This window comes from Nuphar pumila, chromosome 10 (assembly GCF_984573655.1).
Source record: "Nuphar pumila chromosome 10, dmNupPumi1.hap1.1, whole genome shotgun sequence".
Classification (NCBI taxonomy): Eukaryota; Viridiplantae; Streptophyta; class Magnoliopsida; order Nymphaeales; family Nymphaeaceae; genus Nuphar; species Nuphar pumila.
The window spans coordinates 115,511,651-115,655,829 of NC_143258.1; the positions used below are offsets into that span (position 1 = coordinate 115,511,651).

The 144,179-nt window shown below is 38.0% G+C and overlaps 3 protein-coding genes across 5 annotated transcripts in view; 2 read left to right on the forward strand and 1 right to left on the reverse strand.

Annotated features, from left to right (window-relative positions):
* The first annotated feature begins 10,280 nt into the window (after positions 1-10,280).
* On the forward strand, positions 10,281-89,479 carry LOC149828008 (ARM repeat superfamily protein). Its single transcript, XM_090019795.1, has 8 exons — positions 10,281-10,742; positions 50,773-51,492; positions 54,885-54,980; positions 55,077-55,160; positions 68,694-68,928; positions 69,099-69,259; positions 88,480-88,761; positions 88,844-89,479. Exons 1-8 carry the CDS (start codon positions 10,281-10,283, stop codon positions 88,889-88,891), a joined length of 2,088 nt encoding a protein of 695 aa, XP_089875921.1. The 3' UTR covers positions 88,892-89,479.
* Positions 89,480-99,324: 9,845 nt separating this feature from the next.
* LOC149828009 (uncharacterized) lies at positions 99,325-111,054 on the forward strand. 2 transcript variants are annotated; one of them, XM_090018318.1, is made up of 3 exons: positions 99,325-99,345; positions 102,852-102,938; positions 109,962-111,054. In XM_090018318.1, the coding sequence occupies exons 2-3, from the start codon at positions 102,882-102,884 to the stop codon at positions 110,700-110,702; spliced, it is 798 nt and encodes a 265-aa protein (XP_089874444.1). In that variant the 5' UTR covers positions 99,325-99,345; positions 102,852-102,881; the 3' UTR covers positions 110,703-111,054. The 2 variants fall into 2 exon arrangements, with proteins under 2 accessions (XP_089874444.1, XP_089874443.1); XM_090018317.1 differs by lacking the exon at positions 99,325-99,345 and adding an exon at positions 99,568-99,774.
* A 1,064-nt stretch (positions 111,055-112,118) lies between these two features.
* The window catches only part of LOC149828010 (calcium-dependent protein kinase 20-like), a 37,644-nt gene continuing 5,583 nt past the window's right edge, over positions 112,119-144,179 (reverse strand). The window contains exons 2-8 of one of the 2 annotated variants that reach the window (XM_090019796.1): positions 138,103-138,226; positions 137,863-138,006; positions 137,357-137,509; positions 134,244-134,359; positions 133,753-133,920; positions 112,842-113,072; positions 112,119-112,553 (exon numbers count right to left, since the gene is read on the reverse strand). In XM_090019796.1, coding sequence (XP_089875922.1) covers positions 112,398-112,553; positions 112,842-113,072; positions 133,753-133,920; positions 134,244-134,359; positions 137,357-137,509; positions 137,863-138,006; positions 138,103-138,226 — 1,092 coding nt within the window. In that variant the 3' untranslated portion in view covers positions 112,119-112,397. The remainder of the gene's footprint in view (positions 112,554-112,841; positions 113,073-133,752; positions 133,921-134,243; positions 134,360-137,356; positions 137,510-137,862; positions 138,007-138,102; positions 138,227-144,179) is intronic. The other variant, XM_090019797.1, reaches the window with a different exon arrangement.

The following is a 144,179-nucleotide window of genomic DNA, read 5'->3' on the forward strand; positions in this document are numbered from 1 at the left end:
AATTTTTAAAATGATTATGAAGAGATGCCACACATCTCATCGTTTTGGGAAATAGAACCTCTAGAAGACCAGTCCTATGTCAGTCTTGATGATCCGGTCTTCGAGAAATTTTATGACCATCTAGAAGAAATGGGTTTTCATCAAGAGGTGACTGACATTAATGTCAGCAGTGTCCTCTCAAGTCTCAGTAGTGAACCCATTTTCGAGACAAATATCGAAATTGAAAGCTGAATCAACGTATTAAAGATTCTGAGGAAATTCATGTCAATGCGCACTTAGATATTGAAAATTCTCTTAGTAAACCATTAGAAAATTTTAAGCCTCATGTGAGCCCTGAATGTGATTCAGGTAAAGTTAAAATGACAATAGCAAATACCCCAAATTTATTTTGAAACCATCAGGATTTAGTAGATAATGTAGATTTTGCATCTTTAATAAATTTTAATAATACATTTGAATTACTGCTTTATTATGTTGCTTGTGAATTATCATGTAATTGCCAATATTTTTATGCCAAATTTGACATTTTGAATTGCATGCTACATAGAAAATTGTTATATGTTGCTTATCCAAAGTTTGTTACTGTCTGTGAAGCACTTATGCAGGGTAAGGTTATCAAATACAATGTCTTAAATGCTTTTATACTTCAATCACATTATTCTGAATTGCATTTTCCAAAGAATATTAAATTGCATTGCATCGATTATTATTCTCATTCTTATATAAAGTTTTTTGCCTTGCATAGTTTCGTTCTTATTGCCTTGGACAGATATTGTGTTGATTATATTTTGAATGAGTGCAAGGATTATGGAGTTGCGCTTGAGAAGAACCAAGCTATGAGGACGAAGTCTTTTAACCCAAGGGAGAATGATACAGAGCATCCTGACGATCCGCGCATTGAAGACAAGTGGAATCCAAATCCAACTCATTTGATCTGATCTAGGATGCGAGTTGTGGCAGATACAATCATGCAGGACTATTGAGTCCAATTAGATCTCCCCGAACCCAAATCCATTCTGCATATCTTGTTGCAATTTCTGAGATATTTTGTATCTTTCTCAGAGATTGTATTTTTATGTTTCAATTCCATTTTGTCATGTTAAGGAATCACATTAAATATATATTTTTAGGTATCAAATTCTACGGATCCAGATAGTTCTAGTGTTTTGTAGGATTTTTTTGTGGCACTAGAGGGTGTATGGGGTTTATAGGGTAGTTTTTTTTTAATATATATTTTTTCTAAGCTTTGTGAGGTGGATCCACTTTATAACGAGTTTGGATCTTACCAAAGATCCAAACCTATCAAAACATAAGTGACGCCTCTAGTGGACGTCTTTAGCCTTATTTTCAAATCTTCATTTGACTCAAATGTCAAATGAGTTGTTGAAGGCTCATTATAAGGCCTTTTGAATGGTGCATGGTGAATGGACAAGGGTGGGCGGTAGCTTTGGAGAAGCCCCCCTCCATAATGATTAGTTGTAAGGAGATTGGAGAAGGGGGGCGACAACCTTAAAGATGCCCCTCCTCCATCATGACTTCTCCTCCTTAGAGCTTAAGATCTCTAATGGTGGTCCAACAAAAGGGTCTTTTTGTTGTCTAAAGAAATTTTCTGTAAGTATTGTGAAGAATAAGGAAAAAAACATGAAAAAGAGTGGCCTTTGTGGAGCTTTTGCCTTTGAAGAAAATTTGAAATTGTGAGGAGACATGGGAAGAAGGTCGGAGACTTGATGAGGAGAGATTTTTGTTTGATGGTGGACTGCTGAGCATGAGCCCTGGTTGTCTTTGTGGAGTGCTCTTCAATCTTGTTGCTGCAAACAAGATAACATCTGCAAACTTAGTTTCCTTGGTGTTGTTTGCTTGTGTTCTATAATTTTTTATTATATTGTGTATGAAGTTTATGAGGTTGTTGTCCAAGTGAATGTGATACAGTTATAAGTTGCTGATTATTTTAAATCTCATTTTCAATTGATGCATGTTTGAGTGTTGCTTGAATCTCGTTTATACATGAAACATGTTGTTCTGCACTCAGGTTATCAAACATGACCCTAGTTTTTTTACTGTATCAGCCTGGATACTAGTCTAAATCAGAAGTTCTTTAACTTGTTGGAAAGATAAAAGCTGGTCTGACATCTTTGTTGTTGATGGTTTCATGTAAATCGCCTTATTTAGTCTGCCAAAATTGCTGGCAAATTTTGGATGAATAGAATCATTCTGATTCATGTCCTGTGCAAAACACCTCTATAATTGTTCCATATTTTCTGCGTATTTCCATGACTACTAAATAAAAGTTTTCAAAGTTTGTTTGGGTAGAAAGTTGATACATATGGCTACAAGTTTCATGTTTATGAGTTTTCTTGAATCACATTTGTTGTTAGCCTAAAATGGCTGATAACCTCTGCCTGCAGAAAGTTTTTTTGCTTTCTCTTGTCTGTCTTATTTACTGATTGTTCTTCATATTTTCTAGATATTTTTGTCATCTGTGGTTAGTTTCTTGATCTAAAACCTATTCTAAATAGATATCGCTCTGTCAATTTTTTCTTATGTTTTGAGTTTCTGCTGAATCGATTGCTTATTGAGTGCAAATCCTGCTTTCTTTTTCGCATGCTTGGAACTCAGTTTTCTAATTTGTTTATCCTGAAAAAAAATATAACAGAGTAAATTAATCATAAATCTCATAATATTTACCTAAAAAAAGTACAAGTTTTGGTGTTCTGGAAAGATCATAGAGTTATCTACGATTCATCTGTTCGGAGTTTCCTGAAACTTCTTCGTCTGAAGGTTCAAAAACCTTCTCAAAGATGACTGACTATTTTCCAGTCAGTCTGTCGAAGACCAGTCCCACTGGTTCAGAAATATGCTCGTGGATTAGATAATCCATATTCAATTTCTGAGTTCTTATATTCATTGAAAAGGTGTGCCTTTCGTGCACATTTTCTGTGTTTACTATTTCTATCGAAACAAATGTCTGCTACCTTGAATCGACCCAAGACTTAGTCATGTTCAGACTCAACGCTTAGTCTTCTTAAAGCTTCCGCGCGTATAGAGATCCATTTGGAACTTGGATCGTTGATCGGATGTTGTGCCAACTCCGCTATCACTAGGACTCCTACTTAAGTAAGGATTCTACACTAATTAACCAAATCAATTAAAAACTCTTAAAAATAATTAACTAATTAACTTCTAGAACGGGGAACGTCCCCTAGGACTCTTCTAAAATCTCACCTTCCTCATGTGGGCCCCTCTACTAATTGGTGTGCCTTCTGGTGATGCCATGTGTCTAGCTCATCATCTTATTTGCTAAGACTCTGAACAATTCATCTTTCTTCCATTAGAGAAGTCACGTTAGTTGCCATGTCATCAATCTAAGACCCACAAAGTGTTGGTCCACCCTCATGGGGCTCTGAAGGTGGCATTTGGATCCTATAACTTGATTTTCACCATCTTCTAAATTTTGAGTCCTAACATGGGTGTTGATTGGGCTTACACATAAGGTGTCTCCTTATTGTTGGCCATGCTAGAGGGACGTAAAACTTGTTAAAGGATGAGTTATGAGGTTGCTAAGAATGGTAAAAGGGAAATAAGGAGCTTGGCTATTTTTTTAGGTCAAGATTCGATGAATAGCCAAGTCAACTTGAAGTTCAAGAAAGTTTAACCAAAATTAGAAGAATTAAAAAGGGTTCATGAGACTTGTAATAGGAATTAATGAGAGCCTCCTATGCCAATATAAAAGTCATGTATTTCCCTCTTTGTGCATGAAAAAAAATATAGTTCTCTCTATTTGACTCTATTTCACGTCTCTCTCTCTATAAATTCTTGTCGTTCTTGCTATTTCTCTCTATTTCATGACTCTTTCTAAATTCTCATCATTCTCTCTCTTTCTCTTCCGTATCTCACCTCTCTCTCTAATTGTTTCCCTCCTCTCTTTTCCTCTCTACTTACCTGACCTCATGTAGTTCGTGAGAAGCGTTGATTGGGTCTTCTAGTGTTGCCCAAGGTTCAACCAATTTTACGCATGCCAAGCTTAAAGAACCGATGTGATTCTATCATTTCAAGCCTCTACTAGTGAAATAGACCTCATCTAGCGAGTTTGACCTTTTTGAAAGTCTTTCACTTGGTCCCTAAGGTCTGAATTCCCTTTCCTCATCACCAACCACGATTGAACCCGTTGTGACTCAATTAAACCTGTCAGACGTCAAAAAAATTCCTAGACTAGACGTAAAGAGTATGGTCTTGATTTTTAGACTTAAGGTACTTTAGAGTATCCTTAATTAACCCTCGGAGGACGAAATTTTATAGTTCAGATGACCTGAACCATAACCAGCTTGTTCTCTGCCTATACCTGAATACTTTGACCACTTTAAAATTTGTAACTCCCTGTTCCCTTGTCCTCTGAACCTAAAATTTGAACATAACCTACCTTAAAGTGTCAAGAACCAACTCACAAAATTTGAATTTTTTTGTTACACTATTAGGGAGAGCCAAATTTTCTCCTAGACCTGAACCAAACCACCTATCTACTCGACTTAACCAACTTTAATCATGACCCTTCTCATGTTCGAACCCTCGACCCATGAATGCATCAATTTGGTATCAAAGTGAATCCCATGCCACTTAAGAAAAACAAGGACCTACCACTAGAGATAAATCCTAAGTTCATCAAAAATTCATTGAAGAAACCACTACCAAGTTTGGTGGTGTTGAAAATTGCATGGTTGATCTTAAAACTAACCTCCAACAAATAATGAACATGTTGCAATAACTCCAAGGGATCTTCCACGCTGCTCAACAACAATTCTTATTTGCTAACCATGGTACAGGCTTTAGTAAAATTTCCCTTTTCCACTTTCATGATAAAAAATCACAATATTGAATGTATAAGGCCAAACAATTTTTCTTAAAAACCGAGTAGGATGCACCGTAATTCACCTCGATGGTGAAGTTTTAAGGTGGTACTAATAGCATGAGCAATGCCATTGATGCCTACCTGGCTCAAGTTTGAAAGAGAACTCCTAAAAAGGTTTGGGCCCTCACCCTATATGAACCATAATATAGAAATAAAAAACATCAAGCAAAAGGGGTTCGTCCAAAAATATCAAGCGAAATTTGAAAACATGTGTACCATACGAGACGATTGGTATGAAACTGCCTTGATAGGCACATTCATGAAAGGAATTAGGGATGACATTCAGGTTGAGTTCATGGCTCTAAACCCTTGGACCCTAGGAGAATGTTTCATAAAATCTAGGATGGTAGAAGAGCGACTACGAAAGTCATCCTTTATAAAAAGGCCTAGTCGACTTCCTGATGGGTTGAAAAAACACGAACTAAGTGAGGTGGAGGTTTGGCTACAAGGTGAAGACCAAATTCATTAGTAAAACCAAAATGATAGATAGGTGCATCATGAGTCTATGCTATAATTGTGATAAAACATAGACTCCCAGACACAAATATAAATCACTCAAATTGTATATTATGTCAGGTCAAAAGAATAAGGACATGAAATCTCTTATTGTGCCCTTGTTGGTGTATACATCTCAAACTTCATGAGGGTAAAAGGGTGTATCCATAGACAAGTAGAAGTACTTATCGACTCTTTGTCAACCCACAACTTTGAACAGAAATACCTCTTTTAAGCTATGTGTTGTCATGCTGAGGAGCAACCACTCTTCGGGGTTATGATTGGGGATGACATAGATGTGCTAGTATGTGACTCAATATCGAGTTGGATCTCTAAGGATCAAAGTTCAAATTAGATCTATACATGTTACCCATGAAAAAAACAAATGTGTTGTTGAGCATAAGTTAGCTATGGAACCTTGGAAAGGTTAAACGAAATTTTAGCAAGATGGAGATGTGTTTTGACAAGGCCAAAAAAATGATATATCTAAAAGCCCATAGACCAAAGAGAGAAGATAAAGAAGGATCATATGAACTCTTAAAATTTATAGGGCTACTCAAGAGGCCTTCATTTTCATGATCAATGCGAAGAGTCAAACATGTGACAAAGAAGGGGAAGGTTCTTCTTAAAATGCAAGAGATTCTTGTCAAATTCAAGAAAATGCTCACCATCATAATGATGCTTGAAAAATGAAGACTATATTTACTTAAAAGACACTTCGTGAAACATAAGAAACTTAAGTATATCATGGAACAATGCGTCTTAATCTCACTTCAACAAAAAATAGGTCACCAAAATGATGGGGTACGATTTTGAACTTTAACACAAAAAGGGTCAGGAAAATTGTGTTGCTGATGCCTTATCTCAGCAAATGAAGGAAGCAAAATTGAATGTTCTTTTTGTTATAACTTGTAATATATGGAGCAAGGTATGTAAGATGCAAAAAGATAGTTAAAAAATACAGAAGTTGAAAAGGGTCATCGAGGAGGATCCAAGTAGCCACCCCCACTACCAAGTGAATGGTGAAGTAGTTTTTTACAAAAGAAGGTTCTTACTTTCTAATGACGCCGAGGTCATCTCTGATCTCCTCCACCATTACCAATAATTCCCTTTAGGTGGTCATAAAGGAGTCTTTAAGACCCAATAGAGGATTAAGAGCAAGTTCGATTGACCCAAAATGAAAGAGTATATGTTAAAGTTCATTAAGTAACAAGCCAACAAATACGAGGCCATCAAGCCTGCCAACTTCCTACCTTGGGTCGAATGGTCCTACAACACTTTTTTTTATTCATCTACCCAAATGATCCCTTATGAAGCCCTTTGTTGTCATCCTTCACCCAAAACATTGACTTATAAAGGAGGAAGTGTCAAATCCCTTGAAGTGGATCGACAACTAAGGACAAAAGATGAACTACTATGAGATCTCAAGAGTAACTTGGCCAAAACACAATGTCAGATGCGAAAAATATATGACAAGAACCAGAAGGATGAAGAATTTCAACATGCGGACTGGGTTTAGTTAAACAAAAGAACTCAATTGCAAGTACCAAAGTAAGAACAGACCGTTCACAAGCTTACTCCCTGTTACTATGGTTTGTACCTAGAGTATATTAAACAAGTTGCGTACTAACTCAAGTTACCACCATAGACCAAGATCCATCATATATTCCATATATCAAGGCTAAAGGCACATTACGGGAACCTTCCTGGAGGAGTGACGACTACCCCAAACAAGATGAAATCCAAGAGGCCAATTTGAGTTCTCAAAATAAGGAAGTTGTGAATCAATGAGTGAAGAGTTAAGAAATACCTTGTGGAAAGGGATGTTTAGATAGCACCAACCTAGGAGTTCAACTATAACCTTCGAAATCAGTATCCCATATTCATAACTGGTGGAATAGGAGAAACTCAAGGGTGAGAGAAAAATATAAATCAGTTAGACTTAGATCTAGAGCCTAGTAAGCTAGGTCAGCTGGGATTGGTTGGGCCCACACATAGGGAGTCCCCCTATTTTTGGCCATGCTAGAGGGACATGAACCCCTTTTAAAGGACAGGTAATGAGGGTGCTAAAAATGGGAAAAGAAGGCTGGCTATTTATAGATGTCATGATTCTAAAAATAACAAAGTTAACTTGGAGTCAAAGAAAGTTTATTTAAAATTAGGTGAATTAAAAAGGGTTCATGGGACTTTTGTAAGGGATTAATGAGGGCCTTCTATGCCTATATAAAGGCCTTGTGTTTCTCTCTTTGAGCATGAAAAAATATATAGTTATCTTTATTTCACTCTCCAATTCAAATCTCTCTCTTTAAATTCTCGCCCTTCTCTCTCTTTCTCTTTTGTATCTCATGTCTCTCTCTCTAATTCTCGCCATCTTCTCTTTTTTCTCTCTAACCTCTCATAGATCGTGAGAAGCTCTAATTAATTGGGTCTTTGGGTGATGCCTAGGGTTCATCCAATTCTACGTGCTTTCAAGCTCATAGAACTGGTATGATCCTGTCATCCCAAGTCTCCCTTGGTGAAGTAGACCTCATTTAGCAAGTTTAACCTTGTTTGAAAGTTTCTCACTTGGTCCCTGAAATCTGAGTAAGTATGAATTTTCTTCCATCATTACCAAACCATGATTGAACTAGTTATGACCTCAATTAAGCTTACCTAAATCTTACAATTTTTATAAAACCCATCTAACTTTAAAAAATTCTCTAGACTAAACCGTGAAGAGTCTAGTCCTGATTTTTAGACTTAAGGTATTTCAGAGTGTCCAAAATCAACTCTCCGATTATCAGGGTTATTTGAGTCTCCAATGCAGCTAATTAAATTTTATATTCTTGAGCGCCTTAACCATAATCAACTTGTCCCTGCCCAAACCTGAATATTTTAAACACTTTAAAAATCTAGAACTCCAAATTCCTATATCCTCTAAAATTGAAATTTTGGACAGAATCTACCTTATGGTGTCAGAAACCAACTCACAAAATTTTGGATTTTTTGTTGCACCATTAAGGAGAAATAAAATTTCTCCCAAACCCTTTTTGAACCCAACCACTCTGTCTACCCGAGTTAACCAACTTTAGTCTTGACCCTTTCCATATCTGAACCCTCACACATTAATATATATATATATATATATATGATAATGGGGATTGTGCTGCCCCTTTTTCATTAGGTTACATTAATACCCTCCAAAAATTATAGTTTTAGGTGTTTTTTCTTAAATTTGAACTGTTAGATATGTTTATGCTTGTTTATTAATAAGTAGGATTTGATTCAAATTGATATGATGTAAAAATATGAATATTTTATCCTCAACTTTTAGTATGATACGAGCTATTAATTTTTTATTAATATTTTCTTATAAAAGATAATTTTTATATTTATTTTTTTTTGCCAAAAAAACATGAGATTTATGATTTTTTTTCAATTTTTTGTGAGTTTTTGAAAAACAAGATTTTGCCGATAAAAACGTTTGTCACTATGCTGCTATCTACTTGATACAAACTTGATACAAGAGCGCCTCTCTCTCTCTCTCTCTCAAGGGTAAACCCTGCTAGTTCAGGTGGTGGGGCTCAAGAGACTCTGCTGTATGATTATCATTTTGAATATTTTGATTGTTCAGCTGAATTTTACTCTTATGACAAGATGAAGACCCATGATCAAATCTCGTTGGTGCAAGGGGGTTGCTGTTGCTTTATCACGATTAGAGCACAAAAGCATTTTTACTTTTTACATTGAAAAATAATAAATCCTAATCGGGACTTAGGTCAGATTCGAGTTTGGTATGAAATTATTATAAACCAGACCCAGGTCTATACAATACTTGAATACAATCAAATCTATATGACTAAGTCCAAATCCAGGTATTTTGGATTTGGGTCAGAATGAGGTCATACCAGACTTCTTGACATCCCACCCAGCTGCAGATAGGGGTGGGCAGTGGGCCTGGCCGACCCAACCATGGATGGGGTTTGGTGGGCTGACCCACAGCCTAGCTCGCCGATGTGTGTGTGTGTGTATATATATATATATATATATATATAATATATTAAACCTGTACGAGTCAACCCAATCAAGCTTGCCATGTTCATACTCTGAGCTAGCTAATAGCTTGGCTCACTAAGCTCAATTTCTAAAATCAAGCCTAGCGAAATGGCTGATCATCTCGTTTTTCAGTCCTAGAGTTTGTGTCCAGCTGTTATATATACGTAACATAATATTATAAAATATATATTATATTTTATATATAAAATAATATTTATTATATAATATGATAGGCCAGGCCGTGAGGCAGGGATTCCCAAACAGGTCGACTCAAAGCCGGCTTTTGTCCAGATAGCGGGGCGGTTGCCCACACCCGCAGATAGGAACAAGGATGGGTCATGTCACAGACAGCTTTCATCTGGATCCAACAAGCTCAATTGAGCCAGACCCAGTGACCTTGCGCCCCCAAGATCGGAGTCCTTGTCGTGCTGGCTTAGCTTACTGTATTCATGGTGGTCAGCGTAAAACTCTACATCAAAAAATTTTCATCATTCATTCGGACCCACATCCAATCGAACCGATCCGATCCATTTTAGGAAAAACCACACGTGCCAGGCTACGAAACGCGTGAAGTCATCTCCCTGCTTCAACTGACGGTTTCTTCACATAAACCTAGAAGGGAAGCGCATGCGAAAGTATGACATATTTAAAGGTCAAGGCAAATAATTTTGTCTCAGCCACGCGTGCCCATTAGCATCTACTAAAGTATCAAAAAAATGGCTTTTGGGAATAAGAAGTCATGCGATTACACGTGCCAATATGTCATTCAAGAGCTTTTCTCCTTTTTAACTCCCTTATTACCAACATTTCAAATCCCGAATGAGAGAGAGAGAGAGAAAGTAAAATAATGAGCGAGAGAGAGAGAAGAAAAGTCTCTGCCGTCCCTCAGCCCTCTGACCTCTCTCTCTGTCTCGCTAACCGAACCCGTCGCCGCCTCCTCCGACGCGCCGGAACCCGTCAGGTGATGCCGGCGTCGGCTGCTCCGTCGCCGTCTTACGGCGGGAGCCGGCCGGAGGAGCTGATCGCGCTTCTGAGCTCCGGTGACCGGAACGCCCGCCTGAAGGCCCTCCGGGAGGTGAAGAACCAGATCATCGGCAACAGGACCAAGAAGCTCTTCTACATCAAGCTCGGCGCCGTCCCCCACGTCTCCGAGATCCTTGCCGGCGATTCCCTCGACGCCCCTCTCCTCGTCCAGTCTGCCGCCACAGTCGGTAGCTTCGCCTGCGGCGTCGACGCCGGTGTCTCCGCCGTCCTCGACAGCGGCGCCGTCCCCCTCCTCATCCGCACCCTCTCCAACCCGGACCATAAGGTAATTCCCTCCCTCTTCCTCCGGTTAGTGTTTCTCCTTACTCCATTTCCCCCTCTTTTTACCCTAATTATGCTTCTCGTATCGATTTTGGCGATGTATGCATCTAATTCACGCTTATATTTGTGCAAATGATGTTTTCATGTATACGTGAATGCATGTATAGGATGTGTGTAGATATGTCATGTATGTATCCGTCTGATCATGTTTTCATGTTCATGTTTTTCATGTATCTTCCTGCGTACATCACATGGACATCTTTATGTTATGTATGAGGCCAATTCATGCATATATTTTATGTATTTGTATTCTTTTATGCAGCTAAACATGTATATGTATATCTGTAGATGTATAGAATTTGTGTATACTTATGTCAATATGCGGCTGATTCATGTATATATGTATCTGTATGTGTATAGTGTGTGTGTGTATGTGATCATAGTGGTAAAAAGCAATAGGCGACGCATAGGTGACCGAGGTCTCTGTGCAGACTAGCTGAAAGAATGCGGTAACAAATAATTGATGATCAAATGCATAAATAACATCTTAATATTGATCGGCTATTAATGGTAAAAAAAATGGGATAGTAGAAGTTGTATCTTGAAAATTCATCGGGATGAAACTTGGTGTTTTCATAGAAGAATGAATTTCTTTTGGAAACTAGAGGTTGGTTTTTCACTGCCTTCTTAAAAGTTTAAGTTTTAAGTGTTTGAAAGAAGGACCTAAGGCATCTTTTCTAGATCATAAGTCAATGAAAAGGAAAGGCACAAATTCACTACAACTATGCCTCTAGGGTCACTTAAGGTGCATTTTATTGCCTTGGATCTTATATCAAAGGTGATCTTAGAGATCCAGTAGGAAATCCTAGGTTCTTAGATCTGTTGTTTGAATTGATGAGAGAGAGAGAGCTAAATTATGAATCATGGGTTCATGTGGATTTGAGACCCTTATTTGCAAGGACTGGGGATTTGGTGTGGATCCCACAGCAAATCAGATCCTCAGATCTCAGATTCGAGGTATTCAAGCACCCCCTTGGGTTTGCAAGAAAATTGGGTGACTGGTCAACAACTTGTCTAACATGTTGGGGGGTGGGGAGAGGGAAAAGGTTAATTAATTAAGCGTGTCTTGGGCTACTCTTACATTTAACTACCTTGCATGTGATTCATGGTATGAATATGTTTTATTTTGTGTGTGTATGCAAGCTTATGAACATATGTTCATGTATGCTATATCTTCATTTATGGGATATGTATTTATCAGGCATGAACATTGATGTGACACATGTATGTAGAATGGTATGGAATGATTTTTTTTTTCTTGAGCAGCTAGTACTTGCACGTGTAGATTTCACCTGTGAAAATTGCACATGGGTATGACGTACATATTCTTGCATATACACATATGTAAGTGCATAATTGTGGGTTATATAGTGTCCTTGTGCATATGGACATGTTTGCTTGTGTAGCTATATTATATGTAACTAAAAGTAAATGTTGATGTGCTAGCACAGACGTGTTAACATTACATACAAATGAATGTCAGTGTAGTGCTTCTGTGCGGGCATGCTTATTCATTCGCTAATAAGTTCACCACATTCCCCCAACCAATTTTAGGTGTACCACAGTATGGAATGGATTTTTTTTTGAGCAGTTAGTAATACTTGCATGTGTAGATTTCACATGTGGAAATTGCACATGGATGTACATGCATATTCTTGCACACATGGACATGTTTGTTTGCTTATGTAGTTATGTTAGATGTAACTAAAAGTAAATGTTGATGTGCTAGCACAGGCGTGTTAACATTACATACAAGTGAATGCATGTGCAATACTTGTGTATGTACATGCTCATTCATTCTCTAATAAGTTCACCACATGCCCCTAACCAATTTTAGGACTACCAGGGTGGTTCCATAATCTATAAATTAGTTTGACATCATAAAAGATATTTAAGTAAATATTACCAAGGGTGAAAGACACGTTGATTGATTGAGCTTCAGGAATATATTTTGTTGAGCCCTCTTTATAAATTTACTTAATTGCTCATGATAGTGATAGTTAATGCGTGCAACCACTATTGTATTGTTATGTTAGAGGACCCTTTATTCTATGTATCAAAGAGTTCCAAAGTGGTTGCTTGTGGTGAAGCTAATCTGCCTCAAACTGCCTTATTTCTCCCTCCAAAACCTCTCATAAGGAGGTTGGATATAGCATCTAACTTGGGAAGAAAATTTGCACATATTGTTCCAGGATGATCTGTCTAGAGGACATGTACACACTTCATGAAACATTCTTGCTAAGAAAAAGCTGACAAATTGATGCTTATGGTGTCCATGTATGCCATTTCTATAACCACACTAGTTAATTCCCATGGATTCAAATTAGGGATCTTTAATTAAAATGTTGGAACTCATCTTATCTGCATAACATATTCAATCCTTTAAACTTATAATATGAATGTGGGTCAATATGGGAGGAGGACATGTGGAGGAAAACATGTTTCATGTCTATTGCAATATGGCAGCCCCTAGATGCTCATCACAACCAACTGCGCTCATGTTAGATATCTCTTGACCTGATGTGGTGCTCCTTGGACACTTCTGTACTCCAGTTTTATTTATGGAGTGTGCAATACTTTTAGATACTCTAGATATGTATCTAACATTTCCAAAGATTTATGGACACTTTTTTTGGAAATTTACTGAGGATTTGTTTTTACACTGCAACGTACTTTTTGTGGTGAATTTTGTCAAAAACCATAAGGATCTTGATGATTTAATTTACATTCATAAATATCTATTATAGAAGTATAAAGGGTTCTTATTAAAAAATAAGTGGTTTTGCTTTGATCAAATGTTTGGTTTTTTAAACATATACTTTTTTTCAGTTTTCTTTTTGAAGTTTTTCTTTAATTTATCATGGTATTATGCTCCCTTGAAATGGTTGTACGAACTTGACAGCTTCTGTGTACGATAACCTTGGTGGAGACTAGAACATAGAAGTAGTGTTGTTAAAAACATGCCTCAAGGCACAAAAAGCATGCCTCGCCTCAAGGTGAGGCTCTTTGGGCCTTGAGGCGCAGGTAAAAAGCGCAAAGGCCCTAAGGCGCACGCCTCATGGGTTATGAGTTGTATACCTTAGGGCGAGGCACGCCTCACTGTGAGGTGAGCGCCTCAATTAACTCAAGTCAAATGGAGGCTTTGGCCCTCATTTGACCAAGATTTTGGGGTTGGGGTCGGGCTTCTCGCCTTTCCCTCCTCTCTCTGCATATAGTGTCTCCCTCTCTCCGCATCTCGACTCTCCCTCTTCTCTCTCTGCATCGCGACTCTCCCTCTCTTTGCATCTCGTCTCTCCCTCTTTCCTCGACCCTCCTTCATCTCTCTTTCTGCATCTCGTCTCCCCCTCGCTCTCTGCATCTCGCCTCTCCTTCTTCTCTCTCTTTGCATCTTCGCTCTCTCTCTATGCATCTTGTCTCTCCCTCTCTCTCTGCATCTCGACTCTCCCTCTTCTCTTTCGCCTCTTGACTCTTCCTCTCTCTCGTGTCTCATATCTAAGAAAAAAAGAAACATAAGAAGAAGAAGTGCAAACTCAACTCTCTTTCTCTGCCAACAGGTACACCAACATTTTGTTGTTAATGCTAATATGCATTTTTTTATGATGACATGATGTTGAAAAATTTGACTGTTATTATTTTTTTTACTTAATTTTTTATTGAATGCTCATATTTTATTTCTTAGATACTTACATAGATCAAGTTGTTGCATTAATGTTGCTTTACATGTTAATCTCATATTTTTTTCAGTATTTATTTGAGATTTTCTATTTCTTATTGGTTGTTGCTTCATCAATAAAGCATTTCTTTTATTTATTTGTATTTGTAGATATTTTTAAAATATTTTTTTAAGTTAAAAAAAATGAGGCTTACTCTTTACGCCTCGCTTCAGTTTTTAGTAGAGTGCTATGCGACACCTCAACGCTTTTCACAACATTGCATAGAAGACATCATTATAAGTCTGGAGGAGTCATCTCTGTGGTAGGAAACACATCTTCGTTCCATACCTCCATTTACTTGACTAGACTCCACTCCTTTCCCTGTTCCCCAACCCATGGAACCCCCTACCTTTTTCCATGGAAACTACCTTGAAAATGTAATAAATTTAAAAGAACACATATGTAGATAAGCATGTGTACGTGTGTAATCGTGATATTGTAAGATACTTCTCATTTTAAAATTTTCTTCTATTTATCAAGATGTTTCGAGCGCTAGAGTTTTCTTCAATTTACCATGATATTTACTAGTGCTATGTTTGTGTGTTAATATATGCATATACACCTACATGTGCTTATGTACATGTGTTCAAATATCTTTCTATAGAAATCCATAATATCATGATAAATTGACAAAAAAGTTAAAAACTCAAATGAAACATCTTAGTAATATCACAGTATTAATTTTTGTGTTTACGTGGAAGAGGAGAACTTCTCTGCTCATCTGGGAATGTAGTTAACCTAGGCGTTACAGAAATTGGAAGTCATGCCTCCTGAGTCGGTAATCAACAACCTCAAAATGACAATGAGGTTGGAAATGAAGAAAATGGAGGAACCTCTAAATGCTGCTGGTGGAATATATCTCAATCAACTGTTATTCATTAGTAAAAGTTGTTGGAGCCTATTGAAAAAAAAAGTTGCTGGAAATCCGAAAGCCCTCTAGCCAAGGAATTGAAAGCATTGAACTAGAAGGAAGCCCCACATCTGGATACATTGAGGCCAAGAAAGGATCTTGTCTGCAGCCATGCATAAAGGAGTGTGGCATGTGAGGGGACTTGACAATGGCAGGTGTAAAAAGTACATTTCTACTTTCGTAAACTTTTCTCGAAAAAAAGTCATAAGAGAACAATGTTTCGACCTTTGCTATCTACTAGTAGAGAATCGATCTCTAAATTGTGGCACAGATACAACTTTATGTACAAGGGAGTGACGAGGAGATCTAAGGGTATTATTATGGAATAAGGATCTGCTACAAATGGGAGTTTCACAATTACATGATTATTTTCCCAAATTTTGGAAGGGGATTCTCTCGTTTTGACTGCAGTTTATGGGCATAAGGAGAACTTACATGCACTCACGATGCATTACCGACTTTGTCATGTGGACACTTCACTTAGCATGCATATCTTGTGTTAATACCAACTCTACATCCCTACTCATTACCTTAGACTACTGAAACCAGGGTTACCGAAAACGCTATAAGAGAATGGGAAATGCGTTTCTTGGGAAACCATTTCAGAAATGGGAAACACCAAAAAATTAATGGGAAACATGTTTCTCCCATGCTATGGGAAAACGTTTCCCATGCGTTTCCTCTCATGTTTCCCTTTTGTGGGATACATATTTTTTACTTTTTGTTTCATTAATTTATTATATTACTTTTTCTTAAATGTTTCCCAGTCGTTTCCCGATTCATTTCCCATTTCACATGCGAAAAACCTCGTTTCCCGTTTCTGTTTCTCTTTTTGGCAACCTTGACTGAAACCCACTACATGTTTCTCTTTTTAGTACAAATGACATAAAAACAAGCCGAGACGTCCTGCCAAACCAAACTTGAGCTTGCTCAAACTTGGTTTAGTCAGGCATGGGTTCTATTTATATAAAATTTTGTGAGTTTCAGCTTGACCCAACCTTACTAATTGTCAGCCTTTATATATATATATCATAGTCACAGATATCGGTGATATTTTCAAAATATCGTGATATTATCACTGTATTTTCAGCAAACAATATTATAGTTAAAATATCACCAATTTGATCATATCTCGATATTATCACGAGAATATCACAATATTTTCGTGATAATGTCGCGATATTATCAATTATTGTTACTGTTTTTTATTTAGTCTCTATATCTTAAATGTGCTTTCTTCTTTATTTTTCATTTTTTACTTATTTCTTTCATTATATATGTGGAGAAACCACCCCCAGGATCAGAGACCTAGCTGCTATGGCTCCACTTGCCGTGCTTACGAGCATTATCCTGGCAGCATAAAACTCCATGGGCTTACCCCTTGGTCCCAGGGAGTCGCCACGCTTCGGCTTGCGCAAGGGGTGATGCCTATGGGATTTGAACCTAGACTGCCTGCCTAGTGCCCTAGGCCCCATCCCACTATGCCAAACCCCTTTGGGGTCGTTATATATGCATTTTAGTATCTACACATGATATTTTCTTACTTATTTTTGTTATTTTTTTTATTTTTTTAAGCCCCGAGATTTATCACCAAACCCATAATATTGTGAGAAATAGCCTCACCGAGATATAGCCGATACCGATATTTGTGACTATGACATATATATATATTTATTTGTATTTATATTTATATTTATATGCATGATTGTAAGTATATATGTACACATATTACAGTAACAATAATTATATGTACCTATAATATTGGTAAGAATTGTTCTTGACAGAATTTAAGAGTAAGAGGTGTTTTTTGGGAACAAAAAGGTTGCTACTAATTTTTAGAAGGTTTAACCACAAGTTCCAAGTTCTATTAATGAAGTAAAGATTATACTTTACATTCTTCCATGGATTTGGTTGGACTTTGCAATTGACCTATTGAAGAAGCCCTCACAAATAAATGAAAAAACTAAGAAATCAAGAATTTGCTCAGTTATTTTGTTCTTGGAACTTTTAATCAGAGGAAAATAAAGGAGATAAAAGATTTCTCTCTCTCTCTCGTATCATGTGATTCTACTTCCTGACGAAGTCATTGTTTGGCAAAAATGCACCATCTGTGGGCAAAGATCTTGCAAAACGAGATACATTTTTAAATAAAAGAACAAACTCTTTAAGAGAAAATCTAGTAGCTTTATATTGAAGGTCACTTGGTTTGAGATTTTGAAGCAGTCTTGCAATTTTTGGAAACTTAGAATTTAATAAAATTCTGGATTCCAAGATTCCCTGTTTGGTGAAGAAATTGTTGCAGACCCAAATTTCTTGGATTCTTATGCTTTATTGTTTGGCGTCTTCAGAATTTTGAGATTTTAAATGGAAAGTTGGGAAACACTTTCATAGACAAGTATATGGAACCAAATATCCTTGTAAAGTTGGACTGTTTTAACACAATTCATGGCCTGATATCTGCCAGTCTTAAAACACCAAAAGTCCACCTGGATGTCCTCAGATTTTGTTTCATCTTTTACTTTGACTTTTTGCCTATGTCACACGGACTCGGCTAAGGAGGTGCCGCACCCGAGTCGACACGCCCCGACACGGGTGCGGACTCGGGTGCGGCCCGGACTCGGTCAACGCCGAGTCGGACTCGGTCAACGAGTCCAGGCCGAGTCCATCCTTTTTTGAACTCGGTCAACGTTGACTGAGTCCAAAAATTGTCCATTTTTAGGGTAAAAAACAACAAAAAATGATCTTTTTATATATTTTTAAAAAATATATATATAGCATGAGTCTCAAGCATAAGCCCCAGAAAAAAAAATTCCCTCGGACCCCCCTTTCTGCAAGGGCAAAAGTACAATTTGCAAAGTTTATAAAAACACTCATGCTGGGGCCAAACTTTAGAGGACAATATCCACATATATGCACACAGGATATATTATTATATATATATATATATATATATATATATATATATATATATATATATATATAGCCGAGTCCCCGTGTCCAAAATTTTTAAAATTGCGCCGCACCCGCACCCTTGTGACATAGTTTTTGCCTACTTTAGATAGGTTTCTAAGTCAACTTAGCCATTGTTTTAGTTGATGAAAACCCAAAATTTGTCTTCAATCCTGAGCTTGAAAAACTTATCCCTCTGTGATCATCCAAGTACTTAACTGTAGAACCACCTCAGTTATCCTTTAAAAATAATTATTAAAACTATTCCAACATCAATTTCTCTCATGGTCATTTAATCAAACCTATGGACATCCTTGTTTTCTCCCTTGTCTACATATGAAGTCATTACTCTTTGTAGTGATGGGGGCCATTAAAAATCCACGCCATGTTAGCACTTCAGCATTGATTACACCCCCAAGAATTTAAAAATGACATGATTCTTTCATGACTAATTGTCGCCATTAATGGGTAGTTTTTGTAATTCTATAAAGAAAATGGGTTAAAAGGCACTGCACAGTTTGAAAATACAACTAATAAATGTGTCATTTATGCTAAAATTGCAAAAATACTTATCGTGTGCATGAAACCATTATGACATTTTTCTTAATTTGTTTGGAATATAAAATTGTGGTGCTATGGACGGTAACACCACAAAAACACATTAATACACTTTAACTTTCTTGGAGATTTTCCAATAATCGAAGATTGGAATGAAGAAAGACTAAATCCTATGCACACTTGGTGAGTTTATTTTTCTTCATGTTGTGGATTTGAGAATATTTGCAATCTCAAAGCAAGACGTTGGAGAAGAGGTGTTTCTGATCCATTGTTGACCACCATGTGATAGGATCTATATTCTTCTTCTCTCTCGCTATTAATGCCTGTCCATATAACCTCGAAGAGGAAAAATTTTAAAACTCTTGTGTGACTTGCTTTATAATATGTGATTCTTGATAAAGTCTCACCATACACGTATTTCTATGCCTTAATAGCTCTGAGTCTAAATTTGGAGGGACACGACCAATACCACGTTCCTGCCACTTTGCATAATATTTGAGATTGAGAGAATGTGCCATAAAATGCAAATGAATTGTTTTTATCCCATCTTCTAACTAAAATTGAATGTATATGATTAAAAAATTCTGAATTATCGAGTGCAAGATTTTTTTTCATGCTTGAAAATTGCAACTTGAATTTTTTCAATCATATTATCCCACATTTTATAAACTTTGTGAAACATGGGCTCATCCTTGTCAACTTCTCTCAATATTTCTCAAATAGGTTATGTAAACTCAATGAAGTACACGACTTTATCTCAAAACTTATCATAATAATGAATTTTTTAATTTCTTGGGCCTTGACAACATCATCAACACGATAGAATGTTTAATTATCACCAGTCACCATGTTAACCAAATCATCTGGTCTTCAAAAAAATTAAGATTTGTTTCGTATTATTGACTTAATTCTTTTCACTATCACAATGATGGACGCAAAACGTGTTTCAACAACCTTCAACAATTTTAGATCATAATGCCTATTAAATATGATATTATTATGATGGTGGTTGACAACAAAATTCCTAATGCTTTTGACATCTTTTTCTAATTCCTCAATTCATGAACATAGAGCATATGCAGACGAATCTTCTTCTTTTGGGTTACAAATGCTCTTGAGGGACAGATTCAAGCTGTGTTACACAAAGAGTCCAAAAAATGTGACGATACTCACTCTTCAAACTTAATACTGCAACTTTTACGAACTGAAGAATTGTCTGTGATGATTTGCACTACTTTTTGATCACTCACATTTTTTTATTACTTGTATAAACAACTTTTCAAATACTCAACATTTTTAAATTGCCTAAATGCATCAACTGCTTTCAAGAATACTAGGCTACTAAGTGAAGAAACGATAAAATTAATCAGGAAACGCCTTTGAATATCCGTCTACCCATCAGAAACAATGAAAAACTCCATTTTGTTCCCATGAAAATCTCTAGCAATCTGTTAATATTTGCCTTGTCTTCTATAAGAATTGTTGTTCGTAGTTTTTCTGAGCTTAGAGATGCATGACCACTCAAGTTACAATTTGCTAGTAAAGTAATTTAATTCTTTCAATAAGGATTTCTAGATGCATTAAATAAAAGTGAACTATAATAAAAATACTTCTCTACTTTTTTATCCATCTTCTCCCTTCCATATGTATTGAATGATGCTTGTATCATTCCTCTTTCTTTACCTCCTACATCCACTTTTCTTTTTTTTAGCATCTTTTGGTGGCTTGAAAATGGTACATTGATTGCACAATATGCCCAGGTTGCTGGCACTGGTAGCAAACCTCCTTGAACATCGGCCAAAAGCCTAGAGGATGGCTCTTGCCGCACTTGCGACATACTGGCTGGGCATTTCCCTACTGCCCTGTTGTTGGGGTTGACCCCGTTGTGCACCCTGCTGTCGCCCCTCATGGGTCCGCTACCTCTTGCCTCCTTGAGTCTTTTCGCCTGCAGGTGGAATCTTTCTCGCTCCGCTCGAAGAACCATCACCGTTACCACCTCCTTTCTGAAATGTATTCCTGGTCCTTTCCCAGTCCTCCGTCAGGACTATAGCAGATTCTATCGCGTCGGCAAAGGTAGTAGGCCGACTCATCAGCACTCTGGTCCGTAACCCATCTTTAAGCCCGCACACGAACTTAGCCACCTTTGCTTTCTCACCAACGAACAAGTTTGGACAGTATTGCTCTAGGCTCCTGAATTTGGTGGCGTAGTCCACCAGACTCATGCTTTCCTGAGTAAGTTCAAGGAACCACTACTGCGTCTGCTCCCAAGCGTAGGAAGGGAAATAGGTGTCCAAGAACTCCTCCCTAAACACCTCACAGGGAATCACGTCCAAATCAACGTACTTCACCCTTCGCATGGTGTCCCTGAAAAGAAGTGTATTCCCCTTGTTACGGGTCACGGGTCTGGAGATCCAGACCCGTGATCATTACCTTCTCTTTAATGGCACTGTGTAATTTATTCTCTTGTAATAAGGGTACTTTAGTACCCTAATCTTTGTAATATTATGTTATTATAAAGGGGTTAATACAACAACCGACCCTGGGAAAATAGAGGGTATCGGTTTTCTTTGCAGTTTCTCTCTCCCTTTCTCTCTCTCTCTCTCTCTCTCTGTTTCTCAGCTTTCACGCGTGGAAGGATTTGAACATTGAAAATCTTTCATGGTATCAGAGCCACGCTACAACTGAAACTGGAATCGATCTCAAAGGTACGTCTGAAAGATCAGTCTCTTCTCGATTTTCTCTTCTAAGTCAAGAATTTTTTTCTGTTTCCCCAATCTCGTCTGAATTTTTTATTCCTCTTTTTTCTTCTCGATCAGATCTGACGTTATTCAGATCTGACGGTAATCAGATCTGTCTCTTATTTTTTCTATGTCTCTTGATCTCGATCAAATCTGACGTTAATCAGATCTGATCAAACTCTCTTCTCTAACTAATCTGAGTTAACTCAGAGAGGATTGGGTAACTCAGCCCAGGTTTTCGATCTCAAACCCCATCTTTCATTCTTCAATCTGTCATCAATATACATTGTTTATTGTTTTGACCACTGCGTGATCTAATCACGCAATCGGGGTCTTATTTTGATCCAGCTACATCCTTGATCAGATCTGACCAAGCCGATCTGACGTTACCCTCATTTCTACCATTTTATCTCCTTTAGCTTGAAAGCATTGCGTCAATACCGAGTGTGAATTCATATTCACATATTTTTGTGGTTTTCATATTCAATATTCATTCTCTTCTGAAAATCAGAAATCTGATAGATATTCAATTTCTGTTTTAAATCAGCCATTGATATGAATTAGTTTCTGCAATAAATAAATAAATAAATAAATAAATAAAAGGTTACAGAAACTGTAGACAGATTGTGCTGGACACACTCTTAATACTGTGAAACATGGATTCACTTCCTACTCAGTCGGTCATTTCTTCAAGTTTCCTCAGTCAACTCGTGTCTGAAAAATTAAACAATGGTAACTTCTTGACTTGGAAGAGGCAAATCATACCTTTCATATTCACATATTTTTGTGGTTTTCATATTCAATATTCATTCTCTTCTGAAAATCAGAAATCTGATAGATATTCAATTTCTGTTTTAAATCAGCCATTGATATGAATTAGTTTCTGCAAAAAAAAATAATAAAAAAAAGGTTACAGAAACTGTAGACAGATTGTGCTGGACACACTCTTAATACTGTGAAACATGGATTCACTTCCTACTTAGTCGGTCATTTCTTCAAGTTTCCTCAGTCAACTCGTGTCTGAAAAATTAAACAATGGTAACTTCTTGACTTGGAAGAGGCAAATCATACATTTCATTAGGAGTCAGGATCTTTCTGGACATTTGGATGGATCTATTCCAGTTCCTCCCGAGTTCATATCACGAGAAGAAAGGGACAACAAAGGGGAATCTACTACGGTATATGTTAGAAATCTCGAATTTGTAGCTTGGATGAAAAGAGACCACGCGCTAGTTGCTTATATTACATCTACACTGTCACAAAAGGTACTTGTAGGAATTCCAAATGACTGCACTGCCATGCAACTTTGGAACAGACTTGTTCAGACATACTCACAAGTTTCTCAGGCCAGGATTATGTTTCTTAAAAGAGAATTTCAAATGTTAAGAAAGGATTCCATGACCATCATGGAATACTTGAACAAAATAAAGGTTATCACAGATCAACTAGCAGTTGTTGGAAGTACAATAACTGATAAAGATTTGGTACAACAAACTCTCAGTGGATTGGGACACGACTATCATATGATTGTTACTTCCTTGTTATGTTTACCTGAGCTGCCCAACTTTGAAGATCTGCGTGCAAAATTGTTACAATATAAGATGAACCTAAAGGGATTTTCTGAAGAATCATCTATGCATACTGGGGCACAAGAAGTTCTTGCTACAGGGATTACTTATGCACGAGGACGAGGAAGCTATGATATCAAGGGAAAATGAGGACACATGAGAAGTGGTCAAGGAGGTCGTGGATTATTACCTATACCCAACACATATTCCAATCCACAAAGACAGAGGCCAATTCCTACTTGCTTTCTATGTAATAAGAAGGGGCATATCAAAGCTAACTGTTGGTTCAATCCCCAAAATAAAAGAAAATCGACACAAACTGAAGTAAAAAGAGGCACAGACAGTACAAGGACCAACGGAGAAGTAAAGGAGTTATTGCTGTCAGCTTTAGCAGAATTGAATCTAAAACAGAATGAGCAAGGTACTTGGTACGTGGACTCTGGCGCAGCGACTCACGTTACTGGTGATGCCGGTAAGCTCCTAAAACTTGTTCCTTACATTGGTAGAAGTAGTATAGTTACTGGAGATGGATCACACCTCTCTATCTCTCATATTGGAAACTCCATTATACCCTTGTCCGAATCTTCTATCAACCTTTCAAAAGTTCTTTATGCTCCTAATATCAAGAAAAACATTGTTTCAGTTTCTAAACTTGATGATATCAAAGCCTCAGTTGAATTTACTTCATTTTCTGTTCTTGTCAAGGATCTCTGCACGAAGGAGACGTTCGCTAGAGGAAAACGACAAGGCAATATGTATGTCTTTCAAGAAGATCCTTCAGCACATATTCGCTTTGCAGACCCAAACTTGAAGCTCCACTCATCGTTGCCTTCTGAAAATTCTACTTGTGTTTTCAGTGTCTCTGAAATCAATAAGCCAAATCTTTGGCATGGTCGTCTAGGTCATTGCAGTAGTAGTTTCATTGAAAAACTTGTTTCAAATAACCTCATTCCCAAGTCAAGTTTAGGAATAAATGTCAATGACAATAAATGTTCTAGTTGTCTCTTACGTAAGAGTCATGTCTTACCATTCCATTCTATTAATAAAAGAGCTTCAAGACCTTTTGAGATTATTTGTTCTGATGTTTGGGGGCCTGCCCCAGTTGCTTTCATATCTGGAACTAAATATTATCTTTTATTTGTTGACATTTATTCTTGTTATTCTTGAATATTTTTCATGAAACACAAATCTGAGACTTTCAAGTTATTCCGAAACTTTCATTCTTTTGTCAAAAACAATTTTCTGAAAACATCCTGAGTTTCCAATGTTACGGAGGAGGTGAATTTTCTTCCATTGACTTTACTTTCTTCAAAGTAACGAGATAAGGAAAAAGGTGTCTTGCCCACATACACCTCAGCAGAATGGGATTGCTGAAAGGAAGCATCGCCATATTGTTGAGTGTGCGATGTGCATGATAGTAGTCTTTCGATTACTTTATGGACAGAGGCCTTTCATTCTGCAGTTCATGTGATAAATTGATTGCCCATGACTATTTTGGAAAACAAGTCTCCTTGTCTCTTTTTGGTGTACATCCCAACTACCATGATTTGCATGTGTTTGATTGTTTATGCTATCTTCATGTTGATAGTTCAATGAGACATAAGTTTCAGGACAAGGCTCTGAAGTGCAGGTTTGTGGGTTATGCTGATGACTATAAAGGGTACATGTGCTATGATCCGGTGAGCAAGCGCATCAAAATATCAAGAAATGTCATCTTCGATGAATTGAATTTTGATTGTCGATGTACTAGTTCTTCAGAATCAAAATCTAAAATCGAGGCTTATTATCCTTGGTTGAATTATGAACTTCTCTCCGGAGCTAGTGATGTTTGCTCAAATTGTACTCAAAAGGATAAGGAATCTGTGTCTACTGATGAAATGATTGCCCATGAAAATCATGAAAATACAGACCCAACTTTGAATCCAGAAAGGTATAAAGGCCTTGTTTACACTCGACGAGAAAGAGAGCTGCTCACCATAGTTAATTCAGGCATGGACACATCCTCTACATCCAACATCGTTGATACTAGAAGATCCACCCGTTCTCGCCATCCAATTGAAAGATGAGTCAGTTATGAAAATTTCTCATTAGATTTTTAACTCTTTCTAACAGCCTTGAATAAAGAAGATGAACCCTCAACGTTCTCCCAAGCATCAAATTCCAGAAGATGGATTGAAGCAATAAACGAGGAGATGAAAGCTCTACATGAATGTGGTACGTGGGATGTCGTATCAAGACCACCTGACAGAAATGTTGTTGGTGCGAAATGGGTGTACAAAATAAAGTATAAACTAGATGGGACTATAGAGCGATACAAGGCGAGACTTGTAGCCAAAGGTTTTACACAGGAGCAAAGACAGGACTATGATGAAACCTTTAGTCCAGTGGTGAAGATGGGGACAATCAGAGTCATACTTTCTTTAGCTATTGAACATCAATGGACTATTAGCCAACTTGATGTGAAGAATGCTTTTCTTCATGGAAATTTGAGAGAAAAAGTATACATGGAACAACCCACTGGTTACGCAGAAGGCAATCCTACAAAATATGTATGCAGACTAAAAAGGGCGATATATGGATTGAAGCAGGCATCTCGATCTTGGTTCAATAGTTTTTCTCTTGAAATACAAAAATATGGTTTTAAGAAATCTCTTCTTGACCACTCCTTATTTATATTTAAGAACCAAGACACAATTACTCTGTTGTTGATATATGTAGATGATATCATCATCACTGGTAATTCCAATGAGCACATTGAAGAAGTCAAACATCTCTTGAATCAGAGGTTTAAAATGAAGGACCTTGGCAAACTACGATACTTTCTTAGAGTTGAAGTCGACAGTACCTCTGAAGAGATGACTCTCACTCAACATAATTATACCATTGATGTTCTCAATAAAGCGGGTATGAAAGACTGCAAGCCCTTGGGCACTCCTAGCGTTCTTCATCAAAAGCTTAGCTCTCAAGATGGGGATCCATTTGATAATCCCACACAGTACCGTAGCATAGTGGGTATGTTACAATACCTCACTTTTACTCGCCCTGATATAGTCTACTCTGTGAATCAAGTATCTTAGTTTATGCATGCACCATGTGAAGGGCATATGGAAGCAGTTAAACGGATACTTCGATACTTGAAAGGAATGGTTGGGGATGGCCTTATATATAAGAGAAATGCTAATGGGCAAAATGCACATGAGATCATTGTTTATTCTGATGCGGACTGGGCGGGAGACCCAGATGAACGCAGATTAGTATCCGGCTATTGTGTGTTTGTTGGGACGAATTTGGTTTCTTGGAGTAGTAAGAAACAAAAGGCTCTTGCCAGATCCGGTACAGAGGCTGAATACAGGTCAATGGCAGCCGCCACTGCTGAAGCTACTTGGATTAGACACTTACTGACAGAAGTAGGAGAATCGATCTCTCGATCACTTCTTTTGTGTGACAACCAGAGTGCCATTAGTATGTCTTTTAATCCAATCCATCACAGTCGTGCCAAACATATTGAAATAGATCAGCATTTTGTGAGACAAAAGGTAGAAGAGAAAGAGATTGAGCCTGAATTTGTACGAACTACAGATCAAGTGGCGGATATATTTACAAAAGGATTGACAAAAGACAAATTTTGGATGTTAAAAGGCAAGTTGTTCATGGTTCAAGATCATGCACAACTTGAGGGAGGGTGAAAAGAAGTGTATTCCCCTTGTTACGGGTCACGGGTCTGGAGATCCAGACCCGTGATCATTACTTTCTCTTTAATGGCACTGTGTAATTTATTCTCTTATAATAAGGGTACTTTAGTACCCTAATCTTTATAATAGTATGTTATTATAAAGGGGTTAATACAACAACCGACCCTGAGAAAATAGAGGGTATCAGTTTTCTCTGTAGTTTCTCTCTCCCTTTCTCTCTCTCTCTGTTTCTCAGCTTTCACGCGTGGAAGGATTTAAACATTGAAAATCTTTCAGTCCCACCATTTCTTGGCATCGCTTTTTAGACGGTACGTGCCAAGGGGGTCTTCCTGTTAAATTATGTACATAATCATATAATGTAATATATATATTTTATATATATATGGTAATACATATACATATATTAATATATATGTATATGTATCTACTCAAATATATATATAAAATATATATTTCTATTTGTTTAGTCATAAGGGTAGTTTAGTCTTTTCCCTATTTTTGCGCACATTCACTTTTTGGATGTGATTGTAATTATTTTTATTTTTCTTTTTTGTTTTTTTCATTTCTTTTTGTATGTGTACCAAAAAGGTACCTTGGGGGGCCCACCAACATAGTCGTTGGGCCCTCTCCAACGGTCACATTTGTGACCGTTGGAGGGGCTCCAACGACTATGGGTGGAGCCCCTCCAAGGCCCCTCTTGTGGTGTTATAAATAGGGGTTCTCCCCTTTGTATTTTCTCATGACTTTGAGTCAAAGCCCAAGTTCTCAATAAATTGATTCCATTATTTTATGCCTTTGTGCATTTGTGAGTTATTTGTGGGTTGTGCTTTTTGTGCACAAGTGTTCTAAAGTGTTCTTATTGTGCTTTCGTGGTGGGTTCAATATCAAGAAATTAAGGTCTTGATATTAGTATCTTGTTGGAGATACTTTCACATGGTATCAGAGCCTCGTTGGAAGAAGGAAGATCGTGTATCTCGCCTCTTGTGAAGCACCTCGAAAATCGTGCCCTCAAGCTAGTGAAGTTTTTGAGTAAAGCGTTTGCTCCGGGCAATATTTTAGAAGTAACTTTTGTCAAGAAAAGGTTGAAAATCCGTTAAGGTACGCTTTATTTTTCATCTTCTCCTCTCCATAATGGGTGAAAAAGACTCCCACTTCTCCCTTGGTTTTAAACTTAGTGGTTCAAACTACCATGTTTGGGCCGGCAACATGGAAGCCCATATCAAAGGGAAAGGTCTTTGGGGTTATGTTCAAGGTTCCATATCGGAACCCGAACCCAAGCTTTCTATTATAGAGAAAGGGGAAATCAAAATTCTTGAAGGAGAAGATAGACAAGAGGCCTTAGAAGAATATTCCAAAAGGCATGATGAGTGGGAAATGAAGAACTTCAAAATATTGTCTTGGATTTTTTCGTCCGTTGAAACCAAGATCAATGCCAACATCATCAAATTTAAAAGGGCCTCCGAAGCTTGGTTATACCTTGAAAAAATGTATACGTCAAGAGACTTGCCTCACAAATACTACCTCCAAAAGAAAGCCTTGACTCTTCAACAAAATGATTTATCTATTCGGGAATATTTTGCCGAATTATCATCTATTTGGGACGAGCTTGCCATGCTCGAACCAAAATGGAGTGGAGAAGCTATTGAGTTAAGGCACAAACAACTTGAGGAAGATCGTTTCTTCAACTTCTTAAATGGTCTTAGACCCGAATTTGAGCAAATTCGGTCCTCCCTTCTATCGGCTTTTACCTCCCCATCTATTGAAGATGTCATCACCAAGCTAAGTGGTGAGGAAACACGTATGGGGATTAGTAAAAATAACCCAAGCATTCTTGCTACACCTTCTCAAAATGACTATGAAGTGGTCAATGCCGTTCAAGACCCGATAATAATTTGAAGACTTACAAATCGCCCCATTTCAAAAATCAAGGGCAAAATGATCGATATGGCAAGAGAGATTATAGCAAATTAACTTGCCATTTTTGTAAAGAACCAGGACATATCAAACCCAATTGTCCTAAATGGAAGAAATTCCTCACCGCGGCTTTAGCATCCCAATCGGAGGAACGACCTTCAACATCGAATGAACCTCTTTCGCTTCATCAAATTATGGATGCTCTTCAACCTCTTCTCAAAGGAGGCACTTCTGGAGCCGCCATGTCATCTTCTTCCTCTCTTGGTAAGACATCTTGGCTACTTGATTCTGGTGCTTCGTTTCATATGACTCCAAGTCATTGTTTTCTTTCTAATTATTCTGAAAATCGCCTTCCATCTTTTGTCTCAACCGCGGATGGAACCCCTCTTGAAATTAAAGGAATGAGCAATTTTGAAAAACAAGATTTTTTTATCCCAAAAATTCGTCTTATTCTAAAACTAAACTTAAATTTACTTTCCGTTTCTCAACTCTCGGACTATGGTTGCGATATAAAGTTCTCTTCTAATAAATGTTGGATACAGGATCGCCAGTCCGGGAAATTGATTGGGGAAGGCTCTAGGAGAGGAGACCTCTACTATGTTGATTTTCTTAAAATTCCCAAGAATCAATTTTGTAATGTTGCTCAAAACAAAGATATTCATGTATGGCATAAGAGATTGGGTCATCCCAACATTGTTAAAATCTCTTATTTGCCTTTTATTAAGCATCTTTGTAATGAAAATTTTGTTTGTAATGAATGTATTCTTGGAAAAATGAGAAGTCTTCCTTTTCCTCAAAGATCCATGTTTACAACAAAACCTTTTGAAATCGTTCACTTCGATGTATGGGGTCCAGCTCCGGTGATATCCAAGGGAGGCTTTTCTTACTATGTTATCTTTGTGGATGATTTCACTAGGTTTAGTTGGATATATTTTCTTAAACATAAATATGAAGTTTTTTCAACTTTTAAAACATTTCATATGATGGTTTTAAATCAATTCAATGGAAATTTGAAAATTTTTAGAACAGATTCGGGTGGCGAATACCTTTCCAATGAATTTAAAAGCTATCTTGAAAACTATGGAATTCTTCATCAAAAGTCTTGTCCCAAAACCAGAGTTACCGGAAGCGCCTAGCTAAAAGGGGAAGCGCGCTTCCCCGAAGCGCGCTTCGGAAGCGCGAAACGTCGCGCTTCCGAAGCGTGGGGGGAAGCGTCCCCCTTTTTTGGGAAGCGCGTTTCCCTTTAACGGGGGACGCGTTTCCCTTTAATGGGGGACGCGCTTCCCTTTAATGGGAAGCGCGCTTCCCATCACGCTTCCCCCACGCTTCTCCCTCGCTTCCCCCACGCTTCCCCCTCGCTTCCCCTGTTTTTTTCAATTTTTTTGTATTTTTTATTTTTTATTTTTATTTTTTTCGCTTCCCCCTCGCTTCCGAGACGCTTCCTAGGTCGCTTCCGAGACGCTTCCTAGGTCGCTTCCGAGACACTTCCCGAATCGCTCCTAAGTGGTCCCACGCTTCCCCGCTTCCTAAAATTTTGAAAGTGCCTCGCTTCCCGCTCCCGCTTCCCGTATCGCTTCCCGCTCCCGCTTCCTCAACTGGCAACCATGCCCAAAACCCCCCAACAAAATGGGTTGGCTGAACGGAAACATAGGCATATTATTGAAACCACACGAACTTTGCTCATTTCTCAAAATATACCGAAAAAACTCTGGGCGGAGGCCGCTCTTACTTCTGTCTATCTCATAAATAGACTTCCATCTAAAAACTTGAACAAGATTTCCCCGTTTGAAAAATTATACGAAAAAGAACCTGATTATAGCAGGTTAAGGGTTTTTGGATGTAAATGTTTTGTCCTTACTGATAAAAATGACAAACTCTCCCCTAAGGCCATTTCTTGTGCCTTTCTTGGTTACTCTGAAACTCATAAAGGTTTTCGCTGTTATGATGTTAAGAGTGATAAACTTTATGTTTCCAGAAATGTAAGCTTCTTGGAAAATGTTAGTGGTTTCGAAAAACTTGAAACTAATGATGAGAATATAGATTATTCTTTTCTGTTTGATTTATTAACTGAAGATGATGATACTAGCGATGATGAAACAAATCAAAATGATGAAACTCATACTGATCAACCCATTAATGAAGAACCACATAGAGATCCTATAACCTACTCTCATAGAGATAGGAGTACTTTTAGAAGTGCCCTCGAAAGATATGATAGTGAGTCTACCCCTTCAAGTGAAGGAAATCTTCGTAGGACCGAAAGATCAAGAAAACTCCCTTCTAGGTTCATCTCATATGAGTCTTTTTCACCAAAATATAGAGCCTGTCTAAGCGCCATTCACTCGTACATAGAACCTAGGGATTTTGAGGAAGCACGAAAATACCCAGAATGGATAGTTGCTATGAACAATGAACTTGAAGACCTTCCTAAAGATAAGAAAGCAATAGGGTGTAGATGGGTGTTTAAAGTCAAAACTAAGAGTGATGGGTCTCTTGAGAGATATAAGGCCCGCTTAGTTGCAAAAGGGTATGGTCAAAAATATGGGAATGATTATGAGGAGACTTTTGCCCCCGTTGCTCGGATGGTCACCGTCCGATGTCTTATAACTGTTGCTTCAATAAATAAATGAAACATCTATCAGATTGATGTTAAGAATGCGTTTTTAAACGGAGATCTAAACGAACAAGTATATATGGATGCTCCTCCTGGAATGGAGTATCCTAAAGGGAAAGTGCTTCGTCTTCGGAAAGCACTGTATGGTTTAAAACAAGCTCCCAAAGCTTGGTATGATAGGTTTAACTCTGTGATGTTAGATAATGGCTTTTCATCATGCTTTACTGATACTGCTTTGTTTGTTAGAAAGTCTAATGCAGGGATTGTTATTCTGTTGCTATATGTGGATGGCATGCTTATTACTGGGAGTGATTCTAAAGGGATTAAAAGCATAAAGTCCATGTTAAAGGATAAGTTTGAAATGTCTGATTTGGGTTTCTTAACTTATTTTTTGGGTATTGAGGTTGCATACTCTCATAGAGGGTATTTTTGTCTCAAACTAAGCTTGCATCTGAGATTATTGACAGGTCAGGTATTACAGATGATAAAGTTTGTGAAACTCCTGCTATAGTAGGAGCAAAAATGAAGATTGATGATGGTGTTCCTCTTTCCGATCCTACTCCCTACAGGCAACTAGTAGGCTCGTTGATGTATCTAAGTATCACCAGACCAGATATCTCACATGCGGTGCATACGGCAAGTCAATTTCAGCATGCACCAACTTCTGTTCACATGGGTGCTATCTTGCGTGTCGTGAGATACCTAAAGCACACTATTAATAAGGGAGTTTTTCTGTCTTCCTTTTCTGAGTTAAAATTAATTGCTTATACTGACTCTGATTGGGGAGGTGACCCAAATAACCGTCACTCCACCACTGGTTTTTGTGTATTCTTAGGAGACTCATTGATCTCATGGAGATGCAAGAAGCAACAAAATGTATCTCTATCATCAACTGAAGCTGAATATCGTGCCATGACGACTACTACCATGGAAATTGTTTGGATTCATCAGTTGCTGGAAGATATGGGAATCAAAATTGAAGGGCCTACCAAGCTTTGCTGTGACAACAAAAGTGCGATTTATATTGCTAAAAATCACACTTTTCATGAGCGGACCAAACATATAGAGATGGACTGTCACTATGTTCGGGAGGCGTATCTCCAAGGAATCATTGACCTTCCATATGTCACGTCCGAGTATCAGTTGGCGGACTTCTTCACTAAAGCCTTGTGTGCTCCGCGCTTCAACTTCCTTCTTAGCAAACTCTCGGTCATCCTGCCCTAAGTTTGAGGGGGGGTGTTAAATTATGTACATAATCATATAATGTAATATATATATGGTAATACATATACATATATTAATATATATGTATATGTATCTACTCAAATATATATATAAAATATATATTTCTATTTGTTTAGTCATAAGGGTAGTTTAGTCTTTTCCCTATTTTTGCGCACATTCACTTTTTGGATGTGATTGTAATTATTTTTATTTTTCTTTTTTGTTTTTTTCATTTCTTTTTGTATGTGTACCAAAAAGGTACCTTGGGGGGCCCACCAACATAGTCGTTGGGCCCTCTCCAACGGTCACATTTGTGACCGTTGGAGGGGCTCCAACGACTATGGGTGGAGCCCCTCCAAGGCCCCTCTTGTGGTGTTATAAATAGGGGTTCTCCCCTTTGTATTTTCTCATGACTTTGAGTCAAAGCCCAAGTTCTCAATAAATTGATTCCATTATTTTATGCCTTTGTGCATTTGTGAGTTATTTGTGGGTTGTGCTTTTTGTGCACAAGTGTTCTAAAGTGTTCTTATTGTGCTTTCGTGGTGGGTTCAATATCAAGAATATTAAGGTCTTGATATTAGTATCTTGTTGGAGATACTTTCACACTTCCTGTCCTCGGGGACAGGTAGGATGTAGAATGCCCACTCAATCTCCTCGACCCAGCTCTTAGCTGCTTTTGGGTCGGCCTTTCTTGAAAAAGTTGGCGGGTCCAACTTCAGGAACCTCTCAAAGAAAATGCCACTTGCGTTCTAAACAACCTCGGCGGGTTGGACACCAGTAGCAACTTGTGCAACCTGTGCCACCTGTGCCGTTTGCGCCGCCTGTGCTGTCTGCGTCGCTTGCACTATCATCGTCTCCGTTAGAGTGTTGAGGGCATTCATCATAAAATCCCTCTGCTCCTGCCAATCCGCGGGAGTACCAGTGAAAGTCGAAGCACGGTTGCGGCGATACATCTAAAACCTGAAAATTGTCAAGTTATACCCGGTCGATCCTACCCCATTAGGATTGATCCCGAGCAAAAGCATTCATACAGTCACACCAAGTCTTTTAATTCACACCAAAAGAGAATTAAACTATGAATGCAATCAAGCACAAGAATTTACATGCTTAAACAAAAGTATTAAATAGCATTACCAGTGAAGAAAACTGCTCTGAAGCACGAGGCACGACTTGCTGATACTTCAGGATAGGGCTAACATTCCAAAATTAAAAACTCGATGCTAAAAAGATGATAAAAATGCAAGATTTTGTGATGGCTCTGATACCAAACCTGTAACAACCCCAACTCATATCCCTTGAAAATGCAGATTTTTTTTTAAAACTATTGCGAAAATCTTTTAAGAGACTCGAGGCCTTTACGGTTCTACTCACGGTTGGATAACCAAACAAACCACCAGGGATCTTACATTTATCATCCACACCATAGCAAACCAAATTTTATTAATTAAGTAATAATGATCTTGAGACAATTGCATAAGAAAATCAGAGTGCATAGACAATTAAATGTAAAGAAAAAGTAAAGAAAAACAGAGTCACGCTGTCCATCTATGAAGCTGTCTAGCAAACGTGTAGCCCTGCTGCTGCGAAAATTACAATAGTAAGGGTATCAGAAATCCGAGAAATTCTGTGTATAAATCCTTCTAATGAAACAAGTAAGCATAAAGAATACATATAAGAATTCATGCAATAACTTAGAAAAATACTATTGCAATAAGAACATGGTTCAGATAAGCATTTAGAACATTCAGCATGCAACAAGATATAATATCGTGCATTCAATCATACATGACAAGTAGAAAAGCAAGTATGCATAATCTAATGCATAACAGAAAAATGCATGATGTCTCTGCACATGCATGAGTACTTTATTATCTTGGATCAAGTTCTTCTATTATATGCATGTCCCTATTAGAATTCACACAATTTAAGTTTCTCTTTTTATTACCGTTGCCTACGGATACACCAAATGGGTAAATTTTTTTGAGGTCAAGTAGGGTTCCCAGGGTAACTTAGTACACAAGTTGTATTTTATTACTGGGTTCCAAACTTAGCCTTCGACCGAACCACCTTCGGAATATTAGACCTCCACATCTAATGTCGGGACACTAAGGATATCCACATCCAATAATGTCACTTTTTTGGTATACCAAAACAACAACTGTGTCTACACACCACCTTCAGGTAAAGTGACATTCTCCTTAAAACCGTAGTTAGGAGAAAAAACCTTAATATCGAGTTACGAAGTTTTTGTATCATCGTGGTCCCCCAAAACCGAAACTCTAAGATTCTCATTCTAACGATGGGAGATCTCAGAACGTATATTACATTGTTCTTTTTCTTTATCTTGTTATTACAGGCCAATTATTTAGTTTTCAATTCAGCATACAAAAGCAAAGACACAAGCTCACATATTCTTTTGCGAGAACCATCACGGGATCACCGCCCGCGGAAAATTATAAAACAATGCAATATAGTGCAACAACATTAATGCGATTTTTGCGATGCATTTAAAATAAATAAAGGAGCAAAACTAAAGCTCAGGACCCATCAGGTCCACGATAATTCATTTTGATCACCGATGCACCATATGCAAAAACCATAACAGTATGCTATATATGCAATAAATCATACGCTTTCCAAATGACATTCATACGTGCCATTTAAGGAAGTGCATAACACAATAATATGCATACACATATGCATGAGTTCACAACTTCAGATTCCTTGGATGCTTTCTTTCGATTCACATATTCATGTAAGATGCAAGATTTCATTTAATACATGTATTCATGTCAAATGCATGTTCTCAATCACAAATCCTTTCAATGAAAACATGTGAACACTCATGCGGTCATTTACATGCAACACCTTATAAATTTCACATATGCACGTGTATGTGTAGTAACTGTGCCATAACATTTTAATTAAACATGATATACTAATGTGCAGGCATACGAAATTTCATTCTTTATCTTGCATAAAGCCTCACCCAAATCTGAAATAAAAATATGGAAATTAACATGCCGATTTAATATGCCATTTTCAGCCTCATTGAAGCATGTCAAACGAGCATCAAAATAAATCAAATATACCCATTGAATCCTGGACATGCCAAGCAATAAAAAAAATATATGTGTAACGACCCCATCTCATACCCTTTAAAAATGCAATTTTTTTTTTCAAAATCATTGCGAAAATCTTCTGAGAGACCCGGGGCATTTACAGTTTCACTCCCAATTGGATAAAACAACCAACCACAAGAGAGCTTACACTTATCATCCATACCAAACCAACCCAAACTTTTATTGAAATAATAAGTGATAAGTTTCGAGACAATTGCATAAATGAAAAATTTAGAGTGCGGTAACCACTAAATGTAAAAGAAAAATAAGGAAAACTGAGCTACACTGTTCCTCTGTGAACTGTCTAGCGAAAATGTGACACCTTTAGTTCTTCTAGAAGCTAGTCGCTTCACTGGTTTCTTGCGGCTGCGAAAAACCATAAATAGGGGGTGTCAGAAATCTGAAGAATTCTGCGTACGAATCCTTCTATTGAAATAAATGAGCATAAAGAACACAAATAAGATTCCATGTAATAATTCAGATGAATGCATTTATGAAAATTAGATAATTCAATTAAGCATTCATGTAACATGAAGCATTTATTAAGCATAAAATAACATGAATCAACAACAAGAATCATAATTTAAGTAAGCAAGTCATTTAACATGCATTAAAAACTATACATCAATCATCCACCAACATGTAACAATTAAGGGAACAGGTAAAATATGCATGTTTTAATGCATTGCAGGAATATGCATGATTTATGTGCAATGCATGAACAATTTATTTTCTTTCTTTAAGGTTTCTTTTTCATATGCATGCCCTATTAAATGCACATAATTTAAGTTTCTTTTTTTAATTATCGTTGTCTGCGGATACACCAAACGGGTAAAATTTTCCGATGTCAAGTAGGGTTCCCAGGGTAACTTAGCCCACAAGTTGTATTTTATACTGGGTTCCAAACTTAGCCTTCGACCAAATCACCTTCGTAAGATTAGACTTCCACATCTAATGTTAGGACACCAGGTACCCTCCACGCCCATAAGTGTCACTTTCTTGGTATACCAAAACAATAGCGGTGTCGAACACACCACCCCCAGGTGAAGTGACAGACTCTCCCTAAAACTATGGTCAGGAGAAAGAATCTCAATATCGGGTTCATGGGTCAATGTAAAACACAGAGTTTTTGTATCCTCGTGGTCCTCCAAAACCGAATCTCTAAGATCCTCATTCTTTCGATGGGAGATTCTAGAACATATATTACACTGTTCTTATTTATTATCTTTTTATTAAGAGCAATTATTGAGTTTTGCAAATCAACATGCAAAAACAAAGACAAAAGCTCGCATCTACCCCTGCGAGAACTATCACAGAAATTCTGCCTGTGAAAACACATAGAACAATGCAATAAAAATAAATGTGATTTTTGCGATGCATTTAAAATACATAAAGGAAGAGCAAACCAAAGCTCGAGGCCCACCAGGCCCACGATGACTCATTTCGAACATCGATGCATCGTATGCAAAAATCATAACAATATGCAATTTATGCAATGATACCCACATGATTCGAAATGCACATTCATTCATACCAATTTAACAATGTGCATGATCTACCGCAATCATATGCATGTGTTCACCATCTATGTGCAATTGCTTTCTTGTAATCACTTAGCACGCATGCATTCATTCATGATTCATAAGTACATGAGAACATTTATGCTGGATTGTACATGCTAAACACACATCGATTTCATGTATGCATATACACTTAAACCAATCCATAAATGCATGATAATTGAACATGTCCCATAAATGTAGGCATATGAAACTTTTCATTCATAACATGTATTAACATCCACATACATGAACATAACCCGGATATAGAAATTGAATTTAAGGGTTGCACACATTCATATCATGTATGCACCTGTACCAAAATAAACTTTGCAATAACATGTTAACAGACATGCATTCATATGCAACATGCTAAATTCAAACTAAAGCATAAGAAAAACTCCATTCATCAGATTAAGTCCACCGTATTTAGTAAAATTTCTGGAAAATAATCACATGATTAGGCAAGCCTCCATTAAAAAAACATATAGTAAATATTTTCAGGATTACGCGTACATGTAGTTACAGATTAAGGGCTCAAATATGCAGGTTTAAACATATGTTCATATTTACGTATGACTGTCAACCAATCAAGCTATGTGTGCATGATAAAAAATCTAACGTGAACCTTAAACCTATTTGTACATACCTATTCAACAATGCCTATTCATCCAATGTTTTCAATAAGCATGCCATTACATATATGTTTTCTGAAAAATATATGCATATAACATTATTTTCACGCCTATATCTATCCATATACACAGCCCATATCAAAATCCACCTTTGGTAATCGATATTTAGCATAGGGGTCCCTCATATGACCACTCATTTCATGAATAAAAATTCTGTTATACATGAACAATTTTTTTTTCTTTATGAAAAGAGGTAAAAATACATAAAAATTCAGCCATGGAGGACGATCCATGGATCATCCTCCATGCGTCCAAAGGAAAACATGCACATACATGTTTTTCCCATAGATTTCATCCAAGATATTACATGAAATCGAACCAACATTCGATTTTTCACTTATTTTCGAAAGAGGAGACCCGTACTTTTGATAAAAATCGAAAAATAGAGAAGAATGATGTGGAACAAGGGCTGTTGGAGAAGAGGAACCCTCTTTCTCTTCTTCTTCCTCCTTTCTCCCTCTCTTTCTCTCTCTCTTTTCCTTACCTCGGAAGGTTGCGTCGTCGCGCGTGCGTACGACTGTAGGCGATGTAGGACACGGGCTGCGGGGCACGAGCGGGATCCGTCGTGTGAACTGCAAACAAACAAACGTGATTATTAACACCTCGCAAACGTTGACGAAGTTGGGGTTCCAACTTGCAACGTCCCAACACAAGGTAACGTGAAAAAGTGTATTCTGGGATATTAGGATCCGACCCGGGTCCATTGTATGTACAATCTGGTTACTAAGGTCCCGTGTCATGTACATGTTTATTTTGTTTATTTCGGGTCTGGACATTGCACCCAACCCAGATCCATACTATTCTTTTAAACGTATTAATACAAAGTTTAGGTCACGATTTCATTAGTTGAAATCATGATAGTCGCAACCTCTTCTTCTTCTGTTCTCCCTCTCTCCTTTCTCAATACAGGTACCAGAGGAAATTCTAACATGGTATCCGAGCCGAGATCCATCTGAGGGTTGAAGAGACTTCCGAAAAGGTGTAACGGTCAAAGGTTTGAGGTCCTTCGTCTCGTCTTCTACTTTTTATTTTCTTTTTCTTCTTCTTCTGTCTATCTCTCATTCCACCATCTCTTTTCTAAATTTTTGGTGTATTCACGTCTCACGTGGACCTAACATTCACGTGGGTCTGCGATTTACGTGAACTCTGTTCACGTAAGCACTGTGCAAAAAAAGGAAAAACAGGTAATTCTGTTTCACGTGAATCGCTGAAATCGATTCATGTGAAACACAGAAACGATCCCTTTTTTTCATCTGACATTATATGATCTGGTGCACCAGATCTGTCTCTCTTTACCAATCTCCTCTACGCATCTACTCTGTGTATCCAGATCTGACGCAACTCCACCATCAGATCTGGATATCAAGTTCTTCTCGGTGTTCATCTTTGCTGTGTGACAAATTTTTTTGTCTGATTCTCTTTTCTTTCCAAGTTGCTGTCACAGTTGGAATTCACTACCTGTGCCTGAAAATACATCTAGATCAATACTTTATTCAACGTGTGAAAAGGATTTTCATCACGTTAATCTCAAATCTTGCAAGAGTGTAAGGGAAAGCTCAGGTCTGATTCTCTTCTAAATCTGACAGTATGCGACCTCCAATTTAAAGTCGAAAGGGGGGGGGGGGGAGAAGACTGAGCACTCTGTGAACACTCTTGTTAAATTTTCTCTCCATCGATTCTTATTCTTCTCAATCAAGTCTTTCTTCAAGCTTTCTCAATCCACTCATTTCTGAAAAATTGAATACCTCAAACTTCTTGATTTGGAAGAGAAAAATCATTCCTTTTATAAGGAGCCAAGGTCTCTTAGGTCACCTGGATGGAACCACTCCAGTCCCACTAGAATTTGTTACGAGAGAAGAGAAAGATGATAAAAGGGCAAGTTCAATTGTGTATGTCAATAATGCAAAATACCTCAACTGGGAAAGAAAAGATCAATCAGTAGTTGCATACATCACTTATACCTTGTCTCAAGAGGTTCTTGTTGCTATTCCTAACAATTGTACAACCCTACAACTTTGGGAGAGATGGTTCAAACGTATTCACATGTTTTACAGGCGAGGATGGTTTTTCTCAAGAGGGAATTTCAGTTGCTGAGAAAAGATTCCATGACCATCATGGAATATCTGAACAAGATGAAGACCATCACAGACCAACTTGCAGTTATAGGATGTGCGAGAAGTGACAGTGATATGGTACAACAAACTCTGAGTGGATTGGGATCTGACTATAATATGATCGTCACTTCACTGTTGTGTCTGCCTGCCCTTCTTACCTTTAATGAGTTACGAGCTAAATTAATTTAGTACGAAATGACTCTGAAAGGTTTTTTTGAAGAAACTCATGTTCATACAAATTCCCAAGAAGTTTTTGCTACAGGAGTGACTTTTGGTCGAGGACGAGGACGAGGACGAGAACGAGAACGAGAACGAGGGGGCCAATGGCGAAGTGGACACAGAGGACATGGTTTGCTTCTCACTCCAAATATGTTGACTCATGCACAGGGACAAAGACCCATTCCCACTTGCTTCCTTTGTAACAAAAGAGGGCATATCAAGGCGAATTGTTGGCACAATCCAGAAAATAAAGGAAATGCTCCATAGATAGAAACTAGAAAAAGTCCACCAATATCAGAGATAGTGGAGAGATTAAAGATCTGTTGATATCTGCCCTGTCAGAATTGAAATTGAAGCAGAATGATCAAGGCACTTGGTTTGTCGACTCAGGGGCAGCAACTCATGTGACAGGTGATGCAGGTAAACTTTCTAACCCTATTCCTTATTTTGGCAAAAGTAAGATTGTCACTGGCGATGGATCCCACCATCCTGTTTCTCATGTTGGAAAAACTGTCATTCCCATGTCACATTCTACTCTTGAACTTTCTGATGTCCTTCATGCTCTCAATATCAAGAAAAATATTGTCTCTGTTTCCAAACTTATTGATGATAATCATGCTTCAGTTGAATTCACTCCCTTCTCTGTGCAGGTCAAGGACCTACGCACGAGAAAAATATTCGCTGAAGGAAAGAGACGATGCAATATGTATGTCTTTGAAGAAGCTCCATGTCAGTCCGTCCGCCCTACTCATCTGGATTCAAAGTCTTCATTAGAGTCGTATTCCTTCTCTTCTGCAAACGTTTTGAGTATTTCTAAATGTAATAATCCTTATGGCATAGTCGATTAGGACATTGTGGGAGTCATTTTATTGAGAAACTTGTCTCTAATAATCTCATTCCAAAAGAAAGTCTCAATGGGAATGAGAAAAGTCAGAAGTGTTCCAGTTCTCTTTTATGCAAAAGTCATGTATTGCCTTTTTATTCCATTAATAATAGAGCTTCAAAACCTTTTGAGATAATTTGTTCTGATGTATGGGGACCCGCCCCAGTTGTCTCTGGATGTGGGAGCAAATACTACCTAATCTTTGTTGATAGCTATTCTCGATACACTTGGATATATTTCATAAAAAATAAGTCAGAAGTTTTCCTTTTGTTTCAAAATTTTCTTTCCCTAGTAAAAAATTAATTCTCTGAGTCCATCTAATTTTTCCGATGTGATGGAGGTGGGGAGTTCTCTTCTAGTGACTTTATTTCTTTTATTCAAAATAACAGAATAGAAAGAAGGGTGTCCTGTCCACACACCCCTCAACAAAATGAGATTGCTGAGCGAAAATATATGCATATCGTTGAAAGCGCCATGAGTATGCTTCACGACAGTAACCTTCCCATCAATCTATGGACAAAAGCTTTTCATTATGTCGTACATGTGATAAATAGACAACCTATGGTTGTTCTGGAAAATAAGTCTCCTTATTATTGTCCTATTGTAGCTCACTCTAGTTATCATGATTTGCGTGCCTTCGGATGTGTTTATTATGTGCACATTGACCAGTCCTTGAGAAATAAGTTTCAGGACAAGGCTCAAAAGTGTAGATTTGTGAGATACGCAGATGACTACAAAGGATATAGGTGTTATGATCCAACCAACAGGCACATCAGAATCTCAAGGAATGTTGTCTTCGATGAGCAAAATTTTGATCACAAAGCAGACACAACAAATATGTCCTCTAACACAACTGAAGTTTACTATCATTGTCTGAATTCAGAACTTTTTGCTAGTTCCAATGAAGTCTGTCCTCCAGATTGTATGCAGCAAGAAGAAAAAATGTTTGAGAACACTGGGACATCGAGATCACAGAATGAAGAAGTACCATCATCCGTACCGGGCATATACAAGGGCATTTTCTACTCTAGACAGAGAACGACAACATCAAACCAAAATCATGCCTCAGCAGCCGATCCTACTTCCTCTCATGCTCTTGAAGTCAGAAAATCAAATCGCACACGACATCCTATTGATAGGTGGGTCAGCTATAACAACTTCTTCTTGGATTTTCAACTCTTTTTAACTGCCCTCAATAAGGAAGATGAACCTATTATGTACTATCAGACAGCCACTTCTACCAAATGGGTAGAGGCCATGAATGATGAAATGCAGGCCTTACATGAATGTGGAACCTGAGAAGTTGTTCCCAGACCACCTGACAAAAATGTTGTTGGATGCAAATGGGTCTACAAAATAAAGTATAAACCAGATAGAACCATTGAACGATACAAGGCAAGACTTGTGGCAAAAGGGTTCACCCAAGAAGCAGGGCAAGACTATGACGAGACCTTCAGCCCGATGGTGAGGATAGGGACAATTCGAATTATTCTTTCATTGGCTGTTGAACATGGATGAAAGCTGAGTCAGCTCGATGTGAAAAATGCATTCCTGCATGGAGATTTGAAGGAGGAAGTCTATATGGAACAACCCCTTAGATATCAAGAACAAAATTGTAAAACCCATGTGTGCAGGCTAAAGAGAGCTATCTATGGTCTAAAACAAGCATCTCGTTCTTGGTTTGACAGCTTCTCGCTTGAGATTCAAAAACTTGGATTTTCACGTTCTTTACTGGATCACTCATTATTTATTTTTAGAAGTCAGAATGTGACCACTCTACTATTAATTTATGTTGACGACATTGTTGTCACAGGAAACTCTGAAGCTCACATCAAAGAAGTAAAAGACTTACTAGGTCAGAGGTTCAAAATGAAAGATTTTGGTGTCCTGCGCTATTTTTTTGGTGTAGAAATTGACAACCAGGCTCATGGCTTGACGCTCACTCAGCACAAATATACAGTAGATGTTCTCAGCAAGGCAGGTATGAAAGACTGCAAGCCTCTAGGAACTCCAAGTGTGCTTCACCAAAAACTTAGCACTCATGATGGAGATCTGTGTGAGGATCCTACCAGGTATCGTAGTCTAATAGGGATGTTGCAGTATCTCATATTCACTCGTCCTGGTATTGTTTATTCGGTCAATCAAGTGTCTCAGTATATGCATGCACCTCGTACTGGACATATAGAAGCGGTTAAGAGGATTCTTAGATATTTGAAAGGAACCATTGGGGATGGATTAACATATTCACCACAGTCGTACGACAAGGATGAGCATGCACTTACTATATATTGTGATGGAGACTCGGCAGGGGACCCTGATGAACGAAGATCTACATCAGGTTATTGTGTCTTTATTGGAGGAAATTTAGTCTCTTAGAGTAGTAGAAAACAAAAGGTTGTCGCTAGGTCAAGCACTGAGGCTGAGTATAGATCCATGACTGTCGCTACTCCAAAAGCCACATGGATCAGACATCTACTAACTGAAGTGGGAGAAAATATCTCACTCTATCTTACTATGTGACAATCAAAGTGCTCTCAACGTGTCATTCAATTCAGTACATCACAGTCGTGCTAAGCATATTGAGATCAACCAACACTTTGTAAGACAAAAGGTTGAAGAAAAAGAGATCGAGCCTGAGTTACTGGAAGACAAGTTGCAAGCAAGGTTTTAAAACCCAGTGACTCGGGACTCGACTCGTTCTTTATTGACTCGTGACTCGGCGGGTCAACTCGGTGACTCGGACCGGGTTTTGTTAACTTTTGATTTTAAAAGAAAAACAATATATAATTTGTCTCAAACCATGTTTTTCAATAAACAAGAGATGTTTTTTGGCTCCATGCAGAATCTTGGGTTGAACTGAAATAAGGAGATCGTAGCATGTGGATAAATTGTTCATTAATGAGCAATAAGTTGGAAATGTGGAATGAAAGAGCACAATTTATTCCAGTTACATAGATGCCTTTATGCATTAAAAATGCACATGCCTATAAAGAAAAGAGAAATTTTTGTTGGATGTGATAAGGCAAGGTGAGGACAATTGGTTCTGATTAAAGGGGTATAGCCTATATGAGATTATGAAGTCTGAAAGGACAAGAAAGAAGCACCAAGTAGATGGAACTCTATGGATGTTAAGGCCAAAGTTATGTATGACTTTGTTCCAGTTTCTTGTCTATTATGCCTTCATAAAGATGGGGCAAAGAGGAAAGGTGTGAGGAGAAAACCAAATTCTTCCTTGTTATATAGTCATGTTAGTAAAGTTTAAAGCAAAATATTAAATGCATTTATGCAAAGAAACTGCAAAGAATATAATTGTGTAGAACATAATAAAAGCAGCAATCTACTTGATCATAAAATATTAATTAGCTGTTGTTGAATTTGAAGATTGTCCTGCCTGATGCTTCTAGAAATAGATTCATATCCAATAACATTTACCTTAGATCATAGTCACATATTGTCTTCTTTACATATTGAAGACATTAAGAAAGTAACAACAATATTCTCAATAATATTACAAATTTTTTTTATTCTGAAATACTCAAAAAATCAAATTTTAAACATTCCAGAACTCGCCCGAGTCAGGCTGAGTCAGGCCGAGTCAAGCCGAGTCAGGCCGAGTCAGGCCGAGTCTTCGCAGACCGAGTTTAGCTTGCTGGGTTGACTCGCTGGAGGGCCGAGCCGAGCAGAGTCAGCCGAGTCACCGAGTTGACTCGGCGAGTTTTAAAACCTTGGTTGCAGGCATATTTACAAAGGGCTTGACAAAGGATCGTTTTTGGATGCTTAAAGGCAAGTTGTTCATGGTCCAAAACCATGATCAACTTGAGGGGGGGTGAAAAAGTGTATTCTGGGATATTAGGACCCGACCCGGGCCCATTGTATGTACAGTCTGGTTACTAAGGACCCGAGTCATGTACAAGTTTATTTTGTTTATTTTGGGTCTGGACATTGCATCAGACCCAGATCCATACTATTCTTTTAAACGTATTAATACAAAGTTTAGGTCACGATTTCATTAGTTGAAATCGTGACAACCGCAACCTTTTCTTCTTCATCTTCTTTTGTTCTCTCTCTCTCTCCTTTCTCAATACAGGTACCAAAGGAAATTCTAACATAACATACACTAATTGCTCCTGCCAGACAAGCGGAACCCTCGCTGGTTCCACCAAAAGAGAATCAGGCAGAGGCATCACCCCTGTCTGGCAGCCAAAAAAGAGAGGCGTCAAGAGGGCGAGCCCCTGCCTGCCGAGAACAGAGAGGCGGCAGGGGCATCACTCCTGCCTGCCGGAATCAGAGGTGGCAGGGGGCGAGCCCTTGCCTACCATAAACAGAGAGGTGACAGGGGCGTGCCCCTGCCTGTAGAAAACAAAGAGGCAGCAATGGGCGAGCCCCTGCCTGCCGAAATAAGAAGGGCGGCAGGGCCATCGCCCCTGCCTACCGGGATCCTAGAGGCGGTAGGGGCGAAACCCTGCCTGTCGAAAATCCACGAGGCGGTAGGGGGCGAGCCCCTGCCTGCCGACAACCGAAAAGGAAGGGGAACAATGAGAAAGGGAGGGCAGCTAGAGGGTAGGTGTCCTCTGATTGACACCAAACAGGAAGCAGGGGGCGTCAACCCCGATGTCTGAAAGCTGTACAAGGAGACAGGGGGTGTCAACCCCCCCTGTCTGGTGATTGAAACAGAAGAACATGGGGCGAAGGAGAAGAGGGGAGGCACGGGAGGGGGCTGCCGGCCTCCTGCTGGCCTTCCGACAAACACAGAGGAGAGAGGGGAGGTGTGGCAGGGGGTCGTTGTCCTCTTGTCGGCCTCCCAGCATATGCAGAGAGAGAGGAGAAGTGCGGCAGGGGGCCGTCGGCCTCCCGGCATATGCAAAGAGAGAGGGAAGGCACAACAGGGGACCGCCGGCCTCCTGGCAAACACAGAAGAAAGGGGGAAAGCGCAGGGAGGGAAGAGAAAATAGAGGGAGAAAGAGAAGACAGAGGTAGAGAGAGATAGCGACTTACCTGCAAGGGCCGACGTCGCTGTAGGGAGGGCGTCGTTGAGGTACTTCGGACGAGAGGGGGATCAGTGGTGTTGTCGGTGAATCTCGCGGGGAGGCGTAAGAGGAAACGAGAGAGAAGGCGCAGACGAGAGGGCCTTTCGAGTGAGAGGCCCCTCGCCCCTGCGTCTCTCTTTAAAGGCATGGGGAGTGCGACAGATCGGGAAACCTCGAAGGGGTTTCCCTTTTCAGCAGAGGGAGGAAGGGGGGAAAGCGGCGCAGGGGAGAAGGTTTTAAAGAAGCCCTCCCCCCCCAATCCCCGATAACCCTAGTGGGTCCGGGTTAGATCTGTATCCGATCCGGGTCTGATTTTTTTTCTTCGAAAAACGTGGATTTTTCAATATGTGACTCTCTCTCTCCCCCCCTCTTTTTTTTTTTGAAAAAGAACCCACTGCACCCAGCCGACTGGGGTTCGGTTCAGGCCCAGCTGAACCCAACCAGTTGGGTCTGATCTGGCACGGCCTGGCAGGAAACTGCCAGGCCTACACTGGTTCAGCCGCAGGCTGGACTGGGCAGGCAAGGGCCCGACATGCCCAACCGAGCCACTCGACTGGGCTGCCAGGTGCCTACCTAGCACGAGGCCGGGTCTGGTCTAGCCCGACTAGATCCCAGCCAAGACTAGTAGGGCCTGTCAGGCCAGATTCGGCTAACCTGACAGTCAGCCCACCCAGCAATCCAACAAAGTTTTCCTATTTTTTTTTTTGAAAATATAGAAATCCTCTTTTTATAACCGGCGACAACATGTATATGCAACCTCACACTCCACATATGCAGATTTACTTCTCTTTACTTTAAGCAATGTATACATATACCATATTTCATTCCAAGTAAACAATCATATGAACCTGTCCATACAATACACTTGCATATGTAAATTTAAACAACAGTATCTAATGTATGCGTGTACGAATAATCTCAGATTTAGGCATGACCGATTTCGTACATCAAATGTATTCCCATATGCATGTTAACATGCAATGTGTGAGGTATATATTCCCATACATGATCCAAAACAAGTATGCTACCACATGCCCATACATATTTTTATTTAAGTATACATATTCAGATTCCTTAATATGACATGCATGCATAATTAAAATTTCTTTCACATGACTACATGACTACATGCATCCGACCACTTGTACATTGGGGAAATCGTAGGATTTGAATCTACTATGAAACAAGTGCTTAAAAGTCATCTTGAACATAAATAAAATTCTGTTTAGGGTTAAAGATACATACACAAAAATTTAGTTTGAAAAGGATGAATGAAATAGGATCCATGAATCCTCTTTCATGTATTATAGAGTAGGCATATGGATCTACTTCGTTTTCCATGGATTTACATCTAAATCATGCATGAAAAACCTATCTACATTCGATTTCTCACTTGATTCCAGTAGAGGAGACCCGTACCTTTGCAAAGATTGAAAGAGAATAAGAAAATGAAGGTTGGATGGTTGGAGAAGAGAGCTCCTCCTTCCTCTCTTTCTTTTCCTCTCTCTCCTCTTTCCCTCTTTCTTTTTTCCTTCTCTTTCTTCCTTTCTTTTTTTTTCTTTATATATAGAGAGAGTGAGAGGGGGTGACGCCCCCCCTTCTCCAACCCTTTCTAAAAGGGTTGGAGAAGGAGAGTTTCCAAAAAAAATGGAACTCTCTCCTCTCTTGTTTTCAAATTTTTTGAAATTCTTCAAAAGTTGACTTTTTCATATTTGGATTTTTTAAAAGTCTTTCTTAATCCTTCTTAGGTAAGAATAAAGACTCTTTTAAGAAGTCCTAATCAGCCCTAAATTAAAATTTAGAATTAATAAAATTTAATAAAATAATTAAATAATTAAATAATTAAATAATTAAATAATTAAATAATTAAATAATTAAATAATTAAATAATTAAATATTTTTGAATTTCCAAAGTTGGTTTAATTACTTTGGGAGTCTTCTTAAACCCAACTAACTTTAATTTAAAGCTTTAAACTGAATTTAAAGCTAAATTTTTATTGGACATGGATTTGGGTCCGGATCCAAAACCAAAATCCAAACCCATATCCAAAACGAAATTGGTTCAAGATCTGGATTAAATCCAGATTAAAATGGGTCTTAAATAAGATACAAATCCATAATAATTTAGATCCAAATCCATAATAATTCGGATCATATGCATTGGATCCAATCTGATCCAACTTCGGATCCAGTTCAACAAACTGTTCAAATTTTAAAAAATTATGATTTTCGGGCCAATCGGAGCTCGAATTTAGAAAAGTAAAATATCGTTGCGCTCAGAATTCCGAGACACATCCAATGACATATTACACTAATATCAAATTCTGAATTTCTCCCAAAAATAACCTGAATTTCGCTCGAATTTAAAGGTAGAAAATAAAACTCTTTCTTACGCTTCGATTGGCTCCCCTCGACCTTGTCGATGAGACTTGGGCCCAACCCAGACTCAAAGACATCGGTCTAAAATCGAGGCTCAAACGATTTTTCTTTGAGACAAGCCAAATTTTTGAAAATCTCATAAAATGACTAAGTACGAAAACACGCGATATTACAGGTACCTTGTAGTTGCTGCCGTCGAAGGAAGAGGAGAGGGGAGGGGTTAGGGAGGGGGAGGAGGGAGATGAATTGTACCCTAAACCCCCGCTCCCCCCCTTCTTATTATTTTTTGGCTCCAAAATGAACTCGGTCAGAGTTAGCCGAGTTCATTTTGGACATATATAATCTTGGGTGCGGTTGACCGCACCTAGGGTTATGTTGACTGCACCGGGTGCCGCACCCGCACCCGCGTTGTGTCGCGTCGACGCGGGTGCGTCACCTGGTTAGCCGAGTCCCTGTGATAGCTTTGGAATGTTTTGATGTTCTCATAATGTCATTTATTTCAGTATCATGATATTATTATTAAAATAAGAGTGCTTAATTATCTTGATGTTAGTATAGAACTAGCAACCTAGATTGTTGTTTTTTCTCATACTTTTTTGTGTTTATCCTCTTAATCTTTGCCAAGACTTGTCTAAGATTTTCTTGAGAAAGGGATCCTTCCCAAAGGCTTCATCATATGTTCACTTGTGGCGATATTTCTTAGATGGGTAATTTTAGACATATACGTTCTTCATGAAATGGTCCATCACAACATGCACATATTGCTGAAGCTGTTATTTGCTTAGCTAGTATGTGCTTTTGTTGCTATTGAAATTTAGATACAATTTACCCCCCTTCATATGCATAGAACTGTGGGTTGGATGTGGTAGCTGTCACAGTTGAGTTGCACATTTTTAACCAAGAGGCCTTAAATTTTATGTCACAAAGACAGACAGGCACAGATACATGATTCGTAGACTGGACATGGGTTTGAGAAAATTTTAAAATCAGGAACGAGGGCACAGATATATATATTTCAAACTAAATATATTTATTATGTTTTATGAGTTTGTAACTAAGTAAAGTGGTTCCACCAAGTTCATAATATAACTTAGGATAGAGATTGTAGTATAAATATGAATTTGTGGCTTGGGACCAATCCAACTAATTTATGGTTTATATGCTCTAACCCTATCGTAATTTATAAATATTATGGTATAGTATGTGGATAACACATCCACAACGTAAGTTGTAGTAACAAGTAGTATAGTCTCTTTTCTACAGTATGAAACACTTTGGAAATCACAGCAAAAGCAGTCCTATATCAAAGGACACAAGAAGTTAAGCATCCCTCTTCTTCTATATAAAGGGACCTATGCAGTAGCCTGCTATCTTTTTGTGTATGTGCTGGCAAGCTGGCTGCCATTATGGCAGTTTGTTGCCCTTAAATTTTGTACTCTTTTTTTTGTTTAAAGCTGCCTTTTTGGGCGGTTCAAAAAGGGAGATCTGTTTAAAAGGCCAGGATACCCTTGTTAAGTTTATAAATTTTGTTTTGCTTTTGAGAAAAATGGCCAACAGTCCAAGGATATGTGTTTGACCGTGTGTGACATGGTCAAACACGTATCCACTGTGTGTTGTGGTGCTATTTGAGTTGTACCATGTGATCATTGAAGACACAAAGCCAAAATGGCGTGTCCTTGTGACATAACTCAGATTAGATGAGAGTTGACTCTCATAAGTCTCCATGTGCTAATTCCTATCAATGCCATTTTTTTTTTCTGTTTTGAAAGGACTTTGTTAGAGAAGATTATTGTGTGTACTGATGGACAGAGTCCTAGCTTACAAAAAGAGTCTCACTAAACAGCAATCATGGATATATTTTGGTCTGGTCCAGCGTGGCATTTTAATTTGACTTTCATAAGCAGTATTAATTGCATATACATTTGCATTTTTTGGTGTTTCTGTCTCTTTTGCTGAATTTGGTTTAACTGTTTCTTTTCTTCTATGCATGCATCTTGAGTCGGATCAAATTACTAGCTTATGCCTACATATTTTCTGATGAAATTTGTCAATTTTAATCTTCAATGTCATTTTGATTCTGTTTGCTTCGCTTTTAGGTTGTGGATGCTGGTGCACGTTCTTTAAGAATGATTTTTCAGTCAAAGTTGGCCCCTAAATATGACTTGTTTCAAGATGGCAACATGGTTTTTCTTCTCTCACTTCTGAACAGTGAGAATGAAAATGTGACAGAACTTGCAGCTAGTATCATTACACGATCTTGTGAGGCAAGTGCTGAGCAAAAAGCATTATGTGATGCTGGGGTTTTACAGAGGCTTGTTAGTCTACTAAATGGCTCTATAAGTCAGAGGGATGCTAGTTTAGATTCTTTAGCAGCGATCATGAAGAACAACTATGAAGCTGTCTCTAGATTTATTTGTCTCGAAGATGGAAGAGCTTTGAGTGCTGTCATTGATTTTATCAAGGACAGAACACCTCGCACAAGATTGCTTGCTTGTGTATGTTTGATAGCTATTGGACACGCTTGTCCTTGTTATGTGCAAGAATTACAACTGAAAATTAAAATGGTACTGATACTAGCACAACTTACTGAGGAGCCTGGACGTCCTGGTGATGAAGCTCCATTTGCATTAACAGAACTTGTGAGCAGTAGCATGGAGTTGCAGAATGCATCAGTTTCTGGCACTGCTGTTGAAAAAATCTGTGATTTCTTGCCTAGAGCATCATTGCAGGACAAACGCTTCGAGGGAGTTTTGTTAGCACTAGCGGAACTATGTTCGAAATTGGAGGAAAGGAGGGGGCAGTTACTAGATTCTAAGGTTTGTTGTTTAACTAAGCCTTAATAGATTTATATTATGTGACATACATGTTCAGCATAGCATCATAAAAGAAAAGCCACATTGGAAGACTTGGTAAAACATGCCTGAATGATGATAGAGTTCTTTTAAACAATCCTGATAACATTTTGAACGTTCAATGTTTCTGAAGGTAAAACTTGAAAAAAATGCTTGAACCACATTTATGTTTTTTGAAGGGTCTTTCTTATTGAACACCAAAACCTAAAATGTCATTATGAATGCTAGCATTAATTGAAAAATTCCTATCAACAATTATCATCTGCTTGGTGTAGATCAGAAAAAGGTTGTAATTGCCGGGGTAATCCTACAAAAGCAGCAATATGATTCTTCAGTTGAATATCAAACATGGTCATGAAAATCTGGTGATATTTTGAAATTTTCATATTTATAAAGGTGTTGGAGTAATTCTGGGTGAGTGGCTATGTCTTTGCTTTTATTTGATTTACAGACAATAGACAATTGGTTTCTCTAATTTTGTTAATGAATCGACCTAAGGCTTGCAGCTATGCTTATTGTTTGAGGGTCTTAACCATTCAAATTTGTTTAGGTTATTCAATCTGGTCTATGTTCTTTTGATTTATTTAATTCCACATGTAATGTATCATGCAGTGTGATTAACTGTGTATACTCCTTTGTAAAATTCAAAACATAGAATTACGCCTTCTTTCAAATACACATAACATGAAAATGTCCCTCATCCTTTTGTTTTATGGCTACTAAATAATGGTAATAACCTTAGTTCCAGCAAACTTGGCTGAGCATAATTCATGAATCATGGTACCTGCTTAAACAGGAGTCAGATTGCAATTTACTTAATGTGATTCGTCCAAGAGATTCATGTGCATCTGGGCATACCACATTTTGTTAAGGCCATTAATGTGAAGGTGCAGGAATTATATGGCCAGCATGTTTTTGGTACTTTAATGTACTCTGCACCTGATTGACAAGCAAAAGTTCACTTCTTTGAGCCTGTTATCTTCCTTCTATAATGCATTGCAGCAAACACAAAGACATGATTTGAGCACACTGACATGAAAGGGGAAGGTTGGCAATATCCTCATCCTCTTGTCGTATTCCGGTGAGCCTAAGGGAATTAGGGTAAGGACCGTGCTGATATCATCCTTTCCTCTTATCACTGTTTTTTAACAGTAAAGAGAAGGGAAGGATGTCACTTTAATCCTTTTTTTTTTTATGTTTCAAAAAGGAAAAGTATACTGTCTGCAATTCCATCTTTTCAAATGCCAGAATGAGGAGTATAATTGAGCTAGGCCAGGTTTAAGCTGGACCGTTTTTTTTATTAAAAGAAGATCATCACACTTCAAGCTGGGCATGAGGTTTTTCCAATGGGCTGAGCTTTAAGCTATAAGTCTTGAAAGAAACAGTGCTAAGATCATTCTTGAAAGAAACAATGCTAAGGTCATTGTCAAAGGTCTCTCACCTATGCTTCATTCTTCATATTGAAATAATTAAACAGTTTTATCAAATTAAAAAACTATTCTCAAATACCTTTTTTATTACTTCAGTTCCACATTATTAGGAAATTAAAAGATTTCAATTTAAAAGTCTGAAGCACACTTTCTTTGTCTTCCATATTTCCATCTTGCAGTATAGGATTGTTGTGTATCTTTGTGTAAGCATAACTTATAAATTTTAGGGTGTATTTTATTGCTTGTCCAAGATTGGATAGAACAATAGAACATAACGGATAGAACACATGTTCTGTCTGTTCTATAACAACTGTACTACGTCCAACATTTGTTTCGACTGGATAAGAAGCTGTGTTCCTTGTGTCCGGCAATTGATTTTTACGTTGTATGAAGAGCTTTGACACATATGGATAATGGGTTGGATAACTTCATTTTGGATCATACAACTCGATTCACCCCACCATATAAGTGTTTTAACATGTTTATTATGGATTTTAGCCCCAGATATAGATCTCGGATTGGATCTAAATACCAAAAAATGTTTAAAATTTGGGTAATTTGAGAAAAAAATAAGAATTGATATTTTTTTGATATATAAATGCTTTAATCGGTCATATTGGATCTAATTATGAAAGATTATAAAAAATTTATAGATTTTAGCCCTTAATATGGATCTCAAACTGGATCCATGTACCAAAAAATGTTTAATTTTTGGGTAATTTGAGAAAAAAACTAAGAATTCATATTTTTTATATACAAATGCAAAATCCATAAATAAATCATAAAACCCTAAAATGCAAAAATAAAATATAAATAAACCATAAATAAACCAAAAAAACCCTAAACTACAAGAAAAATAAACCATAAATAAACCTTAAAATTAAATATAAAAAGCCCTAATTCAAACCCTAATAAAAAAAATCAAAGAAAAACAATCCTAATCAAATACAAGAAAAGCCCTTATTCAAATTAACTATAAGAAGCCCTAATTAAAAAAAATGATTCAAAGCCCTAATCAAAGATAATCACAGAAAAAAAACCCTAATCAAATCAAAGAAAAAACATAACCAAATTAAACATCAAAAGTCCTAATTATATATATTTGATCCAAAGCCCTAATTAAAGAAAATCAAAGAAAAAAATCCCTAATCAAATCAAAGGAAAGACCTCATCAAATTAAATATCAATAGCCTAATTAAAGATATTTGATTCAAATCCCTAACCAAAGAAAATCAAAGAAAAAAATCCCTAATCAAACTAAATATAGAAAAACCTAATTAAAGAAATTTGATTCAAAGCCCTAATCGATTTTTTTTATTCAAAGCCCTAATCAGAAAGGGAGAGAGAAGAAGAAGAACAACGACAAAGTGGAAGAAAGATAGGAGAGAGGGAAAGAGAGAGAGAGCACGACTTTCACCGCTGGCCTCTCATTGCCCGACTGCTGCGCAGGAGAGAGAGAGAGAGAGAGAGAGAGAGAGAGAGAGAGAGAGAGAGAGAGAGAGAGAGAGATGGGTTTTATTTTTAAGTGGTGTACCCCGTCCTTGTTCCCAGCATAACAAGGGGGCCAGGGGGGGAGGTGGAACGGTGAAACACTGTTCCACGAACGCGGCTCCCCGCGTCCAGGGTTTGATGGCAACGCCGTTCCATGCATCCATCGCAACGTGTGTAACGTGCTTTCAAACACCCATTTAATGAATAAACCTTTCTTTTGAAGCATTACTTTGGATTGATCTCATCTACTTGGCCATGAATTGTTGTTAAAGAATGAACTTTTTGTTCGAAATGTTGGTAGATGAATGAAAAAGTAGCATATAATGAAACTTCACCACTCATTGGGTAACAAGAGCTCAAGTGATTGTCATGTGGCAATGTTTTTGTTTCAACTTTGGGGTCTGATGTAATTGTTCTTTCAACTCCTGAGATCAGGTATTTCGCTTGGTGATTGAAGCATTAACGCATGAATGTGCTGGAGTGCGCACTGCCTCTTGTGCTTGTATAAGAAGTGTTTCACGGTCTGTTAAGGTTTGAACCTGAGATCATTACTTAGCGCAGCTTTTTGAGTATATGATGTCCAATTTGGCAGTGTTCCAGTGGTAGTACTAACAGACATTTGTTTAGCATTTGAGTGCAGGCCACCTTACCACTGAAACAATTGTTATGAACTTGGTCCACCTATTAAATGACACAAGTATTGCAGTTCAGGTTTGTTATCTTTTGTTAACTTTTCCATCATTCTATTTTCTTACATATTTTGGGTTCACTTGCTGGGCATATTCTGTGTATAGATTCTGATTTTCCCTCCTTTACAACAGTATTTGAACGTCTTGTAATTTTTTAAATCAGTATTTTCTTGCATTGATGGCTGGATACCAAGAAATACTTGATTTGCTAAGCAACAGAAAAAGATAAAGCTTACGAACCAATAATGAGGCACGGTTTCTTTCTCTTAGTTGCAATTTGCAAGATTCTGGACCATATTTGGCCGCAACTTACGTAGCTGAACAAGGGTTGTTGATATATGATTGGTTTACAACAAGGATATCCTAGTTTATTGATTTTAAATTGCTGTAGAATGCTGTAGAATGCCAACTGATGCAAGTCAGTAAATGATATGCCCACTTTTGACTTGTGCTGTCTTATGTTCATATTTTATGTTTCTGGAATGTGTATATTTTGGACCTAATAACATCCATGGTCTTTGGTGGATGCTAACAAGTTTACTACATATAACAAATTTTCAAAATGCTATCTTTACATTAATAGTCCCCACCATGGGCCTTTTAGTAAACTTATGATTTTTTCTCTCCCATAGTATCTATGTCACATGGGTGCGGGTGCGGGGGTGTGGCACTTTCAAAAACCTTGGGTGCGGGGGTGCGGCAGGGCAAAAATGTAAAAAATTATATATATATATATAATATATATATAATTTTGAAGTTTTAACAGTTAACATTGTCATAATTTAACTGTTAACATTGCCATAATATCATTCATCATGCATGCAATTACATAAATCAACCTAAATATCAATCAAATAAGTAAAGCAGAAAAGAACTAAATTACATACCAAAAGTATATCCTACAATGTATATGACGATGAAGTAATGAATCTTAATAATTTTCTTCATCATCATCAAATGCATCATTAGAAGGAATACTGGGCTTAGCTAAATCCATGTTTGTCATGTTAAAATCATGCTCTCCCTAGAAGTCACACTCTTCTGAGTTTACATCTCAAAATTTGGATGTTCCTTGTCTGCATTACAAACTCAATTTAAAAATGTTAAATACAATACAAGTATATTTAAATGAAAAATTAAGAAATAATCAAATAACTAAGAGAGCAAATTAGTACCTGTATTCATCATTGGTTCGTGAAAGTAATTAAAGATTTGAATGAACATATACTAAATCTTCTGCACGCTTGCTGGTGAGTTTGTTTCTCTTCATGTTGTGGATTTGAGAATATGTGCTCCAATTTCTTTCACAGCAAGATGAACTAGCAGGCTGCGATAGCAATCTTAATGCAAAACGTTGAAGAAGAGGAAAATTTTATTTTCGAAGATGAAAATTTTCCTCTCTCGCGAATAATGCCGGTTCATATAATCTCGAAGATGAAATTTTTTCAAACTCTTGTGTGACTTGATGTAGAAGATATGCTTCTGGAAAAAGTCTTGTCATACACATATTTCTATGTCTTGATAGCTCTGAGTCTAAATTTGGAGGGACACAACAAATACCACTTGCCCACCACTTATTTGCTTAATATTTTGGATTAAGTGAATGTGCTATGCAATGCAAATGAGTGTTGCTCTTATCTCATCTTCTGACTAAAATTGAATGAATATGGTTAAAAAATTCTGAATCATCCAATGCAAGATTTTTTTCTTCACGCTTGAAAACTATAGCTTGTATTTTTTCAATCATATTATCCCACATTTCATAAACCCTGTGAAGCATGGGCTCATCCTTATCAACTTCTCTTAACATTTCTCAAATAGGTTGCGTAAATTGAAGGAAGTATACCACTCTGTTCCAAAACTCTTCATCAAGAATGAATTTTTTAATTTCTTGAGCCTTGATATTGTTGAGAATAGGTGGTTTTAAGTTTAAGTCTTTTTTATATTGGATTTTTTTTTGAAATTTTGTTTTCATAATGGGCTTAGATGTAATTTTTCTTTTTAGCCTCTCTCTATTTAATATAGAGAGAAGCCCTAATCCAGGTTAACGAGTTTTCTATTGTGCAACCGACTCTCTCTCTTTCTCTCTCTCTCTACACAGGTGGCTGTGCATCGATCTTCCTTCTACATGGTATCAGAGCCCTCGATCTCGGGAGCGTGATCACGAGAGGACTTATCTTCATCCAACGAAAAAGAAAACCCCGACTGCTTGAAATCAGGTTTGCTGTTGCACGTTGTGTAAGATCTGATAACAGATCTGGGATGTTACCCAGATCTGTCGTTAGATCTAAGGATGGAGCTCCCAACGAGGATTTCCTGGAGCCGTAACCCTTGAGCTCCTCAGTTTGGAGTTTTTTTTTGTTTTCGTGATCTCCTGTCGTGATTTCCTGGATTTCCTGCCGTGATCTTTGGTTGCCGAGTTCTGTTCCTGCCGTGACGTGATTTTTTGTTTGTTGCCGAGTTGTGTTCCTGCTGTTTGGGAGCAGCAAAAAGTTTCTGTGCTGTTGCGTGCCTGCCGTGATTTCATTTCCTGTGCTGTTGCGTGTCTGCCATGATTTCCTGCTGTTTGAGAGCAACTTTTATTTCCTGTGCTGATTGCATGTGATCAAGATTTATTTAATGGGTTGTTGCGTGTGATCAAGATATGAATGATCTGTTTAACTGTGCTTTGAAGGCTTATTGGCTGTCGTGCCTTATATGTTTGGAGAACAACAGTTGTCGTGATTATTTTTTTGCGACTGCATATTATCGTTGCTCATGGTGTGTTTGGGCGCAACAATGGTCGTGATTCCCTGCTATGTCGAGTTTTGTTTCGTGCTGTGAAGCATGTTAGTTTAAGTTATCCTTTTGTCGTGAAAACAACAGGAGTGATTCCCTGCTGTTTGTGGGCTGTTTTTTTTTGTGGAAACAGCAGGTCTGATTCCCTGCTGTGTTGGAAAATTCTACTTGAGCACTTGCTGTTCAAGTGATCAGTACGGCTGAAACTTTGAAATGCGATTTTAAAATGGAACATATTGGGGAGTATAAGGCTTTTGCCAACCCCTTCTCATACGACTCTTTCGTAAGGTTGAATGAAACCAACTATGCCAGGTGGTCCAGAACTTTTATGATGTCGGTATCTTGACATCGTCGAAAACATATTCTGTTGGAAGACGAACCCACTGAAAAATTGGGAAAATATGTTACGTGGGATGAAGATAATGACATAGTTATGTCATGGATGATGAATAGTGTCGAACCCCATATTGCAGATGGATTGATCTACTATAATACAACCAAACTGATGTGGAACAATCTTCGTGATACATACTCACAAGAAACTAATGTGAGTCATATCCTGCAAGTCGAACATGAAATATATAATTTGCAGCAGGGAGATTAGACATTGACCCAATACTATGCCTCTGTCAAAGCTGCGTTTGAAAGACTTAATGCTCACAGGCCTCTTTGTTGCTCGAAGCAAAAGGATCATCAAGAACAAACCATGGTTGCTCGCTTTCTTACAGGTCTCTCTTCAGAATTTTCTGTTGCAAAAGTTCAAATGTTGACTGGATCAGATGTTCCTACACTTGCTGATGCATACAATCGTCTGAGTAGACTTGCAATCTCTCTTCCACAATCTCAGCCAGTGACTCAGTCATCTGCTCTTGTTGTCTTATCTGGTTATGGGCGTGGAATTATTCAGAATATCAGAGGACGAGGTCGTGGACGTGGTATGGGAGACAGAGGAAAGCTTCAGTGTACATTCTGTGGAAAATCTGGACATTTAGAAGATCGTTGCTAGGATAAGCATGGTCGGCCAACCTCTTTTTCATCAAAGTCATATGCTCCTAAAGCAAATGTTACTACTATCGAGGCAACAAATGTACAGGAGAATATCTCTGCAAGTGACCGTAGTATCACCCTCAGTCGTGCTGAATATGATGAGTTGATAGCTCTTCGTCCTTTGAGTTTCACTCCTCCTGTAGTTGGTGTTGCCTATTCAACCAGAAATCATCTTCATCCGACTGATAGTAAGTGGATTATTGACTCTAGTGCATCCAGACATTTGTGTGGAAATTCACTTGTTTTCTCAGATATAAAGGATATTAATGCTCATCGAGGAGTCTCATTAGCCGATGGGAGTTCCTCCCCGGTCGTTGGTCAGGGAAATATTTCTATATCCTCCTCATTATAGGTGCAAAATGTTCTTCATGCTCCAAACTTTCCTCAAAGTTTACTCTCTGTTAGTTGCCTTATAAGAGAACAAAACTGTAGAGTAATATTTGATCCGATGGGTTGTCATTTTCAGGATTTGCTGACGGGGAAGATGATTGGTGGAGGCTATGAAGAAAATGGAGTTTACTACCTACATCATCCAATGGGTAATGTTCATGCTGCAGTGGAACACTCATTCAGTCCTGTTCAGTGGTATCGTCGTCTTGGTCATCCTTCATTGTCAAAGCTTCGTTCGGTCTTTCCTCAAATTCCTTCCACCACATCATTTCAGTGTGAAGCATGTCAGTTGGGAAAGCATCATCGAAGTTCGTTCCCTTCGAGTCAGAGTCAGTATAGTAATAAAGTTTTTGAACTTCTTCATGCAGATGTATGAGGTCCTAGTAAGATTCCTACTAGGACTCAGTGTCGTTACTATCTTGTTATTGTTGATGATTTCTCTAAGTTGTCATGGGTGTTTTTAATAAAAGAACGATCTGAAGTTCCAAGTATTATCAAATCCTTAATTCTTGAAATAAAAACTCAGTTTGAATCTATTGTCAAGATTGTTCGCACCATGGTTGCCAGTTGAGAAAGCGGGAGCGGGAAGTGAGGCACTTTCAAAATTTTAGGAAGCGGGGAAGCGTGGGACCACTTCGGACCGATTCGGGAAGTGTCTCGGAAGCGACCTAGGAAGCGTCTCGGAAGCGACCTAGGAAGCGTCTCGGAAGCGAAAAAAATAAAAATAAAAAAATACAAAAAATTGAAAAAACAGGGAAGCGTGATGGGAAGCGCGCTTCCCATTAAAGGGAAGCGCGTCCCCCATTAAAGGGAAGCGCGCTTCCCAAAAAAGGGTGATGCTTCCCCCCACGCTTCGGAAGCGCGGCGTTTCGCGCTTCCGAAGTGCGTTTCGGGGAAGCGCGATGTTTCGTGCTTCCAAAGCGCACTTCGGGGAAGCGCGCTTCCTCTTTTAGCTAGGCGCTTCCGGTAACCCTGGTTCACACTGATAATGCTCTCGAATTTAAATCAAAAGGTCTGTTACAATTCTACCAAGATCATGGCATCCAACCCCAAACTTCTTGTGCCTATTCATCTCAACAAAATGGGGTGGCTGAGCGAAAACATCGGCACCTGCTTGATGTTGCCAGGACCATTATGATTCAATCCAATGTTTCTGCGTTATACTGGGGTGATGCGATTACCATTGCTTGCTATCTGATCAACCGCATGCCTTCGTCTTCTGTGGGTGATCAAATTCCATTACATATCCTAAAACCTAATGCCCACTCTTTTCTTTCTCACCAAAAATATTTGGATGTGTTTGTTTTGTACACAAACTTGGTCCTGACCGTGATAAATTAGTTGCTCAAGCTACAAAATGCATATTTATAGGTTATCTCAAAAATCAAAAGGGATATTGATGTTATGATCCTATTTCTCGCCGAGAGTATGTCAGTGCGGATGTATCTTTCTTGGAATCCACTCCATATTACTCCATTTCCGGTTCCCCGCTGCAGGTTGATCCGACTGAGTCTTTTCCATTACCTATACATCCTTTTCCTTTGGAATCTGTGCCCTCATTACCGAACCAAACTTCATCCCCTTCCAGATTTAATAATCCTCCATTGGTATATGTGCGTAGAGCTCCACCTCCGCAAAAGCCTTCATCTTCTTATTCTCCTGAGGTAAGTTCTACTGACAATAGTGATCTTCATGATGATGATAACAGGCCTATTGCTCTACGAAAGGGGACACGACAATGTACCTTATATCTCATTTTGTCTCCGATGCCAGAATTGGAAATTAGATGAAGTCTTTTATTTCAGCCTTATCTGCTGAAACTATTCCTCTGAACTATCACCAGGCAGAGCTTGATAATCGCTGGAAGCTGGCTATGCAAGAAGAAATGAATGCTTTAGTATCTCAGCATACATGGGATCTAGTTGATTCCCCAGCAGATGCTGACATTGTTGAATGTAAATGGGTATATACAATAAAGTACAAATCTGATGGTTCTATTGAAAGGTACAAGACCAAATTAGTAGCGAAAGGGTATACTCAGACATATGGTATTGACTTCTTTAAAACCTTTTCTCTTGTTGCACGGATGGGTACCATTCGTCTTATTCTCTCAGTAGTTGTTCAACATGGTTGGAGCTTGTGCCAATTAGATGTGAAAAATGCATTTCTATATGGGGATCTATCTGAGACCGTTTATATGCAACAACCTCCAGGATTCGAGGTTGAGGGGGAGTGTCAGAAGGTGTGTAGATTGAGAAAGGCGATTTATGGCTTGAAACAAAGTCCTCGTGCATGGTTTCAAAAGTTGTTTGAAGTGATGTCACACTTTGGCTTTAATAGGTCAGCAGCAGATCATACACTATTTATAAAGAAGACTAGCTCTGGCATAGTTGTTATGGTGGTATATGTGGATGACATCATTCTTACAGGAGATGATGTGAAAGCTATTGAAGCCACAAAGGCTCATCTTCAAAAACACTTTGTTACAAAAGACCTTGGTTCACTCAGGTATTTTCTGGGTATAGAAGTTGCCAGGAGCCGTGAAGGGATGGTTTTGTCTCAACGTAAGTATGTTCTTGACTTATTAAAGGAAACATGCATGTTGGGAGCTAAACTAACAAATATTCCCATGGACCATAAAGTTCAGTTGTTTGAAGAAGGGTCAAAACCAGTTGATATCAAAGCTATCGCTCCCTAGTAGAGAAGCTATTATATGTAACTGTGACCAGGCCGGATATTGCTTTAGCAGTAAGCAAAGTTAGCCAGTTTATGGACAAACCAACTGAGGTACACTGGAATGCAGCCATAATGATTCTCAGATATCTAAAATCTTCTCCTGGAAAGGGGTTATTGTTCAGGAAAGGTGGAACTCTGGAGATAGTAGCCTATTCTGATGCTGACTATGCTGGATCTGTAGTAGATAAAAAAATTACCACAGGATTCTGTGTGTTTTTTGGAGACAACTTGATTTCGTGGAGAAGTAAGAAATAAAATGTGGTTTCCTGGTCGAGTGCAGAATCAGAATATCGGGCTATGGCCCAAACAGCTGCTGAATTGATGTGGGTTCGTACTGTTCTTCATGATCTTCAGGTGAAGGTTTCCTCTCCCATGACCATGATGTGCGATAACAAAGCGGCAACATATATAGCGAACAATCCTGTCTTTCATGAGAGAACAAAGCACATTGAGGTTGATTGCCACTATGTAAGAGATGATTCAAGCTGGTTATATCACTACCAAATATCTAAAGTCGGAAGACCAAGTTGCAGATATGTTTACAAAGCCTCTTGCTAGGCCAAATTTCTCAAAATGTTGTGACAAGCTGAGCATGATTGATATCTATGCTCCAGCTTGAGGGGGAGTGTTGAGAATAGGTGGTTTTAAGTTTAAGTCTTTTTTATATTAGAGTTTTTTTTGAAATTTTGTTTTCATAATGGGCTTAGATGTAATTATTCTTTTTAGCCTCTCTATTTAATATAGAGAGAAGCCCTAATCCAGGTTAACGAGTTTTCTATTGTGCAACCGACTCTCTCTCTCTCTCTCTCTCTTTCTCTCTCTCTCTCTACACAGGTGGCTGTGCATCGATTTTCCTTCTACAGATATCATCATTAGTACGATAGAATATCCAATTTTCATCAGTCACCATGTTAACCAAAGCATTCTTTCACTTTTTTAATCTTCACCATCACAATGATGGACGCAAAACATGTTTCAGCGTCTTTCAACAATTTCAGGTCAAAATGCCTATTAAATATAGCATTAACACGATGGTGGTTAACAACAAAATTCCTAATGCTTTTGACATTTCTTTCTAAATCTTCAATCCATGAACATAAAACATATGCTTGTTAATTTTCTTCTTCTTTGGGGTTGCAGATGCTCTTTAGGACCAGATTTAAGCGGTGTGCTACACAAGGAGTCCAAAAAATATAAGGGTACTCACTCTCCAAAGTCAACGCTGCACTTTTACAAACTGGAGCGTTATCTGTAATGATTTGTACCACTTTTTGATCACCCACTTCTTTTATGACTTCTATAAACAACTTCTTCAAATACTCTGCATTTTTATATTCCCAGATGCATTAACTGCTTTTAAGAATATTGGGCTACTAAGCGAACAAGCAATGAAATTGATCAGTGGACGCCTTTGAATATCTGTCCATCCATCAGAAACAATAGAAACTCTATTTTGCTCCCATGAATATTTTTTAATCTCCAGCAACCTCTCCACATTTGCCCTCTCTTCTGCAAGAAGTGTGGTTCATATTTTTTCTGAGCTTGGAGGCACATAGCCACTCAAATTACAATTTGCCAAAGATGTTACTAAATCCTTCCAAGAAGGATTTCTAGCCGCATTAAATGGGAGTGAACTAGAATTAAAATACCTCCCTACTTTTCTATACATATCCTCCCTTCCATATGTATTGAATGTTGCTTGTATCGTTTCTCTACCTCCTACATTGACTTTTTTTTTTTTTCAGCATCTTCTTGGTGGCTTCCAAATGGCACGCTAATTGCACAAAAATCACTCATTGTCTTTCTCTTCTCATAATCTTCTTGTATTTTCTTGTATTGTCTTCGCATTGCCTCACCAACTTTTCTGCATCCTGAAATGCCATGTCCTGTTGTCTTCAACAAATGAGCCTTTACTCTTGTGTAAGACCCAACAAAATCTCTTGTTTCCACCACCTCCTTCTCCAGTTTTTGCAAGCTTATCTACATATACCCATAGGGACCCTACGTCATCACTCCCTCTACAACTATCAACAAAACTAACAGCAGAACTCACATGTGGAGATAAAGATGACGCAAGTCCTTTCCCTTTATAGGTCATTTTTGTCCTGAAAACACAAAAAAATTATATTAAATTCAATTATGAAGACAATCAAGATTTATAATATCGAGTCTAATGATGAGTTGTGGAGCCTGATTCAGAGTTTTTGCCCTTACTGGGGGGTTCAGGGGCTCCCCCTCCCGGCGCGGGTCCCGCTGCGCATTCAGCGGGCAGGGATCCATGGGGGCCGCTCCTGGCTGGGGTAGTAGGGGGGCAACACCCCCCAGAAGAAATTTTTTCTTAGGAGGGGCTCGGCCCCTCCCCTAAAATCAAAGGGAGCATGGTGAGGGGCTCGGTCCCTCCCCTGCCGAAAACAGGGAGGGGCTCGGTCCCTCCCCTGAAATCAGAGGGAGCAGGGTGGGGGGCTTGACCCCTCCCTTGCCGACCCAACAAGAGAGCGAGAGCGAGCGAGAGGGTACATGCGACGAGAGAGAGGAGGAGGTGGCGTCGGGTTCCCCTGCGAGACGTCGGGAGGAGAGGAGGCAAGCGAGAGAGTGGAGCTGCGCGGGAGAGGAGAGGATTAGGGCAAAAAAATTTTGCCGTAATCCTCTTTCTCAGCTCCTTTTGATCGGGCAACAATTTTTTTTTTTACGTTAAAAAATTGGACGAAAATGACCTTGGGTGCGTTGACCGCACCCAGGGTTATGTTGACCACACCGGGTGCCACACCCGCATTGCGTCGTGTCGACGTCGGTGCGACACCTGCTTTGCCGAGTCCCTGTGACTTAGTATCGAGTAATACATGCACCTTCAACTTTTTGGTGAACAAACTTATTTGTCCAATTGTGACAATTAACGTGTGGAATCAACATGGTATTTAAAAAATTGCTAGTGTCAAAAATTGCTTGGACCTGTTAACTTCCATTGAAGACTCTGGATATCAACTTCAATTAAAGGGTGAGTGCACACATACACACACACCGACACACGCAGAGTGCCGTATGCTGGTGCTCTTTTGTTTGCAAAGGTGGATTCACCAGAAACCATATCTGACCTTCTTGGTATGTTAGACAAATTATTTGTTAAACTGAAGCAAATACAAGCGAGTTGTTTGGAGATGAATATAGAGAATGCAAAGAGATCTAGTTGTGAAATTTGATAGGTCTCAGGGTCTGCAACCTTTTCGTATGATGACATCAACTGCTAACGTGAACAGGCCATAGTGACTGATGTTTTGTGACACAATTGAGTGTAAGCTTATGTATGAAACATGAGTTGTATGACAGGTTCCTGCTAACAGATATGTACCCTCGTGCTCCCACAGTGTCCGTATGTTGCTTTCACTTACAAGTGGAACATGTAAAGATGCAATAAAATTAACAGATTGAGTTTATGATTTAAGAATGTTAAATTTGCTGCCGTAAAGTCCATCATAATGAGAGAAAAGTAATATAATAGATGGAACACGTGTAATAAAATTAAATGATGCATGCACTTCAGAAACCTGCAGTATAAAGATGGAGTTAGCTCTATTTCTTTACTTGTGGCTGGCTTAAAAGATATGTACGAATATATTACAGAGTTTTGAGCCCCCCCCCCCACCCCCCGATGTAACGTGGAGAAATCACCGCTGTGGTTTGGACGTCCCGTTACAGGCTGAGGTGTCACGTTGACTGTGGATCACATTGGTGCCTTTTGTGTAAAGCACCACAAATACTTCCCCTTTGCCCACCATGGATAGTTTCCCTTTGGCTTTGGCCTTGCAAGGGACACATAACAACCCCCCCCCCCCCCCCCCCCCCCCGTGTGTTGAACTCTCAACCTCCCTTAACTTAAAAGCCTTAAGCCGATCCATCTAGCCAGCTGTTCAGGGCCCTTGTGAGCTGAGTTCAAAGTTTGTTAACTTTGCTCTGGATATGTTTTTATTTATTTTTTATAAACATAAAGAAAAATGCATTTTATGTTTTGTTTCTATTTGTAATTAAAATCAATGTTTGGATCACACACTATTTAAGCCTAGGATGAAGAAGAAAGAGGGATGGGCAATGGGTGGAAGAGGATGAAGCGGTGGTGGTGGTGATGGAGGTGAAGAAGGGGTAGTGGTGGTGGTGGTGGCAATGACAGTGAAAATTGTTGGTAATAGTGTTGAAGAAGGGGTGGTGGTGGGGATTAGGGGGTGTCAACAGGTCAGATCTGGTTTGGACCCAGGTGGGTTCAAACCCGGATCCAGTTAAAGGTGTGGGTACCGGGTTCTATTGCCATATGGAAAACAATATCCGGACCCTATTAGAATTACATGAATCAAACCTGGTCCATACCTTGCAAAATAATATTTTTTTATCTTTTTTACATTGAAAAATCATGGTTCTTAACCGAAACTCGGGTTGGGCCCGGGTCTGGTATGAAATTTCACAAACCGTATCCATCTCCATATACTAATCGGACCTCGTGCTTTATCACCAAACCCTGACCTTATAGGGTTTGGTATGGGTGGGGTCCAAGTCAAACCCGACCCATTGACACGCCTAGTGGTGATGAAGCTGAAAAGGGGTGACGGTGGTGATGGCAGTAGAATGGGAGAAATAGAAATACAAAAGAAAAAAATAGGTACCCCTTGATTAAAAAAAGAGTTGATTTCTATTTCTATTTATAAAAAAGTGTTTAAAAAATAGAAAAAGATCTTCCAAACATGAAAAAATTTATTAAAAATAAATATAAATAAAAAGGTGCTATCTATAAATACATCCAAACCGGTGTGTGTGTGTGTGTGTGGGGGGGGGGGGGGGGTGGATTGTTGTGCAAGAATTTGCACCATTATATTCATGCTTCATCGCTTTAAATTAAGAATTTTGAATGTGTGTGTGTGTCTCTCTCTCTCTCTCTCTCTATATATATATATAGTAGAGCATAGCTGCTTGAGCACCTACTTGATCATGCTGACCGTCAGTGTAAAAAAAAATCCCATCAAAAACTGCTCAAACAGCACCACAAGGTCTTTAGCAGCACACTTGGAGCACTGCTAAAGGTCCCAACGGAAAATGGACCTTTAGCGTCACTCCAAGTACGCTGCTAAAGTCCCGAAGGACACATGCGGTATTAGAAAATTCTAATGCCATGCGTGTCCCTTGGGGCATTAGCAGTGCACTTAGAGTGCCGCTAAAGGTCCCAGTTGGCACTCCAAGTGCGCCTTTAAAGCCCCTTTGGGCGATTTTTGAGTCATTTTTACGAGATTTTTTTTTGTGCTGACCATCCATCAATCATGTGATGGATGGTCAGCATGATCAAGTAGGTGCTCAAGCACCTATAGATCAAGCAGCTACGCTCTACCTCTACTATATATATATATATTCCATGTGCTAGTTTTACAGCAAAACTGATGTTGTACTCAGTGCATCCCCTACCTGTGTCTGTGTCTATGTGACATAGGTTAGGGGAAACACAGGAAAGACTTGGAGGTCCAAATAGGACTCAAATCAATACCAAGGCCTGGCCTAACCTGTTGTGATGAACCAGGCCTTAGACCAGCATTCCCAGGGTAGACTATACCTGAACTAGTTATGTTTTTCATGTTCATAAAAGAAGTAAAACAAGGACACATTTTTTTATAGTAAAACGCGAACCAAGGTCCGCTATGGTCTGATTGGTGGGCAAAGCACATCTTTTATTGGTTTAGCTTGGAGTGAAACCCATGCCTGGACAGGCTGGACTAAAATTGTGCTTTCAGGACCCAAAATCCTAGAATAATTACTGGGTTTGATGGTCGTGAGGTCAAGGGTTGCCATGGCCCTAGAACCCTGGTGTGCTGGGATAACAGCATTTGAGCTAAAAAGGATCTAGGTGCACCAGGAATGCTGGTCGTTGCTGCAGGAAGTAGATAATGCCCTGCCTGCCATGCAATGTTAGGAAAAACCAACACGCTTCCCCTCACCCCACCCCAATCCACCCACAAAAGGGGAAAAAGGGAAAGATGACTCCAACATCAGATAGAGAGGATCTTTCAGTGTATTTCTTTGTTTTCTTTATCTGAGTAATGAATAACCTGGTAGGCTCTTGAACTTGGCATTTATCAAATTCAGCCATAAAATCAACCCGATCCCAGCACATGCTAGAATGAGTACCTGGTTCTGGCAGGCTTCCCAGTCTGGTCTTTTGCCTACCTGTATGCATGTATACAGACATGCACACACAGGCACTTGGTCAAAAAGATTGTGTCCAAGCCTGGACCAACCTGGGCTGGACCCTTGAGCCTGTCAGGCCAGCCCAACCTGATGTCAGTTAAAGTTAACAAGAAGTCTATCAAAGGTCTGCCTTTTACTCTTTATCCCTTTTCTGTTCAAACTTTGTTCTTTGTGAAGGATAGTGAGAAGTATATCTTCTTCATTTATGAGCAATTGCTTACCTCAATGGATATTAGATCTATCTGCTCTCCTTTTTCCTCTTCGAGGACAGTACAAGCTGCTGTTACTAGATCTGCCTATTTATCATTTGTAAACATGAATTCATAACTAGAATTTAACCTAGTTATCAGAGTTGTCCAATTGATCAACCTTGGGCTTATGTTTTCAGGTTGCTGCTCTTGGCGCTATTAGTAATATCGTGGTTGATTTTACAAACCATAAGGCAATCTTCTTTAAGTGTGGAGGTGTTAAACAGCTTACACAGCTATCCAAGTCGATGGATCCTGTGCTTAGGCTTAATGCTGTTTTAGCTTTAAGAAACTTCGTCTTCCTAGCAGATAGGATCTGCAAGCAAAATGTTCTTTTGGAGCTCACTATATCTACATTGACAAGCCTGATCTGCGGTATTATTCTTGCTTGGAAACTGTTTTCATGAGTGTAACTTATTCACATAGGTTAATTCACATAGATTCACTGTCTGGGATATTTACTGTGTAAACTTATCCAATAAGTTTAACTAATTCATGTATGTTCATTGTCTGAGATCTTAATATCATGTGAACTTATCCAACAGATCCTGAACCTTTTGTTCAAGAGCAAGCACTGGCCCTTGTTCGAAATCTTGTGGATGGATGTGTCGAATCTGTTGAGCTTGTGTTTGCAGAAGATGGTGTTATCATGAATGCTGTGGGTAGGCAGTTGTGGGGTGCTTCCAGATCAGAAGTTTGTACTCAGGTCTGTGTCCCACCTCCTTTTCTTTTCTTTTCTTTTCTTCAGATCTTAGCAATAATAATTTTTATGTGATAAAATTCATGACGCATGGTTAATGATTTTTAAACGCCCCCACTGGAGCATATTTGTAAAGTCAAATTGAAAGTATTGATTACTGACACCTTACAAGAATCAATAACTATGAAGTATTCTCTGAAATTCAATACAATTTATTGCTATTGCACCAGATGATATTTGTGTTTGTCACAAAAATCCAGGTACGACCTAACACATGACACGAGTTACTTAAATTTTTTGAAAATAGACATGAGAACATAGTTCTTTTTTATTCAATTTCTAATCAATAAAAACTAATTTTTGATATTTTAATATATACAAATGAATTTTCATTGAAATATAATTTAAAATGATTATTAAAATATATTAAATTAGTGTCGGGGTCACGTCATTGTGTCTGATTCGTGTCCCCCTAGAAATGGACCCAACTGATGTGCCATTATAACATACATATATGTACACACACACACACACACACAAAGGTGAATTTGTATCGATTATATATATATATATATATATATATATATATTAGTAATGATAGGGTTCTCTCGGAGCACCTACTCCCACCCAATAAAAGCTTTAAATTTTAAAAAATTTGAACTTTTTTTGTTGATCAAACCCTATAGATATAATCTACAATCAGTATTTAGTAGAAAACAAGTTTTGGATCACGTGATTATCACATACATGTAGGTTTTTTAAGGTCTTCAAAATTAACAGCTCAAAATGTTCCAAAATTTCATTACTTAAAAAACCTATTTTTAGGTCCAAAAAACTTGTTCTATCAAGAAAACTATGTTGAGTACATCTGTAAGTTCTGATTGAGAAGATGCAACCTACAACTATGATATCTAGTAGGTGAGAGTAGGTACTACCGGAACACCATAGTGCATAGTTGTGAAAAGCACGCGTCAAGGTACAAAAAGAGCGCCTCGCCTCAAGGCGAGGGCCTTTGAGCCTTGAGGCATGCTGAAATGGTGCAATTTTGGTGCGCACCTCATGGTATTAGGCTCAAATAGGGTTCCCTCATCTCTCTCTCTCTGCCAAAAGGAAGAAGTACTCTCTCTCTCTCTCTTTCGTCTCTCGTGTCTCGCTCTCTTCCTTTTCGTCTTCCCTTCTTCGGTTCTTCTTCCCTCCTCCTCCATTTTCTTCTTCTGTTCTTGTTCTCCTTCGTCTTCCGGTTCTGCTATAAGATTGTTTTTTTTTGTGATAAAATTTTGGAGTTTTGTTAAAGTAAAAAAATCCAGCATTAGTTGACGTGTTAAAGAATAAGCTCTTTCTGATACTTGCTCAAGAAAATATAAATCAAAGTTCAGATATTTAGGGAAACTGAGTTAATTTCATTTTTTCCTTAGCCCGCTTAATTATGACTTCATATTCATTGCCTATAGTTGATTTTTGTACATACAATATTATTAGTTCAATGTTTGTGTTTTCAAGGTGGCAATGTTAGAATATGTTTGGAGCCATGTAATATGTTGCTTAACAATCTCCTCTTTGACCATTTCGTATACGTGGATAGAACTCTAGCTGCTTAAGGGGAATTTTGTATTTGTTGGATCCTTTTGTGTACATAATTTTAGGTTGTTCCTTGATTTTCACTTGAAACGTTTATTTCTACTATTAAACAGTGGAGCTACTCTTTATGATGACATTATTTCATTGATGGCATTGCCTCAAGTTTTTTTTTTTAATTTTTTTTTTGTTTTTCATGTTATCTACTAAGAATGACTGCTTGAGGATTTAGTAATTCATTGATTTGTTTATCTACCTCCTTATTTGTGCTTTATATGTAATTGTAATTGATTGTTTGTTTTTATAACTCTTTAATTGCTTGAGGATTGTTTGTTTTATAGTCTTTTTGAGTTATGCTAACTATATATAATTTTCATTTCAATTGGTGCAGTTGAACAATGAAAAAAGATGTAGGATGGGATCATGAAACTAAAGTTTCAAATCCCACCAAGGATAATAAACTCATCAATAAAGCATTTCTTTTATTTATTTATATTTTTAGATATTTTTTTAAAGTTTTTTTAAGTTTTAAAAATATATTTTTGAGGCTTACGCTTTACGCCTTGAGGCTTACACCTCGCTTTATATGTTGGTGGAGCGCTACTCTACGCCTCAACGCTTTTCACAACATTGCAATAGTGTGTATATATATATGTGTGTGTGTGTGTGTGTGTGTGTGTGTGTGTGTGTGTGTGTGTGTGTGTGTGTGAAAGCATTCTAATTGAAAGTTGAAACATGCTAAATGGGTTATTTGAGCTTTTCTCATTTTATTTTTAAATTTTGACAATACAGATGTGATTTGACATGTTCAATTTTATAGGGATCAGCTCTTGAAGTGTTCGAACCAGACACATGGGTAGGTTTTTATAAGCTTTGAAAAATTGATGGCCTAAAATCATTAAGTTTGAAAAATAGAGGGCCTTGATGGTGTCCTTGATGAGGTCATATGTTCACATCATTAAGTTGATGCGGACTTTGATGTAACTGATTTCTTTTGAAAATTTTCAAATGCTGCAAACCTTCGTTCTCTTCTAACATTCCTTTTCCAACCTATGTTGTATAACAGTCACCGATACCAGACATACCACTGACATGCCTAGTACAAGAGGATATATATATATATATATATATATATATATATATATATATATATACAAAATAATTGTATTGTCCTTGTAAAATGGCACATTCTTCGAAATGTCTCACAATTTACAAAAATCCTCCCTATATCCAAAATGTTTGATTCCTGACTTTTTTAGGACATTTTTGCCCTTCGCAAATATACTACGAGGCAAATGTGCAAACCTCTTTTTACTAAAATCGCATAGGGGGCACAGGCAGGAGGACGTTTGCAAATGTGTGAGGTCATTCGCATGTGAAGGTCAGGACATTCGCAAATGTGAGAGTATTTAGTTAAAGGAGGTTTGCATATTTTGGGGACATTCGCAAAAATGATTTGTGAAAGTCATACTATATTTGTGGACTTATGTTGAGAGTATTTAGTTAAAGGAGGTTCACACATTTCGGGGACATTCACAAAAATGATTTGCGAAGGTCGTATCGTATTTGCAAGACTTCTTTAACTAAATACTCCTACATTTGTGAATGTCCTGACCATTCGCATGCGAATGTCCTAACACATTTGTAAACGTTCTCCCACCTGTGCCCCTTATGCAATTATAGTAAAAGGACGTTCTCACATTTGGAGACATTCACAAAAATGATTTGTAAAGGTCGTACAATATTTGTGGAGGTACGTCGGAAGCATTTAGTTAAAGTAGATTTGCACATTTTAGGGACATTTACAAACATGATTTACGAAGGTCGTACTATATTTGCGAACCTCCTTTAACCAAATACTCCCATATTTGTGAATGTCCTGACCTTCACATGCGAATGTCTTCTTGCTTGTGTCTCTTATGCGATTTTAGTAAAAGGAAGTACTTACATTTGGGGACATTCGCAAAAATAATTTGCGAAGGTTGTGCTATATTTGTGGAAGGGCAAAAATGTCCTAAAAAGTCAGGAATCAAACATTTTTGGATATGAGGAGGATTTTGGCAAATTGTGAGGCATTATATATATATATATATATATATATATATATATATATATATATATATATGAGGCAAATTGTGAGGCATTTTATATGGATAGTACGATCATTTTCGTATATATATTTTTGTTATTGTCTATATTATGTACAATCTAGTTGAAAAATCATAAATGCAAGTTGGATCCCCTCAATCTGACCTCAGAGATGTGTTCAACTTCAACATGACCTTGGATCATATTTTTTCGATGTAAAAATGTGATCTTTTGATTCTTGAAATTCCGGCAGTTGGTAGGATGTTGATTTTTGAAACCCTTGAAAAACTCCCTTATATTTGCAAATACTTGATCCGAGACCTATTTTCTAGCATATAAATAACTAAGTATATATATATATCGAGTGATTGGTAGCTGCTCACACGTTAGGTGCTAAATGGGTTTTCAGTCTTTTTTTTTATTTTATAAATTCTGACCATACAAATGTGATCTATGCACTTGATTTTATAGGGATCAACTCTCGAAACATTCGATTCCGACACATGGGTGGTTTTTTATAAGGTTTGAAAAATCAACGGTCTAAAATCTTTGTAAATTTTTGAGGCTTCAAATATCATTTTTTTTCATCAAAAACACATTATCCAGCTTTGGATTCCTCGTAAATCGACCATGCTCAACACATTTGCGGGGTCACAATGGCGAAAAAAACATCGAAAGGATAGAAAACCCATTTAGCACCTAACGTGGGAGTTGCTACCAATTTCTCTCTCTCTCTCTCTCTCTCTCTCTATATATATATATATATATATATATATATATATATATATATATATATATATATATATATATATATATATATATATATATATATATATATATATATAAACGCCCCAAAATTTTTACTCAAATTTTTGAGGATTTTTTTTTTGTAAAAACAGCGAAAAAAAATAATACTATGAGATTAAGCATTCCAGAACATTACAGTAGAGAGCAAGCAACCTCACTTATTTTATTGCATTATCAAATAAGTAATGACATCAGAGTTTCTAAATAGCAAGAATAATAATAAATTGAAATTTAATTTGAGATTATCCCGAGAACACAATAAACCAAACTTCTCAATCATTACCCCATCACGCAATCGCTCATGATATTTTATTCTTCACCTAAAAAATGATAAATTTATAAGAATTAGACTACAACTGTCTAAGTAGGAAATACTGTAATTTTTCTTGCAGGTATATCGTGTGCCATGTGATGTGGCTGCCGTGTGCGATTTTCAACATATGCAAGAACAAGTACAAAATCTACACTATGACAACAACAATTTATGAATACTAACTAACAAGTAACAATATTAGCAGAATTTAAAACATTTCATGACCACATATTTCTTTGAATGCTAAAAGTAAGTGACCACATTTCAAAAGTAACTATTTATGAATACAATTGTAAATTTGTCACTACCTACTCAGATGTGATACCTAAGATGATCTAATTCAAATGTTTATCTTTAATTATTCCGCGGGTACATGCGGGCCAAAACAATCATTTTAGAAGAGAACATTCGGGGGTTTATTATTCATTGGTGTTTTATTAACCCGAACATTCTAACTGAAACTGTAAATCCTAAGTGAGCGGTCAGTGACCGAGAGAACCTCCCAAAGACCCAAAATCAAAACAGGATGCATCCCTAATTTCTGCAGAAGAACAAAGAGCTACTACCACCTAGGACACATTGGTAGTCCGAGTCCCCTCAACTCCGAGGACTGGGGACCAACGAGTCATTTTTGTTCGAAACACAAAATACATGTCCTCGGAGTTCTGTATCACCTACCCTCTCTAAGGTAAGTCTGAATCTGAGTGGGTTAATCTTTTCATTCATTTAAATTACCCAAAGTACATGGGCATTTCTCTAACTACCTCCTACTACCATAGTAGTAGGTCCCCAACCTTAGCCATTTTACTAAGGTATAAACATCACCTTTTTTTTTTTATTGCACAAACTCACTCAGAGTGCTCCGGTACCTTTAAACCAGTCAAGTACGGTTGCCCCAGTACCTTTAAATCAGTCAAGTACGGTTGCCCCGGTACCTTTAAATCAGTCAAGCACGGTTGCCCCGGTACCTTTAAACCAGTCAGGCCCACACGAATTTAATTTAAGTTTATCATCAATTTTATTGCCATAGTGCACCAGCTAACAACCCAAGTACCTGCATTGGGTATTCAACCCATATTGCCCATTAGGCAGGGTTTTCCAAACAACTCAAGACATATACTTATACCAACCTTGAAATGGAAATGTATTCACATATATTTATTTACATGCTGATCACTAATCAAGGTTAAACATAATGAGCATGAACTATGGCATAATCAGAACCCCTATATATGCAGGTCATAATGTAACCCGTAACTAGAAATATTCGCATGCATGTGAGTCTTTTTAATAAAACATAACCAGCACATTAACATATGCTGAATATAATGTATGGGGTATTGTAAACTACAAATGCTCTTAAAATAACGAACACATAGAGGCTACATACATGCAGACCCGATATAGCCAATCTATTGTGCGTGTGCGTTACAGCAAGCTGCAAGTGTACAGTGATGGATGCAATGATGGTTACATCAACTATATAACAGATTGCAAATTTCAGAGCTACTCAAGCATGTAACTACGTTGAACAGGTGAGTATTAGCCACACTACTGTAGCATAACTTTCAGACCCTGTGATTCTTTAGCTGGCACACAGTCCATCTGTATCACACTTACCTTCAGCCAACAACAGAGATGAACTTAAACAACTATTACTATATACAAGGAAAACTACTAAGATTAAGCCAGACTGTGAAAAATAAAAGTTTTTGGTATAGAAAATTTTATATTCAGAACATAAGATTTGCATACTCGTTACATGTTATTTAGGCAAGAACGTAACATGCACAACTCTTATTTTAATAAGATTACAACAGTTCTCGGATGGTACACACGGTAACAAAAAATTTTCTCTTTTTTTTTGCTTAGAATCTCAACCAGAGTTACCAGTCGAGGAAGCGGGAGCGGGAAGCGATACGGGAAGCGGGAGCGGGAAGCGAGGCACTTTCAAAAATTTAGGAAGCGGGGAAGCGTGGGACCACTTAGAAGAAAATTTCGAACTGTCTCGGAAACGACCTAGGAAGCGAACCAGAAGCGACCTAGGAAGCGAACCGGAAGCGAGGGGAAGCGAAAAAAATGAAAAAAATGGGGAAGCGAGGGGGAAGCGTGGGGGAAACGTGGGGGAAGCGCGCTTCCCATTTATGGGAAGCGCGTTTCCCATAAAAGGGGGACGCGCTTCCCATAAAAGGGAAGCGCGCTTCCCAAAAAATGGGGACGCTTCCCCTCACGCTTCGGAAGTGCGACGTTTCGCGCTTCCCCTTTTGCCTAGGCGCTTCCGGTAACTCTGATCTCAACTCAAAACTGACATGCTACAGTCATCGATTGCCGAAGAAGAGGCACAAGACTTAATCTTGTTTCAGTCTCAACAGTTCATCTGAACTCCAAGAACGATATACAGGACATTGTCCTGGTTCAGACCTCGATTTCTCATAGGAATTGCAAAAGAATATGTACAGAATCAATCCTGAAATTCAAGAGAATATACCCCAGGCCAAATCATGCAGTTCCAAAGGTTATACACAAGACTAAATCATAAAATTTACAGGAATGTGTATATATATATATATATATACATACGGAATTTCAGAGGAATGTGTATGCAGACTTAAATCATAAAATTTCAATAATGTAGAACAAAACTGAATCTTGAAATCCAAAGAGACATACACAGGTATAACCCTTAAATTTTAAGAAAATTGAGGACAGAATCAGATCATGACTTCTCTAAAGTGCATAAAAGTCTCTTTTCCACATACCGACCCTGCTTATAACCATAATCCATCGAGACTATGTCAACTTAAAGAACTACCCCCCCCTTCGATCATACCTTTACAATAGACATCCGAAACCCCCAAATCATAGATTTGGGGTTTTCGGATTAGGGTTGACAGAAACCCCCAAGCTTGGATTTCGTAGCTGCCGAAATCCCCAGCTCACAAGTTTGAGTTTTCCGGCAGCCGAGAACCCGAAAAGAAACTCTGTGCCGTTCGAGTTAGGGCTTCCCCCGTAACCCACCTCAACGTGACCGAGCACATTCAATACCCAACAAATTTTTTTACAGTGATTCTACCTCTGTCCGGCGCTCTGCAGGTGGCTGTCATGAGGCGATGGCCGTTGGTTCTGGTGGCCCTACCGCTTCCGATGATGGAAGGAAAAGTGGCCACCACGGGTGGGTCATGTGAGAAGTCGAGGGGAAGAAGGGGAGACAAAGGGTAGAGGCGAGAACGAGAGAGATGAGAGGCAGAGGAGAGTGAGGGAGACGGACTCGGGGTCCCCCTTTGTAGGGAAAAGCCCGAGAAGAGAGGAGCTCTCCTCCGGCAGCTGTGCTGCGCCCCTCCCTCTTTCCATTACTTGGACGTGTGTTAAGGTTTTGAATCCTAACATGCCCTCTTATCGGGCAGCCCGTATCGGGCCATACATTTTTTTTTCTCTACGGGGCGCAGCCCGGGTTCAGACCCAAAACTCGGAAGTCCCTTTGAATTGGATCCGCGCCACCCCTTATGATGTGGATCCACAAATTGGATCCAATTGTGGATCCTCGAGTTCGTTATATATATATATATATCTTTATTAGATGCACGTTTATATATGGATCCTTCATGGATCTTGGATCCAAAATACGGATCCCAGACCCAATTTAGAATATATATATATGCTTTTACGGTAAAATTTAAGTAAATAATAATAAAAAATGAGGTTATTACATCCTTTCCCCCTAAAAGAAATTTCATCTTCGAAATTTACCTATAAGTGCTTCCTCCAAAAAGATTGGGGTACTTCTTCCGCATATTGGCCTCAGGTTCCCAAGTGCTTTCATCAATGCCATGGTGCTGCCATCTCACCTTGACGAAAGAAATGATCTTTGATCTCAAGACTCGCTCGCTTCGTTCCAATATTTTCACTGGTTTTTCTTTCATTGTTAGGTCTTCCCTTATATCTACGTCCTTATACTGGATGACATGTGACGGATCTTGAAGATATTTCCTTAACATAGATACATGGAATACATTATGATCTGAGCATACTGGGGAGGTAGAGCTATACGATAGGCCGTTTCTCCAATCCACTCCAAAATCTCGAAAGGTCCGATATATCTGGGGCTCAATTTTCCTTTCTTACCAAAACGAAACACACTTTTGGTGGGAGATATCAGTGTTGTGAGAGGCGTACGCCTCAGTACCTGAAGCGTACGCCTTAGAGGTGAGGCGCACGCTCAAGGTACTGTGGCGTTTCAGGCTTGAAATGCTTTCACTCATGTGAAACGCAAGCTTCCTATTTTTCTTCTAGCTTTGAGAAGGCTTGTGAGAAGATAGTTTATCTTTTTTTTTTATGTTTCCTATATGTTATAAATGCAGATGGTATTCTAAACATACCACTATCAACGTGAAAATAGAGACGTGAAACAATGGCTGTTCATGGACCTGTTAAGAGTAGGTTAATTATAAGCGGTGATGACGATGATGATGTTCCTCTGGTATTCAAGAGAACCAACACACTATCCAAAACAAAACAATCAGATCCATCGATGAATAAGCCGCCTCAGAAAAAGCTTGCCCCTGATATAAGGGCTCCTAAACCCCAAAACTCAAGTTTGCAAATGGATAAAGGTGCATCATCTACGAAGATAGTGATAAAGAAGACACTTACTGCAGGCTCACAGGCTTCAACTCAAGTATCTGCTCGGTCAGATTCAAACCATTCATCAAATCAAACCTTAATAAGCAACAACAAGTCGACGGTTTTGAGCAGGTCTCCTAATATACCAAGCATGGATTCTGATGATTCAGATGATGACAAACCATTGAATTTTAGAAGACCAGTAGTTCCAAAGGTGGTTGCTAAACATAAGCCTGATGATTTGAAGGATCTGGAAAAAGAAAAGATAAGTTCAAAGGCATCATCTGAAGATGATAAACCGTTGGCTTTGAGGGCAACAATGAAGTCTTTAAATCCTGTTGGTATTTCTATTAAAACGGAGTCAGACTCTAATGAGGACAAGAAGCGTTTAGCTTTTAAGTTCAGCAAAATGGTTCTGGCAAAGGTTTAAACAATCAATTTCCTTCAAAGATCAATTTTCTTATGATTTTGTACTAAAATAATTAAAAGCAAATTAGTAGTTCTTATTTAAAATTTTCATTATTTTATTAATATTATATATTTTATTATTTTGATCATGAAGCTTACGCTTCAACGCCTCGCTTCGCCTCATCGCATTTAGCAACCTTAGGTGATATCTTCACGAAAACCCAATCCCCCACATCAAAAGTGAGCTCTCTGCACCTCTGATCTGCATATCTCTTTTGCCGACTCTGGGCTGATAGCAGTCTATCTCTTATCATCTTGATCTGTTGGGTATAATGTTGCAACACGATCGGTGATTCTATCGAGCGTTCACCAACCTCGTCCCAATCACAGGCGATCTGCAAGGTCGTCCGTAGAGAGCTTCGAAAGGGGCCATGCCGATGCTCGCATGATAACTATTATTATAGGCATACTCCGCTAAGATCACATGCTTGTCCCATTCGCCTTTCCAATCCAGAATACATGCTCGCAACATATCTTCAAGTGTTTGGATAATCCTCTCTGATTGTTCGTCGGTCTGGGATGAAAAGCGGTACTCAGCTTCAGCTTTGTACCCAAGGCCTGTTGCAATTGCCCCCAAAACCGAGAAGAAAACCTAAGATCTCAATTTGATATGATAGAGACTGGTACTCCATGCAGTCGAACAATCTCTCTGATGTATAAATTTGCGAAGCCCTCGAGGGATTGATTTATCCGTATGGGTAGGAAGTGAGCCGATTTGGTGAGTCGGTCCACTATTACCCATATGGCGTCATGCTGTTTCCGTGTTTTGGGCAAATCTACTACGAAGTTCATGGTGATTTCTTCCCATTTTCACTGTAGAATCTCCATTTGCTGCATCATTCCGCCAGGTTTCTGATGTTCAATCTTGACTCGCTAACAAGTCAAACACTTTGAGACATAACTTGCAACCTCACGCTTCATTCCATTCCACCAATACCCTTATAAATCTTTAAACATTTTTGTACTCCCCGGGTGTATGGTGTACTTGGACCTATGTGCTTCACCCAATAGTTCTTCTTTCAACTTGGGATCACTAGGGACCCAAAGTCGCTTTTGCATCCAGATACTGCCATTTTCCTTTAGTGAGAAGTGCAAATTTTCTTGCTAAGCTAGTGACTTGAGCTTCTCATACTGGGGATCTTCCTTCTGACCCTCAACAATCTTTGTAAGGATCTCAGGATGGACAGATAAGTTAGATAACTTGATACTTCCATCGTTATCTGCGAACGACTTACAGTCAATGAATTCTTCTACCAAATTCTACCCTTTTGTCAATAGACTGGACAAACTGCAGCCAGCTTTGCGGCTGAGAGAGTCAGCTACAACATTTGTCTTCCCTGGGTGATAGGAAATGGTAAAGTCGTAATCCTTTATAAAATCCAACCATCGTCGTACTTCGAACTGTTCCCCATACAGGTAATGTCGCCATATCTTCAAAGCGAACACTACAGCTGCCAATTCGATATCATGAATTGGATAGTTTCGCTCATGAATCTTTAGTTGGCAAGAGGCATACACTATCATTTTGCTATTCTACATTAAGACACATCCAAATCCTGTACCTGATGCGTCTGAATATACCACAAAACCGCCATGACTTGATGGTAAGGCCAATACTGGGGCGGTGGTAAGCTTCTTCTTTAAGATTTGAAAACTGTCTTCGCACTTACCCATTCATTTGAACTTAATTCCTTTCCTCAGGAGCTTGGTCATGGGCATGTCAATCCGTGAAAAGTCCTGAATGAATCTTCCATAATAGCCTGCTAACCCGAGAAAACTCCTAATATCATCGATATTCTTCGGTTGACCCCAATTTCATACGGCTTCAACCTTAGCCGGGTCCACCGATACTCTATCTTGCGATATGACATAGCCTAAGAACATAACCTTCTCGAGCCAGAATTCACACTTGGAGAATTTTGCGAACAACTGGTGTTCCTTGAGAGTCTCCAATGCAATCCTCAAATGGTCTCAATGTTGCTATATGCTTTCAGAGTATATAAGTGTATCATCGATAAAGACGATCAGGAAAGTATCCAAGTACGCTCTGAATACCCGATTCATCAAATCCATGAATGCGGCAGGAGCATTTGTCAGTCTGAATGGCATAACTATAAACTCGTAGTGATCGTACCTTGTTCGGAAGGCTGTTTTGAGAATATCATCGTCCTTGATCCGGAGTTGGTGATATCCAGATCTGAGATCGATTTTTGAAAACACCTTAGCCTTTTGCAGTTGATCGAACAAGTCTTCGATGCGAGGTAGGGGATATTTATTCTTGACGATCGCCTGATTCAACATCCGATAGCCTATGCACAACCTCATAGACCCATCCTTCTTCTTTACGAAGAGAACTGGTGCTCCCCATGGTGATACGCTAGGTCTAATGAAGCCTCGCTCCATTAACTCCTGAAGTTGTTTCTTTAGTTCCTCCAACTCCACTGGGGCCATACAATAGGGTGCTTTCGAGATCGGTGTCGTCCCAGTCACTAACTCAATATGAAAATCCACCTCACGCTGTGGAGGTAGTCCAGGCAACTCCTCCGAAAACACTTCTGGGAATTCACGAACCACCTCAAGTTCTTCGAGTGGTGTGACCTTCGGCTCGTAGGAAAATACATTCACTAAGAATGCTCGACACCCTTGCCACATATACTTCTGAACCTTTGATACCGATACCATTCAGGCTTTTATCGTAGGTCTGGAGAGCCTAAACTCAACCTTTGGCAATTCTGGTCGGGACAAGACCACTTTCCCTTGGCAGTAGAGAACATTAGCATAATGTTCATATAACCAATCAATCCCCAATATGACATCATATTCAGTCATATCGAGCAGGATTAAGTCAGCCGGTAAATTCTGCCCCTCCAACACAATTATTACGTCGGGGATGTAGTTTACACTTATTGAATTATACCCTATAGGATTGTACACATTTAATACATGTTTCAAGGATTCACTATGTGCACCTAAAAGTTTAGCAAACTCTATGGATACGTATGAATGTGTAGCACCACAGTAAAAAAGGACAAGTGCAGCATGGCCATCAACAATTACCGTACCTTGCACCAAGTTCCCTTTCTCCAGCTCCTCTGTCGTAGTGGCATATACTCGTGCCGGCACCCTCTTCTGTGTGTTCTGCTGCGGTACCTGTTGTTGCTGTGGTGGTTGTTGCTGCTGATATCCTCCTCCGGCATTCCTCCTCTGCATGTCCGCCATCTTCTTATGGCACTGGTGGGCATAATGACCCATCTTGCCATAGTAGAGGCATCCACCGATGTCTCTGGGGCAAGGTTGCACTTTGGGCAAACCCGATTTGGTCCCTGATACTGCGGAGGACGAGCACCACCATTGTACCTTTGCTTCTTGTGAGGTGGCTGGTGCTTCTTGCCACCCTGGTGCTGCTGCAGGTCGGCTCTCCGTTTCCACGATGTGCCATTCTGACCCTTTCTTGATCACTCCCAATCTTCGTTCAATATAGTAGACATTTCAATGGCCTGTGCGAGGGTGGACGATAGATTAATTATCACTCGGGATCGTAATTCGTTCTTGAGTCCATGGACATACTTGGTTGCCTTGGCTTTGTTATTTGCGAACAAGTTCTAGCAATAAGGCTCCAAGGTCCAAAATTTGGTAGTGTACTCTACCAGATTCATATTCCCCTGAGTAAGCTCCAGGAATTCCTGCTACTTCTGATCACGAGCATGCTGGGGAAAATGTCTCTAAAAACGCCTCCTTGAAAACTTCTCATGGAATAGGATCCATCCTGACAAAGTGGATGGTTCGGGCTGTGTCCCACCACTTCTGTGCATCTTCCATCAAGCAGTAGGTACCGAAGTCTGTTTGCTTATCATCGAGAACAGGCAGAACCTGAAAAGCTCGCTTCATCTCTGCGATCCAACTTTCGGCTAGCTCAGGGTCAGCCTTTCCTGAAAAACTTGGCGGACTCAACTTCAGGAACTTCTCATAGGTGATTGCACCGGTATTATGACTTTCGCTTATGGCCGCGGCTAGCTCCGTCTGGTTGCGCATTTGGGTGTCCATCGTCTGAGCCAGACTACCGAGAGTTTCCATCACGAAACCCCTTTGTTTCTGCCATTCATTGGCTGTGCTCGAATTAGCTTGGGATCCGCGATACATCTAATAAATTTTTTTTTAAATTTCGCAGCCCATTTCATAGGGCAAAATTTTAAAAAAACCCAAAAATAGACCAAAATGATCCTGGGTGCGCTGACCGCACCGAGTGCCGCACCCGCACCTACGTCGCATCGCGTCGCGTCGACACGGGTGCGACACCTGTCTGGCCGAATCCTTGTGACAGGCTTTATCTGATCAATGTGACCCCATGGATGTGTTCAACATGGTATTTTTAGGAAATCACAATTTGGATCAAGTTGTAATGACGTAAAACATGATTTTTTCAATTGTGAAATGTTGGTATGTTGCATTTATTTTATTTATATTTTTGAAGAAATTTTTTAAGTTTTTTTTTTTTTAAATTTGAGGCTTACGCTTTATGCCTCACTTCAGTTTTTGGTGGAGCGCTATGCCACGCCTCAACGCTTTTCATAACATTGGTGTCGTGTCATGCTTACACAAGACACATGCTAGGTTGAAGTGTCCATGTGTTTTAGCTTGAAACATTTCAATCAGATATCATGTATTTCACCATTCTATCTCATCAACTATGACTTTGCAAAAGGATTTGTGACCATGTAATCTTGGATGATTTTATAATGATCCTTATCTCTTAAACTAGGTTCATCAATTTTTATTCTTCTTTCCTATGTAATACTTATAGATGTGATCTACATGTTTTTCTTAGTGAAAATCAGCTTTTAGATCACCCGATTATGACATGTAGGCAGGTTTTTATAAGTCTTCAAAAATTAATGGCCTGCAATTGTGATACTTCCTCAGGTCATAAAATCATGTTTTTTTGTTGAAAAAACATGATTTAAAAGCCGACCCCACTATTTTGATATGCTGAATCTAACTATGAGGTGCGATTGGATGAAAACAACCTACACCATGGAGATTTACAAGTGTTTGTACCTACAAATGTTTATAACAGTACATTACCTTATATATATATCACTGTCACTGATATCGCCGATAAATTGAAAATATGACGATATTATCGGCTACCTTGAAATAGCCAATAATATCGGGAATATATCATCACGATATTTTCAAACTATCGCCATAATCAAAATATTGCGATATTATCGTGATATTTTTGGGAAAATCTTTTTTTTTTTAAGTTTGCATTTCCTATTTTTTGTTTCTTTTATATTTTAAAACCTTTAAAACACGTTTCTTTATATTTTTGGAAGAAAAATAATGCAAAACTTATTATTTTCTTAGCTTTTTTTTATTTATATTTTTTTCAAAATTTTGAACTCCTGAGATTTTTCCGAGATTTATCAACTTTTGAAAATCTCTCCGAGAAATACCTTCACTGAGAAATTACCTTTAACTATGCAGGTGACTATGCTATATATATGCACCCCCACTCATGTTTTTTGAAATTTCCATCTTGCACCCATCACACCTGCACCCTTGTGGCATAGCTTCTTTGATACGGGCCATGTACACCCAACACCACATTACACAATATGGCAAAGTTCATTGAAAATCAAATAGATGGTAGTCAGGTCAAGCTTATGGTCAAACTAGGTTATATATATGGCAGTGCATGTTCCAATTATGAGCCAAGAGGCTTAAAGGTAAAAAAGCATTTTGAAAGTTCAATAATGGGAGTGAATTGTTCAGGGGTGTTTGTTCTCAATTTGGAAGAAATTTACCTTGGATTTTCTACATGAAGATCTAGAGGACAATTATTATTTCCATCTATACATCCTTAGTTTGTCATTCCACTACGTTTAGAAAAGTACCATAATGCCCTTTTGTACCACATTGTCTGGGTTAAACCAAGGTTGCCAAACTAGGAAGCAGAAGCGGAAGCGGGAAACTATACGGGAAGTGAAAGCCAGAAGCGAGGCATTTTAAAATTTATACGAAGTGGGAAGCGAAGTTTCAATTTAAAAGTGAAATATGAATAAAAAATGAAGCAATATGGAATCAAACAAGAGACAAATAAAAACTAAAATAAAATTGATGATTCTTATATTTCATGTTTTTTCTGTAAAGGAGTTAAAATTTTGTTAAAATCTAACAATGATGGTTACCAATTTAAAGAAAGTACATGGAAAGTGAGTGAAAGCGTGAGAGAAAATACATGAAAAAGATGAAAAGAAACGTGAGAAAAGTATATAGTATGCATAGACCATGTGTATGAGAAGCATAGAAGAAGCATGGGGGAATCGAGCTTCCCATGAAGTTTCGGAAGCGTGGAGTATTGCGCTTTCGAAGCGAGTTTCCGGGAAGCGAGCTTCCCACCTACCTAAGAAGCTTTCGGTAACTCTGGGTTAAACACCCTAAGAAACCTTGTGTGTTTCTTGTTTGCCCATTAATCGTTTTTGAAAAGTTACTAACTTGCTTGAAAAAGGAGACTGGTGATTCAAATGCATTCAAATTGATTCATAAGCTCATTTGAATAGATTTTAGGATTCTCATAGAAATATTCTGAGACATCTTATACTATGCACCAACAATAATTTTGGAAATTTTGTTATATGCAGATAAAGGGTGTGGGAGTTTTCTTTCTTGTTTTCTTCTTCCTGTTCTTCCTAATTTGCCATATCTTCTCTCTCCAATGTTTCTGAAGTGTTTGATTAAAACCTGTATAAAAAGAGAAGAAAATAAACACCATTTGATAAAAGGAATTCAAGCCATAAGTGCCTTTATGCCTTGTTACATCCTTTGGAGACGAGATTCAGTTTGCCTTCATGGAGTTCCTTAGGCCTGAGTTAAAATTAAAATTTTAATCTAATAATAAAATAAATATCAAACACATCTTTTAATTAAATTTTCATTTTGTGTTTGTGTGGCGCATGTGTGCATGCATGATGTGTGTGATGACAAGTGTGCATGTGCATATGTGTGTGTTCTCATGCCAAATTGACCACCAAATATTACTTTGTATCTATGTAACCACAACATGGCTAAACATTGGCCGTACCCGTGTTGACACGCATCGACATGTGTGCGGGTACCAGGCGCAGTGCAAGTACATCACGGGCTGGGTCCCACACTGTGCTGGTTCGGGTCCAATGAAGACTCGAAGTTTCCTTTCATTTTCCCTTGGTCAAACCATGGTCAAAGGGGTGAGGTCATTTTGGTCCTGCCTCACCCGATACATATTCCCCCTCTCCCGAAACCTCGAAACCCTCGACTCTCTCTCTCTCTTCCGCCCCTCTGTCTTTCGTCTTCCCCTTCTCTCTCACAGACTTCCCTCTTCCCACCCTCGGCAGCAAGAGGGGAGCAAAAGAAGAGAGAGAGAGGGAGGTACCTACCTCCTCTTCCTCCATCTTCTTCTTCACCTCGTTGTTCTCCTTCTTTGTACCCAAAGAGAGTGGGGCGGTGGGAGGAGACCCTTTCCTTTTTGTCGTGTTTGATCCTTTATTCATTTTTTTAAAATTTTTGGTCCCCCCCCCCCCCCCCCCAAATTCATTTTTTGCCTACACCTCCTCCTTTATTCAAAATGTCATCCCACAACTCTTTTTACTAAAATCTGTCCCTTTTTTACTAAAACCTGCATTATATATATATATATAAAGCCTGGAAGATCAACTATGGAAGCTATACATCTTCTTAGACAACTTATTGAGAGATATAGAGAGAGGAACAAATATTTGCATATGGTTTTTATTGATTTGGAGAAGGCATACGATAGAGTACCTAGGGATGTTCTCTGGTGGACAATGATGAAGAAAGGTGTTTCTCTCAAGTACATTAGTATAATTAAAGATATGTACGAAGGAGGAGTAACCAATGTCCGCACTTGTGGAGGGGTGACAACCAATTTTCCTATAGCGGTTTGGTTACATCAAGGATCTACATTAAGCCCTTTCCTATTTGCTATAGTGATGGATGAGCTTACGAGATCAATTCAAGAAAATGTGTCGTGGTGTATGTTGTTTGCTGATGATATTGTTTTGATTGATGAGTCTAAAGCTGGGGTTAATGCTAAGTTAGAATTATGGAGACAAACATTGGAAGCAAGAGGTTTTAAGTTGAGTAAGAGTAAGATAAAATATATAGAATGTCGGTTTAGTAAGCAACGAAGTAGTGATGGGAGTGTAGTGAAGCTTGGTGAGCAAGAAATACTGGTGGATGACTCTTTCAAATATTTGAGATCTATCATTCAAAAGTATGGAGAAATTGATGGAGATGTAAATCATAGGATAAAGGTTGGGTGGATGAAATGAAAAAGTGCAACTGGAATGTTGTGCAATCGTAGAATGTCATTGCGGTTGAAGGGAAAGTTTTATAGGACGACAATTAGGCCCGCTTTACTATATGGTACGGAATGTTGGGCTGCCAAGAGACATCATATTCAAAAAATGAGTGTAACTGAGATGCGTATGCTTAGATGGATGTGTGGAAATACAATAAAAGATAATATTCAAAACGATGAGATACATAAGAAGGTAGACATTGCATCCATTGAAAATAAGATGAGAGAGAATCGTTTACGGTGGTTTGGACATATGCGGCGAAGGCCTGATGATGCTCCAGTTAGAAGGATGGAGAAATGGGAAAATATATTAGTTAAAAGAGGTTGGGGTAGGCCTAAGAAGACTTGGATGGAGATGATAGGAAAGGATATGAATGCTTTGAACCTCACCGAGGATATGGCATTGGATAGAAATGATTGGAGGAGGATTCATGTGGAAGACCCAGAATGATTTTCTTTTTTGGTTCATATCGCCAACCCCAATTGTTTTGGGATGAAAGCGTAGTTGTTGTTGTTGTATATATATATATATATATATATATATATATATATATATATATATATATATATATATATATAAAGCCGTGTCCTCATACCCGTACCCGTTCCCAGGTGACAGCTTTGTATTGGCTTTTGGCTGTCACTGAGTTGAACTGGTTTTTAGGCTCTCTTCAGATGTCCCATGTACACTGTTCCATATTACAACCCAGAGGCTGAAAGACATCTATAATGTTGTATCTGTCTAATAAAATGCAGAGGAAGGATTAATCCCAACCTTGATTCCCTTATGTGGATCATAAAAGAAAAATGTGCTATAGAGTATGTAAGATTTACACTGCTGCCCTTTGTATATTTGGTGGATCAACGGCAGTTTCTTCTTCTTGGATGATTGCATCTTTTGTTTTCTTCCTTTCTGGGCCATCATACCTGTTATGCATTTTGGTGTCATCAAATGAACCAGATCCTGAACGTCTGTTTTCTGTGTTTCATCAGGGAATGTACGTGCTCAGCAACGTTGCATCCGGGAGTGAGTTCCACAAAGATGAAGTGATGCGTCACCTTCTTCCAACTGCAGTAGAGGGATACAACCCTTCCATTTTGATTATGTTTTTGCAGGACAGCAACGATGAGCTTCGTGTCGCAGCAGTTTGGTGTGTCGTGAACCTCACTTATCCTGGAAGCCTTGGAGTGACCAATCGGATTGAAAGGTTACGCAATGCCGGTGTAGTATCTCAAGTTAAGAATATGGATAACGACCCCTGCTTGGATGTGAAGGTTTGTACAAATCTTCCACATCGAAACAATCTTGCTGTGTCATCATTCTCATGCTAAATACTGGAAATCTGTTTCCATGCAGTTCCGAGTAAGAATGGCTCTTGAACAATGGATGATCTGCTCAACCTGATCATTATTATTTCTTGGAGCCCTCCTGTTCCAAGGTCGAAGGAGTTCCTGATGCATTTCGTGTGATCCTCCAAGCTAGTCCAATGAGCTAAACAGCATAAAGTTGAAATCCTATGTTTTGTCTGAATGAAAAGATTCGGTAAGCTTTAACAGCCCATGACTCAGCAACTCTTATGAGCATAAGTCACAGTAGTTTCCCCATTGCAGGCCAAAAGTAGAGTTGGAATATTGCTGTTGCTGGTAGCTGGGGGCTTTAAGTGTGCCCCTAGTGGTTTGTATCAATTACTTCATCTTGGGTATCTGATCTTTATAGAGAGGGTCGCTGTCGGTCTGATCATCTGTGAGACTATTGGAACCTTTTAGTTAGTGTGTGTATACAACTATTGTCCTGTACATAGAGGGGAATTGAGCCCCAGAAAATACAAGTTCACATCAAGAGACAAGTAGTGTGTGCGTAAACATTTCTTTTTTGGCATGTTATATTGACAAGAGGTTTCCAATTCTGCTTGTTGACTGTGTGGGTTTTAGCAGCTTTGTGCTCTCTCCGATGTAAAACTATTGAAATTTTACGTTGTTTGAATGCTTGCAACCTTTTCTTAACATTCACCCTTAGATGTGCTTGGTTGGTGTAGCTGCTGCCATCTTAAGACAGGCCCCTACCTTCTCCTGGTGGCTTAGCATCTAGCTCAATCACCTTGGCTTTTCCAAATCATTGCTCATAGGCCATAATGGTTCGTTATGTACCCGATCAAGCCGAATCAGATTGATAAAAGCTTGGGCTTGCGCTTAATGCAATGGATTCGATTAGCTCTCTGGGTTGAACTGTGAGATGTGTTATTTTTTTTGGGGGGTCTAGCCCAAGGTAAAACCCTCATAACTGACCAACGGGGCCTCAGCTTGTCTGGTAGGAGCAGCTAGTGCACGTCACCTTGTGTTGGGACGTTTCAGGTTCAAACCCCAATGGTACAGTTGTATAACTGGTAGGGGTCTGCCTAACCCCAGCTTGCCTTTAAAAAAAAATCCCTGATAACTGACCTTACATTCAGGTAGGCCTCCGGTTGGTAAAAACCTTTTGAGGTCCTCCCCGCCTTGCAGGGGAGTACACCCTGTTTTGACCTTGCGCTTAGTGATGGCTCCAGTGGTTTTAGAACTCATGATGTCTAGTTAACTTGTTAACATTTACAAGTCACTCCTACCAGATTACATAGCCCATGTGAGCAAACCTATGAGATCTTTGGCTCTGTTTGGAATGTGGCCCTTGAATGACTGATCTCTATTGCCTTGATAATAATACTTCCTGTGGCATTTCATATATCAGTGCCATCATGTATATAGCATATCTCAATTAAGATGTTTTTAACTTCATTTTGATCATTTGTTAGCATTTTGTGCACGTAGTTGGGAGTCCCTTATGATCAAGTTGGCTGGTTCTTGCCCTTTGGTTGGTTGGACACATATTGCACTACGGTGTTATTACTATATTATAATTTTTTTCTATAAGAATATTTTACTGGAGCACTTATTTAGTGCACCTATAAAAATATTTTTACTAGCGCTACAAGTGCGCTAGTAAAAACAACTTTTACGGGCGCTATAAAATAGCACCAGTAAAAATAACATTTATTGGCACTATGCGTTAGCGCCAGTAAACGTTTTACCAGCACAGCATATACGGGTGCAATTTTAGCCCCAATAAAAGTGTTATTTCTTGTACTGCACTACAACTACATAGTGTGTTGTACAAAAAGCATATAGAGATGGAGGAGTTTTCCCTTGGCCTAACCAAAAGAAATTATGGAAAATTGCCACCCTATATTATTTCAATTAATGTTTGATGCATCAAACTGACCTCCACAGTTCAGTCATTAATTTGAAAATATATCAGTTTAAGTGATTTTTTATGTTTGGACAAATTCTTCAAGGTATTCAGAAAGCAATAGCAGACCGCACGCTTAAAACTTGAGATAAAAAGATCAAAGTTTGTATCAATTATTACAAGATACTATTGTACTATGGATGATATCAAATATATAACATACAATACACGCAGGCACACACACCATATATATATATATATATATATATATATATATATATATATATATATAGAGAGAGAGAGAGAGAGAGAGAGAGAGAGAATTCTACAAACTTTATATTTAACCACATGCTTTATTTGATAGTAATCCAGAGACAAATGAAAGAATGGATGATACAACATTCTTTATTTAATATTAGTGCATCAACATGCTTTATTTGATAGTAATGCGTAGCTAGAACATAATCTTAGTTCCTAGATTTGAAGGAATTTTTGAAACCAAAAAGCAGAATGCTTTGGATGCCTCTTCAATCCATTTTTATAGTCGACGAAAACAAGTCCAAATCTGACGGTATAGCCATTGTTCCACTCAAATTTGTCAAGAGGCGACCATGCAAAATATCCCGACAGCAACTCCCTCCCTGTAAGAAATCATCACATAAAAGAAGGTTTTGGAGTTCTTTCAGAAAACCTCTTAAGAGTTCTAGCTAGCGATGGTAGCTGTCCAAGCCTTGTGGAGAAAGCCTGAGTACAATTAGCAAAACTCCATTTAAGACATCTCTTTTTTAATAAAACTTCAAGAAACAAAAAAAAAAATAGTCTTCCAAAAATTTGCAGAAAAAATCAAAACCCTTTGGAGCATGAAAAGTTACAGTTTAGAAAAAAAAAAACTTTTCAAATAAACTCAATTATGGACCCAATTAATGTCTGATCTGGACATATTAAATTATTGACCATTGAGATCCATAGATGCTTCAGATTAAAAAATCAGGTCCTTAATTACAACTTGAAAACAATTTGTTAGCTCATCCCATTAACAATTCTGCAGGTAGCACAAAAGGAGTCTAGGGATAGATAACCAAATCAAGCTGGTGTATTTGCTAGAGCGGAAGTTCATAATCTTCTTATTCTCATATTCAACCAAATTATACTTCCAAATATAAAAGGTCAGATGTGTTCTGTTTTATTCGAATGTTAAGATTTTCTTTCCAAAAAGGTAAAAAAAAAGGTGGTCAAGTATTATTATGGTTCTGTTTGAAAATTACAAATGTAATAGAGGAAGGAAATAAAAATATTGAAGATGAACAAAAGAAGGAAAACATGAAAACTGACAGCACTAGGTTCTGGTTTTAACAACCTTATAGAGTGGGCAGGGGTGGGGGCGGGGGACAAGGTCTCCACCTCCGCCCCGTCTCAAAATCCTGCCCTCCATCCCCACCTCGATCCCTGCACGGATTTTGATTTTAACCTCCATCCCTGCACAGGTTTTGATTTTAACCTCTATACCTGCCTCCATCCCGGTTTCATGTCCTCCACCCCCAGTCCAAAAGGGGCGTAAAGAAACTCCATCTCTCAAAAAAGAAAAGATAAAAAAATGGGTTACACTAATGGAGCCGAAAGAGCGTACAGCAGAAGTAACACTTACACAATTCTGGCACTTCGGAATCCACCGTATTCACTCTCTAATGTTTGTGGAAGATAGTAACAAAAGGCTTCACACCTCTCTCTCTCTCTCTCTCTCTCTCTCTCTCTCTCTCTATATATATATATATATATATATATATATATATATATATATATATATATATATATATAATCGATTGTATACTTACAATCTAACCTGATAGATGTATTCAACATGATCAATATAGTAGGAATCAACTCTGGGATCATATATATTTTTTATGTAAAAATATTTTTTATGAGTAAAAAAAATTAGATCTTCAGATTTTAGTATTCCAAAAGCAGCTTCCCACTAAACAAAACCTTTAGATCACATCTATGGTGTAAGATGTGAGAAAAAAAACTCAAACAAGGAGGTTCCACCCCCATTTACTAGGTCGGTAGCACCTATAAACGGCTCTAGTTAATCCTAACCCCGGCTCCACACACACACACACTCCATAGGTGCTTAATGTAAATACACACATGCGTGATGGATGCTCAGCGCACACAAAAGCAGAAATTATAATTAGCGCACCATTAAAGATCCCAATTCCACTGAGACTTTCGTAAAACAAAATTTTTATACCAACCTCACCCCGCAGAGGCATTTAGTGACACTTCAAAAGCACCATTAAATGCTCTTTTTTGCTCTTTGTGCATTGAGCATCCATCGTGCATGTGTCCATTTTTTTAAACACAGATGCTATTAAGCAGCTACCACTATATATATATATATGAGAACTGAAATATGAGAATTATAAATATGAACATTTTCAACACTTTTTTTGCAAATTCAACCATGTGGATGTGCTTCGCATGGTGAATTTGCTAAGAATCAACCATTGGATCGTGTCTTTTCAATAAAAAATGTGATTTTTAAATGCTTGAATATTTATGAAGATTCTGAGCCATTGATTTTAAAGCCTTAAAAAAATCTAATGATTTTATATATATATATATATATATATATATATACAAACACACACACTACAAGAAACCTATGGATTAGCAATGACCTAAATCCGTTGCTAAATAATTTAGCAACAGATAACTTTCATCGTGAATTTTTCGACGCTAAGTAATGACAAAACTTATTCGTCGCTCCTTTCGTCACTAATTTGTGACAGATTAGCGACGAACATGATCCGTCACGAGTCCGCTATTTTAAATTAGAGATGGATAATATTCGTCGCTAATCCGTCGTTAAATTTAAAAAAAAAAAAAATTTGCTCTCTGCCGGCGCGTTCTCCGGCAATGAGCAATTTTTTTGCACAAAATCGGTGTGTTCTCTGACGTGTTCTTTTGCACAGAATTGACACATTCTCCAGCGTGGTCTTTTGCACAAAACCGATGTGTTTCGGCGTAGGAACGCTCTTCCGCAGCGAGCCAGTCACGACGGGAGAAGGGACGTGGGCAGTCGCAGGTGGCCAATCGAGAAGGAGAACGACTCCCACTGGAAGGAGACCGACTCCCACTGGAAGGAGACTGACAAGCTCCGTGTCGATGGCCAGAGGACCTCCGACGCCCGCTTCACTAAATAAACTGCCGACGAAGGAGTGGACACGGGGGAGGGGGTAGAGGAGCGGCGTCGATCGACCGACTGCGACCTTTTCGATGTCGTAGTGGAGACGGGATCTGACGAGGGAGAAGCGGGACGGGCGGTGGAGACTGGCGAGGGTCACTGCCGGGAGGAGGAGAATGGTGCGGGGGAGAGGTAGCGGGAGTTGATCTCACGAGCCTTTGGCCTCCGGGGGCCGACGCCATTGTCGCGCTCTGAGGGTGCGAGAGGTGGCCGTTGTGCATCGTCAGAGGAAGGACGAGGCTTCTGGCATCCTAAGATGCGCATGGTGGTGGTGGTGGTGGGGACTGCAGCCACCATTATCAGCAAATCATGGTCGTAGGGATCTCCATGACCAATAAAACCTGCAATTCCACCAATAAAAATGGAGGGAGAAAAAATTTCAAACGGGAAGAGGGGAAATTTCGTGCCTCAGGTGGGACGGTTTAAATTGAAAAGTAGCGACGGAATTAGCGAAGGAATTTTTTCGTCGCTAATTAGCGACGAAAAAATCTGTCGCTAATTAGCATTTTTTGTAGTGTTTTGGCGACGGAAAAAATATTGTCGCTAATCCATCGCTAATTAGTGACGGATTTAGCGAGGGAGATATTTTCGTCGCTAATTTTACAAATATTTTGAATGTTAGCGACAAATAGTTTTCTCTCGCTAATCCGTCGCAAATTTGCGACGCTAATTAGCATTTTTCTTGTAGTGATATATATATATATATATATATATAGAGAGAGAGAGAGAGAGAGAGAGAGAGAGAACTGAAATATGAGAACCAAAATATGAAAATTGGAAATATGAGCATTTTCAATACTTTTTTTGCAAATCCAACCATGTGGATGTGCGTGGCATGATGAATTTACTAAAAATCAACCATTGGATCGTGTATTTTTTATGAAAAAACATGGTTTTTGAATGCTTGAATATTTATGAAGAATATAAGCCATTGATTTTAAAGCCTTAAAAAAAGCTCATTTTATACATCAAAATTGGATGATGTAGATCACATTCTCATGGTTGTTCAAGAAAAAAGAAAAAAAAATCATGAAAATTGAACTTCACACGTTAATTTTTATATTTTCAGTTCTCTCTCTCTCTCTCTCTCTCTCTCTCTCTATATATATATATATATATATATATATATATATATATATATATATATGAAAGCTTACGTAAAGAGCTGGGGGCAAACACCCATTGTTTATGTTAGCTAATTTGAGAGAGAGAGAGATGATATTGTTGTAGTAAGGCACACCCTCGTTGTTGATTCCACCACTTGTTTGGCCAGCTGTTGAAATAAAAGTGCATAAAAACTTTAATAATCAAAGAAAAGGGACTCAGATAATGTGTGGCCCTCCCTATCCTATCCTATCCCATTTGGGTGTTGGAAAGTAATTTTTGAATGAAACGGCCATCATTCCATGGAACCGATAATATGATGTTATCCTCTATGACATTAAGAACATTGAATTTCCAAAATGGTGTCTACGAATACTAATTAAAAAGATTATAAACATGGGTTACCTTTAGACTCTACGCTCATCGGAGTCGCCTGTCCATTTTATCCCAAGTTCAGTGTAAAAACGTGAGACAAATTCTATTCAGTGGGACCCACTAGCTATCCCTTATGTCAAATAGAACAGACGTCATGTCTTTTGTTGGCGTTTTGACAGTAGCCAAGTGAAACACGGTTTTACCTAATCCGCTCTCGAAAATAACATGGTGTGCTTTTTTTGGGGAGAAAATAAGGCCATGCTCGTGGGCCGTTGTTCCGAAAAAAATGGTAAGGGGTGATGGAACGAGCAAGGATCCAGGGAGCGGCTATGTGCCATAGCCAACCACGGAGCTACACTCTGAAACTGTGGGCTCCATGCAATGCTGGCATGTGAACACATAGGATCCATTGGATCTTAGAACTATTTGAGTTTGGATCTAAAAAATCCAAATTGATTAACTCATATGATTGGGATTGGTTTCATTCGGTGAACCCAATCCGCATTAGAATTATTGAGTTTAAACCTAGGTGGGGGATCTAAAATTCAAAATGATCCATATTGGCCTTTAGATTTATAGATCCACACTATACGGATCCTGACCTAAATGGATTTGGATAGAGAATATTAATCCATGATGGGATTTAAGTTGGGATGTGGGTCTAGATCCATTGAAACCCAATTGAATCTCACTTAATACCCTACCCCATCACATTTCCCATTTTTCCTCCATTTTTCACTCCTCTCGTTTTCCTACTTTCATGCATGAAATCATGCATGTCTCACACCCTGAAGCAGGTTATATGTTTTCCCCTGAACACGCAGGTGCGTCTTCGGGGGTCCGAATGAGTGTCACCACATATGTAAGCACGTGGGGCTCGTATCCTCGTGTGTGTCGGCATCAGTTAGCATCGAAGTCTGGTGCAGTTGCAAAGACTTAATTAGTACCCTTTTTTGTCTTTCTCGTCATTCTCAGGATGATTCTAGAAAATAACAAAAATATTCTTACTCCAAAAAAGAGAGGATGATCTTAACTCTTTAAAGTCCAAACATTTTATTTTTGTCCTAAGCAATAAACTCTTCTGTTGTAACAAGAGCACCTCGCAATATTTCACCCTAAATGTTTCATATCACCTTTTGACAATGCACCATCTGCTATAACAGGAGCACCCTTTGTCATCGTTTGTTGTCACCGGAGCACCCTTTGCCATCGTCTATTACTATCGAAGCACCCTTTATCGTCGTCTTTTCTTGTTATGATTTGAAATTTGATTTGTAAATTTAGATTTGTTATGGTAGATTTAGATTCAAGCCCTAATGAAAAGTAGATCTAATCCTACATTATTGGTAAACAACCGTAACCTATCCAAGATTTTGCTAATTTTGATTAATTAAAAGATTTTGTTTATGCTATTATTTTTTGTTTTAAAAAGACCAATTCAAAATCTTAAAAATTTTCAAGTTAAAATTTTTGAAGCTACAGTTTATCGGGCATACAATGGAGATGTTTGGACACTCGAATCCCAAGAGTACATATATATATATATATATATATATATATATATATATATATATATATATATATATATATAAGAAAAACATTGATAAAATACCATTCAAATAATCATCTCAATAACAAGAAAGAAAATGGGTTTCAACACTTCGTTCATTTACAACAAAATGTAAAATTTACATCACAAAGTTTATAATTACAGCAAAACCCAAAATACAAAAAATATTCCGCAAAAGAAAGTCCAAGAGTTCATTCGTTAAGGTCCACGAGCCTTCGATGTCCATTATGCTTTATTTCACCTTAGCCTTAGTCCCTAAAATTTTTAATGACTAGTCGTCATACAGTCTCACTACTCACACGATCCCTAGTAGGAATCGGCTTCTGATCCAAACCGATTACATGAACAGGTTTAATTGATCGGCGGGCGGTGGTTGCCCTCCATTGTCATCGGCACCATTGGTGCTCTGACCAAGGATGGATCCCGTCGGCTTACCTCGTTTGGCGGAAGCCCACCAGACGGTGGTTGGCCACCGGTGGGAGTGTCCCTAGTGTTATTTTTAATTAAGAGGGTCACCCGATGGTGGCTGTTTGGGACAACGACCACCACCGGCCAGCCCCGATGGCAGGGCTGGTCCTCATAAGCCTGTGCCCTCCAGCATTGAGGTGTCGTGTGGGTCAGCGGTGGTAGGGACGCTAGAGGGGTGTAATGGTGGGAAAAGAACAAGGGGAGAAAGGGTTGAGACCCTCCTCTTCCTGTCGCATGTGCCATGACAGACGACCAACATGACGACGGCATGGTCGGCGACACATTGTCATTGTTTATGGGGCCCTCCTATCGACTGAATATCGACTGCAGACCAGCACCATCCTTCTTCATGATTGAATATGTGTAGATTACGAGTTAGGTCTCTATAGGACGGAAATCGCCACCACAAACTCTTCCCCAACAAATTATCCTCTCTTTAGACATCTGATAGAAGAAGACCTACTAGATCCTCTTGAAACTCTCTTAACTAATCAAGAAGAAAAGAAGGATGCATGGTGATGAGGAACCGAAGGTCGGGATCAAGCCATAGGTGTGGCTTTCAGTGTGCTTACATTGAGTTGGTGATTAAGATCACATTGTGTTTTTGGCAAAACCTGTTAAATGAGGAAAATACATTCTGTTCATGTGTTTTTGACAAAATTTTCCGGTCGCTTGTATTCTTAAGAATTGAGGAATGATGTTCTCGTTCTGTGAAGATGCAAAGAAATGTCTCTTGTACTGGCTAAAGAGGACATTCACTTCGTGTTGGGGTAAGGGAACATTTTTCTCTCATTGTTTAAGCCTAATGGATGGCACTCAAGAGAGATGGGGCTTGAACTTTGAGGCTGGTCATGCGGCCGGGTGTGACAGTAGTAGCTGATACATGCAGAAGTAGAACTGGGAGTGGGTCAGGGTGATTCAATTTGAAATTTGGATTTCAGTCTTGGATTTGTTTTTTTATTTGGATCTTATCCAATAATTATCCTAGAGTTAAGGGTTTTTTTTTCTATAAATACTTGTTACATGAAAGAGATTAGAAAAAAGTTGAAACATATTGTGACTTTTTTCTTTTATTTTATTTGGTATTTTCCTTGAATTATTTACATTATTGAATTTTCAGTTGTTTCCTGTTTTTTTAGTTGTAAGTAGCCCAGTTTATGCATAGTTACATAGTTTTTCATAAATCAAGTCCTCTCAATTTACATCAATTAGTATCAGAACTCTTAATAGTGTTGATGATGTATGAAAACTAAAGCAAATATCCATTAAAAGAAACAGTGTCATGGGAGGCAATTATTTCTCTATTGAACCGCACTATTTCTATATTGAGCGGTGATGTCTCGTTGATCGTTCAGAACGTGCATCAATTGCAAGAAGATCAAGGCCGTTTTAACTTGGCGTTTCGAGAAGCGGACAATGAAAGAAGTATCTGTGATGGGACGCAAATAAATAAATAAAGCATAAAAGAAGAAAAGAAACAAAGTTGAGATTAAGATGGGATTTTTGGGACAATCTTTTTTTTTTATCGTAAAAATGTTGATCCATGTATCAGCAATTTGAATTGGGCCTGGCAACATAATGACTCAATATAATTTGTTTTAGTTAATTTATATATAGGTGCCTCACTTTTGATGAATTTATGTTTAGCTGCCTCAGGGTTAAAATATTTAAGATAAAAGCATCACCAATTCTGAAATTGATTGGTCAGCCGCCAAGGTTACTCCCCCTCCACGCCAAAGATGAAACTAGTGTGAATTTACATTTTCATCCTCATAAATTTGTTTATTTGGCCCCACCCCTCCTTCTCTCTCTCTGTTTTATGTTTCATCGCTTTTCTCAAATGCTCCTCCTCAACTAAGAAGATAAACTCAAAAGGTAATACTCCCCATTTCTTTTCAATGCTCTCTCTTAGTGACAAAATGTTTTCCTTTCGGTGATTTTTCTGATGTGTGCTTTGCATGCCTGCAATCGATGATTTCCTTCTTGTGTTGTTTTTTTTTCCTTTTTTTTGTTGTAAATGGAAGAATACCCTTTTGTGGATCTCCATGAAATTTTGCTGTGGACTTTTTTTTCCCTTATCTTCGTTTTTGCTTATTTTATTGTGTGGCATCTTTCTTTTTTTAGATTCCGCGGTGGAAGAAAGTGCTAAATGATGGTTGGGACACTTCGTGTTGGTTGGCGGAATAATAAATACTTTCCTTTTCTATTACCATTAGAAACAGTTTCTTGGTCTGGTTTTTCAATCTGGGTATGCATGTGAAGGGCCCATCACATAGTCCAGATTTGGATGCTCTTGCCAACTGGGTAGATACCATCGTTCCCCACTGCTTGTGTTTTTCAGTTTGAGATAACAGTTTAAAAAGTTAAACAAATGTGATTTCAAGGAAAAGAGTTTGGGTGACTTTAATGGGTAGGTCTTTTGTTTCAGACTATTTAGTTCTTCATTTTAAACCTTTTGGGATTCAGCAGATGGAGAGGAGGCTTCTACTACCCTCTATATTTCACCTGATTGTGTTGGGTTCAGCCCTGAACTGAATGAACATATTGACTGGGTTAATCATCTTAAATTCACTTGAACTGAATGGGCTTATAGATTTCGTTCAGCCCTGAATCAAACCTTTGACTTTTTGAATTTCTCTTCTTAGTTGAGAATCTCAGATTCTCAAACAAGTGAAATGGAACTTGCCTATTGTTATAAAAAATGTATATATATATATATATATATATATATATATATAGAGAGAGAGAGAGAGAGAGAGAGAGAATAGCACCATTTTAGAAAAGAAAGGATTAAAACTGTCATTTTCAAGAGTTAACTAGAGCTTGGTTACTGTAAAAAAGAGTAACTCGGCCGGTTACCTGAGCAATTTCTGAAAGGGGCGTTCATCTTAAATATTTAAAACTTAAGGCAGCTTCAACCATAGATTTGGCCCCTATATGTAAATTAACCATTGAATGTATGCCTTATAGCCTATCTATCATGAGAAAGACAAACTTTGCCACAGTTAGAATGGAGATAGCTTCCAATCTAACTATATTGGAAAAGCTTTCTTACAAAACCACCTTTTCAAAGAAAGGTGTAGAAGAAAGGCTCCATGGAAGTGGGGGGTGGGGGTGGGGAGTGGGGGTGGGGGGTGGGTTGTAGGGGGGCTACGTAGAAGTTGCTGAAGAGCACCATGGTGAAGGTCCCAACACATCAGGGATTAGTTGCAAGGATCATGAATCAAGTAACAGACCAGAATAGCCATGTTGCCCCCAACCGATACCTGGATGACCACCTAACTGAAGAAGAGAAAGAGAAAGGAAGATCCCCTAGGCAGAAAACTCATTTGTGGGTAGAAGTTTACTGGTTGACTGAGATATATTGTGGATAATCCTTTTTTGACATTGAGGGTCATAAGTGCTGTCAATTTTTGAAGTTTGAACTTATGGATTGTTTAATCTACGTCACATGACACAGATATAAGGCTGCCCATGAGCTGGGCCAGCCCAATCCTGGGCTGTTTGAGCTTGGTTCTGTGCAGCCTGAACCAAGTTCAAGCTTGAACACTATCATTCAAGCGCCCCTTAGTTGAGCTTGAGCGAGTTCAAGCTCAGTTGCTTCCCTTAAGCGAATTTAAGTTTAATAATATATTATTTTTTTAAAAGGTTAAAGGAATATAAAAGGGGACTGGAGTTGAACCCACTTAAGAGTGGAGACGCCTAACTGTTAGCGAAACACCTTTTGTTATTCTTTTGCAATGTATGCATCAAATAAAATATTTTAAACATGTTATATGTATATGGTTGGAAGAAAAAAATTATCTGAAATAAGCCTAAGCTCAGGCTCGAGCTAGGCTCATTTAACTAAATGAGCCTCAAACTGGGGTAGAGCTCAGATTGTTTAATAAGCAAACCAATCCCAAGGTGAGCACAGTTAAGTTCATTTCGCAATCCTACAAAGGTATGTGTATGAACCACAATGTGTAGACATGCTTGATAAGATTCAGGAGTTCCATGAAAACAAAACACATGGATGGAGCCATATGACTGTACATGTGCAAATTCTTTAACAATATTGCAAACTAACTTACAAATGAAAATATACATGATCAATGGCAGATTCTTTGAAAGCAAGGCACTACAAAATAACGAACCAATATAATGAACAAGGATAATTTTTGTTAGAGACACAATGTTGACCATGTTAAGCACAGGTTTGACTATGTTTATCAAGTGTCTAGTTATGGCGAATCTGGTGTCTGCATCAGTGTTGTGTCATCTTAGCACTGGAAATGCATGCTAAATGAAGTGTACATGTAACAATCTATAATCAGTAGAGTTTGGGTTGTTTGGTTCAAAAATATAAATCGGCTTTTTGTTAAAAAATTGAGATAAGAGAAACAAGGTTCGGTAATATTATAAACGTAGACTAAGACATGCAAATTTCTAAGTTCTTTATTTCTTGTTACTCCATCATTCTGAAAGAAGCAGATTGAAAGCTTTGTCTGTATTTGTTATCTATAATGGATAATTAGTGACACTTGTTTGCACGGGTTCACTAACTTGGAAACTGAGTGTTGCATATAATTTCAAATAAAAGTATTGAGGTGTGTGGCACATGGATTATCTTCTTGATCATAATTTTCACAAACATGGAACCCGTTCATATATAATTATATCATGTTGTGGTTTATTTCATCAGTTCTAAAGTATGAGGCACACTCTTTTGAATAACTATGGCATTAGTCATTTAGCTATGAATTGATATTAATATGATTTTAGTTTTATCATATTATTTCAGAGGTAAAATTTTATTTGGGGTACATGAACTTTTGTTCGTTAAAAAAAAACTGTGTTGTAGCATCCTTCAAATTTGGGTCAGACCTCTTCTTCTCCTATATTGGTGTCTCTATACGATCTGAATGTCCTCGTCTTACCACTTCAAGCAATGTATGAAGCAACAAAAGTTTCAGAATGTTTAGGATATGAATGAGCATGAATTCCAAGTATTGTTTCAGATTGATCCTTTTTCTTGGATTTAGATGAATATAGATTCTCTCATTCTTCTACCATCTATGCATGTGTTGCCCGAAATGCATATGATACAAGTGAAAAAAAGAAATCAATATTATTTTCTAATCTCACTGCCATTTCTTGCTCATTATCTTTGTTGGACCACTAATCACTAAAATTTGCATAACTAAATTAGGTTTTATTTTCAGGTAGTCAAGAATATTAAGCTACTTAATGATGAGGCTTATAGATTTTTTGTTTCTTTCTTGGTTTGTGTTTCAAAATTTATTATGTGAATGTCAAGTACCACTCTGCATAACTAAAGATAACTGTTCGATTGATTTGACAATGTTTGTGTTCAATGACTGTTGAATGTCCGATGGCAGGATTGAGGATCTTCTAAGGCATCAAATTATATGTTTCGCTGTACAACTAAAATGATTCTCATTCCCTATTCAGCCCTGAGTTTCATGGTAATCCTTTTATGCTTCTTTTGTTAAAATATATATATATATATATATATACTTATATATATATACATCCGTATATATATAAGTATATATATATATATATACATATATGTATATATATACTATTTCTCATTTAGATAAATACTCGATAGGGGTATTCTTGTAAAACCACATATGTATCTTTTTCTTTTTTATTTTTTCTCTTTTTCCCTTTTTCCTTTTTCTTTTTTCTTTATTTTTCCTTTTTTGTAATGACCACAAGGGGGCCCCACACTTGTAGTCGTTGGGGCTCCAACGGTCAGATTTCTGACAGTTGGGGCTCCCAACGACTACAAGGGAGCCCCCCTTGTGGTTCCTTTTAGTGCTTCCCTCCTCTATAAATAGAGGAGGTCTTCCCCTCTTAAATGTATGGGTTTTTACACCCTTCTCTTCTTTTCTTCAATAAATCCAACTTATGACTTTTAGTCATTTTCTATATTTGAGAGTTTTGTGTGTGCACATTCGGTGTTTGTGTTCTTGACTCTAGTAGTCACTCTTAAGGAGTGACCCTTTTGCTCTATTGGTGCTTCCGCCTCTTTTCATTACATGGTATCAAAGCTCGGTTGGTGATTGGGGTATTCTTTTGTCATCTTGGAAAGCGTGCCTCTCAAAGTTTTGAAGAAAGGAAGAAAATTTGGTACCAATGGAACGTGACTCTAAAGTGGAGCTTTCTTTCAAGCTAAATGGGTCCAATTATCTCATGTGGGCCTCCGCTATGGAAAATCTTCTAAGAGGTAAGAAACTTTGGGGCTTTGTTATGGGAACTAATCCCGAACCCTCTCTTGTTCTTACCAAAATTGAAAATGAAGTTAAAAAGGCTTTAGATGGCGATGAGCGCATCAAAGCCATTAATGAACATCAATCCAAAATCGAGGATTGGGAAAGTAACCATGCCAAAATTTTGGCATGGTTTATGAACAATGTAGATCTCAAAAATTGTGCTAATATTGCCAAGTTTAGAAGGGCCAATGAGGCTTGGTTTTTTCTTAAGGGTATGTATACCCAAAAGGATCTTGCTCGGCAATTCTTTTGTCAAGAAAAAATCCGTTCTACTAAACAAATGGATATGAGTGTTCGAGACTATTTTAGCTCTCTAACCCCTCTTTGGGATGAGCTTGCCCTTCTTGAGCCCAAATGGGTTGCTCCACAAGATATTGAACTAAGAAGGGAACAAATTGAAAAGGAGCACTTTTTTCAATTCCTTCATGGACTTCGCCCGGAATTTGAACAAGTTAGGGCATCTTTTCTCCATAGAAGCAAAGCCCTACCTATTGAAGATGCTCTTGCCGAAGTATGTCAAGAAGAAACTCGACTTGGCTTGAGCATTAGGAATGATGAGGTTTTGGCCGTTAATAGGCCCGGATCAAATGTTAAAGCATATAGACCTCCCCACTTTAACAAAAATATCAATGGTCCTAGAAGGGGAATAATATGCCATTATTGTAATGAACCGGGTCACATTAGACCGGCTTGTCCAAAACTCAAAGGAAAAGTTGCCGTGGTTGGGGAAACTTCTCCAAAGAAGGAAGAAAGTACCAAAGAAGGAGATATCAAAGAAACTCTAAATCACATCTCCGAAGTTCTTCAACATCTTCTCAAGACTTCTCCTTCAACATCCGGGGCCGCCATTGCCTACTCTTCATCTCCTCCAGGTATGTGGATACTAGACTCCGGTGCTTCTTTTCATATGACATCTCATAAAAATTCTCTTTCAAATATTTTTTCCGAACCTATATCTTCTTGTGTTTCAACGGCCGATGGTACATCACTAAAAATTGAAAGTATTGGATCTCTTGATTTCAAAAACTTCTTTGTTCCTAAAGTAAGAATCATTCCTAAAATAAATTTAAATCTTTTTTCCGTATCTCAAATCACCGATCATGGATGCCAAGTCTCTTTCTCACCTAAGGATTGCACCGTGCAGGATCTCCAGTCAGGGAAGCTGATTGGGCAAGGCCATAGAAGGGGTGACCTCTACTTTATGGATTTTTTGACTCTCTCATCTAAGGCATCATGCAATCTTGTAAAAGACAAAAGTATTGGAATATGACATTAGAGACTTGGCCATCCAAATTTTGTAAAAATGTCTCTTTTTCCGTTTTTGAACAATACTTGTAAAGACAATCACATGACTTGTAAAGATTGCATTTTTGGGAAATCTAAAACTATTCCATTTCCACAAAGAAGTTACTTTACCACTCGGCCATTTGAACTTATTCATTCCGATGTGTGGGGACCTTCCCCTATTTTGTCTAAAGGAGGTTTTTCGTATTATGTGGTATTTATTGATGATTTTACTCGATTCACGTGGATTTACTTCCTAAGCCGCAAATCCGAAGTTTTCTCCTTCTTTAAAGAATTTCATGCAATGGTCAAAAGCCAATTTTTGGGAAATTTATCTATTCTTAGATCCGATTCGGGAGGCGAATATATGTCCAATGATTTTCAAAACTATTTAAAAGAAAATGGAATTTTCCACCAACGTTCTTGTCCCAACACTACACAACAAAATGGACTTGCGGAAAGAAAGCATAGGCACATAATAGAGACTACAAGAATGTTATTAATCTCAAAAAACATTCCAAAATCCTTTTGGGCCGAAGCGGTTCTAACCTCTACATATCTTATCAATAGAACCCCTTCGTCCTCTTTAAAAAATCTTTCTCCATTTGAAAAACTTTACAATATGTCTCCCGATTACAAAAGACTAAGAATTTTTTGATGTAAATGTTTTGTTTTAACTCACAAGAATGATAAACTTTCCCCTAGGGCTATTGAATGTATTTTTTTGGGATATGGCGAAAAACAAAAAGGGTATAGATGTTTTGACATACTTAAAAATAAGCTTTATATCTCTAAAGATGTCACATTCCTTGAAGAGGAAAGTGGTTTTTCGCACCAACCGAATGAAAATATTGATTATTCATTCTTATTTGACTTATTGCCTAAAGAAAACATCATAGATGATCATATTGATTCTAATGAATCTCTTAGTGAAGATCTTGTTGAACATCCAAATGATGATCAAAACTTTGAAGAAAATGTTTCAAGACAAATTCAAGTCTACTCTAGAAGGAATGAAAGGAATCCTCCTTGTGCCCTTGAAAAATTTTCCCAAAATGAGTTCACCGAAGAGACTTCTCAAAGAAGATCAAATCGGATTTCCAAAATACCAAATAGATTTGTTTCTTATGATTCTTTTTCGCCTAACTTTCGAGCATGCCTTCTTGCTCTTCACTCTTTTCATGAACCATCTCATTACAATGATGCTAAGCAATATGCTCATTGGAATGAAGCTATGCAACTTGAACTTAATGCTCTTAAAAAGGCACAAACTTGGGAAATCATTGATCCTCCCAATGGCAAGAAACCCATCGGATGTAGATGGGTTTTTAAAGTAAAAACTAAGAGTGATGGTTCATTGGAAAGGTATAAGGCTAGGTTGGTAGCCAAAGGATATGCCCAAGAGTATGGGGTAGATTATGATGAAACCTTTGCCCCCGTTGCTCGAATGACTAGTGTTCGAGCTCTTATTGCTATAGCCGCAGTTAAAAAATGGCCAATTTTTTAACTTGATGTTAAAAATGCCTTTTTGAATGGTAATTTAAATGAAGAAGTGTATATGGAACCACCTCCAGGTATGGATTTAAATGGAAAAATTTTGAAATTAAAAAAGGCTTTATATGGTCTTAAGCAAGCACCTAAAGCTTGGTATGATAGGTTTAGTAACGTATTAATAAATTTAGGATTTTCTTCTTGTTATACTGACACTGCTCTTTTTGTGAAAAGAACAGGTGACTCCATTATTATGCTTCTGCTGTATGTTGATGATATGATCATCACTGGGAATGACAAAAAGGGAGTAAATGATATTAAGTCTATGCTAAAAGATACCTTTGATATGTCTGACCTTGGTTATTTGCGATATTTTTTAGGTATTGAAGTGGCTTATTGCGAACGTGGATACATCTTATCTCAGATGAAGTTAGCTGCTGAAATTTGTACCAAATCAGGAATATCTGATGAAAAGAAAGTTGAGACTCCCGAAGTTATCAATGCAAAACTTAGACTTGAAGATGGTGTTCTTCTTGAAGATCCAACTCCCTACCGTCAATTAATTGGATCCCTCACTTATCTATCCATCACCCGTCCTGACATAGCTCATGCGGTTCATGCAGCAAGCCAGTTCCAGCACGCACCTACCACGGTTCATATGGCGGCCGTAATGAGAATTGTGCGATATATCAAAAATACCATCTCAAAGGGACTCTTCTTATCCTCTTCCTCATCTCTTGAATTGACTGCTTTTACTGATGCTGACTGGGGAGGCAATCTCAATGATCGTATCTCAATTACGGGTCTTTGTATCTTTTTAGGTGAATCTCTCATCTCGTGGAGATGCAAGAAGCAACAGAAAGTCTCCTTATCATCTACTGAAGCTGAGTATCGGGCTATGGCGATGACAACTATGGAAATCGTATGGCTCAGAAGTCTCCTTGCTGACATGGGCGTCCTCATTTTCACTCCTACCAAGCTCTGCTGTGATAACAAAAGTGCGATATACATTGCCAGCAATCACACCTTTCATGAACGGACAAAGCATATCGAGATGGATTGCCATTATGTTCGAGACGAATATCTCAGAGGGACTATCTCATTACCATATGTTACTTCAGAATATCAACTGGCTGACTTCTTCACCAAAGCGCTTCCAACTCCACGATTTATGTTCCTCCTTAGCAAACTTTCGGTCTTCTCCCCGTAAAGTTTGAGGGGGCGTGTTAAAATATATATATATATATATATATATATATATATATATATATATATATATATATATATATACATCCGTATATATATAAGTATATATATATATATATACATATATGTATATATATACTATTTCTCATTTAGATAAATACCCGATAGGGGTATTCTTGTAAAACCACATATGTATCTTTTTCTTTTTTCTTTTTTCTCTTTTTCCCTTTTTCCTTTTTCTTTTTTCTTTATTTTTCCTTTTTTGTAATGATCACAAGGGGGCCCCACACTTGTAGTCGTTGGGGCTCCAACGGTCAGATTTCTGACCGTTGGGGCTCCCAAGGACTACAAGGGAGCCCCCCTTGTGGTTCCTTTTAGTGCTTCCCTCCTCTATAAATAGAGGAGGTCTTCCCCTCTTAAATGTATGGGTTTTTACACCCTTCTCTTCTTTTCTTCAATAAATCCAACTTATGACTTTTAGTCATTTTCTATATTTGAGAGTTTTGTGTGTGCACATTCGGTGTTTGTGTTCTTGACTCTAGTAGTCACTCTTAAGGAGTGACCCTTTTGCTCTATTGGTGCTTCCGCCTCTTTTCATTACATCTTTCTCTATTGAAACTTCAAAGAGAATTACATAATATATTAAGCTACTTTTTCACAACCAAACAATTTGTTCCTTAGAATCATTCTCATTTTATGATTAAAATAAGAAACTTAGGTTTCTAATACAATTTTGATATAGATTTTTGGAAAATATGTTGGTAAATTTGGAATTTAGGTTTTCTACCTGGTGACACTCACACTTAAACATATTTATTAGAACTCTTAGATAGCTGATTTGTGAGTTCTTATGTTTCTTCTTGCTTAAGAGGTTATGCATTATATCCTGTTATGAAAATGTACTCATATTTGGCTATATGCAATAGAGAATGATAGCAACATATTTCATTTGCATGAACAATTATTACAAAATCAGATGAATTTTAGGCAAAACATGTAGCAGTTACATTACTGAGCCACTCGTTGGATCCTAAGAGTGGTGTCCCAAATCATTTATCAAGACTGTGCAAGTTGATGCAATTGCAGCTGAGCAAACACCTCTTGGTGATGAGCTCCTATCTCTTTAATATGTTGTCTGGGTACAAGTAGGGCTTTACATATTTCAAGACCAGTTGCATCTTGTCTCATTTTTGTAATCATCACTCCTATCCAAAGGGTTGATCATGATAATATGTGTTAAGGTTCCTTGGTTGTCCCCAAAATGTCCAACTCGTTTGCAACAGCTTTCCATCAATGAGAATATTGGAAAATCCAATTGCCGCAGCTCTCCTAAGATAAAGGTAGATAGTGTGAGACTAAGTGAAGTATCAATGACATGTCCATGCCTGAAAGACGAAGGAAGATGAAATTTGTAACCAACAAATTGCATAACCAAGTTCCTGTCAGATCCAAAGCTTTTCCTTGTAGGCTCATTCATTTTCCTGTCTTGATTTTGTATTTGCCTTTATGCGTAGCTTATTTTACTGCTTCCTACTTGCCTTTGTAAGCATGATAGTAACTAAGAGTATGAACTGTTTCATGTGAGTCACTTATATGATGAAATGTGCAATTATTCTCTCAATAAATGCAAATGTGCAATATGAAGTAATGCCATAAAGAAAATCATGATCCCGGTCATGTTATATATTTCTAGCTTGCTGACAAAAAGAGAGTAAATTTGATACTTGCTGATATTTTGCTAGTTGCCAAAGATGTATAGCACAAGGTTTTAATGTCAAAACTGCCGAAAGGGTGGTGCAAACTGCAAGCTTATGTAAATTATGGTCTTCACATATCATGATTGTCATGCTATGTATATAGCTGAAGCTCGCTGCTTCTTTGTTGACTGACTCAAAACTGAACCATCGGTTGATAGTTGAGAAAATTTTACTTTAAAGTTCAATAGTTCGCATTTTTTAGGGTCATCTGATGTGCAGTTTGTTTGGTGTGTTTTTCTTAGAAACTTCTTCAATCTTGTATACACGTTGATCATGAACACTGCTGCAATGGATAAATGGAAGCTTTTAGTGTTTTCCTTTATGCAGTTAAAACAGTGTTTCCTTTTGTTTTCCCATCATTTTGTTAGAATATGGCCTTCAATGTTCTTATTGCTTTTATCTTCCTATCCAGTTGATATTTTGACCCAAAGTTATGAGTTTTCACCTGGCAATAGTTTTTATCATGCAGTTGAAACTCCAAGACAATGGCAAAAAATGTAAGATGGGCAAGTATTCTTATACTTGGGAGAAGCATCATCGTCATAAAGAATTCTTTGCTCCACTTTCAATGGAGACCTATCGTTTTGCAAAGGAGCTGAGAAATGTTTACTTTCACTCATCACCCGATGATAATATAGTCACTACAGGCTCATCCAGCAAGGAGTCTGAAGCGGTTTCTAGTTCCCCTATTGATGATGATTCTACCACCAAATCAAAATCCTTCAATTCTGCTGCTTGGGATTCACATGCCTACAAGACTGGTACAGATGAAGGTGCATCTAGGCTTCAGGACACCAGTGACAGATTGCAGATGGGCTTTGTTCAAGATAGGGACCAAAAAATTGCTTCAACTATGCAATCAACACCAAAGAGGTCACCTATGACTGCACGTGAAAAGCTAAGAGCTGCACGTGTTCTGTCCAGATTCATAGACACTCCTCGGACCCCAAAACCAGAGATGGGGAGAAAAGTGTTGGATGCATTGAGGGACAGTAATAAAGGGAAATCGAGATCAGGTTTGCCTCAAGCTCCAACAAATCTGTTTGATGATAGCAAGCGAGGATTGCCGAAGCAAGGCCTAACATTTGATTTTCCTGGAGGTAGCGATCTCTTCGTCATTATTTTCTCCTTTGTATTCATCAGCACTGTGATGTTTGCTACCACTTACATTGTCTGGAAAGCTGGTGCAATACACTTTAATGAGTACTGATTTTGGAAGAAATTCATGGCCTCTTCGTGTAATTTTCTTATTTTAAATTGTCCTTGAAAGGGGAACTCATTATTCTTGTCTAGATGAGTTAGCATATTGTGGATTCAAGTTGATGGAAAATGACAGCCTGGTCTTCTAGTCTTGTATATTCTGTTAAGGGAATAAATTTTATTGGAAAGTTCTATTATTTCCGGCGGTCTTTTGGATCATGGACATTATTTTCCACACCATCTTGTGCTTTGTTTTTGGCTTTTGTGCCTTTTAACTGTCAATTGATATATCGGAATCAAGATCATGTTGGAACGGTTCAAAAGTGCTCAATGAAAAACTTATACAGCTGTGCAACAAGAAATCTCTCTCTCTCTCTCTCTCTCTCTCTCTCTCTCTCTCTCTCTCTCTCTTCCAATTAAGCGGCTTGTATTTCAAAGGCAACCATCACTTGTAGGATTTAGGCCTCGTTATGTTATAGATCAAAAATTTAGCTTTATCATTTCAACTGTAAAAATTGAGTGCTGATTTTCTTTTCAAAACAAAAAGATTTAACAAGCCTGTGTGTGTGTGTGTGTGTGTTTATGTGTGCGCCTGTGTAGATGTGCTTGTGTGTGTGTGTGACATTTATATCTAAAGCTGTACATAGGAACGGAGAGTCTCACAAAGCCGATTCCCATGTAGTTGGGATAAGGTTTGATGATGCTGTTATGCTCGGCTTTACTGCAGATCACTTGTTTAAAAGGATTTATCAGACCTTATAATTATACAAAGAGAATGTAGCACATCCCAAATTACCTTGTCTACCCATGCTATATGAAAAGTCTTTTCAAGGGCAAAAATTTCTCCAGAAAATATGGGTACTATACACCACATAAAACTGACAAGGTACATAGCCCAATTTGACCAATAAGTTTGAAAGCAAAAGCCCCGTATTTTTTGGAGCACAGATTGGTTATATCATCCTCAAGGATCAGTAAACCAGCATAGATATACCGCCAATGAATTTACAGTTTGTCCCCATTGACAGCTCTGGTACCGGCCCAGGAAGAATCAATTTAATCACCAAGGTAGTCTTCATCAGCTGGTAATGGCAAGACGTTCTAATGTGTTTAAGATACAGCTCACCTTAACAAAATTCCTTGCATTAAAAAAGTGACAAATCATAAAGGCCATTTACAAATGTCCTCAGATATCTGAAAGTCCCATTAATAAAAGTTGGTGTACCCTATCCAGGACAATTGGGTAAATCGCTATTATACCTGTTTGCAAACCAACCCAGGGTAGGGAAAGCTAGAAACTTACTGGAGGTAATTGCTACAATTTGAGGGGCTTACTAAGTTCACCCATGCAACACACAAAGCTGCAGTTGAGTGCAGCCGAATAGGAAGAATTTCAAGGATGACCAAAAACATGAAAGACACATGGTTATACTGTCTGAGATTAGAGCATTTAGCGACCTTGAAATAATATTCACATAGTTGATCACAGATATATTTACACAAACACATCACATCTACTTGACTATGTCTTGCTCATCCAAGTAAACGATCTTTCTTGAAGTACAACCAACAGTAGTTTTGCATTGACAAGAATACATGGCCCTGACCCTTTCCCCTTACCCACCGAGTCCAAAAGAACAAAAATAAAAAGGAAAGAATTAGTGAACTTGGACAAAAAAACAGCAGTTGCTTTGCCACAGAATTATCATCTCCCCTCATTCGTCAGGTGCAAAGATCCATCCTTAAGCAGCTTCAAGCTCAGGCTTGTAAAACGTTCGCGCGAATACTGTCTTGATGCCTTCCTCCAATCAGTTCCAGCCTTCATCATTGTGGCAAACTCCTCATAGCTTATGCGTCCATCCTGTATAAGATGCTATGTCAGTAATGGATAATAGAGGAGTGGGATCAGTATCCTGAACAACCTAGAAACATGACCCGGTTGATCAACCAATGACTTGGTGACTCAAATTTTATCTCAGATTGAATCAGTTAATGACCAAGTCTTTTCAGCGACTCGCTCAGCTAGTTTGTCAATACTAATATCTTAGGTCCATGAATTACAAGTCGTATCTGTGACTACCAGAGTTATGATAATCTTCATATTCCGAGCCAACTAAGACCATAATTTTACAATATGAATATAACTAACCTTGTCAGTGTCAACATCTCTAACTATCGAATTGATGACTTCATCATTGTCTGAACACAAGTCATCTGCCAAGGCATATCTGAGCTCCTCGATCTCTATGTATCCACTTTGGTTCCGGTCAAAATATGCAAAAGCTTTGTGCAGATGCTCATCATTCCCGATCTTTTTCAAGTGAATGGAGAGAGCAACAAATTCTCCATAATCCAGTGTGTCATTACCATCAGCATCAGCCTGTATTCAGAACATAAGCACCATCATGGATGAGCACATTAAGAAGAAAAAAATGCATGGCAGCCAATTATTTCTACTTTGAGCAACTAAAATGTTCATAAAACTAGTCACTAATGCAAAAGGAAACTGATCCCTTCATAATAAATGTCATGTCAAATCTTTAAGGCTAGAGAAATTCTGTGCTGGACAGATCAATCATTCTTTTCTGATAATGATAAAAGAAAAATGAAGAAAAGCATTAAAAAATATTATGCACTATCCACTCTATTAATATAGCATGACAAAGCAATACACCTACAAAAGTAGCAGGGATCCAGAGGTCTCTTAACTGATCCTTTATGCGCCCCCACCAACCACATGACAGCATTTCATGGCTCCCAAAGCAACAGAATGTAGGTGCCATTTAAAATGCTGTCATGTGATTGGCTAGGGCACATAAGGGATCAGTTAAGAGATCCCTGGATTCCAAGTTCCTCCAAAGTCCAGATACATTAAGTGCCAAATCCTGAATTTCAGACTCCATAACGATGCAACATTTAGTTATCAAATACAGAGCCTGATAGTCATAAAATAGTCAGACGAGGTCTCATGAGGAAGACATACCAAAAGATACATCAATGTGCACTAAGAACCAAGGTTGTATGTATCGTACCATACCGTATCGTACGATACAATACGATATGTATCATTACTATACAAAAAAATGATATTATGCGTACTCGTATCATGAGATGAGTGTGTATTGTATTTATATCGTATGTATTGTATGATACATGACCATATCATACCGTATTGTACGATATGAGGCGCATCATACTGTACACCTTCGGCGTACTTTAAAAAGGGACGAATTGTAATTTTTTCTTTTTGGGTTTTAAATACCTCTTGAGGGCCAATTCTCTCAATTATGTAGAGGCCATGAGAGGGGTATTCCCGCACCCTAGGAGTTGTAAGTGCGATTTGGGGGCCGATCCGTGCGCAAGGAAGAGGACTTTTGTGGTTTGCTCAAGAGTGCATTTTTACCCAATTTTCACTCAAGTGAGATAAGGTAAAAAATCCTCGTTATTTGTTTCATTTGTGTATGATTAAAATTGAAGGAAGGTAAGTTCCTTTCTTTTTTCATTTTTTTTGAAGATATTACTTTACTTTTAGTTTTTTTTACCTTTAATTTCATTTGTTGTGCCCTTAGAACTTAAAATTTGTCCCTAAGTGTGTTATTGAGCATTGTTTTATATTTTTGTAGCGATTAGATTTAGTAGTCTGTGCTTTAGGAGGTCGATGGAGGGTGGATGTCTTAAAAGGATACCTCTCAAAGGATCTAGCATTAAAATATTGTACACCAGTTGACTTGCAGATGTGTTTGAAAGAAATAGTGAAGTGTAACTTTTGTGGCTTTATAATGCATGAAGGATTGTATAGATTTAAATGTCATATTGTGGGGTATAGCAACTCCACCGTGAAATTATATACACATAGCATTTCTCCTGTCGTATTGAGCTTCTTACTAGTCTTATAGAAGATGATAAAATAAAGGCATGAGTATATGCAACAATTGCGAAAGAGAAATTGCCAGAGGTGGTCCATGATTCAGAAGATGACCTATCATCATCTCAAACCATTGAACAATGCAATAAACGAAGAAAATAATTGAGTTGAAGTTTGACACTGAAGATGACTTTTATTATTTGTTTCTGAACTCTAGCTTGATGTCTTTCCCCTTATCATGAACTAAAAAATATATCTTTAACTTTTGCAATAAGTTATGATTTTTTTGGCTTTTGAATGTATCATTATTGTCTTAACTTATTGTATTTGTGGTGATTAGATATGTGGCTGTTGCACAACCAAATGCATGGTTGTTTAATTTTTAAGACCCTATCAATGTTTAATTAATCTGATTACATAAATAAATTATGTTCTTGTATTATATGATTTTTTTTGCTTTTTAGATTTTTTTAGATTGTTAAAGAATTTTTTAGTGAAATTTATGTTTTTTTATTATACGATATAATATGTATCTTACTTTTGGCCCGACGAATGCGGGTTACGATACGATACTTACAACCTTGCTAAGAATAAAACATAGTAAAAAGCATGAGAAAGAGATTTTAGCAAAAGAGCAGAAGTATGAACACCATGTCAAATTTGGTGGAGGCTCAACCCTTGAGGAACTTGGTAGAGAATAGTAGAGAAAATATGGGACGTTACTCCTTTGTTTTCATACATGAGGAGACATCCTTATATTTCTATTTATAAGAAAGAGGTACAAGAGTTTGCATTAAAATAGGACTGATATAGCTAGAGTTTGCATTATGATGAGACTGATATAACTAATGACCTATAATGAGATACAAAGATCACAAACAAATGCCTCTTATGGGCAAGTACAACACACACACAAATGGAGACCACTTATAGGTCAAGATACAATCAGCCACAATGACACTTATGGGAAAGAAAGAAAGCATAAAAAATATATAAGATTTATTGAGAGAGCCTGAAAACAAGCTTAATATACAAGGGGATTCATCCCTTATTTATATACAAAAAGGAGCAACAAGAGTCATTGGGAGTGATCCCAATGGTTAGAAATATAACCGTTGGAAGCATTGCCAACAGCTCTATTTCAAGGGCATTATAAGGCCTATAATGCCCTTGATAAAATGAATAAAATACAAAAAAAGAAAACCCTAAAGTGCCCCTAATGAACACAACTAACTAAATAAGGTGAAATGACTAGAATACTCCTAATGGGTTTTACTTATTACATCAAGAAATATATATATTAATATATGTACATACATAAAACTATATATATATATATATTTAACACTCCCCCTCAAACTTACGATGTAATCACTGAAAGTTTGTCTAGCAAAAAATGAAACCAGAGAGAAGAATTTTCGTAAAAAAGTCAGCCAACTGAAATTTTGGCGCTACATAAAGCATGATACACTTGAATTTTGAAGTTTGAAGGTCTAGTGAGGTAATTGCTTCTGGTGGTCGAACTATTGTTGAGATTTGTAAATATTATTCATTTTATTATGTGGGATTTTTAAAGAATCTCTTCATGAAATTTCTAAACCTTTTTTTCTATCTCTTTTTCTTATATGAAAAAATGTTTATTGATAAAATTTTGTGCATCTTATGTGCATTATATATATATATATATATATATATATATATATATATATATATATATATATATATATATATATATATATATATATATATATAAGATTGTTATTTGGTCCTTTGTGCTTAAACCTATTCTAGGTTGTGTGAGTGAATCATAATGGGTTGTGATTTGTGATATTGCTCTCATTCATTATTACGTGCATTAAATATATTTTAATTTCATATACATGTTTTGTATTGATTATATTGATCACATTATTGTATGCATAAATTTAATTAACTCCTCTTTTCTTGAGGGTTCTTTTTTTTTTAATTGTTATACTTTAGATGCATGTTGTTTATGATTTGTTTTATTTGAAGTGATTTTCTAAAATTTGGGATGTTATTAATGTATGATTGTTTATCTCTTTTTGATAATTTATATGTTCTTTAGTAATTAAATCCGCTTGTGATCAATATTTATGTTTTCTCGAAAAATAAGTTGATTTTGGGCTTATGATTGTCTAATGTTGAGTTCATAAAAATTTATCTTTGAGGTATGCTCCTCTTATCTTGCTTGAATTATTACTAATGTTTCTAAAAATCTTAAAATTATTGTTACTTTTAAAACCTTATAACTACTTCGTTAGAATATCTTTTTTTTATGTAGTTGGAACCTTTGTTTTGTTCTCTTTATAGGTTCTTAAAGATGCAATGGATTGAGAAAGGAATATCTTCAATGCATCATACCATGAAGATGAAGATAACAGATAAAGGCGTTTGGGGATGATCACCAATGAAGACTTGTATTTGCAAAATTCTCTAATGCGTCATAAAGATGGAGATTTTCACTAAAGACACTTAAAGGCTAGAATCCTTCCCATTGATTCTTTTTTTTGTATTTCCAAACTTTCGGTATCTCACTCCATAAGTTTGAGGGAAGTGTTAAGTTGTATATATATATAATAGGTAATACCCTCTAGGGGTATTTTTGTCATTTTACAAGTATTGTAATAGGAAGTGCCGATTAGGGGCACATTAGTACTTTTACTTTATTTTTTTTTATCCTTTTTTGTTTTTATAGGGACTAATTGGTCAAATACCAAATAAAGTTGGGTTCTTTTTTTACTAGTCAATAGAGTTGTTGGAACAGCCAACACCTCTATCGAGACCATGGTTGCCAGTTGAGGAAGCGGGAGCGGGAAGCGATACGGGAAGCGGGAGCGAGAAGCGAGGCACTTTCAAAATTTTAGGAAGCGGGGAAGCGTGGGACCACTTAGGACCGATTCGGGAAGTGTCTCGAAAGCGACCTAGGAAGCGTTTCGGAAGCGACCTAGGAAGCGTCTCGGAAGCGAGGGGAAGCGAAAAAAATAAAAATAAAAAATACAAAAAAATTGAAAAAAACAGGGGAAGCGAGGGGGAAGCGAGGGGGAAGCGTGGGGGGAAGCGTGATGGGAAGCGCGTCCCCCATTAAAGGGAAACGCGTCCCCCATTTTTGGGAAGCGCGCTTCCCCCCACGCTTCGGAAGCGCGACGTTTCGCGCTTCCCCTTTTAGCTAGGCGCTTCCGGTAATCCTGATCGAGACTGCCTTTGTGTATAAATAGGAGCTTTGTCCCCCTTCATTCTCCAATGCTTCACTTAAGCATTCATACTCAATAAAATGTATATTTTTTATATTATTGTGTTCTTTTTAATTCCTTAATGTCTTGTATGCACCCAGTGCTTGTGTAGTGCCTTATGTTCTTTTATTGTCGCTTAGTTGGACTTGTATATGTGCATGTGCACTTTACGTTTATGATCATGTAAACTCTTAGAGGCCTTTGTTTGTATTTTCGCATATTTCATTACACATAAACTTCTTCCTTCAATTCACCATTGAGGAAGGCATTCTTGACATCTATTTGATAAATAGGTCAATGTCTAATGGTAGCTACAACTATAAGAGTTATAACGGAAGTCATCCTAGTTACTAGGGCAAAAGTTTCATCATAATCTATTTCATACTTTTAGGAATAACCCTTAACCACTAATCTAGCCTTATGTCTCTCTAAATTTTCACCACTCTTACCCATCTACAAACTATTGTCTTTTTTGCATGAGGAAGACTTTTTATATCCCAGGTTTTAGACTTTTCTAAGGCTTTTATTTCGTCATTCATAGCACTCATCCATTCTGGATAATTCTTGGCTTGGTTGTATAATGAGAGTTCAAAATAAGAAAATATCTTGGCTAAATAAGCTTTATATTAAGGAGTAAATTTTTCATAGGATACAAATATATTTGGAGGCCTATTGTTAGGGACCACACGGGCACCTCAGGTCCGACCCGCCAGATCCACCCAGTTGGAGTCTTGCCCAACTGAGATTGCACAAAAAGATAGAGAGTCCCACTTACCTCGGGACTCTCTCTAGGGTGGGATGCCCCTCCCCCCCCCCCCCCCCCACCCTAGAGTCCCATCTAGGGTGGGATTGTAAAAGTGTAGATTAACACTAACTCGTCTAGATTAGCTCTCCCATTTTCCCTTTTTGTTCTATAAATAGGCATGTACATTCTCTATTATTTTCAATGAGATTTATTGAATTCAACCTCTAAGTTTTATTTTGGTTCTTGTGTGTGAGTGCTTCATGAGGGAAAGATTATGCTCCCTCAATCTCTCATCCATCGCCAGCTAGTCGGAACAGATTTCTCTCTTTCAGTCGCGCCCTTGCTTCTGCCTCAATCCACATGTACACCCGGTGAGTTGTTGATCTTCACACCCATGCAGATGTTCCCCCTAGACGTGTCCCAGCCCTGAGACACGCACAGTCGTCCTCCCTTGGCCACATCACTGCTTGGACTCGCCCCTCTCTCCTTCACGGTTAACGTGATCGTATCCCCTGCCTTGGGATACAACCCTCTCCCTTGATCCGTGTGCCATCTCCAACGCTCGACTTTTTGCATGCTCCAGTGTGTTCGCATGCCTAGCCAAACACACCCTTCAACTTCCCACCTCTACTGCGGTGTTGTTTCCTAGGCGTGCGACCTCGCATTCGGTTTTGCGTGTCAGATCCAATAGAAACGATCCCTGAGGAGTTGGGTTCTATCACCTATGTGTCCTTTCAGATTTTCTAAGAGTGCATAATTCTTGATTTTCTATGCTAGAATATTGTTCTAAGGCATTTGGATGTTTATCATCAGTTCTTCTGTACTGGATAACTAGAGGTTAACCATCAATGTCATTAGACTCACCACATTTAGACGTTAGATTGAGGTTCTTCATTAACATTATTTTTGTTTAACACATCATTACATTTGGGAAATAATTCAAGAAAAGAGAAATCATCATTTTTTTAATAAGCACATTCGACTCAAAGAAACTTTCTTGCTCTATAAAGGTATCATTCCTTGATATATAGAGTTTATCATGTTTAAAATCATATCTAAATCTTTTTTGGCTTTCTCCGTAACCAAGAAAACACAAGGAATGGCTATTGGTAAAAGTGTCATTTTTATTTGTAAAAACAAAACATTTACTTCCAAAAGTCCTTAGTCCGAAATAATCAGAGGTAGTTTTATAAAGTTTTGCATAAGGAAAAATATTTTAAAGTTTGGTTGAAGAAAGTATGTTTATAAGGTATACTGAAGTAAGGGCACCATCAGCCCAAAAAATGTTTTGAAACATGTTTAGAAACAAGCAAGGTTCTAGTGGTTTCTACTATATGTGTGTTTCATTTCGGCCAAACCATTTTGTTGAGGCATATTTACACAAGATCTCTGATACAAAATCCCATAATTTTCCAAATAACTTTTGAAATCATTTGACATATATTCTCTGTAATGAGATATGCGAAAATATAAAGAGTGCTGCTATAAGCACATGCAATGTCCTACAGTGTACAAACAAAAGAGACAATAGTCGAGTCCACTAAGGGACAACACATACACAAGCCTTGTGATAGGCAAAAATATAAAAGCCTCTTTATTGAAAGAGAGAGAGAGCTCTCAAGCATGAAGAAAATACAAAGGGGTTCACCCCTATTTATACAAAAGAAATGAGGGGAAGGGAGGCCACATGGCCTCAAAAGGAGAGCCAAAAAGGGGGCTCCCATGGAGTCCTTGGAGGCCCCAATGACTCTATGGTGGGCCCCTTAAGTGGCTTAATGGAATTAAAAAAATAAAAAATAAAAATAAAATAAATACAAAAAATAAAAAAGGAAGAAAAACAAGTACCCCTATCGGGTACTGTATGAAATGACCATAATACCCCTATCGGGTATTATGGTGTATTTGAAGAAATATATATATATATATATATATATATATATATATATATATATATATATATATATATATATATATATTGATACATATATTTTAACACCCCCCCCTCAAACCTTACGAGGAGATGACGGAAAGTTTGTCAAAAAGAAAAATGAAACGGGGAGCGAGAAGAGCTTTAGTAAAGAAGTATGTCAGATGATATTCTGAAGTGACATATGGAAGAGTAATAGTTCCTCGTAAAAATTAATCCTGAATATAATGACAATCCATCTTGATATGTTTGGTGCGCTCATGGAAGGTATGATTGCTTGCAATATATATGGCACTCTTGTTGCCACAGCATAACTTTGAATCTCCAAGCAATATCAACCCCCATGTCTTTGAGAAGACTGCGAAGCCAAACTAGTTTCATTGTTGTGGTTGTCATAGCGCAGTATTCAGCTTCAGTAGAAGATAGCGAGACTTTCTGTTGCTTCTTGCATCTTCAGGCAATTAAGGAATCTCCTAAAAATACACAAAAACCAGTAGTTGAGATTCTATCATTAGGGTTACCTCCACAATCTGCATCAGTATAAGCAAGAAGGTTTAATGAAGAAGATGAGGATAAAAATAGTCATTTATTTATAGTGTTTTTTATGTACCCGGAGTACAGCGTGCTGAAATTGGCTTTCAGAGTGAACCGCATGAGCGATGTCTGGTCTGGTGATGGTTAGGTAAGTGAGAGATCCAATGAGTTGTCTGTAGGGTGTGGAATCTTCCAGAATAACCCCGTCCTTCAATCTTAATTTGGCATTAATGACCTCTAGAGTCTCTACCTTTTTATGGAGTCTCTACCTTTTTATCATCTGAAATGCTAGACTTGGTACATATATCTGCAGCAAGCTTCATCTGTAACAAAATATATCATCTAGGAGAATATGCAACTTCAACATGGTTTTAACATCAATAATACTATTTTGATTATTCTCAGTGATAATCATGTCATCAACATAAAGCAATAAGATAACAATGCTAGTACATGCACTTTTAACAAAGAGAGTAGTGTCAGTATAACAGGAGTGAAATCCTAATTTAACCATGATATCACTAAAATGATCATACCAAGCCTTGGGGGCTTGTTTAAGACCATATAAAGCTTTTAAGAGTTTGACCTTGTCCAATATTAATTCTGGGTGGTGGATCCATGTATACTTCGTTTAAATTCCCATTTAGGAAAGCATTTTTCACATCAAGTTGATATATAGGCCATTTTTTGGTTGATGCGACAACTATTAGAGTTCTGACACTAGTCATTCGGGCTACAGGAGCGAATGTTTTCTCATAGTTAATTTCATATTCATGCAAATATCCCTTTGCTACTAACCTGGCTTTATATCTTTCTAAGGATTCATCGCTTTTAGTTTTAACTTTAAAGACCCAGGGACATCCAATAGGTATTTATACGGAGGGAGTTTGACTATTTTCCAAGTATTAGCCTTTTTTAGCGCATCTAATTTTATTTTCATTGCTTCAACCCAATGTGGTAGAGTTTTAGCTTGATTGTAGTGAGCGGGTTCATAATATGAATGTAAGGTTATCAAACATGCTCGATAATTGGGTGCTAAAGACTCATAGGATACAAACCTATTTGGTGGTATTGATTCTCTAGAAGAGTGCCAAATGGGGGGCTATTCTGAAGATTCAGAAATTTGAGAGTATTTTTCTAAGGCACTAATAGGCCTTCCTTGATCTCTCCGGGTGTAAACATTAATATTTTCATTACTAGCACCATCATTTGATGGTGAGACATCAAGATTGGACACATCACAAGTGTCTTCTATGCTTTCAAGATGATTCATAGAATCATCATTTATGTCATCAATAAGCTCATGTAAAAACATATAATCACTTTCATTTGATTTTTCCATTTTTTCAAAACCATTCTCATCTTCTAAGAAAGTTACATCTTTTGAAACATGCATCTTGTCATTTTCGAAATCAAAACACCTATAGCCTTTTTTATTTTCCCAATAACCTAGAAAAACACATTCAATTGCCTTTAGAGACAACTTATCTCTCTTATGCAAGAGAGCAAAGCATTTACAACCAAAAATCTGAAGACGATTGAAATCCGGAGAGAACTTAAAAAGTTTTTCATAAGGAGAGGCATTCTTTAATTTTGAGAAGGTATTCTATTGATTAGGTAGGTTGATGTTAAGACGGCTTCAACCCAATTTTTTTTTGGAATATTTCTAGAGATAAGCAATGTTCTAGCGGTTTCTATGATATGTCTATGTTTCCTTTCTGCTAGTCCATTTTGTTGTGGAGTTTTAGGACATAATTTTTTGTGACAAATTCCATTTTGAGTTAAATAATTTTGGAATTCATTAGATAAGTATTCACCACCAGAATCGGTTCTCAAAGTAGATATATTACTTTGAAATTGATTTTGAATTTTTATATGAAATTCTTTAAGGAAAACACTTCTGATTTGTGACTAAGAAAATAGATTCAAACATATCGAATAAAGTCATCGATGAAAGTGACATAGTAAGAGTAACTTCCTTTAGACATGACCGAAGATGGTCCCCAAACATCTGAGTGCACCAATTCAAAGGGTCTTGAAGAGAGAAAAGTTTTTATTGAAAAAGGAATAGACTCCATTTTTCCAAAAATACAATCTTTGCAATTAATGTCTTTTTCCTTACAAAATTTGTTTCCAAACGAAAAAAAGATACATTTTTGAATAGCTTGGATGACCAAGTCTTTTATGCCAAGTTTCAATACTTTTTTCTTGGACATAAGAACAAAAATGGTTTGTAGGAAGGTTTAGATGATTGATATAGTAGAGAGGTCCCCCTTCCAATGGCCTTGCCCAATCCGCTTCCCGGACCGAAGATCCTGCACAAAGCAACCATTAGATGAAAAGATATTTCACATCCATGGTCGGCAATTTGGGAGACCGAAAAAAGGTTTAAATTTAGTTTTGGGACAACTTTTGGAACAAAAAGATTCTGAGAACTTTTTGAGTATAGAGTTTCAATACTAGAAATTTTCAAAAAGGTTCCATCGAAACACAAGAGCCTCTTGAATTGGTGCAAACATCGACTAAGGCATTTTCATGAGGGGTCATATGAAAAGATGCTCTCGAGTCTAAGATCCAAGAATACGTACCGGGTGATGATGTAGACGCAATGGCCGCACCCGATGTGGAGGAAGTAGCTTTAAGGATTTGTTGAAGAGTTATGGATATTTGACCAAGGGTCTCTTTGAAATCACCATTCTTGCCTTCCTTCTTTGGTGGTAGATTCTTCAAGAGAGGCCACCTTGGGTTTGAAAGTTCCATTAAGCTTTGGGCAAGCGGGTTTAATGTGACCTGGCTCATAGCAATGATGACAAAGAATCATTTTTCTTTCTCCATTGTAGTTTCCTTGTTTACCGAAGTGAGGGGGTTTATAGGTTTTGACATTATTGTCGGGTTTGGATACGGCAAGCACTTCATCAACATTCTTACTCATGCCAAGCCTTGTTTCCTCTTGAGTGATTTCGGCAATGGCATCCTCTATTGGAGGGAAGATAGATCTATGGAGAAGTGATGACCTCATTTGCTCAAATTCGGAACGTAACCCAAATAAGAATTGGAACAATCGATCTTGTTCCATTTGCTTTTGTCTTAATTCAACATCTTCCATAGCAACCCATTTTAGCTCTAAAAGAGCCAACTCATCCCATAGTGGATTTAAAACACTATAGTAATCTTGAATACTTGAATCACCTTGTTTGGTGGTTCTAATTTTTTCCTGCAAGAAATATGCTCTTGCAAGATCCTTTTGGGTATACATACCCTTCATAAAAAACGAAGCCTCATTGGCCTTGCGAAATTTAGATATCTTAGCACATACCTTGAGTTCGACATTGTTCATGAACCAAGCAAGGATTTTTGTGTGATTGCTTTTCCAATCTTCAACTTCTTTTTGATGATTTTCAATAGCTTTGAGGTGAGCATCTCCTTTAAGAGCCTTTTCTTGGCCACCTTCGATCTTTGTGAGCTCCAATCTAGGTTCCGGAATGGAACCCATAACATACCCCCAAAGTTTCTTACCTTTGAGGTTGTTCTCCATAGCCGATGCCCACATCATGTAGTTCTTTCCATTGAGTTTGAAAGATAGGCCGTTTTTTGCTTCCATAATGCCACCAAGAAGTGAGAAACGGGAGACAATAGATGAGAAATATACGTACCATGCTTTTTTCCTCTAAGAACCGAGTGGCTCTGATACCATATAATGAGATATGCGAAAATATAAAGAGTGCTATAAGCACTTGCAATGTCCTACAATGGACCAACAAAAGAGACAATAGCCAAGTTCACTAAGGGACAATACACAACACAAGCCTTGTGATAGGCAAAAATATAAAAGCCTCTTTATTGAAAGAGAAAGAGCTCTCAAGCATGAAAAAAATACAAAGGAGTTCACCCTTATTTATACAAAAGAAATGAGGAGAAGGGAGGCCACATGGACTCAAAAGGAGAGCCAAAAAGGGGGCTCCCATGGAGTCGTTGGGAGCCCCCAACGATCACAATTGTGACCGTTGGGGGCCCCAACAACTCTATGGTGGGGCCCCTTAAGTAGCTTAAAGGAATTAAAAAAATAAATAAATACAAAAAATAAAAAAAGAAGAAAAACAAGTACTCTTATCAGGTATTGTGTGAAATGACCATAATACCCCTATCGAGTATTATGGTGTATTTGAAGATATATATATAAATGTATTGATACATATATTTTAACATTCTCCTCCAAAATTTAGAACGAAATATAGAAAGATTGATTTTAAGGAGATTTCTAACAAGATTATGAAAGGTTTTAAAAGTTTCGATATTTGTGCCTAAGAAATGAAATCCAAGTGAAACGAGAATAATCATCTACAAAAATCACATAAGTAAGTCCTCTTTTAGAGGCAATATAAGCAGGACCCCAAACATCTAAGTGTATTAATTCAAGTTGTTTGGAAACAAAAAAGGTCCTCTCTTGATAAGGAACGACTTTCATTTTTTCAATAATATAATTAGTATACTCCAATTTTTCATTACAAAATTTTCTCAAATGAGATACATTGGATAACTTAGAAATGCTAGGATGCCCTAGTCTTTGATGCCACAAAACAATATTCAATTTTTGTACATTGAGACAAAAATCATCTTTTGGGAATGATCAATTGATCCATGTAGTAAAGGTCTTCTTTCTTAATCAATGAAACAACGGTTAGGTGTGAAGGAAATACTACAACCATGATGGATTACTTGGAAAACTGAAAGAAGATTTAAATTAAGTTTTGGAACAATTCTGAATTTTGGAATGAGAAAACTCAAAGAATTTTTAAAATCCTCAATTCCTTTAATATCAAGAGAGGAACTGATAGCATAGATTTATTAAGGGTCATATAAAAAGAAACACCAGAATCTAGGAGCCAAGAAATCTTGCCGGGAGGTGAGGAAGACGAGATCACAACACCAGTTAAGGAGGATGAGCATTTGAGAGAGATTGTAGAGCTTCCGCAAGTTGGGACAAGAACATGCCCTTGTAACCGGAGTTGAAAGCTTCCTTGTTTTCCTAAGGAGCTTCTAAGGTGGCTACTCTTTTCTCATCCTTTTTTTAATTCAGGACAATAAGGTTTGATGTGTCATGGTTCTACACAGTTATGACAAGTAATTTTTCTTTTTCTATTATTTCTCCCATCATATCTCCTATCATTGCTCCATGGCCTCCAAGAATTATTCTTGTAAAGGAGGCTTATAAGAATACGTATTGGCACCAAATCTAGATACCGCCAATACATTGTCCTTGGTCTCCTTAGATTCGGTCATGGATTTTAGCCTTTTTTCTTCCATGCATACTTGGGCTAAAATCTCATGCAAAGAAAGAAGCTCATCTTGCTTTCGGTGGATGATTGAAACCTGAACATGTTGAAATTTGGGCCTAAGACCTCTCATAAACTGAAAAATTTGCTGACTAAGGATTTTATTTTTCCTATGGCGAGCATCTTTAAGGGTATCCCAAATAGGCTCCATTTTGGTCATTTGGTCCCATAGTCTTTTAAGAGTCCCATAGTACTCTCTAACTCCTTTCTCTCCTTGTTTGCAATTATGAATTTTGTCTTGTAATTCCCATTTATGGGTGGCATCATTTTGAGTGTAGGTCTGTTTGATAAAAACTCGTGCTTCATCAACCATCTCATATTCTAATATATTTTTGCATGATTCTTCACACGTACTTCCCATAAATAGGGATAAAATTTTTGCATGCCCCATTTCCCATGTCTTATTGACCTTTTTTGTAATCCAAGAGAGCCTTCTCCCTCTCATTTCCCTTAAAGAGTTCTTCTTTGGTAACACCATCTACTCCAGAAATAGATTTAGTGAGAATAGGTTGAGGTTTCGATAAGGAATCCTCAACATATTCCCACAAATCTTTGCCAATCAATATCCGCTTAATAGCGGTGGCCCACAATATTATAGTTTTTTCCATAAAATTTGACGAGAACAACCGTAACCACTTCCTTTTCAGCCATTGCACCAAGAAAGGATAGAAAATCAGAGAGAGAGAGAGAGAGGTGGAAAAAGAGACAACAAAGATTAAGAGGGCACGTTTCCCAAGGCAATGAAGTTCACAATCTCTCGTTCCTCCTTCGCATATTCTTGAATGGATTCTCCTTCACTTCAAACGTACCTCTTGCTTTAATACCATGTAATGAGATACAAAGTTCACATAAAAATGCCTCTTATGGGCAAGTACAACACACACAACTGGAGACCACTTATGGGTCAAGATACAATCACACATAATGCCACTTATGGGTAAGAGAGAAAGCATAAAAAATATATAGGATTTATTAAGAGAGAGCTTGAGATCAAACCTAACATACAAGAGGGGATTCATCCCCTATTTATACACGAAAGGAACAACAATAGCCATTAGGAGTGCTCCCAAGGGCTAGAAATATAGCCGATCGGAGAGCTCCCAACGGCTCTATTTCAAGGGCATTATAAGGTCTATAATGCCCTTGATAAAATGAATAAAATACAGAAAAAAAACAAAGTGCTCCTAATGAACACAACTAATTACGTAAGGTGAAATGACTAAAATACCTCTAATGGGTTTTACTTATTACATCAAGAAATATATATACATATTAATATACATATACATATGTACATACACAAAACTATAGGTATATATATGTTAGCATATATATACTTTAACATGACCAAATGACCAAAATACCCTTCACATCATATCCTTAACACTCCCCCTCAAACTATGCAAGGGTCAATACCATGGACAATTTGTTTTTAAGAACCCAATGACGAAGGAAGGGTAATGGTTTGGTGAAAAGATCAGCCACTTGATGTTCTGCAAAAATAAAATGTGATTGTACTTCCTTATCTTCCACTTGTTCGCGAACCAAATGTTGATCCAACTCAACATGCTTCGCCTTCCCATGTTGAAGAGGATTAGTTGCAACTGCCACTGCCCTGAGATTTATTTATTTGTTGCCTTAAGCTCGAAAGTAGGTGACGAATCCATAAAATCTCTATTGTGACAGCAGCCATGGCCCTATATTCAGCCTCGTACTTTATCTGACTACGGTCTCTTGTTGGACCATACGACCAAATGTCTTCTTAAATATTACTCTATAACTTGTAACAGACCTTCTTGTGGAGGGATCACCAGACCAATCAGAGTCTGAATATGCAACCACCACAAGGTTCATCGGATATGTATGAGTTGTCGGCTTGGAGTACACAAGACCATCAGTAATCGTGCCTTTGATGTATCTAAGGATCCTCTTCACAACAACCATATGACTTCACCTAGGAGCATGCATGAAATGTGATATCTGGTTAACGGCATAGGCCAGATCTGGTCTTGTAAAAGTCAGGTATTGAAGTGCCCCTACTATGCCTCTGAATCTCTCCGGAGAGTCCAACAAGTCATCACTCTCACTATATCCATGCAATTTTGTATTTAATGCCATTGGCATTTTAGCAGGTTTACATTCTGTCATACCACTGCATTGCAAAAGGTCCTTGGCATATTTACTTTATGAAAGAGTCGAAAAATTGGTTGTCTTGTCCACCTGTACACCAAGAAAGTACCTAAGAACACCAAGATCTTTCATATGAAACTTGCAATGCAGGAAGGTATTGAGATCGTGAATGTGTGATTAACTACTCCCGGTTATAATTATGTCATCAACATAGACAAGAATCAATGTCATATCACAATATCAATGTAGGTAAATAACAAATAATCACATTGACTACGTAGAAAGCCAATAGATCTAATTGTCGTACTGAATGTCTCAAACCATGCCCTGGAAGCTATGCCACATGGACACTCTATTTTTCACTTCGTACCCGTGTCAACAAATGTCGACACCTGGACGCACCATTTTACCCTCGTACATACAAGTTTGTATTCAATTTATAATTTATAATTATATTTTCAATTTAAAACTTTATATTTTTAGTATATAATATATATTTTAGATATAGCATATATATTTAGATTATATTCAACTTATTTTGTATTTATGTGGTATTTAATATATATATATATAGTCGAGTCCCTTTACCCGTATTTTTTGAAATTTTTGTGTCGTACCCTCTGTACCTGACTACCCATACCTGCACTTGTATCTGTACCCATGTGACATGAGGAGACATCCTTATGTTTCAATTTATAAGAAAGAGGTACACGAGTTTGCATTACAGTAGGACTGATATAGCTAATGACCAAAATACCCTTCACGTCCTATCCCCAACACACTGGACTGTATATGTAATATCATGTATTTTTCCATGATTTTTAAATTCAAAAGAATTGAATTTTTAACTAAGTATTTAATAAATATGATAAAAATCATGAAAAATAACCTTAAATATAGGTGACATCAGCTAGGTCTGGGCGTGGCCCAGTGCCCACTGACAAGATCTAAATGAGACAGTTGATATTTGTGAAATTTTTCGTTTTTAACCTTTAAATTTGAGCTAAAATCGAGCAAAATTTAGGTTAAATTCAGATAAAAATCAAGTATACCGTTAGACGTGTCTCATAATTCTGAGAACCTTGGTACCTTATTTTTTTTGAAATCGGGTAACGGTTTGCCCAAAAATTGTGTTTTTCAAAAATGACCTGCCTCTATTTTTACGCCTCTATTTTTACTTTTTTATGCATTAGATCGAATGGGATCTGCTCCGTTTGATCTAAGTTGATATCGATCTGGACCCAATACCCATATTAACTAGGATCTGGTCTAGGTTGGATCCATATGAATTTTGGATCTTGAATCTGAATCTGGATCCAAAATCCAAATATGGCCAATTTAAAACTTTAAAATCAGTTTAAAAGTTAAATTGTGTAAATAGAGTCCTACCTACAGTAGAACTCTACTCTAGGGAGACTTCAAAAGGGGGGTGACACCCTCTGAAACATTCCATATATATTATATTTAATAATATAATAAAATAAGATAATCATAAAGAGGAGTATTTAGAGAGGTAGAGTTTCTACTCTCTGTTAGAGAGAGTTATCTAGAGGAGACGTCACCTCTAGATAAGGAGTTTGTTAGAAAATAAAATAAAATAAAAAAGAAAAGAAAGGATAATAAAGAGATAAAACCATATATAAAAGGGGGGTTGGACTGTCCCTCTCTCTAGAATCGTATTCTAGAGAGAGAGAGAGACCAACTCGTGAGAGAGAGAGAGAAAAGAAAGAGAGAGGAAAAAAAAAGAAAGAGAGAAAAGAAAAGAAGAGAAAGGAAAAGAAAGAATCCATCTTTCTCGCCGATCATCCATCGTTTTTCGATCTTTTTCCACATCCAATCTAAGGTACGGGTTTCGCTCTAGATTCGAACGGGAAGAAGCAATTTTAAATTAGGTTCATGCAAAATTTTAGATGGTAAAAGGAAAATCTGGTTCAAAAACATGAATACAAATGTCTTGATTCACGATTTCATAAATTTTTTACTTGTTATGTGCATGCCATTGATTTTTCATCTTAAGCATGTGTTCAACATCGCGTTATTTTTCGATTTACAAATACATGCCGGCAATTTCTGCATATAGATTTTTCTTTGTAGGATATATGTATATATGTATGTATATATATATATATATATGTATGTATATATATATGTATGTATATATATATATTACCCTGCCGATTTTTCGTCCCATGCTGATTTTATTGTTCATGTTCAAGGAAATGGATTTGTAAACTGTTTAGGGATCAGTTTTGGTCATGTTCAGGTTGCCGATTTAATCATATGGGCAGTCTGATCAGATCTGCCCATATGCTTTAATGGGCAGTTTGATCAAGCCTGCCGATCTGCTCATAAGTGATTTTTTTTGGGGCTGATCAGGTCGACATTGTTGATTGTGAGTGCAGGCTGATGAGACCTGCTGTAAATATTTTTATGATGTTATCGAATCTGGTTGTATGTTAGCCTGTTAATTGTTAGAAAATTTGATTATGAATTTGATGACTGTCATCAGATTTTATTAAGTATTTATGATGACTGGTGTTAAATCTGTGTCATGCTATTATGCTTATCAGAACGTGTGACAGATCTGAATATGTTATTTGAGGACTGTCTGCCTATTTATCAAAAAGCTATTTTGGTTGATTGTTAATGAACCATATTATGTGATGTTGATAACTGTTTTTCAGATTGGATGACATGTTATTTGTGGACTGTCATCAAATCTGATCTTGCTAATAGTTGTGAACTATGATTAGATTTGGTTTTAAGCCCTTATGGGGGCTGATATCAGTATTGATTGAAACATCACTTTGTTGACTGGTATATATATAATTTCAAGTTGTCATGTGGGTTGTGATTAAAACAGAATTTTATGATGTGATTTGTTGCTGTGGTAAGACCTGATTTCGTGTTATCTTAATAATTGTTTTCAGAGCTGAACTTATGCAGCAATATTAAATGTCATCGGACTTGTATATATACTTGTTTATTTGACACAGCAAATCAGAATATTTGATAAAGTTACGAACTGTTTAGGCTGTATAGATATGGATTTCTATGAGCTGGCATGGACAGCATAGTGTTGCATATTTGTGCATCAATAGCTTGCTGATCACAGCATGATGCTGCACATATTTGAGCAGTGACAGCATGTTGTTGTGCACAGTTTGCAGCAATGACATGTCGGATTTGTGCATTGTTGGTGCACATGTAATCTGATCGGATTGCACATGTGTAATCTGATTAGATTGTTGAGTGGTGTGTTATGTGTAATCTGATCAGATTTGATAGAGTGGGTGTTTGTGCATTCTGATCAGATTGGCACTGTGTTGGGTGTTGATTCTGAAGAGCATTGTTATGTTTAAATCTGCATTCATGTGAGCTGCAGGGTGCTATATATGTTTTGGATTTAATTGTGCATGTTTATGCATTCAATTACTTTGTTGCAAATGTGCATATCATATACATGAAAATTCTGAAGTTATTTTGATGTTCGCATAAATATGATCATGTGCAAGTTTAAATATTATGCATAAAATAGATTATGATAATGTGTGTTGCAAGATCTGTTTGCATGCGTACGTGATTGGCTTTATGTGCATCCATATTATGTGATTGGATGTATATTGTAGACATGTTTTGAAACAAAGTGTGTTGCATGTTTACTAAAAATTTGCAAAAAAATGCATAAATCACTTTAAGATGCTTTTGTGGTCAGATGTGAACCACTGCGATCGTGTGGGTCAGGAGCAGGTGTTGCTCCAATGTTGATTTTAATTTATGTATTGCAAAATTTATTTCTGAAAATTATTGGTTTTCCAAAATCAATTGCACTGTGTAGGCCAAAACCAAAAATTTGTTTTCTGAATTTGCAAAACGGTTCTTACGTAAAGAACTTAAAATTTGTTTAAAATGGTAAAAGAAACCAAACAGTATAATTAATCTCTTCCTTGGTGTCCCTTTCACAGTTTGAGAATCTTAAATGACAGTTTTTGAAAAACCGTGAGAATACTAAAACTTTGTGTACGATTGTGCCAATGAACCCGATATGGTAGTTCACCTCTCAGCCATGGTTTTAGGGATATTTAAGTCATTTTGCCTTGGGGTGATGTTGATTCAGCTGTAGTTATTAGTATACCAAGAAAGTGACGTCAATGGTTGAAAATTTTCATTATGTCCCAAAATTAGGTGAGGATTCTTAATGTTTTGATGGAAGATGAGGATTCTTGATATCGGTTGAGGAACAAGTGTAGAATCGAGTAATAAAATATAAATTGTGTATTAAGCTACAACTGGGAACCTAGCTTAGACTTCCGAAATTTGTTCTCGTTTTGAGTATCGGCGGGTTTAAGAAAAAGTGAAAACTAAATTTGTATGCATTTAATAGAGACATGTATGCAAAAGCAACTCTGACTTAATAAGTTATTCATGCATCTTTACTATTTTGTATTAGTTCATGTATTCATACTTATTCTTCTTCAATGATAACTGTTATTGCATGGTACTTGTTTAAATGCTTGAATGGAAAATTGGTTATAGTAAATTGTTGTTGTGATATGCTTCTTAAATTATGCATGAAATTAGTTTATGTTATTTCATTTCTATCTGAATTTTTAGAGGAATTCGTACATAGGACTTTGGTTATTAACCATTTTTCAAAAACTATTTTACTGGACCGGGAGTTCAATGATGAGTTGACTTGCTAACTGGAGAGTGCGAGCTTTGCGTGACATATTCTGGGTTCTTGACAGAGTGGCTCCCTGTCATGGACGATTTTCTATTTTAGCATATTTGACATTATTTATTAATTAATAAAATTGATTATTCTTCGTTGATTCAATGCATTGTTTGTTGTGGTTTGGTATATATTAAATAGTGAGACCCCGGATCCTTGGGTTTTGTTTCCACAATTGTTTTTAAAAAAAAAAGTCTACTTTTTTACGAGGATTAGTTGGGGTTGTTACAGTATAAGGCCTTGTAAAGGAACATAACATTACTATAGATTTGTGACAAGTCTCATAGTGATAATGTCTTCACAACATGCATGTCGCTATTGCTGTTTCTGACATAACAAGGTTTAGTATTTAGAGTATAGGGTACAGCACATACAAGGGTTTAGTATTCACAACTTCCAGTATCGCCGTTTCTCATAAAAGAGTTTTAACTTTTAACATGTATATAAGAAATTAGTCTACTGAGAAAGAACCTATAGTCAAATACCTATTGACAACAAAAAAATCATAGTGAAAAAAAAACAGAAAATAAGCTTAATGCTTACAGCTTCCATTAGTATCTGAACATCTGCATCTGGAACCTGATGACCAATCTTATGCAAGCCCACTTTCAGTTCCTCAAGCGTAATTTTTCCATTCTTGTTTGAATCCATCATGTTGAACATCTCCTTTATATCTGCCGCCTCCTCAACAGACAAGTGTTCGGCAATCACCTGCAATGGTCAAATTGAAAATATTGTAGGCTTCAGCAGAAATTAATCATGTAAGCTAATAGAAACATTGCCATCCATATGAAACATTGGCAAACGAACCAGTAACACAATACAACTTGGTCAAATCCACTGAGACCAAGGCCAACTAGACCAAGTGGTCACCTGGCCAACAAGCAAGGCCAGGTCATCTTGCCTGTAGAATTTGCTTAGAAGAGTCACATATCAGAAGCCAGGTCCATGTATTTGACTGGAGCATCAAATTTTCAGCAATGATGATAGCAAAAAAATGCAGCTCAAAATTCAGGGCATGTTTCATGTCATACCCTTAACGCTTTCTTTTTAAACTTGCTCATGACAGAAAACTGTTTGAGCCTTGCTTTGACAGTCTCTCCAAGAGGAATATTTGGAGCCTTTTTCGCATTCTGCAACCATGGATGATCTGCATCCAAAACATTATGAAAAAAAAAGAGAAGTTGCATCAGCACCTTTAATTGATAAAGACTACTAGCATACTAAGAAGTCTAAACTTTAGAAAGTGTTCACCACTTTGGGTAAATACAATTGCCAGATAATAATTGAATCGTCAAAGCATCTCCTTGGAACAAAAGGGGTAAGGGGAAGCCAAAAGGCAATCTGAGCAATGTGTCCAAAAGATATCTTCATTGTCTATTAAATATGCCAAATTTGCAAAAATATTAATCATAAATGGCATTTATGTACCAAAGATATGCATATCTTGCTCGATGTGAATTAGATTGTGGACATGGTAACAGTGCAAGAACGAATATGTTGTCAGATTATATAACCAGTCACATGAACAAGGTTGGCAAGGGAACTAATTGGGATAATTGTAAAACACATTGTGGAAGCCATGGGAAAAGAAGGAACAAGTCCCCAGAAACCAAGGAACTCCAGAAAACACATTCTAGTCCATTCTTTAGCAAGCCAACTCCCTTGTTGGTAAAGACTTCCTGCTTGTGAGAATTCCATTGCTGCATTGCAAAACACGTCCCTATCATAGTAATTGATTTTCTCAGAAAATGGCATAATTATTAAAAAAAATATGAAACTTTTTGCAACTTTTTTTGTTTTTCTAACTTTGTGATAAATCACAAAAAAAATGTGAAAACATCAGGATATTGGTGTGAGTTTCAAATCTCATGATAAATGCGAAGTCAGAATCATCTCAGGAAATCCTGCATTGAAAATTTAAAAGACAATAGTTAACATGACTTCCACTAAAAGTACAATAGTATTTTTAAAACTTGTTCAAACTTCAAAGTGTAGTTTATCTGCTTGGGATAGTGATGTATAATCTTTTAAATAGTGATGCTGACCATTTAAAATTCCTTTTCAGATTGATACATTACTAAAGGAGAACTTGGTAATCAGGTAATCACAGAATTAAAGAATAAGCTACCTTAACCAAGGCATTAAGGTGCAGCTGACCTTGCCAGTTACATGCTGACTATCTGTGTACACACACGCACACTAGAACCATCCAACTCACCGCCTGAAGAATCAGACTACAATGTTTTTCTCATATCATATAGATATTTTATGAAATGTTTAGGCACCCATTTCATGAATTAGAAGGTGCAGTTTCAACACAACATGATGTCTACACAAAATTCAAGGAGCATAGTTGGTTTCCCGAAATAGTTTGGCAGCAGAGTTAAGCTTTCAATCAAATTTTTCATCAGTTTGAAAGGTTAGTTAAAGAAAAGCCTCTGCGCTGGTATACTTGAGATTCCTCTTGTTTGTGTTCACTTTCTTCTATTTTCCTCCCTTCTTTCTCTTGTTATGATGCTGATGGTCATAGTGATGATGATCATGATGGAGAATAATGGCAAGGGAGTGTTGGAGGCAACCGCCCTGCACCTACAAATAATCGGAAATTAGTGCTACCTCAACCCCTGCCACTGAGGAATGTAATAGCCATACCAGAACAATTATAGCACCTCATTGGCAACTTAGCAGCTGTATTGGTGAGAATTTCCCTATGCAAATGCTTCATTTAACAACCACCACAGAGTACCCAACATATTTTACAGGACCAATGTAAGTCCATTTGATGAGGGAGCGAAATGCATTGTTGTCATTTTACAAAATTTTGATACTTAAAAACTGCTTGATTGATCTTCAGTGCATATTTAACTTCAACACCGATCTTTCTGAGCTCATCAATATTGTACCGAGGGTGTATTTAGAGTATGCAAGATCATTATAGCTATCTTTCCTCTGGCATGGAAATGTTGTTTCTATCAGAATAAAGAAAAGCCATACCAGATGGATCACCTCACCATATATAAAACAAAATTTCTCTTCCAATTCTTTCTAGTCAAGCTTCTTGGTCTGTCATGTACCTCTAGAGGTAGAAAGAATTGCAACACCTGTCCTGCCTGATCCTAGGAATTCGTTGAGAGTTAGAATAGATTCACAGACCAGTCTGTTGATAAGATTTTAAAATATTTCTATATGCTCCTTCCATATTTCTTCTATGTTTTAGGGTTAAAAGTAAAACTAAAAAATATTTATTTTTTCCCAATGCTTCCTAACATTTTCAATAAAGAAACAAGACCTAACAAGATAGAAGAGGGACCAGTTTAAGCTCCTAACTTGATCAATTTATTGTATAAATCAACCAGAACAATGAAGGGTTTTTCTTGAAGATTCTTTCATAAAATATCCTATAAATATCTCATTTTACTATGTTAAGTCTTTCCTTTCTAATATTTAGCAGTACATTATTGCAAAGGTTAGTGGAATGTACATCTAACTAGATTACACAAATGAATCATCATACCAGATATTTGGGGTGAAACATCATTGGCGTTGCACAAATTTTTTGGGTTAACCACTTCAAAGAAGCTATTCTTTACAGTTCCTAGAAGCAATAAGGCAATGATGAAATCTTAAAATGGGCTCAGGGTAGATTCCAACTTTGTATGAAGCACAGGGATTTATAGTTAACAATTTTACACAAAAGAAATCAAACTATGAACAACTCATTCAATGATAATAAGATCGAGTTCTAACTTGAAAAGTCCAAGAAAGCATGTTAAACATAAATTACCCCTCGTTGCTAATAACATTTACTTAATTAAATTTCTATTTTCAAACCATATCCACACAGTCATTGAATTTGATTAATTTTGACTTCACAAATTAGAAAAAATATGAATCAAGCTGATTTGCTGAAACCACAACGCGGAAACTAGTTCCTTTTTAACTACAGGCCTTGTCATTGCACAAAAATACATTAAAAATTAACATTTATACTTAGGCAAAATACAGTAAAAAATATAATGGTAACAAACATGCCTGCATGGGTTGTTTCAAGGCACATAAACACTTGAATAGCCACATGAAACAGCCCACTATCAAAGTTAGAAGGGCAGCTACAAAGTGATGCAAGAATAATAAAGAAACACACCAAGCACTTCCTGAGCACTCAGCCGATGCTTGGGATCTGGGTCCAGCATTCGCTTTACAAGGTCTTTAGCATTTTCTGAAACTTTCGGCCAAGGGTCTCTTTTAAAATCTATAATACCACGAATAATTGCCTGTGCAACTCCCTGTTCAGTTTCTGCAACAGAAGAGAAACTCACATCCATAACAACTTCCATACAAGCATATGAACTGCTAAAGCCAGGTGTGAACATTGGGAATTCATTAAACTCAGCACTGGGGACAATATTCTACTTGGATTGGACCCAAGCCTACGGTCTCGGTGGACTCAGATCAAGTGACCATACAGTCTCCAAGTCAGAGTTGCTATAAACTTGGATCAAGTTGGTTCATCTATGAGCCCAACCTAGGTAATCCAAGATTAGCAACCTTACCCCAACTAATTTGCAAGTCAAGCCCATAGATATCAAAATTTTGATTTCAATAGTTATTTCAATTGGCACTCGATCCAATCCATTCCAGAAAGCTGACCTGCCCAAAATGGAGGCACTCCGCAGAGTAAGATGTACAGAATAACGCCTGCACTCCACACATCAACTTCTGGGCCATAATTCCGTTTTAGCACCTCTGGGGCCATGTAGTATGGACTGCCCACTATTTCAGTAAAGCGCTCACCTTCACAGATATAGGCAAACACTCAGTTACCAAAACAAAAAATTCAAAATAAGGAATGAGCCTTCAAAGAAGAGAAAAAAAATCTTGACATCTTACCAGGCTTGAAGAATACAGAAAGTCCAAAATCAATCGCCTTAAGGGGAGAAGCTTCCTTTTTATTTGCAAATAAAAAATTCTCAGGTTTGAGATCTCTATGCATTACTCCATACTTATGGCACAGCTGCAAAATAGAGAACAACTGGAAATTAAATATTGTACCGCATTAAAATCTTCTGAAGGTAGGTAAGAGGTTTCTAATATAACTTAAGTAATGCAAAGAATTTTAGGAAAAAAAAAGGTAGAATCCAAAGCAATATCAGCACCTGATGTGGAATTCTGACAAGCAATACAATTAGAACAAATAGCAGTCATGAGGTGGTGTTGGTAGACGAATGGACTTTAACGGTTACCCTGTTGAGGCTCAAATCCATTCCATACACTTGCAAGAGAATGTGCAGTGATAGGCATGTGTATAGCCCACTGTGCTAGAATCTTCTCAGGAACCTGCGTTGAGAAAGATAAAAGGAATAGAAGAAGAAAGGGGCGGCGGCTGTCACGATTTCAATCAATGAAATCGTGACCTAAAGAGTGTATTAATATGTTTTGAGTGTACAATATGGGTCCGGGTCTGGTAAAATATCCAGACCCAGAATGAAATAGAACAATACAAAGTTGTACATAAAAGCTATTCAGGTGGACTCGGGTCTGGTATGATATCCAGACCCAAAACACACTTTATCACCCCCCCTCAAGTTGATCATGGTTCTGAACCATGAACAACTTGCCTTTAAGCGTCCAAAAGCGATCTTTTGTCAAGCCCTTGGTAAAAATGTCTGCAACTTGTCTTTCAGTGTTAACAAATTTAGGCTCAATCTCTTTTTTTTCAACCTTTTGTCTCACAAAATGTTGGTCGATCTCAATATGCTTAGCGCGACTGTGGTGTACTGGATTGAATGACATATTGAGAGCAGTTTGATTGTCACACAGCAAGGTAGACGGAGAGATCGTTTCTCCCACTTCAGTTCGTAAGTGCCTGACCCATGTGACTTCGGCAGTAGCGGCAGCCATGGATCTATACTCAACTTCAGTGCTTGATGTAGCAACAACCTTTTGTTTTCTACTACTCCAAGAGACTAAGTTTCTCCCAATAAAAACACAATATCCTGACGTAGACCTTCGCTCATCAGGATCTCCTGCCCAGTCTGCATCACAATATACAATAAGTTTACGCACATTCTTGCCAGACAACTGTGAAGAATGTATCAACCCATCTCCAATGGTCCCTTTCAGATATTTGAGTATCCTCTTAACCGCCTTCATATACCCAGTACGTGGTGCATGCATGAATTGAGACACTTGATTGACTGAATAAACAATATCAAGTCGAGTAAATGTGAGATAATGTAACATTCCTATTAGACTGCGGTACCTGGTGGGGTCTTCATATAGGTCTCCATCATGAGCACTTAATTTTTGGTGGAGCACACTTGGAGTGGCTAAAGGTTTGCAGTCTTTCATACCTGCCTTGCTGAGAACATCTATCGTATACTTGTGCTGAGTGAGAGTCAAGCCATGAGCCTGGCTGTCGACTTCTACACCAAGAAAATAGCATAGGGCTCCGAGATCTTTCATTTTGAACCTCTAACCTAATAGATTTTTTACTTCTTTGATATGATCTTCAGAGTTTTCTGTGATAACTATATCATCAACATAAATTAACAATAGAGTGATCACATTCTGACTTCTAAAAATGAATAATGAGTGATCCAATAGGGAGCGTGAGAATCCATGTTTCTGAATCTCAAGGGATAAGTTGTCAAACCAAGAGCGAGATGCTTGTTTTAGGCCATAGATAGCTCTTTTTAGCCTGCATACATGTGTTTTACAGTTTTGCTCTTGATATCCAGGGGGTTGTTCCATATAGACTTCCTCCTTCAAATCCCCATGCAAAAATGCATTTTTTACATCAAATTGACTCAGCTTCCATCCATGCTCAACGACCAATGAAAGAATAATTTGAATCGTTCTCATTCTCACCACTGGACTGAATGTCTCATCATAGTCTTGTCCTGCTTCTTGAGTGAAACATTTTGCAATCAGTCTCGCCTTGTATCGTTCAATGGTTACATCTGGTTTATACTTTATTTTGTAGACCCATTTGCATCCAACAACATTTTTATCAGGTGGTCTGGGAACGATTTCCTAAGTTCCACATTCATGTAAGGCTTGCATTTCATTATTCATGGCTTCTACCCATTTAGTGGAAGTAGTTGCTTGATAGTACATGATAGGTTCACCTTCTTTATTCAGAGCAGTTAAGAAGACCTGAAAGTCCAAAGAGAAATTGTTATAGTTGACCCACCTATCAATAAGGTGTCGCATGCGATTGGATCTTCTGACCTCAAGAGTATGAGAGGAAGTAGGTGCAGCTGTTGAGGTGTGATTTGAAAGATCTTGCGTTGTCGTTCTTTGTCTAGCATAGCAAATGCCTTTGTATCTATCCGGTACAGATGGTATTTCTTCTCCATCTTGTGATCCCGATGTGCCAATAGTCTCAGACATTTCTTTTTTCTGCTACCCACAATCTGGAGGGCAGACTTCATTGGAACTAGCAAAAAATTCTGAATTCAGCCAAGGATAATAAACTTCGGTGATGGTAGAGGACATATCCATTGTGTCAGCTTTGTGATCAAAATTGTGTTCATCAAAGATGACATTTCTTGAGATTCTGATACGTCCGTTGACGGGATCGTAACACCTATATCCTTTGTAGTCGTCGGCATATCCCACAAATCTACACTTCTGAGACATGTCCTGAAACTTATTTCTTAGGGACCGATCAATATGCACATAACAAACACATCCAAAAGCACGCAAATCATGATAATTAGGATGAGCTCCAAAAAGACAGTAATAAGGAGACTTATTTTCTAGAACAACCATAGGCAATCTATGTATCACATGTAAGGCGGAATGAAAAGCTTTTGTCCACAGATTAATGGGAATATTACTATCATGAAGCATACTCATGGCACTTTCAACGATGTGCCTGTGTTTTCGCTCAACAATCCCATTTTGTTGAGGAGTGTGTGGGCAGGACACCCTTCTTCCTATCCCATTATTTTGAAGAAAATAAATAAAGTCACTAGATGAGAACTCCCCACCTCCATCACATTGAAAGAATTGGATAGACTCAGAGAATTGATTTTTTACTAAGGAAAGAAAATTTTGAAACAAAAGGAAAACTTCTTACTTATTTTTTATAAAATATATACAGGTGTATCGAGAGTAGCTATCAACAAAGATTAGGTAGTATCTGCTCCCAGATCCAGAGACAACTGGGGCAGGTCCCCATACATCAGAACATATCACCTTAAAAGGCTTTGAAGCTCTCTTATTAATAGAATAGAAAGGCAATACATGACTTTTGCATAAAGAACAACTGAAACATTTCTGGCTTTTCTCATCCACATTGAGACTTTCTTTTGGAATGAGATTATTAGAAACAAGTTTCTCAATAAAATGACTCCCACAATGTCCTAATCGACTATGCCATAAGGAAGGCTTATTACATTCAGAAATACTAAAAACATTTGCTGAAGAGAAGGAACATGACTCTAATGAAGGCTTCGAATCCAGATGAATAGGGCGGACGGGATGACATGGAGCTTCTTCAAAGACATACATATTGCCTCGTCTCTTTCCTTCAGTGAATGTTTCCCTCGTGCGAAGGTCCTTGACATGCATAGAGAAGGGAGTGAATTCGACTGAAGTATGATTATCATCAACAAGCTTGGAAACAGAGATAATATTTTTCTTTATATTTGGAGCATGAACTACATCAGTAAGTTCGAGAGTAGAATTTGACATGGGAATGACAGATTTTCCAACATGGGAAACAGGATGATAGGATCCGTCTCGAGTGACAATGTTACTTTTGCCAAAATAAGGGATAGGTTTAGAAAGTTAAATTGCATCACCAGTCACGTGAGTTGCTGCCCCTGAGTCGACGAACCATGTGCCTTGATCATTCTGTTTTAATTTCAATTCTGATAGGGCAGATATTAACAGATCTCTAATCTCTCCATTGTCTCTGATATTAGTGAGCTTTCCTTTCTATTCTGTCTGTGGAGTCTTTCCTTTATTTTCAGGGTTGTGCCAACAATTCGCCTTGATATGCCCCCTTTTGTTACAGAGGAAGCAAGTGGGGATTGACCTTTGTCCCTGAGTATGAGTCAAGATATTTGGAGTGGGACGTAATCCACGTCCTCCGTGTCCATTTCGCCCTTGTCCCCCTTACCCTCGTCCTCGACCATAAGTCACTCCTATGGTAAAAACTTCTTGAGAATTTGTATGAGTATGTGTTTCTTAAGAAAATCCCTTCAGAGTCATTTCATACTGAATCAATTTAGCTCGCAACTCATCAAAAGTAGGAAGGACAGGCAGACATAATAGTGAAGTGACGATCATATTATAGTCGGGTCCCAATCCACTCAGAGTTTGTTGCACCATATCACTGTCACTCGCGGCGCATCCTATAATTGCAAGTTGGTCTATGACAGAGTTACCGAAAGCGCCTAGGTAAAAGGGGAAGTGCGCTTCCCCGAAGCGCGAAACGTCGCGCTTCCCCGAAGCGCGAAACGTCGCGCTTCCCCGAAGCGCGAAACGTCGCGCTTCCTAAGCGTGAGGGGAAGTGTCTCCCTTTTTTGGGAAGCGTGCTTCCCTTTTATGGGAAGCACGCTTCCCCCACGCTTCCCCCTCGCTTCCCCCATTTTTTCATTTTTTCGCTTCTCCCTCGCTTCCGGTTCGCTTTCGAGACGGTTCAGAATTTTCTTCTAAGTGGTCCCACGCTTCCCCACTTTCTAAATTTTTGAAAGTGCCCCGCTTCCCGTATCGTTTTCCACTCCCGCTTTCTCGACTGGTAACTCTAGTCTGTGATAGTCTTCATCTTGTTGAGATATTTCATGATGGTCATGGAATCTTTTCTTAGTAGCTGAAATTCCCTTTTGAGAAAAACTATCGCCTGTGAAACTTGTGAATACGTCTGAACCAATCTCTCCCAAAGTTGCAGGGTTGTATAATTGTCGGAGATTGCAACAAGAACCTCTTGAGACAAGGTAAAAGTGACGTATGCAACTACTGATTGATCTTTTCTTTCCCAATTGAGATATTCTGCATTTTTAACATACACAATTAAACTTGTCCATTTATCATATTTCTCTTATCTCGTAACAAATTCTAGGGGAACTGGAGTGGTTCCATCCAGGTGACCTAAGAGACCTTGGCTCCTTATAAAAGGTATGATTTGTCTCTTCCAAATCAAGAAGTTTGAGGTGTTTAACTTTTCGAAAACGAGTTGATTAAGAAAGCTTGAAGAGAGACTCGATTGAGAAGAATAAGAATCCATGGAGAAAAAAAAGGTAACAAGAGTGTTCACAAAGTGCTCAATCTTCTGCCAGGAAGGTTTACTGATCGCCCTTTTTTTTTTGCGCGGCTGTGAGCCGTAAGTCTCCCAGCATTTTCATTAACTCGTTATTCGCTGGGTGGAAGCTGATCGAGGATCTGGTATCGTGAGAACCCTTTGAAATCACTTAAAATTCGATCAGTCTATCCAGTATGGTAGCTCAACCTGAGCTATTGGTTAAGATCTTCGTCAGACAGAAGATCGATGCGCAGTACAAAAAACTAAAGGCTCTAGCGCAGCGGACCGATACCCCCTTCCGTCTGAGTGAGGAAGGAAGTGTATGGCATAAAGATCGTCTCTGGGTACCAGAAGATCCTATTTTGAGAGATGAGATTCTAGCAGAAGCCCACAAGTCCAAGTACATGATTCCCTCGGGCGGCACGAAGATGTTCAAAGATTTGCAGCGCAGATATTGGTGGAGCGGAATGAAGCGAGACGTAGCCGAGTATGTTTCAAAGTGCTTGACTTGCCAACAGGTTAAGATCGAGCACCAACGACCAGGCGGAGTGATGCAGCAGATGGAGATTCCACAATGAAAGTGGGAGGACATCACAATGGACTTCATCGTCGGTTTGCCAAAGACGGAGAGAAAACACGATGCGATTTGGGTGATCGTGGATCGACTCACTAAATCGGCGCATTTCCTTCCTATCCGTCAGTCACTAGACAG

What these genes read in the sequence shown, in the direction of transcription:
- LOC149828008 (XM_090019795.1), top strand. Translation starts at nt 10,281, where the DNA reads ATGAGCGAGAGAGAGAGAAGAAAAGTCTCTGCCGTCCCTCAGCCCTCT. An exon ending in GTGTTTCACGGTCTGTTAAG is followed by an intron (nt 54,981 to 55,076) that starts GTTTGAACCTGA and finishes ACATTTGTTTAG; the next exon opens with CATTTGAGTGCAGGCCACCT. An exon ending in ATTGACAAGCCTGATCTGCG is followed by an intron (nt 68,929 to 69,098) that starts GTATTATTCTTG and finishes CTTATCCAACAG; the next exon opens with ATCCTGAACCTTTTGTTCAA.
- LOC149828009 (XM_090018318.1), top strand. Translation starts at nt 102,882, where the DNA reads ATGTTTCGCTGTACAACTAAAATGATTCTCATTCCCTATTCAGCCCTG. An exon ending in ATTCAGCCCTGAGTTTCATG is followed by an intron (nt 102,939 to 109,961) that starts GTAATCCTTTTA and finishes TTTATCATGCAG; the next exon opens with TTGAAACTCCAAGACAATGG.